Source organism: Neopelma chrysocephalum, unplaced genomic scaffold (assembly GCF_003984885.1).
Source record: "Neopelma chrysocephalum unplaced genomic scaffold, ASM398488v2 Primary Assembly neopelma1_73b, whole genome shotgun sequence".
In the NCBI taxonomy this organism is placed as follows: domain Eukaryota; kingdom Metazoa; phylum Chordata; class Aves; order Passeriformes; family Pipridae; genus Neopelma; species Neopelma chrysocephalum.
The window spans coordinates 3,851,994-3,972,950 of record NW_020897734.1 but is presented as its reverse complement, the minus strand read 5'-3'; the positions used below and the strand labels follow the sequence as shown (position 1 = coordinate 3,972,950).

Genomic DNA, 120,957 nt, shown 5'->3' with positions numbered 1-120,957 from the left:
TAGAGTGAGATTGTGTCTCAACAGTCCCAAGCTGAATTACAGACCCAACATTAATGCTGCTGTGCCATTGCTGAAGGGAAGAGGTGGATATCAGTCCCGTGGGGGGTGAAGGGGCTGCAGTCCCAGGAACCAGCAAGAGACTGTCCTCTGGATGTAGGACCATGGAAGGATGTGGGCTGTAGCCCTGGGAACTCAGCTGACAGCCCACAGAAGTCCCAGCAGATAAATTCATGGTGGGTTGGACTTGCTTTCAACACGAAGGTCATGCTGAAGTTTTACTGCCAGTAAAACTACCGTGCTTGGTCCTCCCCCAGCTTTCACCCTGAGGAAGCTCAAGGCATTAACTCTTCAAAGTGAGTGAGTCCCTGAACAGTCCCTTAGAAAGCTGGCTTTCATGATATGGGGCTTCTCTAGCATCTAACGTGACTTTAGAGGGCACCGGTTCATGTCTCTGTCCTCTCCATTAGGTGCCCACAAAGCTCCCTAGAAAATCCCAGCTCCATGGCTCCAACCAACCTATTTCCACCCAACTGATGGCAGGGTGGAGCCAGCTCTGGCTCGGGGTTCACTCCCATGGGGACACCCGGGCAGCAGCAGCTCCACAGCCCCAAACTCCCTCTGGGTTATGCAATTGGTGTCGGCGCACGCTCAGGGCCGGGGGCCAGGGCGGCCCAGCTGCTAATCCTGCCTCACCCCTGACGCACTGCACGGCCGTGGGAAAGTCAGTCAACCTCCCTGACAGCCACTGGGAAAAGCCAATGTTTATCATTCCTTCCAGGGAGCCCATCGTGGTGGTGTCTGGCCTCTGAACAGCAACCCTGCTACAGCCAGGAGCATCTCTGCTTCCCACTTGCAGAGGTCCCAAGAGCTCCTCAGCCACATGTCACCTGGGCCTTCACACCCATCTTAGGGCTCCCATGTAGCACATGCACAAGGTCAGCACCTCACCAGCATCCCAACACCTCCAAGTTTCCAACATGGCCTGGAAAAGGCCACACTTGACAGCCTGCCATCCCAAAAGAGCTCAGCATGGATCCACTCATGTAGCAGATTGAGGCTGGGAAACACAGTAAGATACTAATGCACTGAAACACTTTGGCAGAGAAAAACCCAATGTTATTCTGCCCCAGCTCATCTATAAACTCCAGCAAATTGTTTGCATAATTCAGATGGTAACAGGAACCCTAACAACTGGTATTTTCCTGTGCTAATCTTGCTGCGTGCAGTGTAATATTTACAGACATGAGTTCATTTTTGGCAATGCACGTAGAGTTTACTCCATTAACTATTCTCATTCCTTTCTAGTTCCCTACACAAAGCTCTGGCACCCTCTCACCAGGCAGTCATTTCCTACTTCCCCCAGAATACCCTGGCATTTCAATTAGAAACCTTAGTTCTCCATCCTAAAAGATGGAACAGCGTTGCTGTGTGATGCCAGCAGCTGCCACACCCACCCAGAGGCAGCTGCAATCAGCAGTGGTTTGGCAGCACTGCAGAGGGGTGTGGAGGGCAGGGGTGGACACTTGGCCATCACAGTGTTTCGTGTGCACAAACACACGTGAGTTTGCAGCACCACAACAGGTTTGGGCTGGAGGAGGTGGGATGGAGAAAGCTTGGCCGGAAAACAGGAGGAAGACACAGCCCTGCTGATGCCCATGAAGCTCCACCAGGAAACTGCCTGGCACAGCTCACTCTGCCAAGCCTCTGGTGATTCTCTAGAGCAGTCTATGACAAAAAGGCCACTTTGTTTGAATTTGTGGCCTCCTGGTCCAACACAGCAGGAATAGATTGGGGATCAATTCCTACAGCTGCTCTTGGTTTCTTGGCTGGTCTAAGCCATATGACCCTGGACAATTCCCAGCTCCTCCCAGGCCCCTCTTCCTCCACACAAGTCCAGGTGAATAAACACACCAGTGGTGCAGTGTATAGTAGAGGTGCCAAGGAGGGACATTGTTGCCCTCTGAAACATGACAGAGAGCAGATATCTCCAGGAAGGAGAAGGTGCCTCAGAACAAGGTGTGCCAGCCCTGTCTGAGCCCTTCTCTGTGAGCCAGGCACACGCACCCACCCTGAGAGAAGAGTGGTACAAATACATCAGTGAGTACACAGCAGGGCATGTAGGCTTGGGATGTCATGTTTTTAACGTTAAACCTGTCCTGTGGGCTTTCCAGGGAGCTGCCCTGGACACCCTGATCCCACCACATGGGTCCGACTGCAAAGCAGCATGGCTGGGGCATAGTGTCATCCACTCAGATAAACAAATGATTCACATTGTGATTTCCAGAGTATTTTCTTGCCCTAAGAATCCTGCCAGAAAAGGTCTGGGCCTCTCAGCTTGCTCACACACATCCTGCTGTCACTCAACAGGCAGAAAGTCCTAAATAGAGCCGTTATAACCCAGGCATTGATGAACTATTTAGTCACCATCATCAAAGAAAGCAGCAGTAAATACCAGCAGCAGAGCACCTGTCCACCCCTTAAGATAAGGTTGTACCTTCTCCTTCCACACACGCTGCTGGCAGTGCACAGCACACCTGCACAGAAAAGCACACTGGCCCTTCACCAGGCTCCCCATAAAATGAGTCCCACACTGCTCCCTACCCTTCCTGTCCCTACCCTTACCCTGAACTCGCTCCATGCTCTCACTCCAGCTGGAGGCTGTGCAGGAATAGCACAGGACCAGCACAGTCCCATTGGCCAGGGTTGTACCAGGCAGATGAGGGTTGGCACCCCACACCCAGGTTTGTACAAACACTTCCTTCTTTTCAAGTAACAGCACAGCAGATTTTTTTTTTCCATTTTAAATCTCTCAGATTGCATGTATGTGTTCTGTCACAGAAGAGGCAGCAGCCCCCAGCGCCACAGAAATTCTGGGCAGGTTTGGGACCAGGACTGCCACCTGGGACTGATCCAGCTCTCCAAGCACTCAGTATCCAACGTGCTTTCTTCTCCCAGCACTGGCAGAAGGCACTGCAGAGCAGTCAGGGGATGGCCCCTGGCCCGCCCCAACCAAGATTATACCCGAAACAAAATGAGGAGTTTCCACTTAGTCCTTTCAAACAGCCAGTCCAGTTCAAAACTGGACAGTTTTTCTTTGAAGTATCCCAAAAATGCAGAACTCTCAAACACAGCTCAGTTCCCCTGTTTCATGTACAAGGATGTGCCTCCACACCCCTGAAGCTTCCCACAGGCACTCACAGGAACACAAGGCAGAGACACCCGGGTCCACACGGGATGTACCCACATCCAGAGCTAAACCAGCAAGGAAATCACTGCAGTGACAGAAGGGATGAACACCCCAGACACCAGGTGAGCCCTGTGCCCTCAGGGAACCGGTTCCAGAGGGGACAGTAGAGAAGGAAACAGGCAACACGTGGCAAAGGAACACAGGGTATTTTTCATTCTTCCATGCTAAACTCCAGCTCACAGCTGGGTCAGACCAGTGTGCTGAGCCTTTCAGTGCCAAGGGAAGCTTTTAGGATCAGCTGTGGAGGCAGGCATAGAGGATCTGGGAATAGATTTATAAGGAAGTGGATGCAGGCTGGGCAACCTTTAATGAACTCGGATATAGTGTGGGTAGAAACAAAAGGGGGAAAAGAAGGCAAGATAAGAAGAGATAAAAAAATAGGAATGAAGGTGAAGCAACAGACAGGAAATAATGCTTAAGAGATAATGGAACTGGAAATAAAGGCATCTGAAAAAAAAGCAAAACCAGGAAGAGATATAAACCAAGTTTTTTTCCATCTGCCTCCATCCACAGGCTGGACTGTTTCCAGGACTATTCCCGTGGCAGCTCCAAATTTATTTCTCTGCTGCCATCTGCTCTGTGGCTCCCCTACACACACGCTCCTGACTGGCACTTCTTCCCATCACCTGTTGCTGACATGGCAGACCTCTCTGCTGCTGAAAGCCAAGTGACTGAGGCCTGGGGGGAGTGTCTGCACATAAATCAGGAGCTGCTTTGTAGTCCCAAAGCTTTGTTCAGCTCCTGTTCCCTGTCCCGGCTATTGCAGGATTGGAGAACAGAAGCCACAGTGCAGTGGGACTCAGGTACCAAACAACCCCAGGGCAGCAGCACCAGGACACACAGGCTCCAGAGACGACTGGGCTGAGGAGAGGCTGCAGAAGCTTTAGGTGCTGTGCAGGGCTGGCTTTGAATCAACTGCACAAGAAAGTCCATTTCCCCTATCCCTACTCCCTCCTCCCTGTGCCTCTTTCATGCGCTACAGATAAGATGCCAAGACTGTATCTTCCAGCAGCAAGGAGTGCCTGATGTAGTCCCAACAGTTAGGATTTAGACATTCAGTACAAGCTCAAAAAGGGATAGTCCCAAAAGGCTGAAGATTTTTAAAAATCTCTTAGAAAGCTAAATGTATTAATCTTAAATGCACTCAGTTAAACCTGAGCCATGTTTCTCTTCCCAGCTCTGTCTCCCATGTCTTTCTGCCTCAACTCGTGCTGCAGAGGGGAGCTGTGAGTGTGCAGACAGCAGACTGGGAGGCTCAGCAGGCTGCCCACAGCCCCCTTGACAAACTGCAAGGTGAAAACAGCAGGTCTGAATGTGCCCATGAATATCAGCCAACCCTAAGGGGACACGATTTCCTTCGTTCCTCTCGGGAGAAAGATCCACATATACCACCAAGACTGGTCTGATTCATCTGCCTTTAAAAGTATCAAACCCAAAACTGAGCTAAAAAGCTTCAAATACTGCATTTGCATCTTTCCCCCAGCAGCTCTGGAGCTGGGTCATGCACAGACCCACCCAGCAGTGCTGTGGCCGGGCTGTGATGCTTCTCTATCACCAACAGCACTTCCACCAGGTGATGTGGTCCTGGGAAGAGCCCCAAGGCCAAACAGGCTGCACCACAACTTGGTTATTCCCCAACTTATTGCCCCAAAACTTCACACTTAGGACAGAGAAGCTCCTTAGGGCAATCTTAGCCAACTTTGGGTCTGTCTTTTTTCACATTTAGACACACTCACATGCAGGAGGAATGACCAGTGGAGTCAAAAGTGAGGCAAACATTTGCCAGTCTCAGCTTTCCCCTCATGGCTTAGCCCTGGCTTCAGAGCAGAGAAAAGTAACTTAAGTCCCTGTCAAATAAATACCACACTGATCTCAGCCAGGCAGCATGGCAGTCTCTCCAGGACAGATGAGGTGTGATGAACAGGCACAGCAATATAATCCTACCATACCCACACAATAAGTGCTCATGGCAGGACTTCACCGAGCAGTTACTGGGCCATCACTGAAATAATATTTCACAGCCTCCATTCTGCTCCCTGCACTTCTAATTGCTCTCAATTACTTCTCATGGGCAGCCTGGCTGAGCGATGCTCTGCTCCAGTGAAGTTAAACAGCTCACTGTGGAGCGCAGGGAAGGAACTTCAGCTGTTAGTTTGCATCACTCCTTGAAAGCTGGGTCATTCCCTGGAAACCTACCCACAGGAGTCAGAAATTAGCAGCTACCCAGACATCAGTTACAACACACATGCTCTCCAGCATCCCCCCATGGGTTTGCAGTAGCTCTGACACCCTCCTCTGACACCTTGGTCAACAGGACCTGGCAGCAAGGAAAACTTGCAAGGAGAGTTCTGCAGGCGATGCCCAAACTCTGCCTCCGAAGGCTGGGAATGCTTTCAGTGTGATGTCTCCTAGCACAACATCATGTTCCTGGGAAGCTGCTGGGCAGATAATTCTGCAGACCTCCGTCCTCTGCCCCCACAGGACAGTGGCCAAGCCAAAACCCCACACCAGCAGGGCTCTGCAGGACTGAGGAGCCTTGGTGTTACCTGTTTCAGAGCTTGATTTTCAGGGCTGTTTGTGGATGGATTGTGATGCTGGCAAAACATCCTCCAGAAATTCAGCACATGAGAGACACTGAGGATAGAAAACTTCAGCTCAGGTGTTCAGAGAAGGCTAAAGCAAAGCCCTCAGAAAAGGGCTGGGCAGAAGCACATTTCCTGGCTAAAGGTGAGGAAAGGCCACTGCTTCAGTGAGGACGTGCCTTTCCAAGCATTGGCATGCCAGTTGGGAAGACACCCTGGCATCCAGCACACCATCAAAGCACTGCCCGAACTTGGCACAGGCCCTAGGCCATGCCCTCAGCACTGATTTAGAGCTGACAGAGCCAGCCCTGCCCATGGGTTTAGCAGGAGAACCAGCCCATTACCCTGGGCAGTCACCTCGAGTAAGATTAGCATTTGGCTGCCTGCACCTTCAGTTATTAGCCAGAACTGGTGGCTGAAAGGACCAAATCCCCCTTGATATGTGGCCATTTTAAAAATAACCTTTCCCAAATCCCCACAGTGCATAACCCTGTGTCTGTCTCAGCTCCAAGAGTTGAAGGAGATCAGCTTGCAGGGCTGACGGGTATTTTTGGGCAGTCTGACTAATTGTCAGGACATATGCTGAACATTCTTTACAAGGAAAAACAAAGCTGCAAGGTCTCCTCCAGTGAGGCCTAAGGGGCCAGATTAGTCACAAGAGCTATTTTCATAAACCTCTGCTTTGAGAATGTTTAACTTCCAGCTTCAGATAAATGAGTTTTAAAATGAGAGAAGGGGTCAACATCCTTGCACCCCAACACTCACAATGAGGGCTCAGCCAGGCTGGCAGGCTGGGTCATGTCCAGCCCTGCACCAACAAGGGCAGGAGAAGTGGAAACCCTTCACCTTGGAGTGGCTTCAGATTCCCAACTGCTTCTTTGGCACCACATCACACGGGGACTCGCTGGCCATGCCAGGGCACATGCTCCAGGACAATCCGGGGACATGCTCAGGACAGTCTGGGGACGTGCTCCAGGTCACCCAGCAGGGCAGGTGAGAAGGCACCTGCTCACTTGTAAGATGGAGCCTGGCACAACTTCTATGACACCTCACTCTGGTCCTGCATTTTCACACTTTTCCTCTTCCAAAACAGATGCCGTTTAACTTTCCCCTTTGCCCAGACTTAGCTGGTTGATTTTAACAACCATTCACATTAACATCTTGCAAATCAGCTCATCAAGCCTCCTGTTACAGCCCTGTTCATTCAGTGGCCACGCATCACACTGCTCAGCCAGGCTCTTTGCCTCTCTCCTTCCACAGGGAAGCTGGAGCCCATGCCAGACTGGGAGACCACTTGCACTGATCCTACTGAACTTGCCATGGCTGGTCTTTCCCAAACTGACCTCCGAGAGACTCAGGCAAAACCAGAGAAGTCAGCCAGACATCCAGAAAAGCCTGAAGCCCTGATAAAGGAGTATTTTACCAGCTGTGTTCCTCTTCCTCCCTCCACGCTCAATAGCAAGAACTCCCAGCTCAGCAGCTCCAGAGCCTCAATGCCCTGCAGCCCAATGTGAAGTGCTCCTCAGAGACCACATGCCATGGTCAGCTGGTTCTTGTAAGTTCATTGACACCAAAAAAGAAGAATTTATTCTAAAAGCAACCTGTTTTGAGTGTGTTTCTTTGTTGCAGTACCTTGCTGCTTCTCCTCTGAAGGGCACCTTTCACCAACCTGAGCACCTCAGCAGCACTCCACTCACATGCCAGTTTAGGCCAGCACTCACCCCATCCATTTTCTCTACAGTACTAAAACAGCAAATAAAGAATCATAGAATATCCTGAGTTGGAAGGGACTCACAAGATCATCAAGTCCAAGTCTGTCTCTGCACAGGATAGCCCCAAGAACCACACCCTGTGCCTGAGAGTGTCATCCAAAAGCTCCTTGAGCTCTGTCAGGCTTGGTGTTGTGACCTCTGCCCTGGGGAGCCTGTTCCAGTGCCAAATCACCCTCTGGGTGAAAAATATTTTCCTAATATCTAAACCACTCTGACACAGCTTCAGGCCACTCCCTTGGGTCCTGTCACTGGTCACTAGAGTGATCAGTACCTGTCCCTCCTCTTCCTCTCGTGAGGAAGTTGTAGACTGCAATGCAGTGTCCCCTCTGTCTCATCTTTGATGTGCAGCACCTCCACAGCTCTCCCTTTCAGTCTAGAAGCTGTTTAGGATGCTTTGAGTCCCATTGTTATCTCATCTCATGCCACTGACCCACACACTTGTTCTTTTCCCTTCCTCTGGTGTATACCAACCCCTGCTTTTCTCATTCAGCAGACACACTGCACCAGAAGCACACACATCTCAGGATGACAAGAGCTCTCCAAAGTCTCCACCAATGCCTTCTGTACATTTTTCCCCCTGAGCTGCACAGCAATTTCCACTGAGGATAAGTGTTGTCAATTCAATTTCTAATAACGGCATTAAAATGTATGAGCCAGTTCTCTGGAGTCAGGGATAATATTTTCAAAGTGCCTGTAAGGCAATGTAAATTTCATAAAGTGATAAGGATCCCGAGTCTCCCTGGAAATCATGTCAGATCAGAGCTGGGTAAGGACTACCCTGGAAAGCATTCTCTGTGGAGCCACTTAGAAAACACAGCTTCAAATGTAAAAAAAGGAACAAATATCTTAAAGTCTTTCATCAGGGTTAGGGTTCAACTTCAGCCAAAACCAGAGAGTCCCAGCCCAGAATGGCTTTCAGAGCCCTGCCCTGGTTTGTGGCATCCTTGTTGTCATTATCTGCAGGATGGAGGCTGCTTTAGAGAGGGAGGCAGGAGAATTCTCCTTCCCCAGCACACTCCCATTCTAGTTTTTGGGTAATCTGGCAAAATTTGAGTTCCTTTAATGCCTTGGAAATGTTAAGTTCAGTAGACTAATACTTGGTAAGAGACAGGGCCAAAGCAGGGTGGGGAGGAGAGGTTACTTAAACTGCTAAATTTAATTTGCCTCTCATTTGCTGAAACGGCAAAATCCTTCATCCCCCACCTCCCCAGGGCCAGGCCAAGGCATTCAGAGGCAAGAGAAGGTTCCCTCTCCTCTCCTGTGCTCCTCCAAGGCTCTCATAGCAGCACTGCACATTACAGCATTTCTATCAGTGTTGACTCTTGGAGCAATGGGCAAAGTCTGTGGGCTGGTACATTCATTAAACACAAACTTTGGAATAAGAAAAGTGGGATACTTAGAAGAGTGCTTGCTTTTAAACATAGAAATAAACCAACTGGAGTTGGTGGAAGCACTTATGTGTTTGATTAAGCCTTCCCCTTCTCTGTGGCTGGATCCAGGCCTAAAAAATTATTTTGCTTTCTTTTTCAAGTAGCAATGAGACAATAAATTCAGAGACAACAAGTAACACAGTCTGCAAAGAGAAACAGCCCTTCTCAGTACAACCACTGCAAGCTGTCCAACTGCTGTCCAAATCCAGCTATTAGAGGATGGGCTCTGTGTGACAGAAAAGCAGTGCTAATTGCACACAAATGCCAAACAAAACTGTCAAAAAGCTAAAGCAGATGTGAAACAGTGGTTTGCTTTCCTTTAAAACCAGCTTGTGCAACTACACTGCATGAGAGCCCACAAGCACCCACGTCCCTCTGGGAATACGGCAGAACAATGGGGGAAGGGTGAGGTTTCCAAATCATCAAGGGCTTTTCCTGCAATAGCAACGACTCTGCTGTCCCTTTGATAAAGTTACACCTCTTGAGCCAAATTCTCTTCTCAACTGTGCTAGAGCAAGCCTGGTAGCAAGCCTTGCCTGCTTTGTGCCAGTGTTGAGCAAGGTTAGGCTCGGTCCTGGCCAAGTCCAGGATCTGCAAAGCACAGCAATATGTTTACTTGTCCACAGACAGCCAAAAAGCAAACACTCCCCGATACCAAGGAGGTGAAGCACTGGGAGAGGACATGGGGAAGACCTGCAGGGATGCCTGTCCTGCTCCCAAATGTTAATGTTCACTGCTGCACCCCCAGGAAAGAGGTGACACAAAGGAGCATCAAACACTCCATGCAAACAATTCACATTTAGACAAATGATGTCTTGTCTTCAAAGAGCTGCTGAAAGCAGAAGATAAAATGCTGCAGTGGCATTTGTAGTTTTGTTAGTTGTTTAGCATCATGTCCAGCTCAGTGATGGGTTGTTCAGAGGGCACAGTGACCAGGGTACAAGTCTGTGCTACACAGCAGAGTCACACAGACTCAAACCCAGGCACACCACTGAGAGCACTGCCCACTCTGCCAGCTATAAAAGGCCTCTATACTTTCATGAAACCTTTCCCTAAAGCTGATGGCTGAATGCAGTGGTGGCTCTGACAGAGCTGCCCATGATGCTGAGGGACTTGGACATGCCACCAAAGCATTTCCCCCATGGCTCCAGAAAAGAGTTGGAAAAAATCCACCCACAGTCCTGACAGGGACTTGCAAAAAGACATAATTTTACAGATCACTCCATGCTTGTAAAATTATAATAAAAGACTTCCAAAATACCCCTGCTGAAACCGATCTCTTTTATAGATGCAACCTTCATCCCTTGGTCCAGAAAGCCATGAGATTAATCCAAAAAAGGATTATGTTTTTGCATCATGTGAGGAGGTTCACGGATTACATTTCAGGGGCTCAGCTCTTGCATTTGTGCTGTTGATAATTGATACCTGTTTCAGTCACTGGTAACTACATCTTAAAAGATTTGGTGAAATCCATCAGTGGGCCCCTGGTAAGGGGCTCATGCATTGCTTCATCAAGACAGCTGCCAGGTGATGTTCTGATGTATTTCTACATAATTTCATGTATTGATAATTCAGCAATGGGGAGCAACACCCAAGAAAAGGGAGCAGCAGAGACCACTGCCACCCCTTTGTCAGCCTCCCCACTGCAGCACTCTAGTACAGAGAGACAGGCAGTACTTCCTCCTACAGACAGACCTTTTTAGTTAAAAATTGTATTAGTTCAGAAAACTGCATGCAAGTACATCTGGAAACACCTCTGCCTTAGCAGAGAAAGGTGCAGGATGCTATGGGAGCCCTGCCTGAGCTGCCAAAGAGATCAAGTGCAGCACAGCCTCCTTGTCCTGCCTTTCCCATTGGCACAGCGAGAGCCCCCTCCAATCCCAGCCTCAATCATCCCGGTCTCAGCTCTGCAGGAGAGAGCAGGAAGAACATCTCTGCTTGCAGCAGCTGCTCCCACAGTGCCTGCTGTGCTCGGGCAGGAGGTGACTCCTAAAGTCCAGTCCCGATCTACTTAAATTCAGGACACTTAAAGGTGAAATAATGGCAGAGACGAATTCTCAAGCTCCTGCCCGAGGTATGTTGCGGAAGAGGGTGAGGTTTTTCCAAGTCCTTGTTCCAGCACCTGGAGCAGCAGCAGAGCAGAGGCTCTGCCCGTCACTACACCTGCATAACCAGCTGTTCAGAACCAGCCCTTATCTACAAGTCAAGCATTTCAGTTTTCCCTACAATCCTTTCACAGGGAGAGGTTTCCAGGATGAGGGAGATGGCAGAGGCCACCTTTGCAGCATTTTAACCCATCACCAGGGCTCTCCAGCCCACAGTCCCACAAGGAATGTCATTGCCATACTTCCAGGAATTGTAAAAGCCCTGGCTCAGCAGCCAGCCTCACGCACCATCCCCTGCACGACCTCATTTACAAGGCAAAAGCTCTTTGGCAAAACAGCTCACACAGCATCCAAATGTCGGTGGAGCAGACAGCATTCCTGGCGCTGGCTCCCTTTCCATCCGGCTGCTCCGGCTCAGGCACCGACGCTGCTCCAAGGATGAGCTCATCGCTATTTCAGGTTGAATTTGCACTTGGCAATCTCCCTGGTAACCAAAACAAGTTACTCATTGGTTTATAAGAGATTTATTGTTTGCTTGTTTCAGTGTCTAGTGGAGTACACAAGGGAGTTTCAGCACATTACAGCACCGACCCCGGCGGGCGGGAAGAGCAGGGAGGGCAGGACGGAATTTACAGGCGGTGCTGCGGGGATGGGCTGTGTTAGCACCGCAGGGCAGAGAGAAACCTGCCTTTGAGCTGACCCCAGAGACATGAAACTGAGAAAAGGAGGTGTGAGGCACGGCTTTCACTCATACACACCACAGGTGACCCTGTATGGCAACCCCCTTCCACCCCAAGCACCAGACAAGTGTTATAGGCTCCTCCAGCACGTCGGAGTAACCACAGGGATGCTGTTTGCAATCCTCTCCAGCCAAAAATCAAAATATCTTTCCCCAAAACAGATATCAGGAGGGTCTGACACTAACACCAGCTATCATCAGCTTCATTTCACACCTCAGGACTCTGAGGGCACAGGACAGTTATAGGACTTGATGCCTGTTTATGCTCTTGGGCAGGAATTTCCTCCAGTTCATCACCACAGGCACCAGCAGAAAGGGCACTGAGAAGCCAGCGAAGCTGGACTAACCCCAAGGTATTTTCCTGCTCTGATATGCAACCTGTAGAATGCTTGAAAGAGATCAGCAGGCTCCATATTCCTGTCACACCCCCACCTGTGCCAAGATACAGCCCAGAAATTGCCCAAATCCTGTCTTACATTTAATGAAGGGCTTGGTTGGATACTTTATTTTTTATTTCTTTTTAATGAGTGTGTTTTTGCAAGAAAGAAGAATTCTGCCCCAACCAGCTCAATCCAGTAAACTGAAATGTTGGTCAAGACAGACAATCTGTGACTAAGCTCCCAGTCCAGCCTTCTGAAAGGAAAGCAGGCAGGTTGCTCCCCACCCACTGCAAAAACCCACCACAGAGACAGATCCAGAGTCAGTGTTTCCACCTTCAGCTCTAAATCATTACGGAGATAATGGCATAAGAGAGAAGGGAATGATATGGCAAAGGCTGGACAACATGCCCAAGCATCCAACAAAGCAAATCCAGACAGAATTTAACAGATGTGCATCCTCACTGAGTGCCTTTGTGCTGCTGTGAGGTGAACACGGGCTGCTTTCCCGTCCTGCTCCCATTCTGCCATCCTGGCTGTTTCCAGAGGCAGGACTGAAATATGTTATACATCAAGTGGAATTTACCTGGCAGGTTGTCCCACGGGGAAGAGTGACTGCCTTTCAATGGGCAAAGCAAGGGTAGACAGGAAACTGTATTTGCATGTGTTGAATGAAATGTACAGCTCCGTACTTTTTAAAGTGAGATGAGATCAGGGACAGAAAGGAATTCTTGCGCCCTGGACTGCTCATTGCTGCCTCTCCTATGGTACTGTCAGAAGCAAGATTTATGTCAGGACAATGCTTAGAGATCACCAGGGAATCTCTAAGTGGAAGAAAAGCAGTAGGAATAACTCAGTCTCTGAATGAGGACCACACACCCGTGTTCTGGAGGTGCTGTCTGTGTTTGCATTCCCTCAAACCACTGACTGCCCTGTGGTTAAAGCTGTGCTGAAGAGTAGGACGTGGTGCCAGGCCCTCAGGATGCTCCCAGGATCCTAACAATGCCCCCATGGGCTCTTCATCTGAACAGGCATCAGTCAGAAACTCATCAAACCCATCACTGAATTAGGACAGTCATGCTAGAAAAATCTCTGTAGCACACAGCAGCGGCAGCAGTGTGAGTGCACACAGCTGTCCCAGGGCAGCGGTTTCCTGGGATGCTGGCAGCCCTGGGGATGACACACCTACTGGGAATTTGAAAGAGCTGTTTTCTGTGTCGGTGCAATGAGAAGACAGGAAAACCAAGAGGCACAGAACGAAGTGGAAAAGGCTCAAGAGTCCAAAAACGAGACGATAAGACAGAAGCTGGAAAGGGAGGCAGGCAGTGCCTCAGAAGTGACTAATTCCAAACCTTTGCTCCAGTGTTTATTATAGAAAAGAACAGATAAAGAAGGCGGCTGATGGTAACAACTGCCAGGGGCAGCCAGGCCCAAGGTAAACAAAAAGCAAATGCCTTGGGAGCAGCCTGCCAAGTCCAGATAGTTCCCACAACTTGGGGCACTTCTTTAAAAGAAAGGACATTGTTTTCTCCCACCCCAGCATCCTCTGAGCAGTGGGAGAGCTAGGGAGCTATATTTAGGGAATTTTCATAGTTAAGGGGATCTTTGGTCAGAGACCACTGGAAGCACATGAAAACTCAATATTCCCAAATGAAGGCTCTGAGGAAGAGCTGGGAGCCAATTCCCTACAGGAAAGTCAATAGCAACCACTGTGGGCTGGACCAGCCATGGCTTTAGTGAGATGAACCATTTCTATTTTTCCTAGCACAGGAAGAAAGGCATGTCCAGCACCCTGGTTCATAAGACAGAGTTTTGGAGGATTGAGTGGATTTTTTTTTTTTTGCTCTTGTCCAAGCAAAACAGTGGACAGCAATTCTTGCTCTGACAGAAGCTCTGAACTTCTCTGCAGCCATGACACTGGTGTAACACAAGAACCCTCACACACTGAGGCAGCTGCTTCCGTGCTAAAGGTAGTTTGAAGCAAAATAGGTCAATTATAGATCCCTGTTCCAACTGTGCCTCCCCACAGGAGTCCCTTGGCATATCAAGCACATGCAATTGCCTGTGAATAGGGGTCTCTTAAACCCATCATTTCAGTAGACAGACACCTCACAGCCATTATGTGATTTGAAGCTCCCTCGTATGTCAAAGCATCATGAAGCATGAAGGTCTCTGATGTCTGGAAGACAACTGGGAGGATTTTCCAGGAGGGAAAACTTTTCTACTTTGTCTTTTTCAGCTGATTTTCTGTTCTTCCTCCCCATCTACATCACAGTAGAGACATGAGAACAGGCTCATTCCACTGTAACTCTGCAGTTCAACAAGTAAACTGGCTCTAAAACATTTAGATCCAAATTATTAAATCTCAAGCTATATCTGTTAGGCAGCCTATTGTGAAGCAGATTTTAGTCTCCTCTTTTCCACCCTGCTTACTAGGGTCACCTCAAGGAACCAAAAAAATTAGGCACATTTGTGGAACAAGTAGGTCTCCTGAATACACCAGTCCGAAGTTAAGTGGTTTTGAATTTCCTGTTTACAAAAATAATGCAATTCTCTAACAGCATCCAAACCAAAATTGTAACTCTGCTCTGCCTTAAAGTTTCCAGTCAGGCACACAGCAAAATAGCAGCCCTCCCACCCTGGGATGCAGCTCCATCACTGCCAGGAATCCTGCCCTAGCTCTCCAAATTCTTCCAGGATACTCTTTAGCTCAGCCCTTTTTGAAAAAGTGCTTCCTCAGGACCCTGTCTAACCCATTCCAGCATGGCTATAATGCAATGCTTGCCCTACTTTTGATTATCTCCAAAGCCCTAAATGTAATTTTAGCCCTGTCTTGCCATAGGAAACAAACCCTATTTTCGATCCCTTCAGAGGGAGATGAAAAAGCTGGAGAAGCATAAGAGCAGCCAGCCAGTGCCAGCCATTTTCTTCTCAGACTACACCACGATCTCTTGCTCTGACAGTGGGAATTTGCTGTCAGCAATCTTGGCACCACACGTGCCTGAATCACTCTGGAAGTATCAAGGGCCAAATCCTGCTCCAGTGGTTGCTGCAGGGATGCACAGGGAGGGTGAACACTGCCCTGTCAAGGGCTTTTCTGTGGCTTTCCACACAGCAGCTTGGAGCAGAGCAAAGCCTTTGCAGGAAACAGTTTGAGCAGCAAAATGAGCCAATTTCTGACAGAAGATTTTTGGCTACAGGCTTGGGGAGGGTGAACATGAATGTACAGCACCTGCATCCCCTGAGAATGAGGGTAAGAGACTGGGACAGGCCTGTGTTTTCCTGCCATCCTTCCCCTCTTTGCACCCCGCCAGTTTTGCAGGGCTCAGCAGCACCCACCCATGGGCTCCCCACCAGCATCCAGATCTTGTTTTAGCCTGACTTTGTGACTGCCTCCAGACACCCCTTCCCTGCACTGAGCAACTCCTAATCCTGCATTAAAAGGGACTTTATGTCACCAATTTACACATTGTATTTTTGCTGAGCCTGCAGGACTTCAGACGCAGGCAGAGGCTTTGCAGAGAGAAACGTTCATCACACACCAGCCTCGGCCCCTCAGCTCTGATTCATTCCCACAGAAGCCAATTGCAGGGATATCCCCAGAGCTGGCTCTGGGCTGCTCATCTACAAAAAAACCCAGTCAAAGCACATCAGGGAGTGGAACATTCTGGGCTATATCCTGTCTCTGAAACCCAGGGAAGCCGTAGTGCCTTTGGTCCTACACCCAGCCAAGTGGCTGCAAACAGGGTTTTTACTGGACTCAAATATAAAAGAACTGAAGCCAGAATATGTGGCACAGTCCTTCTAAAACCACACTGCAGGAGTGGAAGCATGCATTTATCTAAATAACATTTAATTCTTTAGAGTTCCAGTGCCTCAAGAGCTATCTGCTTAAAACTCCTCTCCAAACAGGGCACCTAAATGAAATATGGAGGTCTCTTTCTTCCTCCCACACTCCCTCTGCCAGAATCAGGCATGACACGACTGATCTCAGACATTTCTGCTTTGTAACTTTCCCTGTCTGCATATTCTGCAATAGAGAAATGAAATAAAAAGAGATCCCAGTGAATCAAGCTGAAGTATTTTGACTTACAATGTATTTTTTATTATAAAACCACAGGTCCGTTCCGGGAAGGTTTATTGTATAGACGTGATTTCCATTATCTTTTCAAGCAAAAGTGAGTCCACGCAGCTAAAGTTACAGAATGGAATCTGAAATCCCAGCTTTGCCACCTTTGCACTCCTACGTGCAGAGCACAGGGGGACAGTGGCTGGGGACCACGAGGGTGACAGGCAGGCACCGGCTGCTTGGCTCAGCCCTCCTCACATCTGCATTCAGGGTGACCCTGGAGGAAGCCTGCCACCAGCCCGACAGGACTTGCCCACTGCTCTCCAGGGACCTGCTCTGATTTAGGTGCAATCAAATCAAAACCAACCAAAAGCCTGAGCAAAGTCTGCACGTTGCTGGTGGGGAGGCTTTTTTTGCCTCATTTAGTGCCACTGGGATTTCAGGGCTAAGCAGCACCACAACAAGGGAAACACTAAACACAGGTTGGACTGGATTGTCTCATCAGCAAAGATCAGAGGAATTTTCCACCTCAATCCCCCAGTGCATGCACCGGATGAAGAATAAACTTAAAAGAACATAATTCACACAGGCTACTGCTGAGGGCACAGTGTTATTCCTGGCTCACATCATTAGTTGTCTCCACTGAAGCACTAGACATTTCAGCCATGTCCCAGAGGAGGCCATGAAGATGCTCCAAGGGCTGGAGCACCTCTGCTATGGAGACAGGATGAGAGAGTCAGGATTGTTCACTTGGAAAAGAGAAAGTACCAAGGAGAGCTTTTTGCAGCCTTGCAATACTTAAAGTGGGTTTATAAGAAAGAGGGGGACAAGCTTTTTAGCATGGACTGTTGTGATAGGACAAGGTGGAAAGGTTTTGAACCGAAGGAGGGTAGATTTAGACTAGATATAAGGGAGGAGTTTTTTAATACTGTCAAAACTGGTAAAACACTGGCACTGCTTGCCCAGACAGGTGGTAGATGCCCCATCCCTGGGACTGTTCAAGGCCTGATCTAGTTGAAGATATCCCTGCTCATGGCAGGTTGGGCAGACTAGATGGTCTTTAAAGGTCCCTTCCAACCCAAACTATTCTATGATACAAACGGAAGTTGTATCTTGGGGGCAAGGAGGGCAGTTCCTTAAAGCTTTTTTTTATATCTTCGTGCAAAGGGTGTGGACTGCAAGTCATATTCATGTCATATGGATTTAGATTACAGATAAAGTGCACCCTACAGCATCATTCCCCTATTCATGAATGTGACAGGACTCCCACCAGCTGCTTTGTACCATATGCCTGGATTTTCCATTCATGGTACAGTTCGATGGAAAGGCTGCTTCCGAAATAAAGGCCAGCCAAGATGGGCTGGAGAGTGTTTATTTCCAAGTGTTTGAGTACCCTAAACGTTGCCTCCTTTTGAACAGCTGCCATTATTTACATCCAGGAAGAGAATTATACCAGCATACACAGAGACAAACCATCGTTCACAGCAGGGAATAACTTGTGTTAGAAACAGTTCAAGAGCCCAATCCTAAAAACCTCCCCCAGCCAAAATTCCCTAAGAGCAGTGCAAGTCAGAAGCCAGCTGTGGAACACCAGCCCTGGACTCGTTCCTCAGAGCCACAGTCAAACATCTGAGCAATAATTTTCTGTTGCACTGAGGTCTCGAGGGGTTTGGGCTGGGGTTTTTTTTGCTCTTGTGGTGTTAGCTCTGAAACAGCTACCCACATTTTTCTAGCAGGTATTAGTCAAGAAGGAATTTTTATAGACTGAGCTCCTCAAGGAGAAATTAGGAACTGGTTTGTATTCAAGAATGCTGTACTTGGGGGGAAAAAAAAAAGGGTGTTGTCACTGAAGTGAACTATGTGGGTGCTTTTATCATTACAAAAGAAAGTTGAAGTTTTAAAGCCATATTTGGTTGCTTGATCAACTATTTGCTTCGTACATCATGGCTTAAGAATTTAATCAGCTTCCTTTAGGAAGTTTTTTTGTTGTTATTTTTAAAAAACACTCTTCCTCTCAAAACAGGGTAAAAGACTAATCCGTAGGTGGATTGTTTTAATAACTTTCTCGATTCCAAAATGTGCTAGATTTCAGTGGTTTAAAAAGCAGCCATATCCCTTTCTAAACCACAAACTGGTTCCTGCTTACACAACATGAACTGGGCTGAAGTCACACATATTAACTTATCTTTTCACCAGTTACTGAAGAAAAGATTAATAATAGAAACACCCATCTTGCAAATGCATGAATATGTGAACGGGTGAATATAGTTTCAGTCATGCAAGTGACTCCCCAAATCTAGATGGATACAAGGGTGAAGCGTTTGTATAAAGATAAAGGTGTTTGCATTCCCATGGGGACTGCTGCAGAAACTCAGCAACTGCCTGATATTCCATAATACAGAATGAAAGAGGAAAATATGATAATTATTAGGTAAAAGCTTTCATTTCCATATTCCCCAACTGTTACTGCCAGCCTGCTCCCAGGACTGTTACTTACATCACCTGAGAGCCCACAAAACAGCCGCTGCTTTAGCTGTTTCCTCCCCAGCTGTCATTAAAAGCTTCAAACAGGCACATCTGATCACCGGCCCGGGAAAGCACACAGCTGACAGCTCATACACAGCTCGGTACCACTGCAAACTCTCCCTGAACATCAGCTAAGCTTAGAAGCAAAGCAAAAAGTTGAATTTATACCCCCAGTGTCTGCCTGAACTTTCAAAACCACCACCTTCCAGGAGGGAATACGCATGTCAGAAAAAGAGGGTGCACGAGAAATCAGAAGCAAGAATTTAGATAAACCCCATTTCCAAAACACCCCATAAACCAGGCAGTTTCTAAGGTTAACTCAGTGATCCAAGAAGAAACCGCTTGCCAGAGAGTGTTTCAGAAGTAGGTTACACACCCACAGACTCCCCATTCCCCATCCCTGCTCTCACAAACCCTTCTCCAGCAGAACAGTCACAAGGCAGAGAAAAGACCAGCACAAGCCCTGAAATTCAAAGATCTGCGAGGCGTGGGATGCTGAAACGCTCCCTGCCTTGCTCAGCGAGACGATGCTCGAGAGGGAGAGGGGGAGGCACGTTCTTACTGGCTGCCGGAGAGACTGGGAGCTGCTGCGGGGCGGCTGCTGCCGGGAGGAGGGAAGGGATGGACCGAGCTCTGCGAGCGTCTGTGGGACGGACACGGGAGCGCTTTGGTCCAGGGCTGTGCCTCCAGCCTCGCTGGGCTGTGGTGTCCAGCGGGATAGCCGCTGCTTTCCCACTTATAGCTGGGAGGTGCGTGGCAAAAAAAAAAAAGTTAGTCCAGCCCATAGCACCGATCCTGCTTGGGAAGAAGATGGAGGGGGGAAATAGCCTGCTCTTCCCAGGGTTACTGCACCATCCACGGGGGCGAAACCCCAACCAAGCCATGGCACTTGGCCAGCGTAGCTGTTCCCTGCTTCCCCTCAGCAGTGCAGAGCTGTTCTCGGACCCGTGGGACTCTCCTGGCTGGGCAAAGCCCCATACCCTTAAGGTGCCAGCAGCCACACTCCGGGCTGTTTCACATGTGGAAATCGTGGCACAAAAACTTTGTTTGCAGGAGGATGTGTCCCCAGCCTCCCACCCTGTCCCAGCGACCCTCTCTCAAAGGTAAAGCTTTTCCTGGAAGCTTAGTTAAAATATGGGTCACCTTTAGGTTCACAGACAGAGTTTCCAGGACAGAAAACAAACAGGAGGGATGCAGTTGAAGTGAGCAGTCTGCAGGGAGACTGCAAGGGACTCAACTGAAGAGAGCACATGAAAAAATGATACCAAAAGAGGAGCGTTTTCTTCAAAACAGAGATGAGAAAAATTACTGTCAGGTAGCAAGTCATTCCTATTCTTAATAAATCTGTCTGTTTGTGCTGCAACACACCAGACAAATCTGACAATCACATCAGTTTTCTCCCTTTCTCCATCTCTTACCCATTTTTTTGTTCTGCTCTGTGTCTTCCAAGTTTGTCCCACTTTCTTTCATTCTTCTGCTACTGGATACAGAGTCAAGCAAGTAATTAAGTTTGTTTTTTAAAAGGAGGTGCTTGTGTTGGAGCTCTTGCTCTACAAACAGGCTTTTGTGGTGCCTTGGAGAGCCACAGAGCTCCTGACTAATGGCAGCAGAGGCTGGTAGGTATGCTGGACACACCACCAGTATCCCTGGAAAGCAGACCATTCATTATACTTGGGCCAAGGAGTTTGTTTAGTAAAACAAAACCAACATTGAGTGAGAGCAAAAACATTCTCTTTACAAAAGCATTTGTATTTTTCTGTGTCTATTCTTTCAACAGGTAGTCCCACAGATTCTTCCAACACTGCATCATCCGTATTACAACATCCCTAGCTAGCAGGGAGAGGAACACTGGGTTGCCCTGAGTTTCAAGGCTCAGGCTGCCACCACTTGCCAAGAACAACTTCAGGCATGCATAAAACACAGATGTGGAACACCAACATCATCTATCATTATGGACTGAAGTTTACATTTGATTTTCAAAGGAATCCAAATACCCATTTCTAACTCATTTTTCCAACAGCTCTCCCAACAAGCATAAAACCTACTCACCATCAGAGAGAGCTTTTCTCTGATGGTTGTAACCCACCAGAACATTGGCAAGACCCCCCTGCCCCTGAGGTGTGATGTTGCTTACGCAGTTGCAGCTGCAGAGCTCAGGGACTTCTGAGAGATCACAGAGACTGAGACCCCTCAAGGATGAGATATTCATACAGAACATTCCCAAATAGATAAATAGAGACAGGAGCTCCAGGAGAAACCAGAGTTGTAGAATGTGAGGATATAAAGACAAACAAGGTGTTGCACAGCTGTAGTAAAATGTCAGCAGGGGCAAGTTACCCTGCAGCCAGCTCCTGTGGGGTTCCTTCCTTCAAAGAAAGGAGCCTTTCTGCTTCTGGCCACAAGCAGAAATAAGAGGACATAAGAGTAGGAAGGGAACCCCTTTACCTCCTATGGCCCCACCTCCACAGGAGTATTTGGGGACTTAACTGCACCCTTGCAGCTGCACCTTGGAAGATCCCAACCACATGATGCATCTTAGACAAGCACAAGTACTCTGGTAAGCAAAAGAGCCTGACAACAGGTACCTGCAACCCACCAGCAGCATTGCAAGCATCCCATATCTGCAGAGAATGCCATCAGGCTTCTATTGGGATCCTCTGCCTCTTATTTAAGATAGATGCCTTCCACTTACTGGAGACTTCACAGCCAAATCCCAAACACCAGCTACCATTAGAAGCAACTCTTAGGCAACATCTCTGTCAGCCTAATAAACTAGCAGCTAAATAACAAATGGATCTATTTAACGTGCCTCTCACTGTTAACAGCAAAACAGGTTATTTGAGTAATTAATTGCTCTCATTGGATTACAGCTCAAGGCCTGACCCTGCAGTTGCTGCATCCTCCAGATCCCCTGTTGGTTTCCCCATCCAGTTCCATGTGTACAATTCCACACCCAGAAAAAAGGCAGCAGAATAAAAGCCTGCAAAGGCAGAAAGCAAGTGCTCTACCCCACCTTCAATATTGCTGCTCTTGACAGCGAGTGAGTGTGTGCAGGATCAGACATTAAATCTGCAAACTTAAAATGACCAGTATACCTGACAGAGAAGAATTTAAGAACTCTAAAGCTTGCACTTATCACAACAGCAGCTTTATTCTGTTTGGAAAAGAAGATGATTTAGAGAGCAAGGACAGCAGGCAACCAGAGTCAAGGAACAGGCACTGGGGCACTGCCATATTACAGATACGATAGTGCATTATAAAAACCTCTGCCAAAGCATGGGATTAAACAGGAATAAATTGCAAGAATGACACAACTCATTGCAAAGGATTGAGACAACTCTGAGTCAACCTCCTGTTACCATCATTGCTTGCTAAGGAAGATAATCAGTTACCCTGTAAATTGATTTTTGGCAAACACAGTAAATAAATTTTAAAAATAAGGACACCAATGATCCAATATATCCTTGACTAGTTATCCAAACAAAATGAACTATGAGCAGAAGCACTTAAAACCAAGTTGGTTGAATTACTCACTCAGACTGCTCTGAAACTTTATTTGGATATAGTGCAGCTCACAGGGGATGTGGGGAGGTTGTTCTACAGCTGAGTGCTCTGCAAGAAACTCAAGAACAGGACATCCCCCCAAAGCCAAGGGCTCACCTCAGAGCTGGGGCTCATCCTCACCAGTGGAGAAAAAGATGTGCCTTGATTCATCCTTTGGGCCTCCAGGCTGTTTTCACTCTGCAGCCACAGGGGGGAAAAGTCTTCCAGACAGCGGGGCCTGTCTTTGTCAGCTGATGCTCTGTGGAAGAAAGTCATTGCATTTTGGGGTGAATCCTTACAGAATGCCATTCCCATGCCTGTGGGGTGGGTTTGGATGTCCTGGTTTCCACATGCCAAGCTGGGGCTGGGTGTGACATGACTTATCCATGGTGTCCCCTGGCCAGGGCTGACAGTGGTGACAGCCACCCTGTGTAAGGAGATGGGGCTGCCCCACTCACCTGCCCTCTGTGGGACACCACAGCCACACAGAGCCACAGCAGTTCTCCACAGGAATGATCCCAACACACGCCCTTCAAAGCCCTCCTCTCCCAGCAAACACCTCACCCCTTCTCCTCAGCTCCAGGTGAAAGTCATCACCACTCCCCCTCATTAGCCCTCTCCAAACAGACCTCCTTTCTCACGGGCACCGTGGCCCCTTTGTCAACATCAGCTCTTTCTCCCTTCCAAAGTTCCAGCCTGAGAGATGCAGCTATTTTGGGTGCAAGGTGCCATCATAAACCTTCTTGACTCCCTGTCCACACTGACTTCTCGGGGTCACTGCCTTGTTATTTGCCTGACTTCATCCCCCTTTCACCACACAGCCACCTGCTTTCACCAGCCTCCACGAGCAGGAAGCCTTCCCAGCAGAGGCAGCCGCACATGCTGGCTCCTCCTGGGACACCCATGTCCCTGACTGGGTGAAAGTCACTTACACCCTGTTTTGGATGGGCTGTTTTCCCACTGGAATATGAAGCATCTGTGTCCCACAAAGGGCATCCCAGCTGAAGGGAGAAGTGTCACATTGGAAAGATGATCCCTTGAGGACCCAGTGATGGCTCTCTCTCCAATCTGTCCTCTGCCTTTTCCAAAGGCTGTTTTCAGCCCCAGGTGCACAGATAACAGTGCCCTGCAGTGAGTCTTTTCAAGAGATCTGAGAGAAAGAAAAAAGACAAAAAAAACAGGGAAAGAGATCATCAGTCTCCACACCCTGACCCATCCCACCATTCTGCTGCCCTGGGGATAACTGGTAGCCAGATGGAGCCCTAGCCCTGCAGGCAGCTGGAACTCACCTGACATGGGCTAATTACCTCACAGCCATTAGTGAAAGGTCTCCAGGCAGGAAAAATAATGGAAAAACTGAAACATTTTAGAGTCATTCCTCTCTGGGAGTAAGTAAGGGAGGGGTTGTGGAAGGTTTTAAACAGTGTTGTTAAAACATCAGCGATGCAAATCCCTTTTCATGGAGTTTAAATACATAATGTGCTGCTTTCTGAGTTGATGCAAAGGAGAGCATTGCAACCTGTTGGCCACACACCATGGACTGTGATCCTCAGTGTGGAGAAGCCAGGCTGCCAAAAAACAGGCATCTGTCAGCTCTGCCTGTGGATCTGTCTGTAAGTCTGTAAGTCTTCCTGTCAGTGTAGTCTGGAATCACACACATGCATGGGAGTGAGGGGTTAAATTGCTGCTGAGGGGCATCAGTGGATTCCTCTTCATCAGTGGTTGTGCAAACCAGCAAAGGACAAAGTTGTCCTGGCCTCAAGTTGCACCAGAGAAGGTTTAGATTGGCCATCGGGAAAAATGTCTTCACTCAAAGGGTGGTCAAACATTGGAACAGGCTGCCCAGGGAAGTGGTGGAGTCACTGGTCCTGGGAGATTTCAAAACACATGTAGATGTGGTGCTAAGAGATGTGGTTTAGTGGTGGACTTGGCAGTGCTGCATTAATGGTTGGACTAGATGATCTTAGAGGTCTTTTCTAACCTTAATGATTCCATGATTCTATTAATTTAGTGGGCAAAGCAGGAAGACACAAAAAAGGATTGTGGTTGTATTAGGAGATATGCACGAAACTACTCAGCTTTCCACTGTTTAGTGTCAATGTCTGTAGTGTAACCCTCTGATACCATCAGCAAACCCAGATCAAGAGATCAAAAGAGATTTCCAAAAGCCTGACTATCACCTGCTGAGAGCCTGCTATTGAATAGGCCAGTTACAGTGGCTGTGTTATTCATGGCATCACCAGTACTCAGATTTTCCTGAGTGACACCAGAATCTGCACACTGAGAGGGGATCTAGCTAGAGATTTTTCCCACCTTTAAAAAGCAACTGCAGGAATGACTCAGCTATCAGATTAAGAGAAGCAGTCATGTCAGCCCACTTGGCATCCTTTGGCAGAAGTCAAAATGCTTCTCCCAGTACAAGTTGCTCCTTCTGTGCATGGAAAATTACAAAGGTAACTCCCATTTATAAAAGATGATGCACCAGGGCCCTACAGAAATGGACCCACCTGTTGACTCTGTGTCTGTAGCAAGGCTACATTTGGAAAAGGCAACAGAAACTAAGGTTTCCAACAGTCTTTCCACGAACAATTTAAGTTTTCAAGGAATGTTGGCAGCAGTTGCAGCCATTTATCTGCAGCCCGCAGGGGGCTGTTCAAACACGCCAGGTTTTCTGCCAAGGACAGGGCTTGAGGTTTTCTGCTCTACAGTCCTTTGAACCTCAGCATTTCCATCCACATTCATGCACTGGGTGCAGGGGATGTTTCCTGCTGGATCACAGACAGGGATGTGGGAGCAGCAGGCAGCTTGTGGCCACGAGCATCACACCTGGGCACACACCCCTGGGACGTGGCAGCCCTGTGAGGGGGCACAGCTCTGTCTCTGCAGCCCCACACACCAGCCTTGTCCAGCCCCATGGTCTGTGTAAACCCTGCCTAACCCTGAGCAGAGCCCACAAACTGAAACACGGGGAATAGTCTGGGCAAACAAATAACTTTGCTCCTGCAGAACTTCTGCCATGACTAGAATTTTTCATCTGCCATCTGCTGAAGTCAAGTAAATTTCCATTGACTTCAACAACTGCTGGGTCACAGTTTGCTTAAGTGTTTCCAGATTTTGGCCCTTACAGCAAACACCTTGGCCAGACATTCAGCAACAGGAATCCATCAAATATTTGAGTATTTGCATAAGCCAAACCGATAAAATTTGAGACAAGGTTTGGTTCTTGGTCTTCATCAGTTAACAGTTCCTCTGCACATCCAGAGAGATTTAACAAAGGCTTCTAATAGCAATAAGGTAAAGAAATAGCAATATAATATAAGGTTTTCCTTCAAACAGAGCAAAGGGATTTGTGATGGAATGTGTTATGAAAACTTAAAACATGTATATCTTTATCTTACTATACATAATTACCCTCACATTGGTCTTTTTCCTTGGTGTGAGGCTCACTGGGAGTTTCATGTTTCAGATTTGAAAAGATGGCTTCCAGGCATCAGACCAAAACTAAGCATCTCTAATAATTTTAGCTTTAGATTTTGGTCTAGGAAAAAAATTAATTCAAGGTACCCACAGGCTAACACAAGTAAAATACATGTTTTAATAGCAGAAGAGGTTTTCAGAGCATGACAAATTTCATTTTGCTTTAGTCTGCAGTTAAAATCAAATCAATTAGAAAGCTGAGGACCATGAAGAAACACATACAACGGGATTAGATCATTGCCATGAACATGAGAGGTGACAGGCACAGCCTGGGCTGGGGCTCACAGTGTTTGCCTACAGCTCAGGGGACCACAATTAAATTCCTCATCCTGGTACAAACTTCTTGTTTGACTTAGGCTGAGTCACAACATCAGTCCCTCAGGCACTACCTGCCTGGCTCCAGGGCTGCTGGAAACGCTGTGGACATGCCCCAGGCAGGAGCAGTGCCTGCAGTCCCTGTTTAGGTGTCTGAGGCTGCCTTTGCCCTGTCTGTATCGCTCCACGTGCGTCGGGTTCCTGCGCGTACAAAAAGACACGAGAGAGCTTTTTGCTCCCTACACGTGTCCCAGGGAGGCAAAGGTATGTGAGCAGCTTGGCTTCTGTTTTAAATGCAGACTTTGCAACGACAGACAGGTACAAAGAGGACAAGCTTTCAGATTCAAAGGCACCCCATGGAGAAGATTCAGGTTCAAAAGTAGAGCTGGAGAGGTAGCACCACTGCAAGAGACACACAAACCTCCTCTGCTGCCACAGCATCTTCCTGTTCTCTCTGCTCTGACATGGGATGGGACACAAGAGTCTCACCTCAGGCCAATCTGGCACCTGCTGCCTGTGTGTCCTTGTCTCTCCAGATGCAAAAACCAGAGCTGGGGAGTCTTAATAAACGCTCTGCTGGCTCTTTGCAGAGTGATTTTGTGTGACTCACAATTAATGCCAGTGAAAGCTGTATTTAGTGAGATAATTAATGGCAGCTGAAGCTATGAAGAGGCTTAAATTAGGTGTGCTCCAAGGTACCAACCTAAACTGCTCACATGGTGCCCAGGGCTGCACCAGGGCAAAGTTGAGAAAGCAGGCACTTGTCCAAGGCCATGGATGTGATCTCTCCCGTGGGCTGGAACTGAACTCCAGCCCAGCTCACCAGAACCAAGTGCCTCTGAATAAATTAGAGTTAAGTCTTTTTCTTTTATATAAATGCACTGGGAATCATACTTACTGCTCAGACCTACACTGATGGTAACGTGGAGAAACCAAGGTTACACCTTTCCACCTTTTCTGCTTGCTCCTTGTGTCCAACAGCGTTGCCTGTATGAGCATTTTTAATTTCTCTGTCAGATCAATTTTTCCCTTGCTAAAATAAAGATTGTGTTAAAATTTAAAGACTATTGATGGAAGGCTTAGTCACAAATAAGGCTAGGTTTTTTATTCCCTCTGCCAAACAAATCAAGTGAGCAGTATTCCCTTCAATGTACTATGTAGTCTATAAAATACATGCTTCATGTTAGCTTCATAGTTAGGCAAAAAGTAAATTTGTGTAAGGTTTCCAAAGGCTTTGTTTCACAAACAAAAAAAAGGAATAGTCATGGGAAAATTATAAACCATTTGGCATTAAGGAAATTATGAATGCAATTTCCTGAGCTCAGTGTGCTGAAGGAGCTGCAGTAAATAGCTGTCAGGCAGCTTTCTCGAACAAAAGACTTTAGACTTGATACCCGGCTGTGAAGAAGATTTGTCTGTGCTGGACTTTTGCTCTCCTTCCAGTCAGATGGGATTTTCAAATTACTTAGTTCAGCTGGCACGAAGGGAGCATGGGTGTGTTTAAACCAAATTTTCTGGGAATCATCTCTTATGCGAAAATGGCGGAGTTCACTTCTTTGCTGAATTCTGCTGAAGAAAAGTGATTTAAAGATGGTTTGAAGTCAAAGCTGAGAGACCCAAGAGAAAAATCTCAGACATATGCATGGATACAGAGAAGCTGTCTTCCTGCCACTTCCAAACCGAAATAAATCTCTTCAGCAAAGCAGATTGGGATTTTTTTCCCCTCAGCAGCTCAAGTGAGTGTTGGGAACAGAAGAAAAAAAACAGAAGAAAAATATTTGGCATTTAATATTTTGGATCTGAAAAAGAGCATGAGTTGTGCAGAGACTGCTTAGATTTTGATGAAGGAGCCCCTCAGGAGAACAACTCACCACAGCGAGGGGTGACAGAGCCGTCTCCCAAGAGACAAAGGACTCTGCGTGCTGTGCATTCCCTTTCCACCTCCTTCGTGCAAACCTAAGCTGGTCAGCACAAAAATGCTGCCAGACCGACTTCTGTGCCTCGTGTCCCCCTTCCCAGAGCTGCTGGCTGGGATGCAGGTGCAGGTGGGTGCTGCTGTGATGGTTCACAGTGCCCTGGGTACTGCCGGATGGCCCCGCTGCCTCGGGGAAGTGCTGCAGCAATGCCCCTGGCTCCCTGCAGAGAGGATTCTGCCCCTGCCAGTGTCCTTGGCAACTCAGAGCCACAAACATCAAGTGGTAGGAGCCAGGAGGGACAGAGGGATTGGCCAAACATGAAACCTGGTAACTGGGCTATAAATATTTACACGCTGTGCCTCAGCTTTACTCATTCTGCTGCATCAGAAGCACGGCCTGACACAGAAGTCCAGGTATTAACTGTCCTGCTTGTTGCACTCCAGGGCGTTCAGACGGACCATAATCCTCACTGACTCCATGTCCTGAGTCGGATCCACTCCTGAGGAGGCCAATGGATGCTCCTTTTCCCAGCCTGAGGAGCCAATGCACGCTGCTCTGATGTTGGTGTATCAGCATTACATCTGCCCACCACACCCCGCATCAGTGAAGCCTCACAGCCCAACCAGCTCCGTGCTGCTGTGAACACAACTGCTCCAGCATCATCCTGGCATGACTGCCTGACCCCCAGCTGGGCTCTCCTCCCTAGAGCAATAGAATTTAGTCTTGCAAGCATTGCTGAGGCCCAATGCTAGCTATGGAATCTCAGATGAAATATCTGTAAAGCCAGGATGATCCATTTTTTCCAGGGGACTTTTTACTCAACTCCTGCACCCTTGTCACGAGCACCATCAGTCTATTATCAGCTCTGTCATCGGAGCAGAGATTGCAGCTGAAGCAACAAGTCTCTGATGGAGCTGAGTTTAGTCATGTCACTGTGCCAAATGGCAGTGGCTTCACTCTGGCAGCACAATAGCTTTGAGCCCTTTAAGGCATCTGACCCAAGCTGAGGTATTTTATCGACAGCAAATATCTCAGCAACAAAGCTCCAGCTGGTGAACCAGCCCATGCAGGGCAGAAACTAAGTCACAAGGGAAATTTGTTTGCCTTTTGTAAGAATTTGAACATTCTTGTGTGAGCAGCAGACACAGCTCTGGAGTCCCAGGGTGGAAAACTTAATCCAGACATACCTTGTACCATTGCAGAACTGTCACTTGACCTGCCTTGTGAGGGAAGTCCTTGATTTTGCACTTTGAGAAACGGACACCAACGCAAATAGTGACCTCAGACCCCTCAGACATCATTTAGCTAAATAGCTTTAGGATGTTCGTGGCTATTCTAAAGCCAAAACATAATGGCAGTGGTACCTGGAGAAGGCAATAAATTTGTATTAAACCTGGCCCATCTGTCATGGAGATACAGAGGCATTTCCAATTCTCTCTTATTACAGACCTCAAAAACTTCAGAGGTTGGGAGAATTCACACAACACATCCAAAAGCACCAGTGATTAATATTAACTACCTGGGAAAGGGGAAAAGCAAGCAATGCTGCATCTCTTGTTCTCCCTCCTCTTATACCTCTGGGAATTCTAAGAGTGAGTTGTACCACAGAAGAGCAGATTTAGCCATCCGTCATCAAAGCATGCAGAGGAGATACTTCAAGGCACTGCAGAGAATGAGGATGCTGCAGGGATGTGGAGATAAACTGTCCTTGGGTATCTTTAAGGCTATGGCCTTGGAGCCACTAACTAGAAAAGGTGCATTTTGGTCCAGATCAATGCCTAAGGAGGGGCAAGGGAAATGCTGTAGGTGGCACGCAGATGCAGAACATACCCACTGTAACCCCTCCTCGGATTTTCTGATTAGCCTGTTCCTAAATCAGCCAAAGGGGCTTCAGCTAACATGGGGGAGAGCAGGAAGTGGGCAATGGGTTGCAGGACATGGGCTGTTACTAACCCTGAAGGGGACAATAGCTCCATTGCTGTGTTTGGAGGATAAACATAGCATAAGTTAGCCATGGGCTGTGGGCACTGGGCCACAGAGGGAGGAGGAGGGGGAAGATGTCCTGGACAGAAGAATCAAGCAGAATTCAGGCTACACAAGTCCCTCACGGACAGAAAGGGCTCAGGGGTAGCTACAGCTCTTGGCCACAGCCTAGAGCAGAAGGAGGAGGAGAATCTCTGCTGCTGTCTCAGCCTAGGCACGTTTCCATTGCCAAATGCTTCAGTGCTCAGCCTCAGTTGGTATTTTCCTATTCCCAAAGCATCCTTTGCACCGCCCAGCTCAGCGCCCATGCAGGCAGGCTGGAATAACTCACCTTGCTGCTGCAGGTGGAAGGGCTGACACGCTGCACAGAGCTGACAGATTTCATTTGAGCACTTTTTTTATCTTTGTCCGCATTCCTGGGAGCTTATACATACAGGAAAGGGAGCAATGTTCACACATATCCTTAAAAGTAGCCATGACTATACTATTGTGGAACATGCAGCCTTAGGAGATTGCAACCATATATGGGCTCCTTGGGGCTGGAGCATGGCTGGCACCCCTGGGAGGAGGACAGCTGATGGAATTTCCTATGAAAGGCCAATTAATAAAGACCAAATCCTTTTGTATATATGCATGTCTAAATATTGGACAACAAATTCAAAGCTTTGCTACCCCAGAGTCCTGAACCTTACAGAGTCTCCTGTACTCATTAATGGATCTTGTAGCCTCTGACCCGAGCTCTTAAGTGCATGGACTGCAAGGGCTGGAGTAAGGAAAAGCAGCAAGATGGGCTGTGTGAGGGCTGCAAGTCCCACAGTAACATGCTCCAGAGCCTCTGATTCCCAAATGCTGTTCTGAGAGCAGACCTCCTGCAACACTGAGTGGTGACAGGCTGGAATTCTTCTTTCCCTGGCTCTGGGCTCTCCAGTCACAGCCTCACCCTGACACCTCACCTCTGCAGCAGCCAACACATCAAGACTTTGCTTTCCTTCTGATCAGGCTTGTCTGAGGGCCAGGAGCCTTCAGAGGCATCAGACCCACTGTGCTGCTGTGCCACCCTCCTCTGAGCCATGGCAGGGATCAGGGAGCAACTGGGAGCCAAACTGTCCCCAGAGCTGCCCCTGCCAGCAAGGTGCAAGGCAGCTTCTGATGGCAATGTGGTCAAAGGCCCCAGGTGAGTTGTAAATACCTTTATGGTAAGAGACACCTCCTCGGCTCCCAGCTGAGCAGGATGCAGGGGAGGTGGGCAGCAGAGGGCACATGCAGTGTTTGTGCTGGGCAGTGTTGCTACGCTCACACTGGACAAAGAGAGTACACAAATACTCCCAGTCTCTGGGTTCCCTCACCGGCTTGGCAGATTTTGTTATGGTTGTCAGCAAGGACACCATTTCTCTGTTTCCATTTTACTTGCCTCATCTTCCAATTATTCTCCAATCACAGACACATGTGACTGAAAGATTTTTTTGCAATTTAGTATTATAAGAATATATTTGGGCCTATCAGCATCCCATGGGCACGTCCAACCCCCTGTCCTATTTTAATCTCACCAAGACATTTCCTCCAGAGAACTCCCCACATCTGGTGACATACAGTATTTTGGCACTGTGACAAGTGAGAGCCAAGCAGAGAGAAAGTCCTCTTGGAAGAGTGCAAGCAGCCATGATGACCTCAAATGGGCTGCAGATGCCAGTAACACCTAGTACTGGGAATGGTTAGGTGTCCAGGTGATGCCCTACCTGTGAGACATGGGGAGCACGTGGAGGAAGGTGCCCTTGCAGGCTCATTGCTGTGAGGGGGGTTTGAACCAGCTTTGACACTTGTCAGCAGCTCCAGCAAGGGCTGCAGCTCATCTCTGACCAAAACTGATCCTGCAGCCAGCTTGTGACCACTGGCCTTAAACTCCTCATTCTGAAAGCCTAATAGGGAAAAAAACTGCCAACAAGCAGCTGGGCTTAAAGGGGAAAACAAGGTGTAGAGGAGATGTACAGTCTGTGAGCACAAGATTGCCTCGACACATCCAGACTCCTGGGTGTTTGAGGTGATGGCTTCTGCAGAGGGGCTCAGAGCAGTCGTGTCACAACACGGTCTCCTCTCCTTTCTGCTAATAAAGACTCAGCTGGATGGTGCATGGGGCATGGTGGGAGATGGAGAGGGTCTCTGGAGCCGGGGTGGGCTGCTGGGCTCTGCACTGCCCGGAACTGCGGGGACAGGGCAGTGATGGACAGTTACTGTCCTTTCCAATATTGCCATCTAGAGGACCCAGCAAGGACCAGAGCGCTCCTTGCAGGCCACAATGAGATAAGGAAGAAGATTCAAACCCTTGCTTTTTTGGTTTTTTAATATTACTTCACATAAATGCTTCTTCAGCATCACATGCAGATAGAGAGCCAAGTGCACAGGACTCTCCATGCCTTGGGCATGGGAATACGGGATTGCTCTAAAAACAGCCCTGTGATTTTTCTGAGGCTGTAGATACCCAGCACTGGCCCATTTCCCAGCGTTTTACTGATCCCCACATGAAGGTGGACAGATGGTATGATAGCCTGACTGAAAGCTGCCCCTCATCAGCTCAAACTGAACAGAACTAATAAAACATGGACTAATCAGCAAATGGCAGCTCTACACACCTGCCTGCAGTGCAAGTCCCCCTCCCCAGACCAAACAGGGATCTGCTTTGTCCCGGCTTCCAATGCCTCTGAACAGCAACTATCCAAAATATTTTTGCATGGCTGATATGCCATGGCAGCTCATGGCACAGCGAGCCCATCCCAAAGGGTTCCTGTCTGCAGCTGCCTGCACTGGGGATGGGGGATGCACACCAGATGGTCTCGGCTAGGTTTTGGGCACTGGAGATACTGCTCACCAATGCTGAGGTCCAGGGCCTGAATCTTACCTCATTTCAAGGAAACAATCCATTTGAAGGGAGGTGCTGCACTTCTTTTGAGGGTTTGCAAAGGTGAAGAGCTGCTAAAAGGCACTTTTTCAATTGCTCAATTATGTCCTTGTTTGTTTTCATTGCATGCACAAGTCTGACCCAAGCCTGGGCTGGACAGCACGTATGCAGTGGAATTAGTGGAGTTTGTTCCAACTGTCAGGATTTTTAAGCGTGATAGTGTACAGTGGAATTAGCATCATTTCCTAGGAAGAAAATAAACACCATTGTCTCCTGTCCCACTCCTGTGCCTTCCAGCACAGGCCACCCACGACCAGAGCAATGCTGGACAAGCCCCTCCTGCTCGCGGAACTCCCAGTGCTTTTGTGAGCTGCAGGCATGGCTTTGGCAAAGCCCAGCAGGAGAGTTCAGGATGTGCCACCCCCCACAAGGACCTCAGTCCCTTTGGAAAGCAGCACAGACATCCCCTCACCTGTTCACTGCTACGGATGGGAGACAAGTGTTTCAGTAGGGTTCAGGGCTATCTTCCCACAGCGACGCAGAGCTATGAGCAATGTGGGTTTGCACCATTCAAGACATGAAGGTTGTCCTTTGTGAATCAAAGCCCTCAAAAAGAGATTCCTGAAGTTTCTGAGGTGCCCTCTGTACTGAAGGATTGTAAAGCATTTGAACAACTTGCCTCTTCAGCTGCTCCAACAGCAGAGTGCCAAAAAATGGTATGGGCGGGAGACAGAGGGCAGAATCACCAGCCATGAGCCCAACTGCAAATTCCACAGACCCATGGGATATAAAAGCCTGTGAAAGCTCAGGAGTCTCGATTTTGCAAACACTCCATAGTGATGCCTCTCACACAGGTCCACCCATTGCCTCAGGGCAGGTGAGAGTGAGCAGTGCTTCCCCAGCTGGGTTTGCTGCTCCTGGAGGAACCCGGGAGCTGCAGCAGCTTTTAGCAAACAGTATCTGTCCACCTCTCTGTTCCTGAGAAGGAGGATGGCCCCAGGGCTGGGCTGTGCCCCAGGAGCTGGGAAGGTAGGAGTGTGCGGCCCAGCCCACCTTGGGGTCCAGCATCCTCATCCATGGCTGCTGCCCTCCTTACCCACTGGCCAAGGGCCATGAACAAACCGGTCTGAGAAGGTCGAGTGGCACGTCGTCACTTTGCTACAGATTTATTTCCATGTGAATTAATGAAACGGTACACACAATTCCAAAAAAAACCAAAAAAAAAAATCTTTTATAGGCCCATAATCCTTCTTTCACAGTACAACGCAACAGTAAAGGATTTAGTCAGTGTAAACAGAAGGTCCAATAGTGATCATCAGCTATCACAGATCAGCTGCACAAACACCACAGCTACGGGGTTAATGCCATTACCACACAAATCGACAGTACCAGTACAAATTATAACTTTACCTACAATGCTTTTTCATGTGCAAAAACCATGAAAATTCAATTTACAGAAGAAGGGCACCATCTCTAAATCTCCGTGGGTGCTGTAAACTGCCTCCTCGGGGCTGTCTTATCTATTTGGCAATAGGTTTCAGGCCCCAGTTCTCCAAGGTACCTTTAACTCCATCTGCAGCACACAAACATCAGGGCTCTACATCTGCAAGCCACGCATTTGTGGATGCTCTGCTGCAGCAGAGCAAAGAAAACAATCAGCTGAGGACGAATCCAAGTCATTTATTAAATGTCTCCTGAACTGGAGCTTAGATTCATTCATTCACCAAGGCTTTTCAAAACAGTCCTGGTTGTACTATGTATGGATCATAAGAGTTCACAGGTAACCCATAAAATTATAATTTGTAACTTTCTTTTTTCTTTAATGTACTAACTGAGCTGCTACTGCAGTCAAAAGTTGAGGCTTATGGTAATGTGTTGGCAAGCTTACAGTGAGTGGGTAAATTATTGAAGTTGAAAGGTCAGAGAAAGAGAGGAATGCTACCACAGCCATGGTAAAACATCACCCCGGGGCACCTCGGGTGGGAATTTGCACCTCAGCTGGGGGTGCCCGGGAGGGAGCCCAGTGCTGCCATTGCTGGGGCCCTGCTGATGGGACCACGGGCTGTCAGGGGGAGCAGAACTGCTCTGCACCTCCAGCTGCACCAATTTGTAAATTGAATTCATAGTCAGGCGATACAGGAAAAAACAAGAGGTAGTTATTTATCATACCTCTTCGAAAAGGCAGAACAAACAAAAAACAGGATGTAGAAGTGATGCAGTAAACCTAAAATCAACAGGTTCCTACTTTTTTTTTTTCTTCTTTTTTTTTGGATTTTTTTTAAACACATGAAGTTAAGTCACAGACATCATATAAAATGCACACTCACTTTATGGAATTCCTGCATAGTAGGAAACAAAGGCCAGCGCTAATCCAACAGCAATGTTAACAGCAGGATGCCATTTACAGGTGCAAGGAAGATGCCCTATCCAAATATAAACAGAGCATTACCCCCCTTCCAGGGGATTCCTATGGCAACACTTATACATTTTGTTCTGAAGGAAAAAGAAAGCATTTTCTTGGGGATAAACTGCCAAAATAATTGGTTTCACATCCATAATTTTAAGGCAATGTTACTTAGACCTGAGAAAATGAAAAACCAAAAAAAACAAGTAAATTTATTTTCTCAACTATACATATATAATTGAAATTTCAGGATTTCTGTCTCCTCCAACTCTCAGGTGGTGCTGGGGAAAACAGGCATGGGGACACTGCTCTGAGGTCTCAGGGTCAGATCCTGAGCGATGCAGAGTTTGTTCCAAGGACAGCTAATGTGAGCTGTGAGTGTCTGAACTCACCTGGCTCTTTTTCATATATTTTTATTTTAAACACCTCTGTTTAAGCCCTCTGGAGAGGGTTAACTCCAGAACAGGCCTGTAGTGCACTAGTAACCCTGAAAGGTTTGTATAGCAAAACCGTAGATAAAACAGACAATAAAATGACATACAGTAAATTTCTGTGATTTCCTCCTTTTCAGGAGAAAAAGGATGTCAGGGTTAACAGTTTCACTGCACCTTTAGCCATTCCTATAACTACAGAATAAATCCTTTAACACTAGCGTGAAATCGCAAATTGTTCTGTGCTCTTTCCTGGAAAACAGAAGTTTAAATTAAAATTTAAAAAAAAAAATCAACTCGCAAACATTTCTCATTAAATGGTAAAAGAGACATGAGAAAGGTGGGGTGGGTTCTGCAGACACACAGCATGCTGAGGAGTTACCAAACAAAGTGCAATGGTTTTCGACTCTGTGGGAGGACGGACGGACGGACGGACGGCTCCCCTTCAGTACCACCCGGATGCCCAGTGCCTCTGGAGAGCCCCGGAGGTACCGTGTCCATCTGCAGCCATAAAGCTCATGTTTGAGGCTGCCTGGGCTCCGTGGCCCCAGGTGCAGCTGCAGTAGCTCTGCACACCTGGGCTACATCTGTGGCTGCAGGAGAAGGGATTCGCTCGCACAAGGACACGGTCGCTTCCCAAACGCGACATTTAATTGCCAATTGAGGATTTGATGGCTGGTTCTAGAAAGCTGCTTGAGCCACAACTGAAGGATGGACTTGGCCCTAAGATCTGTGCATGCCTGGTTCTGTGGGATCACCTCCTTCTCCTAAACAGATTACAGACAGCAACCATCCCTCTCTCCTGCTCCCGTCTGAGCAGCCAGACACCCACAGGCCTTGCTGTCAGCTTTGGCCGGGGTCTGCCATGAGCTCACTAAAGCAGGGCTTGGGCAGACGGTCACTAAAAAGCAGAAAAAGTCTCCAGGTTCCCACAAAGTGAACAAGTTTATCACCATCCACTGCCTGGCAAGCGGGTCTGTGGGCAGATTTTTTACTGATATTTCAAACGTGACTATCCAAAAATCAGAGACCCAAAAAAAAACCCCAACAATCCTCATCTGACTAGAAAGCGATTTCCACTGCTCGCCAGCACCTCCCTACCCTCCTCTCCCAAGTTCAAAGGATGAACAGGGAGTCAGCTCCTTTACCTACCCGCTGGGAACTAAACCCTTCATCAAATCACACACTAACGAAGCTCACTGTGTGCAAAAGACTCTTACGCTAAAACAGTTCCACCCTACGTAGTGCAGTCAACACAGTTTTTAACTTAAATTTGCAGCTTGTTCTTTACAAGTGCTTGGCAGAGAATATTTATATTCTTCTGACACCATATAAATAATATTTATACAGCTTAGACATTTTGAGACATGCATTAGACTTTAGGTAGTACATACTTCTTGATCATATATGCAAATATTACTGTCAATTAAACCGAGCAACCTTATGCTGGACCATGTCTTGCGTTATCCAGGACGTTTGATGGGGGCTCTGAATCGTCCATGGGCAGGACCAGGCGCGTTCCCCGGATTACGAGTTCATGGTCCCCAAAAGCGAGCTCCCGATCCAGCGCGTCCTCCGAGCTGTTCCCCACGAACCGCCGCGACGTCCCGCTGGACACGACCGAGTCGGTGTTGACAGTGGAGTCCCCGTAGGTCAGACTGATGTCCCCGTCGTTCAAAATGAGGTCTGAGTCATCGTCCTTCAGCTGCTCCTGATTCTGGGGAGCAAACGGGAGGGAAGGGCTGTTGAACTCTTCTGGAACAGCTGTTTGCAGTCGCACGGTGATGGTGAAGGAGCAGACTGAGGCACCGAACCACAGACTCTGCTGCACCGTGACCACAACAATACACGCCACACACACATCTCTGAGCCCAGGTGACTCGCACCACACACTGATTTCTCTGCACACTGACTAAAAGGGCTCTCCCAGCTCTCCTCTTTCTGGTGCCATACCCAGATACATGGGGAACGCAGTTTTGAGCGGCTTTGACAGGACCAAAATACCTTTGAGCACAGAAACCCCATCACTGACCCCCCACAGACACCTTTGGTTTGTCAGGGAACCTGATGCTGATACTTTGCAGACAGGGCAAGAAAACTCCTGCCATGGAGAGCTGCTGCTGCAAGGGGCTCCTGAGCATGGCAATGCTGGCAATCTTTCTGGTTGTGAGCAATGCAGCTGGAGGGGCTGCAGAAATAGCTCAGCTGCAACGCCAGAAGAAAGCAGGAGATGATAAATTGTGTGTCCCCCCAGCTGGGCCTGGGAAAGGACAGCCATGGCAGCTTCATTGAGCCAGTCACTGAGAAACCACCACGAATACACCACAAATCCCTTCATGACCAAACAGTGGGCTGGAAAAGCAAAACGCTCACGGGAATTAGCTCACCCATCAGCCCCAATATCTGATCTCCCCTCTGGCTCCCAGGTCAATGCTGCAGAGCAGCGTCCAAAAGTAACAACAGAAAGATAAACACATCAACCCCACCAACCCTGTGACAGAGAGGACACCGATGGACTCACCTCGTACGCCTGCGGACTCGTCAGGCACCGGGCAACGGGCCCACAGCACCCCGGGAGTGTGGTGGTCAGCGGGGGACCACTGTGTGTCAGGAGAGGCTTTAGATAGCTATGGAGAGGGTTAAGGAAGAAACAGGAACAGGGCGATGGCGCTAAGTCAAGGGGTGGGATGGCAGCAGTGAGGGAATCAGTGTCTCGAGGAAATCACAGGAAAGAAAGAAACACAAGTGCCTGGAAGCTCAAAAATTATAGGGATGAGAAACATGAATGCAAACAAACAGAGCAGAACATGAGCCAATCAGGACACAGCCCTGGTAAGATGCTCAGCAGCATCACTTGTCCCATCAGCCTGTGCCTCTCAGACGGACACCACTCCTCCCCTAAATCATAGCACAGCATCTGAAAGGGAGGAGGGGCACAGATTTAGCAAGAGGGCTGCAAATGAGAAGCCACTGGGATCAAGGACCCCCTGGGATTGCAGCCTTGGAGAGCCCAGCTTTGAATGGAGCTGGCTCTGCGTTCCCACTGATGGCAGGTGGAAATGGTCATTTCTCACAGACATGAGTAGGTGCAAACCAAAATCCAGCAGTGTAAGGGGAAAGCTCCTCTGCTAAGCAGGGAGAAAGTCATGCTCCAAGTCAACAAGGGCTGCTTGGGGCAGTGGGATTTGACAAGGCACACACCGACCACCATCCAAGGATACTTGTGATCAAAGTTGTACCACATGCGGAAGAGCCAAGCGCTCTCGGCCTTCGTACTCCTCCTCTCGCTCTCTGGGACACCCTGTGGAAGAGCAAAACATTAAACAGGGGCAGGGCTACGTGCAATGACCTGGATCAGGGCTAGGAGACCCCACAGGACACTGGATTATCCCCAGGGGACATAAGAAGACACACCTTCCCACTGTCCCTTCAGAAGAAAGCTTTGGGTTTCAGTGGGTACAAGGACATTCACACCACAACAGCCTGAAGGTGCTTCCAGCTCACACTCTGCATTTAGCAGCATTTAGCAGCCTTAGGGAGGTGATATCAAAGCACAGAGTGACCATTTTTCTGCTAGAGCCTTCCAGTATCCGGCCCCAAGGTTCAAAGTGCCTCAGAGCCAGCAGCTCCATCCAGACATCATATTTAATAGTGACTGACAGGTTCAACCTCCATCAGATCTCGCCTGAGATTTCTGTATGCAAATAATTGTGTGTTATGGGGACTCCAGGCTTCCTTTTAGTCAGAGAAAAAAAAATAAAACCACTTGGAGAGGACTACGAATACAATTATGTATTTCACAGAAATCTGGCTTACAGATTTATGGCTCTGGGCTGCCTGAAGCATTTGATGCTTTCTTTCCAGGAGGTGAACAGCCCAATAAATGGCTCTGAATAAAATGAACCTCCAAGGCACAGAACCCACACTGAAATCAAGGAGAGCCACAGTCACAGCACGACCAGGCTGCAGATGCATGAGTGAGACAGCTCAGAGCTAACAAGCAGGAAAACTCCCAAGGCTCCAGCATTTAGCTCAGTGTGGTCGGTGGTTCTGGGCCTGCCACATAACCCCCCACAGGAAACAGGGAGCAAAGGAGGGGTTGAGGGTATCCATGGGTAAAAGTGGGACAGAAGATGCTACATAAAACCAGTCAGTAAATGGTGTTTCTGTACTGCCCTGGATGCTTGGATGAGGTAGAGAGCCTTCATGTCATGCTCATTTTGGGATTTATTTCAAATCCAGCAAGGGAGAGATCAGTCTATTGCAGCAGCAACGTGGACTGACTAAACAGTCCAGCATTACTTGTGTTCTTCTTTCCAGATGAGTCAAAGCAAGGCTCATTCTAACCCCAGACAGCACAGAAAAGCTGTGACTCCCACTGACTGCAAACTCTTTCACTGGCAGAGCTAAAAACTCTCCTACAGCTGGAAGGAAGCGGAGCACAGATGGGCATTCACAGGGTCTCGACGTAACCCCTGCCCCAACGGGTGCAGTGCAGATCCCTCTGCAGAGTGAAATTCACTCACCACGTTCTCCTGATCCGCATCCACACCGACCCTGTGGAGGGGAAAACAAGCACAGGGTTACACACACAGTGCCAGGAGGGTCCGTGCCGGGCTCCAGGGGGGGAAGGATGCGATCTTCCTCTTGTCTCTTAAAACCAAGCACCTTAACCAAAGAGCAGGAGGAGGGAGAGGACGTGCTGTGGCAGGAGAGCCCCGCGCACTCACCGGATGTTGAGGCAGGACAGCATGGCCGTGGTGCCCCCGCCGAACACCCACACCGTGAAGAAGACGATGAGGAGCGTCGTGCTGAACATCATCTGCCGGGCGTACGTGGCCGTGTCGCGGATGGCCAGGGCGAAGGCCATGGCTCCTCGCAGCCCTGCCAGGGAAGGGACACTGCAGCAGCCGGGGCAGAACAGCCCACCCCCACTGCCAGTGGGGTTTGCATCTTGCTGCCCCACATCTGGTCCTGCCCCTCGATGGCACATCCACAACCGGAGAAGAACAGTGATGATTTTACCATCGCTCCTGCCCCATGCCATGCACTCAAAGCGGGGCAGGAGGAGCTCGTTCCTACATCCCCAGCCTAAGGGAGCCCTTTCCTGCCCAGCCTCCTCTCCAGATGTTGCCCATAAGAGATTTAAAGTTGAATAAGGAATATTCCCAGGTTCTCAGGGGCAAGGAGGTGCCAATGGGCCACACAGGTTGGAGGCAAGGATGCAGTAACATACCAGCAAACATCATCATGTGCTGCAAGTTTGTTCCGATCTTATTTCTTCTCCCCAAATTCAGTAAAAATGACAGTGGGTAAATATTGGCAGCTCTTCCTAGGAAGATAGCAAGCTGTATTTGCACATGTTAAGGAAATTGCTCTTCCTGTGTCTCCCACCACATCCCACCTGCATGGAGAGCCAATTTCTGCTGCCTGACAGAAACGCTGGGGAGCCACATAAATGCCGGTTGTCGGGCTGCAAGGACAATAACCCAGCTCCAAGTGCCACAGCAGTGTGAGGAGAGCAGGCTACTGCCTCGCTGAAGCAAAGCACACACTGCAATTCAGGAGTATCATACAGAGACAAGCACAAATAAACAAGGGAAATGATAAAAGGATGTGTTAGACAAGTGAGAGGAGAGAAAAACCACCATTTCCACTGTATGCTTTCCCCTGCCAGGTCCATTTTCCACCCCAAGAATTATTTGTCTTCTGTGAAGCTCAAGTTATCACAGCTACGACAACCCCTCTGACATTCCCTGGCATGCCACACTTCACAGCTGGGTTTGAAGCTTTAAGCCAAGTCCCATTCCCAAAGATTATTCAGCAAAATGAAAGCAGCAGCAGTTCAGAAGGAAAAAAAAAAGTAATAATCTTTCTGTTTTCATAGCCTGTGAGATACAAGAATCACCAGCCCCTTCATATTGCTTTTTATCTTTGAAGCCGAGTCTTTTAATACCAGCACCCAGATGGCAAAAATAATCTTGGAGCCAGTATTCAGTGCAGCCTCGAATAATGTGGAAAATGCTTCCAGCTTTTATGTTCTTTCCTGAACACCATGAATTTGCATAAGAGACGTATTTCGTGATCTCTCTCATGAATGAGCTATTTCATCAGCGAGTTAGCCAGCTCCCACTGAAGAGCCACAGCACAAAATTCCAATATAACCACCCAAATGGCATTTCCCTGCTCTACATCTCCCTTACCCCACTGCAACCCCACAAAAGCTCATTGCAGAAATCCAGCTGAGCCTGCTGCAAACCCACGGGCCACACTGACAAGTAACAATGTTTTATTTATCAGTATGAACCTGTGTCAAGTGCATGCAAAGGGTGAAAATAATTCTGCACATTTAACTGGCTTCCCTGTGATATGAAAAAAAATTCCTTCAAAATCCTTGTTTTTTTGAGACACACCAGGGCCAATCTCTTGTCCCCGTTAGCATCAGCCTGCAGAAGTGGAAATCCTTTCTCATTACATCGTTAAGAGGCATCTACTGTAGCTTTAACTGTGCTGTTTGACCAAAAAAAGGCTTTTTTCAGGGTTAACAAAGTGGACTAAGAGAGAAAAGAGGAAATAAACGGCAAAACCAGCCCCTCGTGGTGCCACGCTGCCACGTGACAGCCTGGCATCAGCATCATGGTCACACTGAATGATGAGTCCCTGCAGCAGCTGATTCAAATGCCCACGAAAGGAGAGAAGACGGGGGGAAGAAAAAAAAAACAGAAAAACTGGGAAAAGAATCTCCTTATCTTCTTAAAATAACCAGCAAAGGCATCACTACATGGCAGAAATCCCCTTCTAAAAATAAAGCTAAACTGCATTGGAAAAAACCAAACCCACTCATTTGAATGAAAAACACATGAGAGGGAATGAGGCACCTCTGCCTTTCTTTTTTTGTCTTACAAAATGGGCTCCAAAGGATACGAAAGCCCCCACCACAAAGGTAGGGTTAAAGACATGGTTCTGGAAGGTGAACAGTGCAAGTCCCATGTAGGAGAAGATGAAGTTTTCTGCCAAGAAATTCAGAAGCTCAAACAACTGAAAGAGAAAAACAAATTAAAAGCGAGTTAGACATAATATAGATATAACAAGAAAAGCACGTCTGCCCATCCATCACCCAATAAATACTTCTGCAGAAGCAACCCTAGTAAAATCCAGCTGTAAGGAAGACAGATGCACCTAATTCTGGCTAGAGGGAAGGAAAGAATATTCAACTTGAAATTCAGAGAGGCTGAAGGGGGCTGAGGAGTTCTCACCTGCTTAGTTCTGTGCTGGGACTCTGTAGATAAGTTGTTATAGGTATAATGGGCCTGTGTGATCCCGCAGAAGAGCACAGCCACCACACCTGAGGAGCAGAGCATCATGTTAGACTCCTGGTCATGAAGAGGGAGCTGAGCAACACCCCAGTAGTGTAGGGGACTTAACGCAGTAACCCCAGAACCCAGAGAAATTAAACTTCTTCAAGCAGAGGGAGAACCCCGGCTGCAATGGATACTGGAAGAAGCAAAACTCAGTGGCCCCATCATTCCTGCAGATCTCCATCCCAAAGGCAGGGCTGTGCTGGAGCTTGCCTGTAAAGCCGCAGGCTTCAGCCAGCAGGAATGTGCTCCAGGACATCAAAAAGAACAAGCCAGTCTCCAGCAATGGGAACTCCCGAAGCTTTGTGAACTTGGTGACGTTGAAGATGGTTAAGGACAATTTGGAGGGACACTGCAGGCTAAGAGCATATCAAATCTAATTGTGCATCCCATCAACACTATGCAGCCTGCCCTTAAAAAGGCCATGGCACCGCCCTTTGTTAATTTAGGGAAAAAAACCCATGAAACATCTGAGTGAGATGCAGCACAGCAAAAGAAGCAGCTCTCATGCAAACACTTGGGAAAAAAAACCAACAACAAAAAGGATATTAAAGCTGTCACAACTCCAGTAGCTGCTCCCATTGCAAAAGATCCACTGAATATCCCCAGGAAGATCCCGATGGACTTGAACATCGCCGTGACATCAAACGTGTGGCTGTTGTCGCCTGCTGGCTGATACGCAACTATTGAACTGGAAGAGGGAGGGAAAGCACACACAAAACACTCCTTAGTCTGGAGGCAGAGGCACCTCACGGTGCTACACGAGCTTTGCAAAGTGCCACGACTGCTGAAGCCACTGAGCCTGAGGAATCAGGGAAACACTGCAATCCCCTGGGATTGCAGCATGCCCACCCTGTCCCGGGGAGTTTGGGATGCCCTTCCCTACCACCGGCTGTCTGCATTTCAGCCACCCCTCCCAGGCATGGCTCTGCATTTACTCCTAGAGAGCATCAGACCAAAGCCTGTCCCTCACGTGATCTGTCATTTATGATGGTATTTCGGGGGTTTGGCACCAGCTCTCTGTAAAAGCCAAGCGCTGTGGGACCACAAACCATTCAAGTGGGAAGCCTAAATTTCTCCATTGACTCCACCGAGGCGGCTCATGTGAATATCCCCTGGAGAACTGTAAGTTCTGCTGTTTTGCCACATTTAACATGCACTACATTTAGTTTGCACTGCTCTGAGCTCTGAAGTGCAATATCACAGGGTAGCAAGGCAGATGGCACTGTGCCATTCACAACAGAACACTATTCTCTTCACCCACCAAACCTCAGCAGACCTTTGTGATGAGATGGCAAACAGGTCTGCCACGCTGATCCCATTACTGAATCTGCTCCCTGCCAAGTCCTGATGAGCTGAACCTCGCATGAGCAATTCCACTGTTTTACCTGGAAAGGCTGAGATACCGGGGGGCCCTTATCCAGCTCCTAAATCCCATTCATAAACTCCTTACATTGCTTTCTTTGATATAAACTTACCAAAAACATTAACTTCCTAGTTAACAATTCCTTGGCTGGCTCTCTTAAAACCCCTGTATGTGAACTTTAAACACTGTTTAACCTGCTGAGTTATGCTGCCTTGCACACACATCCTGCATCTTTCTCTCCTAACTACACACCAACATTTTTCTGCAACAAGAATGCCATTGCCCCCCTTTCCAACATATCATGGGTCACTTCCTTTGCTAAACTTCCCTGCTTTTAATATATCTCATTTTTCTGCATTGCCTTTTACATTGCAAGCTGCAGATTTCTTCCTGTGATTTAATTCCTTTCATCAACCCCATTTTTTATTTCCCATTCACCAATGTGCTCTTGTTCTGGGGTTTGGGGTTTTGTGGCTTTTTTTTTAAATCCAGACTGGTTTCATTTCCCCTCCACAACCAACTCTTTGGGTGTTGGTTTTGTGTTTTAATCTCTTACAGTTCTCCTTCTGGCTTTGTTTTTTTGCATCGCTAATAAGACATTATTGCCAGCTGCCCTTTATTCCCCATATGCCCACGGGGATCCCCGTGGTGTTTAGTCTCTGTGTAACCTCCCTTTGGAAGAAGCAGGTAGAGACCCTGTGGCTGCATTTACCCCACTGCTCCCAAACCGCAGCCCCAGCACCTCACTGCCCACCGGCTTTCAGTTCTGGGTTCAATTCCTCTTCATCCTGCAACAAGTTCCCTGCTGCTGCAAGCCAAGCCAGGCCAAGGCAGCACAAGGCAAGAACAGAAAGGCACAGATCCTGCTCTCTAAGCACGGGAACAGACATTTGTCTGGGGCTGAAAGCAGGGAGAAGAGGGGCCTTGGAGCACCCAGCTCCTGGCAGAAACCACGTGCAAGGAGCTGACAGCACTCCCTGAGGCAATCACCAATCCCATGCACTCATCCAGCTGTGGCTGGAGCCCCCCTTCACCCTGGAACAGGGTGGGACCCACCACCATCTGTCACCCAGGTGGCAGCTCCTCCAACAGCACAGCCCACCTGCCCAGAAACCACCTACTTCCTCACCTTCCCAACAGCTCCTGACTGGGGAGCAGGTCCTGCTGTGCTTGTGGGAGCAGAACCATCCCCGTGTGGTTCACCCACTTATGCCACTGCTGTGAAACAGGCAAATGCCAAACTAAATTTAAAAAAGGGGAACCATAAGTAGGGGCTATGGACTGCTCCTGGAGGAGCTCTCCTCCCTGGCACAAGAGACCCTCACCTCCTCCTTGCATCCAAGCATGGTTATGTCCAGGTGACTTGAACTACCTGCACTGAATGTGAGATACCTGTGGTGCAGCCTGGGGCTGCCTTACACTGCTTATGGTTGACAGTGAAGACAGAGACCAGGGCAAGCTTTAAATCAGAGAGAGGACAACTGCTGAGATGCCCTTGAGAAGCGTCTCATGCTGCCAGGCCCCTCAGCCCAAAAACTCTGCAGCAAAATTAAATAACTGCTGACTGAGCTCAGAGCTGCTGCCTCGGTGCAAATCATCCTGTTTTGTAGAGGGGGTGGACTGAGCTCAGCTTGTGGAGAGAGGAAGGCAGGAAATCAGAGCAACAGCTACAAAGCTGGTACTAAAACAGTGCAAGAGGTAAATCACTGCACATGGTGCCACCACCTACATGTGATCCACCACAAATTCCATTACTCTGACGCTGAATCCACCCACTCCCACCCAGAACCTCCCAGCACAGGCTGGGAGACCCTGTCTCTTCCTCACTCAGGATCACTTCTGAAACACGATGTGGCTGTGCAGCGTTTCCCCTCGCACCAGCGGTGACACTTCCAGCACGAGAGCCAGAGTGAGCAATACAAACAGTTCCAGAAACCCCAACAGAAACACTCAGTTCAGTAAACACAGCTTACGCAGGTGGCAATTCACAGCTCACAGTAAGTTACTGGCTGCCTCCAGTAAAACCCACACAACCAGCACGCTGGAGTGACAAGTATTCCAGAAATATTTTCTGCATTAGTCTGAGCTACATGTTAAGCTGTCACCATTGCAGATATTATATATTTCCAAACAAATTCCCGCAATGACAACACAGTGAAGAAGCAGATAAAATACGTCCAGCATGCAGAGGACATAAAATATTAAAGAATATAAAACATCCTTTAGAAAGGCAGCAAGGTTCCCCTGTGTTTAGTCCAGGGCATTAACTCCAGCTGTAAGAAGCACCCCCTTCTCAATGCACAGAAAGTGGGGAGAGAAAGGAAACAGCTGCTTTACCAGCTATTTCCACCTAAACAAAAGCAGATATTTGTGGATGGGAATGAAGGCAGGCAAAAGAAAAGCCATCAGCAAGGGGTTTCAGTGGGGTCCTGTGGCTGAAATGCAGACATGGTGCTTTTCCTGTTTCAGAGGGACATAAAAACTTTCTTATGGATGGGTCAACTGGCCATAAGAGCAAAACAGAACTATCCATCATGCAGGGGGAAGTTGTAAGGACAACCTGTAATCCCAAGTCTGCAATGAGGACATGCATCAGAAGGTCACTACAGCTTTTTGGGACACTTAATATGCTCCTGCAAACACCCTTGCTCCTATTTTACAGGAGCAAGGCCAGGTGGCTCCCCCCTCAACACCTGACACGTAACATACATAACAATTAAAAATAAGAACAGAAGACACTTACGAAGACAGCACTATGGCAACGGCATCATTGAGGACGCTTTCGCCAAAGAGAAGGGCATACAGCTCAACATCAACCTGGAGCTCATGGAATATGGCAAGGACAGTCACTGACAAATAGAAAAATAGAGAGACGTTCAAAAGGTGCTGTTATTTTGGTGTAATCAAAGACAAAACGTCCCTTATTAGAAAGCTGCCTCGCTGCACATCTGTGCCACTCTGCTGTGATGGTGCCAGCTGCCCCCCGTGCTCCCTTTGACAGTCTTCCTTCTGCTGTTTCACATTTGGATTTGCTTCATCATTTCCCTCCTCTTCCTTTTACTAAAACACATCCTGGTCTGTTGAATCTTTTGCAGGCAGACATAAAGCTCTGCTCTGACCTTCCTGGGGGTCTGAGCTCATGGTGCCAGTACCCCGGTACCATGATGGCAAGAGCCATCCAGCTGTTGGGATGCCGTCAGCTCAGAGCATCAGGGAGAGTCTTCCTCCACCTGCAGAAGACCGGGAGGATGAGGCTTGTCCAGAACAATGACTGCCTTTTCCTTCCATTCCTAATACTCCGAGATAAATCCACAGATTCAACACAGGGTGACACACTGGAAGTGCCAGCACAGATGTGTAACATTTCAGACATGACTGGAAAAAAATCAGGCATTGGCTCAGACCCCATGTGGGAGTTTCTGTGATTTATGGCCACATGGCAGATATTGGAGTACCCTCAAGCCCTTCCGTGATCCAGAGGCTCCATGAAGATAATGAAAAGCAGAAGGCTTTGTGTATGAGCCTTGCAAAAACATCTAAAGCAAGAAAGAGATGGTGCATCAATCAGGCACAGGCCAGGCTGCTGCTGAGGGCTGAGATAATTCCAATAAACTTCTGTGAAAGTCCTTTCAAACAGCACTCAGGGACTCATTGGGGCACACTGGGAGGGTTTAACCCCTTTATGCCCTGGGAGACGCTCCATTTTAACCTGTGAAATCTTCTTGTTCCTGTTTCAAAGCCTGAAGGAGGGATATGACGCTGACAGCTCGCCTGCAGAATTTCTGAGCATTACTTCTACCTACAGTCCTGGCCTCTGCCCACCTGCCATCAGACCTTCTACACCACCACCACTTCTGTGGGGTGATCCCCACTTTAGAAATGTGCCCCCATTTCGATGTTGACTCCCCAGCTAAGTTCCAGGGAGGAAAATCCATCTTGCAGCCACATGGGAACAGCTTCCTGCTCAGGGAACTGAAGGCCTGATCCAACCTGAACAACTGAACACCCAACCCGGGCACGTTTGAGGAAGCTGGGAAATCACTTTTTAAAAAATAAAAATAGCAGCACTAATAGTCACACCAATACCTGGCAAATCTTAGGGAAACATAAAAAATAAATCATTACAAGCTCATGGGGAATGCACATTTCGCACCTCCTCCTGGCAGACAGACATGGCCACTGCCACGTTGTGCTGCAGGTTGTGCTCTGCAGTGTTATTCCTGCATATATGCTTATACACATGGTGCTCCTCATTTTGCTTTTGAAAATAAAAATGACTGATTGTCAAAATGAACAGGTAAAAGTCCCAATTCATCTGGAAATGACACTTGTTTCAAAAGGGCAGAAGACTTGGCTTATCCAGGTGTGTTATCTCTCTGTTCCAAGCAAAACTGACCAATACCTGCATTTAAAAATATCCAACAAAACTACTGTAGCATTGGGAAGGGGGTGATGCTGCCACCCCATGCTGCTCTCAAAAGTAGTAGCCAGTCTACAAAGGAAGGAATTCAAGCCCTGCTCAGCAAAGGGCAGAAGCAAAGAGAGGCCTTTTTGCAGTCTTGTGTTTTTACATGAAGTCAGAGCATACAAATAAACAGCTACCACACAAAAGCAATCAGGAACTAAGTACAATTCAGTTAGACAAGGCATGTTTTTCATAGCTTTGATTTATAAAGTGCATCAGTAGACCAAGATGTTACTACTGTCCTCAGTACTGCTCATTAAGGTGTTTCATTAATCTAATTTCAATTAGTTTAGCCCCTGCCAAAATCCCGTCACAATGTAAGCAGGAGAAAATAGCTCAACTAACTAAAACTATAAACTGAACCTTCCCCACATTAGACATCTTGTTCTGCATCAGCTGCTGGGACACGATGGCAGCAACAGGGTGGACCTGTCCCAAAACCCAGCAAAGTCAAGAGAGATTTCACTGCAAACAAGGATTCAGGAAATCAGAGGTTGAGAAGCTATGTTACACAAAACTGGAAGGAAATAAAAAAACACAGAGACAAACTGGATCTCTAAGAATCCCACAAATAAATTAAACTCCAAAATTCAGGAGGGAACTTGCAGAGGTTTCAGACTTTCTTCCTCTCTTCACCACAACTCAAAACAGACCAAAATATAGGTAATATGAGGGGAAACATAACAATTTAACACACCTGGGTCAGTAGCTGACACGATGGCACCGAACAGGAGGCAGTCAGTGAAGTAGAAGTCTCCCCCGAGCTGCCCAGTGACTTTCATCAGCGCCACACAGCCATACACAACGGAACTGGTGATTAGAAGAGGCAATTACTCATCTCTGCAGCGCATTAAAACAACATTCAAATGGGCTCAATTCCCCTGAATTTGCCAGATAACCTCAAAAGTTATCCAAATGCCAGAACATCAAGGAACAGGATCAGCTGAGCCTGGTGAAACCCCAGGGCCATGATCTTAGAGGTGAGTGCAGGACCATACACAGCAAAGCACCTGCTGCACTCAACCACAAACACAGTGCCAGGGAGGAACTGGGACCAGAACTCCTCAATGAGCATAACATGGCTAAAGAAAAGCAGGAGCTGGGCTTGTGGGATCCCACTATCACTTTGCAGTGCTCACATGAACACCATTCAGTGGGATGACCTCGGCCTGACTTTGAAATGGCCAAAACTTTCAGCGAGGAACAGATACTGCAGATGCTGAGCTTGCTTGAATCCGCTGGACTCCAACAGAAAACACGCTATGTTTTCCCAGCCTGTGTGCTCAGAGCAGGAATCATCAAGCTCCCTCTGCACAGAGGGATAAATAATTTGAAACACATCTGTGCTCACCAGGCACCTGTGTTTATGATCCTGCCTTTCTGCTCTTGTGTCTCAAGCTCGTTAGGGCTATGCTTTCAAGAATGTGAAGCTGCTGGTTTTTCAAGATAATCTTCAGAGAACTGTGAAACCTTCCTTGCCATGAATAACTATTACCATGGGATGCTGAGAGAGCACTCTGCAATTAGAGAGCAACCACTCTGTCCACACAGCAGCAGTTTGGACAGTAAACAGTATTATTTGCTGCTGCAGAGCAGTAGTAGCAGAGCCTGTGAGACCTTTCAGGGCTGGGATTAGCATCTGCAGCTCCAGGCTCAGGCATTGCCTCCAAGCACAGCTCAAACCCCTGTGGAAGAACCTGACCAGCTCCATTTACTCACCCGATCACCAGGCATGAAATGGCAGTGCCGAGAAAAGCGTATGCCAGGATGGATCCCAAGTTTCTGAAGAAGTGCCTCTAGAAGTAGAAAAAAACACCAAAACTGAATTATATTTTGCTAACAAGTTATTTCAAGCCTGCACAGGCACCTACAGTGTCAGCAGCAACTTGGACCCAGCTCGGGCATCATGAGCTGGACATGCAGGAGGTGCCCAGCACAGCACTCTGCAAGACCAGCAGTTAAAGCAGCATTAATAAGCATGAATATACCATTTTCTTGTACCTGGGTATTTAATAAGATGCTGTTTCAAGTCCTGGGAACTGATTTCCTAACCCAGCAGCATTCCTCCTTCCTTCTCCCGCAAGCTAAACAGCATCATTTTCCTCTCGTTCCAAGTCAGCATTTCAGAGAGCTGTTGCTTTCTAAAAGCTTCCCACACTCCTATGTGTTTGGAAAGCAGGGATGGCTGAAATGGCCTGGCTGACCTCAAAAATCCCTGTGCAAACCCATGCTGGAAAAAGCTGAAGTCACTGACCCTTTCCAGGGCAAAGGGACAGATGAGAATGACTGGGGCACTCAGTTCTGCTTCCCTCAATCCTGCATGTGCTGGGGAAAACCATACCCACCTCCACAATCCTGGCCTGCTGAGCAAGCATTAAAGCACTTGCAAGTATTAAAAATTCTCTGGAGGCAGAGGAACTAAAAACATCGGCACTGTAAAGGCACGTACCCTTTTCAAGCTGTAGCCTGCATAAAATATAATTGGAGGAAGCAAAATGTTGAAAAATACTTCAGGATCAAAAGTAACCTGTTAAGAAAGACAAAAAAAAAACAACAGTAAAATGATTTGTTAAAACTTTGCAAGACAAAACACAAATAAGAAAGTAATAAATGGAGGAAACCCTGAACCCCCCTCAGGTGAAATGCTGTTGGGTCAATGCCAAGGATGTGTCTTCTGGGATCTTCTAGAGACACATCCCAGAGTCTGTACAGCTTAAATTAAGATCAGCTGAACCTAGAGTTTCATTAGATTGTGTTCAACTTATAATTTATAGCTTTATCACAATCACAAGTTTAAAAAAAACAAAACTAAAATCACTTAATCCAGCAGAGCCAGGACCGACCCCATGGAGCGAGTGGGAAGCACCGCTCACCTCTCCAGTTGCCAACTCCCTTACCTTTCTCAGCATCTCATTATCCTGGACGTTGTTGAGCTCCTGGGCACTGATTTCCCCCTTCAGGGTGTACTCGTAGTACTTCCCACTGACGTTGACCAGCAGGGTGGCAGGGCTGGTCTGCACTTGGCAGCTCAGTGTCACGTTGTTGACGTCGCTGGGGACGTGGATGCCATAGCGCAGGACCACACCGACCAGGACACCTGGGCAGGGACACAGGTTGGTGAGACAAGCCACGGCAAACTCCTGGGATGATCTCTTTGGGCGTGGATGCAGCATCAGGTATGCTGGGATCCTGATGCTCTGCTCAGCTCCTGAGCACAACCACCACCCAAATAATTGCCCATGTGAAATTAAACCATCTTCATCCCCCGTCAGCCAGGCAAACATTCCATGCTCATGGGGACTTCCTAACACAGCCATGGATGGGTCCTGGAGGCTTTTAATTACCCAGCAATCAGTCAGACCCTCGCTCCAGTGCAGCAAACAGCTGACATCGAGGGCACACTGGGTCTCTTGGGGTGAGAACACGGCTGGGCACCTGGGCCAGGTGCTGCTCACATGTGCCCAAACTATGCACATTGCACCCCGAAACCTGACACTAATACATTAAACTCTTCATTTTGGTAGGGGATTAAAAACAATACCCAGCAACCAACAACAACACTTTGAGGCTGGCAAGAATCCTTTCTAAGGTGCTGCAGCACCATACAGCCCCCTCCCACACCAGCTCTCCCCTTTTTTATAAAACCATGAGAGTTTTCCAGTCCAGGCTGACCACCCAGACTGACTCCTCGCCCCTGCAAGCTTCAGTGCTGCACCACGAGCAGCAGCCCCAGGGCAGCCCCAAGAGCCAACTCTGCCTCCAGCTCAGCTGCTACAAAGGAGCATCATAGGGTTAATCTGCAAGTCAGCAATTTATATGGCATTTTTCTTTTGTGCTCTGAGGTCTCACATCCAGATTCTCACCCACAGCGTGTTGAGTGCTCCTCTGGCAGAGATTTTTGACATCTGCAGGATGGGGAGGAGAAGTGTCCCACAAGGCACCTTTCTGTATAGCCTTCAGCACAAAGGGGTTTGGAAACTCCTTGATTAAGGCAGCCCCAAGCCGCCACAGAAATCCTGGATCTTAACCCCATCTCTGAACCACACATTTATGAAAAGCTTTCAGCCATGTGAGAAGTAAACAGAGACCGCAACACTCTGAAGGCTTCTCCATTTGCCTCCAAGGACGTTCTCACTTCAGTGCTGTTGCCTTAATTAAGACCTTGCTCTGTGCTTTCCTACAGGCAGGGCACAACCCCGACTGAAAGGAACACCCAACTCTTTCTGTGCCACCATCTCATGGGAGCAGAGCCTGGGAAGGAGTTGTGGCCAGGCAGGACACCATGGGGTCCCAGGGCATTCAGCATCTCCTGCAGCCAGTTCCCGATCTGACACCCACTTTTTGCTTTCTCTTCCCTTGACGGAAGTTTTCCAGGACAAGATTTGCTCCTTTTCCTTTGCCAGAAGAAAAGCCCCTGCCTCCCATCCCAAGGGATGCCACACACTGCAGGGCCACCTGAGCACACATCCAGGCCATAAGCAGGGGCAGAGGAGCTGTCTGCAGACAGACCCACCACTGCTGACCTACCACCCACCCCAGTGACACAGTCAGCTCTGCCCAGGGACTGCGCTGAAACTGGGGAACTTCACCCAAAACCCTGCTCTAACACAGCACTTCTGCAGCACAGGTGAGCTAAAAGGCTAAGCCATGCACCATGAACCAGGAGCTCAACACGTGCTTTATCCTGCACTGAATCACCCCAACAGCAGCAGAACAGGTCCCTCTCAGCACACCAGGCATGGTCAGCTCCAGCAAGGAGAGCTGCTTCAGGGCACATCACACTGTGAGAACTGCTTTTGCATCAGCATCACTTACAGGGGACACCAAAGGGGAATTCTATTGCTTACTTTTCTGCTATCCTCTTTGTTCCTGTGATCTTCCCGTGATCCAGAAATAAACATATAGAATGCAGGCAAGGATGTCAAGCACATCAAGACACCACAGCATGTATTTACAGCATGTGGCAGGGAGGTGCACGGCACCACAGCAGCAACACAAAACACCCTGTCTTCCTTTCACCCAGATGATGATCCCCGAGGTACCGTGGGAAACAACCAAAACTCTTCAACGGGATAAAGAGAGCTTCAAATGGTTAGTTACATCTGCTTATGGCTGTTAGAGTACACCATGTTTTGTAGTCCTCCAGAGCTACCTGAAATGGCCTTTAAAAAGTCTTTCCTTGAAAAAAATAGTTAATTTTAGAGCTTCATGCAGGAGTCAGAACCCTGCAGCAGCAGCAGTTGCCTGCACTTGCTGAGATGCAAACCCATCCAGCAACCTCTTTAATGCCTGGGCTCAGCACTGTGACAGGAGAGGCCACATAGGAGGAAGGAGGGACAGACAGAAGGACGTTGCTGCTGGAAATTCAGAAGGGATCCTGACTCACCCGCCTCTCCACTCTTAATCCCTGTCCCAAAGCAGCCCTACATCTGATAGCATCCCTGCTCCTCCTCACTGTCTCACTTATCCAGGCAGCTGTTCCGGCCCTGCATGCCAGCCGTGCTCCAGACACAGCCAAATTCGCACTCTGGCCAGGAATGGGGCAAGGGAAAAGGGACAGATAAACCTACAGTACCTGGCAAGACCACTGTGCTTGAGGCTCCCAAAATCAGGATTTTATCTTGCCCAGTAACAGGTTGCCTGGGAGGCTCCCAGGGCTCTCCAGACCGGGCAGGAAAGGACAGCATGTGCAAACACACATGTGCACAAATATCTCCCAGGCACCGAGTGTGACCCAGCATTGCCCAGCAGCTCCCGACTCAGAGATACCACCGGAGTTCCCTGTAGGGAAAGCATCCTGCTGCTCCACTGAAAACCAAGCATTCTACCAACATTAAAAACCCACCAGCAGCCCCTCCTGCCCAAGTGGATCTCAAAACAACCCTCCCCAACAAACGATGCTCGCTGGTGGCACTTGGGACAAACCTGTCAAGGTTTTTCTGACACTGAACCCAGTCCTAAGCTCAGAGTACCTGGACCAAGCCCAGGGGACTGTGTAGGTGATCCTGGCTCTGACAGCCTCTTAGGAAAAGGCTCAGACTCTCCTGGCACTCACAGGGCTGCCCAAGCAGTAGCCCGTGAGCCAGTCCACCAGTATCAACATGCTTTTACAGCCAAAAGCTTTACAAAACTGAGCCCTGGGAGGGAGCTGAGCAGAGGGAACTTGACACCAAGGAAGCTGCCAGCCAAAACCTGCAAGGAGTAGAGAAGCTGAAGGCAAAACCGGTAAATTAATTGAGTTCTTTTATGCGAAGTGCAAGAGATTATTTTCATTGCATTTCTCCCAACTTCATTAAAAAGAACAAAAGCCCATGGGCTTTTTTTTTAAGGTGCTGTTGAACATTTCCGAAGTAAGGTTTTAAATGAAGACTAATATATTACCAACCCAGCACTTAACAACAATGGAAGCAGACAGGATCCCCAGGCGAGCATTAGTCTGGACACCGAAAGGAAAGAAAAATGCAGCGAGCAACTGAAGGCATCCTGACAACAAGCAGTTTAGACACACACAGTCCAGGGGCCAAGTGGAAACAAGTACAAGGAAATTAAACTTCTAGAGAAGATCCTGCCACGTCCACCATCAGACCCTGAGAAGAACTGAAACAAAATTATTCAATTAATCATCCTAAACGCTGAGCACCTCAGATGTAGGAACCTCATTTTAAACACTGGAATGAAGCTTAAGGGTACTAAACACCTGTTTTCTATCACTGTGAAATGACTCCAGCCTGTGTCCAGCTCTTGAACAACAACTTTGAACTGACAGTGTGATTTGTGAAACAGAATTTCACCCAGAGCAAGAGATTATAACTTTGAGTAAAAACACAGACACCAAGGAAACTGATGTGTTTCACCAGAAGAGTTGTATGCAAGAGTTTAATTTGACTTAGTTGTTGTCAGTTTTCTTAAACAGAAAAAGACAAGCTTTTGCAAATTGCTTCTCTTGCCCAGATTTCAGAGTCTGTTTTGCAGCCCTTCCACATTTTCAGTGAACTTCTCTGGGGCTGAAAGCAATACAGGGAGCCAGAACAGCAATACCTGCCTTCTTCCCTGAAGATTTTAAGTCGTCATTGTAAAAAAACTCCTTGGGAAACTACACATCCCTTTTTCCATGGGGAAGCCAAAAGCCTTGATATCAGGGAAAAACTTGGGATTTTCTGCATGATCAGACAGGTGACATTACTGATTTTGCCAGCAATTCTCTGAGCACAGTCTGCAGAACAGCAGACAGAAAAGATGCATTTCATGGATCAGCAGGAGACTGAAACAACCCGGACTGTGCTCTGAAACAGGGAGAGCACTCAGGTAGGTCAGGGAGAATGGAGGATCAAGAGGAAGAAAACTCCAGGAGAAGAAGAACAAGGTTAAGGGCAAGTTTGAAAGCATGAAAGGAATAAAAAGTTGCGTGTCAGGAGCTCTGGGGCAGCAGAAGGAAGACCTTCCGTGCTGGAAGCACGTGCTCCCACAGCACAGCTCCTGTCCTGGGAGGTGACCCCCCCTGCCCTGGGCAGGAGACCATCAACACCTGCGCCCACCGCCCACCTCAGCCATGGCTCGCAGGAATCTGAAAAGGCTGACCAGGATTTTGTGCCTCTGGGCTGACGCAAGTGTCTCCACCCCTTCATCTGGAAGGACACTTCAAATGAACTGAAATTTAGGATCGTAAAAGCCAAAAGCCAACAGCCAGAATAGGTCAAGTTACAGCCTTCAGAACAAAGCTTTCTGCTAGGTGGGATTCTGCTCTGACCAAGTGTGGTCACACATCATCCACAACCAGCAAGGGCAAGGGCAGCACAGAGGAGAGACACTAAGCACAGCATGCAGTAGAACACGCCTTCTCAATCCTGGACTCAATAAATCTTTTCTAGATAAGGATCCCTGACCATGTTAATCACTTCCCCACAACAACTCCCAGTCCTACTTTGGTTGAACTCCAGATAACCCAGGCAGAGCCACCTATGGCACCTCCATACAGTGATTCAGGCCACTTCACGAGGCCATGTCACCTCACTAAATCACGGGCCACTGTTAAAACCCAAATGGCAACAGACTCACTCCCCTGACCCACAGCCTTGCTCCACCTCTTGTGAGAACACACATAGGCTTCCTCACCAAGAGTTCCTATCACAGCAGCAGGAGGAAACCCAAAAGTAAAAGCTCGTGTACACAGGTCCCTGAGAGGCAGAATGCAAGGCTGCTGGCTCTGCATGGCAAAGAGCAGAAACATCCCCCAAATGGCCTCTCCACTCTTCTTGGACAGCTTCTGGAAATCTGGATGCTCTAAACACAGGGTGGAAACAAAGCCTCTGGTCCCAGCAAGCAGAATCACAGAGTGGTTTTCAGTTGGAAGGGGACCTTGAAGATCATCTACTTCCAAGCCCCCTGCTATGGGCAGGGACACCTTCAACTAGACCAGGTTGCTCAGAGCCCCATCCAACTTGGAATGCAAGACCCTTGACCAGTGCAAAGCCTCTGACCAGTGCAAGAACTGGTCTGTGCTGCCCCAAGTCTTGGAGCAGGTAAGTGGGACTTGCCAGTGCTCAGTGATGAGGTTTTGAGGCTCCCTGTGGAAACCCGACCAGCTCCTCACTGTCAAGAGTCTTGGGAGTAACTCTGCCCTCGAGAGCCCTCTGGTATCTCGGGTTTGGAAAACAACCAACCCTCCCTCCAGCAACACTCAGATAAGGCTGAGCACGGGGCACGCCAGGACAGAGCGACGGCCCGGCTGGTCCCGGTGACAAGGCAGCACCCAGCTGCACCCGGGATGTGTCCCCCGGGACCCCCCTGGACCCCCGCACCCCTTCGCCCACCAAACCAGCCCTGTCGCAGCCCCTCGGCCGAAGGGAACCGAAGGGAACGGCGAGCTGCCGGTCCGCACAGGCGGTGCCATGGGAGGGGGCGGCCGGGCGCCCACCCAGCCCCTCCCGCTGGCCCAGCGAAGCCGGGACCGGTCCGGACGGGGCTCGCAGTGCTCGGGGCAGCTCCCGGGGTTTCCCGGGGATGGGGTCCGCGGGGTACTGCTCACCGTAGATCATGGCCAGCCCGGTCTCGTGCAGGAAGCGGGCGCGGCGGTGCTTGAAGAGCCATATGGTGAGGATGGTGAGGGTGAGCAGCAGGATGAAGACGAGCAGGTTGGCGCTGTCCTGCCGGTGGCTCTCCTCCGCCGCCTTCTCCGACACGATCTCCTCCTCCAGCGCCCCGGGGCGCGCCGGCACCTCGGCGGCCGCCGCTCGCAGCGCCCACAGCCCCGCGGCCGCCGCCAGCCCCGGCCCCGGCCCCGCCATCGCCCCGGCACCGGCCCGGCCCCGCCGACACCAGGAAGCGGCGCTGGGCGCAGGCGCCGGGGGCGGGAACAGCGCGGGGAGCCCGGATAGGGACGGGCCGGGAGCGAGCGGGGCTGAGGGGACAGGGGGAGCGGGGAAAGCGGGGATCGGGGGCGAAGACAAGGAGAGGTTCGGGAAGGGAAGGGGCGCCTGGGGGTGACTGGGGCTGCGAGGGGAGGCTGGGACGAGGGTGCGGGAAGGGGAGAGGTGCTGGGGGCTCAGGGAGGTTTTCAAGAGGAGAAAAAAAAGATCCCCGAAGAAGTTTTGCGCAGCCACGCGCGGGAGCGGGTGTTGTGTGGGATGCTCGAGGGGTGTCCTGCCGGATACCCCCGGGCTGGGCTGACGGGACCCGGGGGGATGCTGGAGGGTGATGGTCCATTCATACAGTGCTGAGGCATGTGGATGGTGCCAGGAACCGCCGTCAGCCTCGAGGTGGGATCAGGGTAAACTTCCCACTTTGTTTACCAAGAAATAGAGGGGATTCGTGCAGCCGGTGGGGCAAGGGCTGCGATAAATGCCACAGTGGTCAGCTTAAAGGTGATTTCCAGGAATCGCCCTCAAAGAATTGCTTCTGTGCCTCTTATCTTTGTGCCTTGGGGGCATGGAGGACCCAGGATACTTGGCTGCGTGGGACCCTCGGGCTTCCTTGCTTTGCCCCAAGCCTGGCTCTGCCAGGGGCGTCTCCCTGCTCGTGCTGTGCATCCCTTGACACCTTTTTTTTCTTGCACCGGTTCCTCAAGCTTTGAGGTCAAACACGCGGAAAACGGGAATTACCCCAGACCCCCATGGCACCGGAAGGGATCCGGTGAAGGGAGCGGGCCTGGTCCCGGGCCCTACAGTTCCCTTCTCCCTCCACCGCCCCCTGGGACCGTCCCGGGGTCCATCGCGACCCCTCGGATTTTCGCAATGGCCGCGCGTGGGAAAGCGGCAGAGTGGCCACGCCCCTTTCTGGAGCAAACCACGCCTCTTTTTACACGGCCCCGCCCCCGGGCGCGGCCCCGCCCCGCCCTTGGTGACGCCATCAGCGCGCGCCGGGGGCGCGCTGTCGGCGGCGATGGCGGCGGGGTCGGTGTGGAAGGGGCTGGTGGGGCTCGGCCTGTTCGCGCTCGCACACGCGGCCTTCTCGGCGGCGCAGCGTGAGTCACCGCCGGGGCCGCGGGGCGGGGGCAACCGGGGCACCCGCGCCGCCACACGGCCGCCGGGGAGCTCCCGGGGCGGTGGCCGGGCCCGGCAGCACCATCATCCTCATCCTCACCATGATCATCCTCATTCTCATCATGATCGTCCTCAGCCCCGGCGGCAGGGGCGGCCCTGCCCGTGCGGGACGGGCTGCTGGAAGAGCGGGGCTGGGGACTCACCGGGGACAGCGCAGGGATCGTCCCCTGCGGGCGTCGCGGCAGCCGAGGAGGGAAGGGAGGGAAGGAGGGAATGGGAGAGGGAAAGAGGGAGGGAAGGGGTGGCTGCCTCCCGGCCCCCCTCTGCCTCCCGACTCCACAGCCCGCCTCCCTGCTGCCTGCCCGGGGCCGGGGCCAGTCGTGCTCCGGAGCAGCAGGGTCACGGCGGGGCCGGGGGCAGCCCAGATCGGGGCTGACACGTGTCTCGGAGCCACGGCCGGTTCTCGTGGGGGGTTTTGTGGTACTGGGCTGTGCGTTTGCGCGTACAGAGTGATTGGTGCGTGTGTGTGTTTCTGTTTTGTAGATCGTTCGTACATGAGGTTGACAGAGAAGGAAGATGAAACGTTGCCCATAGATGTAAGTTTTTGTAGTGTTTCAAAGGTGTAGCTGTGGGGATGGTTTGATCTCTCTCTATTTTTAATTTTTTTTTATTATGGTAGGCAAGGTCAAAGTAGTTTTTAAATTGCACTTTCATTCAAGCTCCCTCTCTCAAAAAGAACCACGTTTTCCATCCCAACTTCCTGGGTGTGTTATACCTGTCAGAGAGAACAAGCCCAAGGTCCAAACCTCCCTCTCTTTCTTCAGAATTACCCTAGGGCACCTTGTCCAGGATCCCCTGAACGTAGCTCGGGGAGCTTTTGCATCCATCTCCTCCTTTGCAGCACAAACACTCTCCTCCCTCTGGCTCGTGTTTATCCAGTGTGACCATGTGGCCGTTTGATCCCAGCACAGCCTGCTTCAGGAACGGGGGTTCTTAGTTACTTTATTTGCTCAGTTTTTGAATTCCACTTCAGTTATCTGTTCCCTTTTTGCTTAATCAGAAGGGCAGGGAGATCAGGTGCCTGGGGCAGCCTGGCACAGCCTGTGCTGGCAGCTGGCACGTTCCTCGGGGGAGTTGGGATCCTGGAGTGCACAGAAACACAGTGTTTGGGCTCGGGACGGTACCGAGGAGCCGTGTGGGCCAATTCAGCTGGTGCAGCTCAGACCCAACCTCGGGCAGCTGGAGCTCTGCCAGGGCTTTGCTGTGCTCACAAGGGGGGGTGTTTAATCCTCCTGTGCCTCAGTTTCCCCACTGCTGGGTTGCCCACCCCTGCATGTGCTGTCAGGGGGTGAAAAGCACGAGAGACACTGTACGGGAGCTGAGATGTTTGAGTGAACATGAAGAACCCCCAGTGATGTTGTGCTGCTCTGTGCTCCCTCTGTTGCAGATAGTCCTGCAGACCCTGCTGGCCTTCGCAGTCACCTGCTATGGGATAGCACATATTGCAGGAGAGTTCAAAGACATGGATGCCACTTCAGAACTAAAAAATAAGTATGTTTTATATCTTCGTTTTGTAAACACTGGTGTCTGCTACTCACTGTACAAACTGCACACTGAAATAGCTTGGTTTTAGCTCAGTTTTTGAATGCATGTTGTAGTCAGGAGCACTGAGAGGAACAGCTGGGAAAGCCAACAGTGAGAGAGTTAGCTAACAGGAACAAATTAAAGAAACTTTGTGCTTTTCCTCATCCAAAATCCTGCTGTGCAGAGTTGGTGGAGGAACAAAACGTGTACGTGAGAAGTAGAGCTGAGGAATCACAAACTGCTGTCGTGACATGGTCTCACAGACTGCAGGGCCCAGCCCACCCTCTGTTTGTGTCTGTTCCTTCACAAGAGCCTGAGGTATTTGAATCTTACACTGAACTATTCAAGGCAAAACATCTGAAAGGCTTTGAGAGAATAAGATATTTTGAAAAGGATATGAAATTGGATGGGCAGATGTGGCCTCTCTGGCTGTTTCCAAAGACGCAGGGGTGTGTGGAAAGTAAACAAGTTGACATGGGTGTATTTCAGAGCTTCACCTTGAGGGGAATGACTTCAGCTTGAGGCACCCAAAGGGATGGAAAGCTGAGAAGGTGTTAAGCCAAGTGACAGCTGAACAAAGGCTGGTACGTGCTGTGCACATGCAGCACTCCACAGGCTGCCCCTGAGCTCGAGGAAAGGAAGGGAAAGTTTGTGATGTGGACATTTTGTGGTATTTTTCACAATCGGCTTTGTATTTCCTCTGTGTTTTAGTTTAGGAAACTTAGAAAATGAGCAGGAGATTTGGGTTGAAAGCTTGTATTTCTGTGTCTCAAGTCGATAAACCCCAGACTGACTCTTATAAACTCCCTGCTCCAAAAGAGTATTAACCTTGGCTTTTTACATTTATTTTGAAGGACATTTGACACATTAAGGAACCATCCGTCTTTTTATGTATTTAATCATCGTGGTAGAGTATTGTTCCAGTCCCCAGACACAGTGAATTCTTCTTCAAACCAAGATGCTTTGTCATCCAGCTCGGCACTGAAATTTCGAAAACTTGAACCTCTGCGCCGCTAAGACTTTTACAGATCCTACCAATAACCCAGGACACTGAGATGTAATATTCAAGTCGGGGATGTAAACACTTTTTTAATTTCTGGAGCAGTATTTATATTGATCTTCCAGACTTTATAAAGTATATATATATAAATATATATATATAAACTAATGACCTTCTTTGTACACTGTTAATGAGAATGACCGAATTATGGATTGGCAATGCAGTGTAAATTCTACAGTTATGCTGTGAAACACATCTCCAAAAGTTTCAGATATTAAAATGAGTTGCAGCTGACTTAACTTCAGTTAAAACAAAAAGCAAGCTAGTTTTTCCTGCAGTTGGTGTCCTTTGACAGGAGGGAATGTTTGAGTGTATTTATTTTCTTGGTTTGCCTGCGCTACAGTCTGTGGAGCCCCTCGGAAATGCTGTGTGCACTGCTTCACTGAACAGCAGGAAAAGGGGCAGCATCCCCTGTCCCTAGAATGCCTGTGGGAGACCTGCACCGTGTGGCAGGGGAAGTCAGAAAGATTGCTTTTGGTTTTATATTTTTTACAATGCTAAAAAACAGTTGTGTGAAGGTTGTTTTTTTCCCCTGGTTTTTCATTATCACGTAATTTCCTTGTTGCCCTCCTTTGTTTTATGTAAGTGTCTGATGTTGTCCCCAGGTGCCTGGGCTGTGGCTGGGCTTTGGTGCCTGTGCTGGGGAGGCAGCTCACATAGATAATCCACCACACTCCATCTTCACCCACTGTATCCGTGTTCCCCAGTTGTGAACACGGCAATGTTGAACATTGTGAACATGCTGAACTGTGTGTTGGCAACAGGAACAAGCTCCAAGTCATCTTCTCTGAGAAGTGTTGAAGTATCAATAAGAACTATCCTTTCTGTCAGTGGTCCAGCACTTTGCTCTGTTTGCTGGCACTAGTCCAGGTCATGGGACAACTCCCCCTTTCTCTGCCAACAGAGCCTTTCACTTTGATTTCTCCAGCTGAGCCCTTGATTTAAGATTACTGTCTTGATTTCATGTATTAGAACAGATTATACAGTCCTTAACTCTTACTCACATCTAAATTCTCATCTCCCCTCAGGGGCTGAATCAGTGCTAAAATCTATCTTGGTCTGGCATTTCTCCTCCCTGATGTAGCAAAGGGAGGGTGGGTTGAGATACTGGTGAGGCCAACGAGAATTTTGCCTGGTCTGAGGATGTGTCACTGCCACAGTGAAACTCAGCCTTTTATCTTGGCATCTATTAGGTTATTTGTGGTTTTTTTTGTTTGGGTTTTGTTGTTTTTTTTTTTTTAACTGCTAAGAACTGTCAAAGGCAAAAAGCTTGGCAAAAGTACTGTGTAAACCGAAGCCTCTTTTTCTAGCTCTGCCCGTCCTATGGAGTGGGTGCCCCAGTGCTCGAGCAATACCCATAGCTGCTGCTCTACAATCACTCCTAAGCATCTGGGTGTGGTTGGAAAGGGTTACTCTGCTGGCTGAAAGTGTCTGAGCTGCAGGATTACTTCCTAAAGTGTCCTGATTCCCCCCTGGCTGGTGTCACAAATCAGCTCCTGCCAGCTGCCGTCACCAAAGGCCTCAGAAATAAGGTGTCAGGTCATCTCTCCACTGTGGACAGAGCTCTTTCCTTGGGGAACAGGGCTGCTGTGCAGCAGCTGCTGCACAGAGGGAAGAGCTGAACATTGGCCAGGTGACCTTGTGAGGCAGAGGAGAGACAGAATTAGCAGAGGGAGGGAGAAGCACAGCAGGAGGTCAGTAACCACTGTGCCAGACGGGTCCTGCAGCCGTGGTTGGCAGTGAGGGTTCGCAGAGGGTCTTAGAGCAGAGCTGTTCACCCAGAACATCCAAGAAGCCCCATTTCTGCTGCTGTAAGGCTACGAGGACCTGCCTGAGGCAGGAGGTGCTGCTGTGGGACAAGGGGGTGGAGAACATCACCTGCTGCTCGGAGCAGGTCCTGCTGGGAACACCCTGTGCGCTGCATCAGGGCCCTGCTCATGATGAGTAGCCTCACTCTGCAGCAGCAATGGTTCTATCACAAAGCTGTACAAATTATTTTTTCTTATTGATCTCACAATGTCAAATAAAAATTGATATCCTTAAAGTGTTTATTTGTTTATTTCTGACCATTCTGGAGCCTGCTGTCACAAATCCCTGGTGACTGACTATTTAAAAGTGGCTGCCTGGCACTGACATGAAGTGATTGCCTTAATTACAGCAGCTCTGTGTGAAAGTGCTGCCTGGCCTGGTGTTCATTACTGGGAGATAGGATCAGTAGGGGGGATCAAAATAGCTGCAAGTAGCTGAGTAAAACATTTAGGAGGGAAATGCTACCAGCCTGGGGATCTGCCTGCCTTGGAGGCTCCCCATCATCCTAACTGGCAGAGCTGACATATTTTCTGTCTTCAATTTAACCACAGTAAAGGCTTTTCCACCATGTGCTAATCCCCTGCCAGCCCACAGGACAGGCTCCTGCAAGGTCTGGTATTGCAGCAGTCACTGAGGGAAACATTCAGGCTGCTCCCAGGGTTGGTGATAGTTAAAATCCTGGACTTGAGCAAGATCACTTTTCACTCCTTGCTCTGCTTTTCCATTGGGGGGGGGGGAAGGAGGAGGGAGGGGGTTGAAAAGTTACCAAAGAACTAGATGAGTTTGCTTAACCACAGCATCCACCAGGATTGCACCAGAGAGAGCAGCAGACTCACCCTTCATCTCCTTTCTACACTGCTGCAGCTCCACATTCAGCACAGAATATGAGGGTGTAAAACACCAACAATCAGTATTTCAAGAAGGGGCACCTTAACCAGCTCCCAAAGGCATCTCGTGCTTACCTTGCAGTGTGTGGTTCTTCACAGAAGAGCTTCTCTTCTTCAAAAGCAAAGCAAAAGTTCAGCCAAGAGCTTCTTGGATTAGACAGAAGAGTTTCAGCCTCGCCCAGAGCACATTTAGAGCCACCACGTGATGGCTTTGGCTACAGGCCATGATATTTCTACTACATTAAATACTAAAAAAAAAAATATGTGCTGGTAATTTCCATTCGTAGCTGAAGTAGCAGGTTTAATCTGCATTAATTTTGCTGGATTTTTCTACTATTCCAGTGAGATCTCAGTGGGGCATTTTTGTTTGTTTAAAGCTGGGGAGGGAGGGAGTTGTTTAGGCCCTTGCAGACGAGGGGACAAGGCCCATGGTTTGTGTCGGAGAGGCCAGGCTGGAAGTGCAGCTGGCAGAGAGCTGTTTTCCTAGAGAGTAGTGAGGGCTGAACTGCAGCACTGTGTGTGGAAATCACTCCTGGTCACACATCTGACAGCTGTGGAGGAGCTTCGTGCGGGCCCTCCACACGTCAGCAGAGATGGGGCACTGAAGCCATCGCTGCTCCCTGAGACCCAGCCCTGCCCCTGTGCCCTCTCCCCTCTGCTGCCCAGAGCTGGGTCAAAGCTTTCCTCTGGAAAGCTAGTGGATAACACCCCATTCCCACTGCTCTGGAGCACCCACCCACCCTAGAGAAAGCAGGGAATGGCGATGACTTTCTAACTGGTTTTGGCTTCCTTATCACTCGTTTCCCATGCTCCAGGTTCCCTCGCCTGTCACCACACTGCAGCAGAGCTGCCCTTCTGTGTCTCTGACACCTTCAGTGAGGACATTGGCTGTATGGACATCCTCCATCTGGATACAGCCCCTCCCTTTCCCACCAAGGGTGGCACCATTTCTGCTCCCTTTTGGGGTCACCTGCACCAAAAGGCAGCCCTTTTCCACCAAACCATTCAGGAAGGCTGAGCTCCATCCCGCAGCATCCGGGGCCACAGCGCTGCCCCTGAGCTCCCTGTGGGAAGTCCCCCAGCCAGGCGGGGAAGCTGCAGCTCACTCTGCAGTTCCCTGCTGTCCCAGGCACTGCTGTGCAGAGCTGGCAGCCTGCCTGTGGAGGGGAAGGGCAAAGCAAGGCTATTTTGAATGTTAAACAAGCAGAAAAAACTTTGGTACCAGCTTTCCACGGCTGGCACTAACAGCAAAGGCAAAACACTCCTTGGATTTGGCCTTGAGGTTCACCTTGAAGCCATAATCACCGGGGCCAGAACCCCAGCGGAAATAAATCTGGTATTCCGGCAGGTAAAAGCCTTTTAATCAGCCCCAGGTTGGTCTCACTGACACAATGTCATTTCAAAACACTTCAGACTGCAATGAAAGCTACATCCTTAAAATGGCAGCTAATTAATTTTCCTGTCCTTCTAACTTAATCCTTTTTCCAGCCAAGAAAGGGGAGTTGATGGAGCAGCGAGGCAGCCGGAGCCTGGCAGCACAAGCAGGAACACAAGCCCCAGGGCTCCTTGGCAGGAGCCCAGGCTGTGCAGTGTCACGGCTTCCCAGGCCATTTTAATAGGAAGGGAGAGGGAGGAAAAAATAAATTAAAAGGTGACATTTTGATTATCAAACCAGTGGCTCGTCCTATGCCAATAGTCCTGGGGAACCCACAGGCCCCCACACAGACAGATGTTGCTCTTTATTCCCAGTTCATATCCCAGTGGAACCCTCATTGCCAGGCAGAGCACCCGGTGCTGACAGTGCCCTCCCTGCCCAGACTGGTGCTGGCTGAACCAGTTTCCCTGGGATCTGCCAGAGGCACGTGGTGCTGCAGGGGCACTTCACTTTGGATTTAAGAAAAAAAATAGGCAAAAAAAGGCCAAAAAAAAGAAAAAGCAGGGAAAAAAAAACTCCCCCTCCTCCCCCAAGGTATTTGTACTGTGTATTTTAGAGCCGTTCAGGGCCAGACATGGAAGGCCAGTGCTGACGTCCTCGGATCCCCAGGCTGCTCCATCATCCCCTGTCTCTGCCCCAGGAGGTCTCTGCTGCAGTGCAGGGTGCAGGAGGAATGTCCTGTGCACACAGTGATTTATTCCCCCATTCTGGACACAGAAGTGCACAGAAGACACTTGCATCCCAGAGCAGTCTCGGAGCAGCTACTCTGGGAGGTGCCCCAAAGGGAGGCTTCTCTTCCCCACATCCACACCAAGCTGTCATTCCCTGGACTACTTCCAGAGCCCCTGAGGCATCCACAGGCTTGGGTTGAGCCCCCAACCCCACAGTAAGACACCACCTCCCCAGCACAACACCTCCCCAGCACAACACAAAGCACACGGAGGGGAGAGAGGGGGCCAAATAACACCCCCTCCTTCCCCAAGGCCACCCCCCTGCTCTGATTTGCAGGCTCCAGTCACACACAGATCTCTGCTGAGGGACCCTGGAGAAAGCGGTGCCATTTCAATGTCAAAGTCGCCACCATCACTCTGAAGCAGGAGCCGTCTGCTCCTTCCACACCTGTATGAATATGGCAGCTTCAGATCACAAAGGAAAAGCCACAGCAGAGTGAGGTCCACATTTAACTCCCGTGGAAGGGACACACATATCCTACAGGGTGCAACAGGGCTGGTTAACAAACCCAGGTCTGCTGCAAGTACGGCCACGCTGATGCCTTGGGTTGGCCAGGGAGGACAACCTCGGAATTAGACAGGCTGAGATGTCTCCCAGCACAGCACGATATGGGCAGTGGGCAGGGGAGGCCTGCAAGGTGCTCCCCTCTCTGCCTTTGCTTCTTGTGCTCAGGTAGCAACTGCAGAGCTTGAAAGGGGCAGAAGTGAGAGTTCAACCCCAGCACATTCTGGGGAGCCAAGCAACGGGACACTCTGCAGAGATCAGCCAGCGTGCAAGTTAAAACAGGAGCACTGAGGTAAGGGGTGAGTCACATCAGATCAGCTTCAGACAGAGCAGAGTCCACCAGCATCGTGACACCCCTCACAAGGCACTGCCACCAGCCTCGTGCTGAGCACACAACCAGCCTCGTGCTGAGCACACAACCAGCCTCCCAGAGACACAGCCTTGGTGCAAGCCTCCACCCTTCAGAGGAGCTCCCCACCCACGTGTCCATGCCCAAGGATGAGCAGGGCAAGGCTTTCACTGGTGTTTTCAACCTGCTTTCCCATCATGACAAGAGCTGTCCCTTCTCCTCTCCTTGCTTTCACAGCCCCCACTTGCCTCAGCAGAGTGGGCACACCGAGTCCAGGGGTGAAAGGCAGACCCTGGGAAGGAGAGCCTGCCGTGCTCACATCTACAGGAATGCAGGGTTTGGCCACCCAGAACCCAGACAAAAACCAGCTTTCGGCTGCCCCATGAGGTCAGAACCTGCTTGGGGTCCTGTTGTGTGAGAAAAGCCATCGCTCATCCTATTATCCATTTCCCATCATAGCCTGGGCTGTGATTCACCAGCAACTGCCTTTCCTGCAGGGAATTCACAGCCCGTTCCCAGGAGTGGGTCTGACCCGGTTTCACCTGCTGGAGCTGCAGGGGCTCAGAGCAGCAGCTCGGTGAGATTCTTCCCTAATCCCTCACCAGCACCGAGCCCCAGCACGTCCTGCCCACATCCAGCTCCCAGCAAGCCAAACGCTGCCACTGCACACTGGTGTTCCTGTTCTCTGACAACACTCCCGCAGGAGGATTTGCTGGATGTGATTCACCTAGAACAGCTTCTTCCAGAGCTCCCGAGTCTCCTACCTGTCTCCCTTTTCCACTAACAATCATTTTGGAGAGTGTCTTCTAAGCTCTGTCTGTTCTCTGACCGCAGAGGGAGGAGCCCTGAATCCAGGGATGCCAGTGCAATTTCAAAATACACTGGGAAAGGAAAGGCACTGGAGCAGCCTGAATCAGAAGCCAGAACTCTTTTTAAAGAGGCAGCACCACCACCAGTGCCCACAGGCTTGGGCAGCTTCTCTACATCACTCCTATCTCCCTCTTTCCAAGCTCCTGCTTTTTTCCAGCTTCACAAGCACACTTCCAGCAAAAGGCACCTCCTTCAGCCACCTCTGTGTGGAAGCCATAGGGAGCCTGTCCTGTCCCTATCCCACGCTGCTCCCACGCCAGACCCAGGCTGGCAGGTGGAAGAGCTCAGGGAGGAAGGAGCCCACTGACACACACAAGAGCCCAGCAGCTACTGTGCTGGTTTGTGATGGGATTGTCCACACCAGGAAAATGATTCAAGTTTACAAAACCAAATTAGGGCACAGGTTTTATAATAATCTTTGCTAGTGACACACTATATGACCTTGGGTAAGTCCCTCCATCCATCTTTAAAGACTCTCTCAGAGGAGAGCCACAGGACTTTAATTAGCAGCCCTAAAACTGCTCGAGATAGTTTGTCTCTCTTCCAAAATAACCAACTGCATATGAATTGGAACAACCTTATTTTCAAATTCTGCAAGCAACTGGGATCCAGGCTGCTCTCAGATCAGTCACTTCAACAACATAATCAAAGTTAAATGTGCCAGCTGTGCATGAAGGGTTTTAATATGCTGCACAGACTGGAAAACAGCTCAAAGAACCAATGCTATTTTTCCATGGCTGGGATGTCACTGTTGAGCAGCTGCATTATAATCATCCGCAATCAGCAAAATGCCTTTTTTTTTTAATCACTTTGCAATCTTGGGGAAGAGGGCTCATTTTTTATTTCTGTCCTACTTAGGAAAGCACCCTCGAGCCCTGAGGCACCCACTGCCAAAAGATCAGGCAGCTACTACAGCAGCGTGTGCTGATCAGAGACCTCTGGCTGCTCATGATGGAACCCCAAACACTGACAGGCTCCTGCCCACACAGTAACTGCTCACACTGACATCACCACCTCAAGAAACAGTAAATGTATTTCCACAAATCCAGCAAAAATCCAGCTCCAGCTGCCTGTTGTCACACATTCAAGACCTGGGATGGTTCCAGAGCAGAGTCCCTCCCTGTGGAAAACCCAAGCACAGCCCAGCATCCTTCTCTACCTCTGCACAAGCACATGGCTCACAGCTGCAAGATGAAGCAAGAGGGGAAGTCTCCCAAACCCATCCTTTACAAAAGGCTGAACCTCTCTGATACATTCTACATATTAAACATTTACAAATAAAGTTTGGAGAACATGACAGGAAACAGGCTGACCACACAAAAAATGCTTTGCCCTTTTACCTACTGAAGTGCTTTATAACCCTCTGCTCCTGTTCACCATCCTGCAGGGCTGTATTTTTCAAACAGGCATACACTATGAGGATGATTTCCAAATAGCTCTGTCCCTCCTGCCAGGCTGCTCAGCAGTGGTGAGTGGAGCACTGGGATACAGCAAATTGCTAGAGTTGTCCAATGTTTTAAGAGACATTATGCAAGACTGTTTGCATTAGAGGAGTGACAGTGACTGACATGACAGCAAGCATATATAAATGCCAAGGATCCAGCTACTTTCACTGCAGTTGGAGCTGATCCAGGACTAGGAATTAGCTGTGAAATTCCCATTGCAGATGTGAAGATAAAACTTCCCCAAGCTCTCCAAAAAACCAGATCTCCAGCAAAACTCTGATCAGGTTTCCATTTCACTGCCTTTCCCAAGCCAAACTATTCTTTTGGAATTCACCATGAATTGTTTGAGAGTTTCAGCCCAAGCTCAAAATCTTAAATATGCAGTTGGTTTGAGAGCTTCCCAACTCCTGCTTTGGGGTGATACTGTTTTCCTTACATGGTACCAGAAGTCTCCATTCCTGGCAAAGCCATGTGGCTTCCACTGCCTATGGAAATACCCTCCAGTGCATTTACCACGAGGCTGTACAACAGTTTAACTCCTTCCTTGGCACATTCTTCTTCTGAACACTCAGGAATCAGCTGTTCAAGGAACCAGACTGGTGCTACCAGACCCGAGAAGCATCTCATTGAACCACCTTCACAGCCCAGAAGCAACGGCTGCTTTTCCCACTGACTCTTCCCACAACTCCTGCCTGAACTCCCAGCTCAGGGTTCCCTGGCCACGCTGGTTTAGCCACTACCAAGAGACAACAACAGCAACAAACACAACACAGAATGAGAGAATAAAACCACCAAGGGATAAAGCCAAGCCAGCAGTCTACTTTCACGGATGAAACAACGCGCTGGGTTGCAGCTGAAACGGAATGGAGAAGTTCAGGAAAGTCCAGCATTTTTTGTTTAGTCTGCCCTCCCTGAAATGATCACAAGACTCAGATTTAGAATACGGCTTAACAACTCCTGCACGCCACAGGATTGTTGCTAAATCCCAAGGCATTATTCTTCTCCAGTTTCTTCTCTTTCCACTTAAGACAGACTTCAACTTGTTTTTGCAGATCTGAAAGCAGCAGCTCCTTTTAAATCCTCTGACTTAACATCCTTTCTTCAGATCTCTGCCAAACCTCCTTTCTGCCAGACTTGAAGTGTCTTTGGCCCTGTTTTCAGCTTAAATAGGTTGTACATTCTTCAAGACAAGCACTCTTGAGTCCATTTGCTTAAGGTGTGATGCTGCTGTGTTCCTAGTATGAAGCACTGTAGTTGAGCTATGTAGTTATTTTTAACAGTTTGTTTCTGTTAGGCAACGCATTTCCTCTTGTATTTTTCCATCAGAAGCTCCTTAGTAGATTTTAAAGAACAGAACAAACTGAAACAAACTCAATACCCTACACTGCTGCCATTTCAGCCAGCCAGTTCTCCAGAGAACCTGGAGAAATCTATTAGAAGAAAAAAAAGAACAAAAGTAGGGTTTGGGGGGTATTTTTAGTTTCCTACAAAGGGAGACATACAATTGCTTGACCATAGCACAGTAACAGCCTCCACAGTTGTTATTTTAGAAGATGACAATCACTTCCTGATGCTGGTTAAACCCGGGCAAGAATACACTTGATAAACGCTCTTAGCTTAGGAGGAAAACTCCTTGATGTTTATATGGGAAAAAATAAAGATAACATGGAATGAGGCCTAGTTAAGAGAGGGTCAGAAAATGGAAGCAGCAGAATATATCCGGGTATCCAGACTCCAAAGCACCACACAACCTCTCTACCCACAACAGGAAGGCAAGCACTAAATTTGTTAATCTTGATTGTTAAACAATGCTCCTTATAGGAGACACAGAGCTGTAATTTTTCCCCTACTTCCCAACATTCCAGTTTAAATGTGGCACATTACTTCAACCTTAGGCAAGAGCTCAAAAATGTAAGTTTGAGAAGAGCACAAACAGCTTCCAATCCCTGTATGTATCATGGACCTGTCCTGTCTCCTGAGGAACACTCCTGCTGTGCAGGGGCTGTTGTACAGACCAGACAGGCCCTGTAAGGCAGCTGTGGCTGCTGGGTCATGGTCTGTACCAGGAAAGGCAAGGCCTGACACCAGCATGACCCCTCCTGGCTGTCCCTGCAGTGCCAGCACAGCTTGAGGCATGTCCAAGGCATGTTCCACCCACATCCAGCACTTTGGTCTGTCTTACAGTGAATTCGCTCTGTTAAGATCTTCCTTAACCCGGCTCTGGAGCACTTTCTGCTTCCTAAGTGAACCATGTTCACATTGAGCTCCATGTGGAATTCAGGACTGTGCTCCTGGATCAGTAACTGTTGCTCCTTTTTCTTCATCTCTGCACTGACACAACCTGTGAGGATGGTACATCTTCCTTCCTTCCTTATGAAAGACTCACATCCAGTTCACTATATATACATACATATGGTTTCTTCTCTTCTAATATTCTGACCCAAATTCAATTTATTCAGACAAAACGACAGCGACGTAAAGAAATATTCTCACTGTTTGTACTTCAATGGGATATTTTGTAGCTTCTGAGGCATAAGATTCCAAACATGTGAATGAAATGCACCAGCTTCCTGTAGCTGATTTGGCAGCCAACTGCATCACACCCGAAGAGCAGGTTTACATACTAACGAGGTCACTAGTTAAAAATTCAGCCCCTGCTCAGACACGCTATGATCAAGTGAGTGCCTCTGGAATCAGGAATGAAAATTAAACAGCCATTAACTATATGGAAGAAAGCTGTCTCCTCTTACCACCTACTATTTCAAAAATAGCATATTACATGCAACTTGATGCATGTAACCAGGGCATTTTATGATGAGGTATGCACGGTATATCCGACCCTCTGCAAATAAAATCCCTTTAGAGTCCAACATTAGGAATGGGAGGTCCATCATGCAGACAAACAGCTTCCATGTAAAATTCTGAAGGAGTAAATCCCCCTTTGTGTCATTCCAAGGTATTTCTGCGTGGTTTTTTTAAAAAAACATTCAACTTGTACAGATGAATAAAAGTTACTTCTAAGAGAAGAATGAGGGCACATTCATAGCAATGCCTTCCCCTGTGTCACTTCATTCATACACACTGTGACAGATTTGCTGTCGCTGGATTTTATTTCCTTCTTGAATTTCACTTCCTTCTTGAATTTCACTGGTGTAATCTCAGTGGTCAAACTGCATCTTCCAAGGAGTCAATGCCACTGCTTCAGAGTGGATGGAAAAGATGCCTCACAGGCTGGCTAGTACTAAAAATACCAGCAGGAACAGAGAAGTACAAGCTCACCATGAAAATCTGTTTCCCTGCCTGGCAAGTCAACTGGAATCCATGGAATATTTGCCATACGAGGTCAAGAGCACAAGTTAACACAAGCACAACTTCAACCTGTCTCCTAAAGAAAGCTGTTAGAGGATCAGAGGATGTTACGCGCGAACAACCGAAAACACGCACTTATCCAAAGAGCCACTTCCTACTGGCATGTTATTGGTACTGCTTTAAAGAAAATAATAATAATTACATGCAAGTGCTTCAGTCTTCTTTGTATGTTTTGCGATACATAAATCACCTTTGGAAAAAAACCAGTAAGAGGAACGGAGGAGGGGACGCCAGCTCAGGTAACTGAGGGTTTGGTAAACTGGAACTTAGTGCCCTTAAAACCAAATAAAAATGTGCACCCCACAGAGGCCGAGCTGAGTGACACGTGGGCAGGTACTCCAGGTACAACCACATTCAGCAACTATCACTACAAGCTTTGTGTGAGGGTGTGCAAGACCAGGTTCAGCTGGTTTTACAAAAATATCATCAGTCTGTTGGTAACAGACAACTGCAGGAACTCAGTGCTGCCCACTACAGACTCCTCAGATTAGCACTTCTTAAAAATTAATAAAATGGTTTATTTTATATATACATATGTTCCAAAAAATTTATACAGTTAAAATATCAAATTAGTGATCTGGTAACAATACTGTTCAAAATAATCTCTTTTGTATGAACATTAAAATACACGTTTTTAAAAGCGTTTCCTTTTAGTGCTTCCAAAGCACAGCGTGTGCCAAGGCCACCTGAAGAATCTCCGTCCTCCTCACAGGATGAAAGAGAACTGAAGTCGGGGACCTGGGAAGCCTCAGGTGCACTTTCATAATGTCTGCAGACAAAACAGAAGAGAGTCTGAGGTAGATTGTTTAGTGACCATCGGGTGGTAACAGTCACAGGGCTGTCTTTAGCTTTCAATAACACAATAGCAGTTTCTTTACTCTCAATCTACACTGAATCTCAAGTTTAAAGGCATGGCTAGCAGTTCTTGGGAACAAGACCCTTGTCTCTGTGGTGGCAACATGCAATTTTTACCAGTGCAGGTGTTTCTGGGAGGGTTTTTTTGGGAACACACGGGCTCTCTCCACGATGCAGACAGTGTGTGCATTTGACAGTGCCCCATTTTAGTGCAACCTGCTGCCTATAGCACGTAAATGTCTAATGACAGCGTTCAAATGAGTAAATTCTCATCACCTGCAGGAGGGGCAGCAATGGTTATTTTCTTCCGCCTGTTGAGCAAACAGCACCCTCCACAGGAGAAAGCCACACCTTTCATAGCAAATCCTTAAGGTAATAGCCCAGCTTCTGCCGAATCAGGTTCTTAAAGTTAAAGCTCCACTGCTTCTTCTCAGACTGTGACAGTAAAATCACTTGACTGCCAAGATGGTGAGGGCAGCAGCTACATCCTCTTCCACTCTTCTGTGGCACAGCAAACTCATTCCTGGTCCGCATTCGTCTGGCTGGTACATTATTATCTACTGTTGACATGATTAACTCTGTTGGGTGGGCTGGTGAAATCTAGTTCCTCTAGTATTCTCTCTAAGTGTTGTATTAAGACTCGTTTTTTAAACCTACAGAAGAGAGGGAGAGTAATTTAATTTTTTTCTGCCAAAAATACAGTTGAATAAATTAAAGACTATTCAGCCATGACAAATTGTAATACCAGAGGTTCCCTGTTTCCAGTATGGAGGGGTTTTCTTTAATTTCTGGCATTAGAATGGCTAGAAAATTTAATTTAATACAGTCACCCTTCCCCAACCCACCCAAATTTTCGCCTGGTCTTCAGTATCAACCCATCTCTGTAATTCACATTTAAATTTTAAGTAAAGACTATTTACACTCCACATGCATAACAGTATTTTGACCACTAAAACAACTATAATAATTGAAATATGTCAAAACAGAAAATAGAAAATAATAGTACTGGAAAAGTTTATGATTTACTACCATGACCTGAATTAATATTTAATTTATGACTCTGAGTCACTTATATCTATACAAACCTTGCTGCTTCCTTGATAGCAAATTCAATGAAATACTTCTGAATTTCCATAGGTCCTTGCACCTCCTCGAGAAGAGAGAATATTTTTTCATAATCTAAAAAGAGATAAAAATGCAAACCATGTATTAAAAATCAACCTTGCAAATGCAATTTTACTAAAGCTTAACAGCCAAAAGGAAACCCAAAGCCCAGTTTCACATGTCTGTGTATGATAAAATACATAAGAAAGAAAAACTCCCACATAAGCATTATGCACAGAACACAAGTGACAGAGTGATTTGAAGTGATACTGATGATCAGGTAATTCAAATGTGGTACCAAAGAATAAGGTTTTCTTTGAGAGTAGCAGCTAGGAACATTTATCCTCAGAAAATGGAGGCTAGGTAGAGAAGCCTCCCACCTCCATGACCACAGTGCCAGCATCAGCAGTTAACATGCACAGGGCCACCAAGCCCTGATTTGGCCCAGAGCCATTGCTTCTGCAAGCAAAGGTCAGGATTAGTTCTCTAGAAGGACAAATAATCAATCCTTAGTGTGAGTACAACATCACTATCTCACTGGTACAAGACAAATATGTCCACTGCAAAAGAATAAACTGGACACATTAAATTAAAAACAATTTAAATAACAGCATCGTTTCAACATTTCCACATCTGAATCCAGTATAAAGGCATTTATGGTGCTGTGACCAAGAGCCTGCTCAGAGCAATGCAGCAGGCACAGAGAGGATAAATGGTCAGAACTGTGGACAGATGTACATAGTTAACCCACACCCACTACTATTTAGCTTCTTTCTTCAATGACTGCCTGAACTCTGCAACAAGACAAGTGACTCACACTGAACATAGCCCTGTTTCACTCAACAACACCATTTATCAGACATGAATTTGGCATAAAATTAGATGAGCCCCCTTTGCAAAACAGAAAGCAAAGACATACCCAAGTAGGAAGTCTTAAAACTGCTTAAAAATAAATTACAGATGCAGCATAAAAAAGGCTTCTCCTCTCAACAGCCTCAGTGTGCCACAAGCAACACAGGATGAAAAAAGCAGGAGAGTTAAGAATGCTCCATTATACTAATTACTGGCACTTGAGAATGTATTAGAAAAATATCCAGTCGTTTAGTTTGTAGAAATTAGTCACTCAGACACAGACCACATTAGGGACAGCTGCCATTTAATAAAAATTGGAAAAATAAGTTACTATGGCAAATCCTACAGCACAGACATTAACTTTCAGGTTAGTGTTTTGGTTTTGATCCTGTATAAAAGTACAGCCAAAACATGTAACAAAGGCTGAGGTGGCAAGATACTTTTCCCCACAATATTTTAGATTTTGGGGGGTTACCCAACCTTACAGGAAAACAGAAAAAAGTAATTTTTAGTCTTTTTAGTCTTTGCAATAGTGTTCCATCACTAATTACAGTCTCACAAAATAAAAAAAACTTCTCTTTGCTATTAGTTGTTAATATTCCTTTTCAAACACATTCCAAGATGCATCCTTACAAGAGATATGCCTTTGCCCTGCAAAGGAAGTTTTGATGGACACAGAGCAACAAGTATACTACAGATACAGAAGGAGCAGCAAAGTGTAAGGCAGTCTTTAGATCACTGATCACAAACACAAAACATCTAAAGGTGCTTTCACAGGGCACCTCTTACACCAGTAATGGTGTCTTTGAGGGCAACCAGGGTGGCTTGGCACTCAACCTCTCAAGCACAAATCTGAACTTCAACTCACCTGCCCAGCATTTCTTCCTTTTCTTTGCCCCTCCACTGCTTACATGAGAGCAATCAGAAGCTACTCAAAATCTAGAGCTAAGTGTATTCTGAAAATAGTTCCTTACTTCAAGGAATAACTCTTCTCTCTAACACCACATATAATATACCGATAAAATAAAATAAACCCAAACAACTTACTTCTTCCAGGTTTGCGAACCTCTTTCATCACTTTGATTTTGATGTCAGCATTGTTTCCCTCCAGCATGGTAGGTGTTATTTTAAAGGAATTTGGCACAGATTCAGACGTGGATTCCACGGCCCGTTTTTGGTCATCTCCACTCACGCTATAATTTAGAGGCCCTCGAACAAGTGCATTGGTACCAGGTTTATGATCCAACCCATCTTCACTCAAACAATTGAATTCAACAGGTAGAGAGTCTAAGTCATTGGGTAGCATTTCATCCTCTCCCACAGCAGCTGGAACAGCAGGAGCCATCTGCATGGATAAGCCATCAATTTGTTTTTCCAGTGACTGACAATTTTCTGCTTTCTTCTCTCCATTGCCATCTTGGACAACACTGTTATTGGTATCTACAAATGAAGAACACATATCTTACTAACGGTATAAGTGAAGTATCAAAAAACCCAAAAAGAAATAGTTTTGTATCCTTTTTGTCTGAAGTGATGTGCAGTGATCTGGCAGTGCTGGACAGTGTTCCAGCAATGTTATTCAACTTTGGATGTGATCAAGGGAATACATCCCTTTGGGCTGTTACCATCTCGTATCACTATCACCAAGTCACCATTTTCTGTATTCCTATTTCAATGTTATGACTCCTAAGTAAACCAATATTCTTCTTCTCTCCCCCAAATCCAGCTAACCAAGTTTTCTTCTGACTCCATTTGCTGCAGCAGGTGGGTATGAAAATTAGTATTTTTGGGAAATGAACACAACCATATTTTAACTTTCCTTCTCCACAGAATACACAAACAAGAACTAAAAGCTGAGCTGAGATACTTTCTACCTCCAGACCGGTTTTTTTAATTTCAGATTTCATTAGCTCTAGCAGCAGCCTGTTTATCTGGGCCAACAAAAGAAACTCATTCCTACTTAACACCGAAGCACAGGCACATGCTGAGAGATCCTTTTCCCTTCCTCTCCAGATATTCCCACCAAACAAGCTGCTGCACTACAGCTAATATACCTTTATTTCCTGGCACACCTTTGAGGTTTAGGTAGGAGGGGGATCCAGGAGCAGCTGGTGGCCCCTTCCCACCCACATGGTTGGTGACCACGGGCGGTGACTGTGGCCGCCTCAGCAGTGGGGACATGCTCCTCCTCCTCTTCAGTGATGCCGGAGTGTTGGGCTCTCCAGGACGCTTGATCTTGTTCTGAGGCCCAGCAACAAATTCATCGGCTTCGTCAATCATCATACCCTGAAAAAAAAATAATAATTTAAATAACAGTACAGGATAGGATCTGTTTCATTAATTCATTGATGAACTGAGTCCCTCTGTGCTCAAATTCAAATGGCTTTCAAAACACCTGACAGCTCTCAGAACTGAGATACCCAATGTAACCAGAGACAACCCAGGACCACTCTGTAAACCAGCACGATTCAGTCCATGTTTCTCTAGGACCATGTGGAAGACATCCCTCCTTCCCACACATGACAAAAGGCTGGACAGGTCAGCAATATATTGTCATTGTGGGGGAGAAATTCTACCCACAAATTATTTCAAGCCATGTCAAATATAAAGGCACAGCAGACAGCAGGGCCCCTCCTACCTTCTTATCCTGTTTGAATGGATTGCCAAAGGTGTGAAGTCTTTTTGGTTGATCCGGGTCAATCTCTCGAAGAGGTGAAGGCATCATTTTCAGGTATTCCTGGTAATTCCCCATCTGAGCAACAGGAACACTGTGAAGGCAGTCTGCAACAGAACAAGAGCTCTTCATTTAGTCTACCTTAAAAATAAGGCCATACAAACTTCACACCCTTCAATTGCAAGTGTTAGCATTTAAGGACTAGAAATGACTATTTCTTTTCACTACAGAGGAAGAGCTAAAGACTACAACTGTGGAAATAAGGCTGGCAAGAGCTGAGCTTAATTGGCAGAAGAAGAAAGGAAAAATAAGTAGGTTTGATCTCTATGCTGACAACTGCATCTTTAGACCACCAGCAAAGTGAGACCCTCTCTGCTTTAAGCCCCCATCACTACATAGAACATGTTTACTGAACCTTGGTGAATGGGAAAGCTCTCCCATCAAACTTATTTTTAAAATTCAGAGCAAGCATGACATCTTGTATGACAGAAGGCAAAAATGTCCTTCCTTCCCCTTCAGAGCCAGGCGAAGGAGACTGTCTGACTCAGCAAGAGATGCAATGGCCACCTCTGCTCCCACACCAAAGACAAAAAACATTATTCAAGGAAATAGGAAAAAAAAAAAAAAGCTGTACTCTCTCCAACCTATTAATGAAGAACTGTAACTCCTTACCTTCATCCTGCCCCAAGATAAGCCTGTGTGTTTTCAGGAGATTGGTTCTCATTCTGGTTAGCTGGTCTAGAAGACTGCGACGAGGAATATCATACGCATTTCTGAAGGCCTGTGGCTTCAAATCCTAGTTTTATAACAAAACAAGTAACTTTCAGTTAATCCATTAGTTCTCATGCATGGAGAAATTCCATTATGAACTGTTATAATGTTAACTATTAAAAAATATCCTTAAGTAACTTCAGAGCTTCATAACTGGATACAGCAAGCTCAGTGGCTGTCTTTTCAACAAGACCTTATTCAGCATTAGTTTGAAATTTCAGCTCCATTAAGACTAAGCACGTTAATTCCTGGATGAACAACACTAGCTGTCTTTTGCAAATATTGGCACTTAGAACACAGTAATCTTTGTTTACTATCATGGGATTTTCAAAGTGTCGCAAAATCAAGTGCAAAAATTCCATTTACTCCCTATTTATGTCTACGCTGCATTTTTCACAGTTCAATAAAGTACTTCCTTCTACACCAAGTCCATAGAAGTTACCCATTTAAAACAGATAAGATTAACTGCTTAGTCATGCAAGATTACTGTGCTGTTTACCTTGTTTAGAAGTCCTATGTGGAAGCCAGCAAATTCTTTAACATTCATTTCCGCCAGTCTCAGTGGAGATTCCCCAGTGATCCCTTGCAGCAGTTGCTTAAAGTCCCTACTGTGTACCAAGGAGAGGCCACTGGAGTGATTTTTCACTTTTATTCCAATTTCTTGTGGAACTTTCTTACCCACTGAACCTATTATCCGTTCCGATTCTACTTTTGTCTAAAATGGAATCACACCATGAGTTAAAGAATCAGCAGGCATTGCACATTTCCAGTACAAAACACACAGTACATTAGCAGAATAAAACTACAAATTTAGTTCCCAACTACCTACCCAGGGATATACTGGATTACATAGATTAGATCTCAAGCATAAAGAAATCCTAACGTGCTAGCATTTAGAAAATATTTAGCCAGTGTATCTAAATTTATATGCCAGTAGGAGGTCTGTGAAAACCCCTGCTTTTGCTGCAAGACTGTGACTCTTTTGTGTCTCTGAAGAATCATCTTTAAAGGGAAAGAAAAAACATAATGGAATGTAGGATGCCTTAAGTTACAGTAAAGTTGCATCTAAAACAACAGTATTGTTCAGGTACAGTAACAAAATTTCAGTTTATTTTTTAAACAACCTGTGTACTAAGGGTTGCCCTGTATGTTTGCAACAACACAAGGGAGAAAAGTTGTAAAAGAATTTTGCTTTATGAGTAAGCTTCTAAAAACATATCACTTCTCCAATGGGCACAGATTTCTTATTATAGCTACAGAGAATTTTACTGTATTAAGCTCTAACTGTATTCAAAGTAAGAGTATTTTTTTCACCCACTTGCAATACCTCCAGAAAAAAACCCCAACCAACCAAAACCCCCAAACCCACGGTGATCGCAACCCACTTCCCCCAGATCTCCTCCTCTGCACCGTTTGCTTCATTATCTGTGGGAAACTCTGAATTTAAGGACAGCAGGAGCACAGCAGAAGTCTGGAATTGCCTGTCCCTACACAGGAGCTTATAAAGCATTCAACACATTCAAACTGTTCCATGTGCTGAGAATGCCTGTGAAAGCCACAGCAGCCATCTCGAGTCATTCCAACTCCACAGTACAGATAAATAATATGAATTTGCACATCATTAAGTTACCAAAATACCACAGGAAGTTTTATTAAGTCTAGTAGATGCTCAGTCATTCAGAGGCTTTGGGATACATTTTGTGCATTCTTTAAGGCGGAGGATTTTTTTCTTTGTAATTTTAAAGGCTGCACTTGTTCCCCACTGACTTCTAGACATTAAAATACTGTTTTAAGAGCCCCTCATGTTAAGGAAGAAGGGCTTCCAGGCAGTTACACCTGGAATGGCAGTCTTGACAAAGATAAAGACTATTTCCCACCAGGCCACACTTTAAACATAGAATGGATTTGATCTGATGGAAACAGGAAGGTCAGATAGAAAGCCTGAACTATGATTTTATTCTCCATGGACAAGAACACACAATTTTTTTGGAAAATGCATACTGCCAAGGAACACATGGAAATAAACACGAGGCTGAGAGCAAGCCTCTGACTTCAGCTGTGAAGAACAACGGCAAGAGCAGCCACAAATCCAATTAGTGATTTTCTGTGAAGTTTAAAGTCTAGCAGATACTTGAAATATAGCTGAGGAGGCCCTCATTGCACTCCCCTCCACTGCTTACAGAAGGCACAATCACTGGCTACAGAACCACACTGGATTCATCCATATTTTCAGTGGAAATGCTCACCAGTCTTCAATTATAATATATGCTGCACACCCATATGAACTCCCACAGGGATTAGCTGCTTTATAATCAGATTACCACAAACTAAATCATCAACGCACTTCTAATTGCAAAGGTTTTATCAATACTACCTGTTGGCTGAGTTTTTTAAGGTAAGAGATAACACTGTAACTAAGTCCACAATCTAAATTATCTGATATCAGATTTGGAGCTCCCATCATCCTTAGGGCTTTCTTTAATGGCTATAAGGAAAACAAAATACACAATAGTAAGAGAATAAGTATTTAAAAAAGAAATTTATAAGCTCAATTATAGGAAGCTAAGGCACACAGATTAGTGCTCTAGCTTTTCCACTTTTGGCCACTAAAATTCAAGTCTATTCAGATAACATGTGACATGAGTTTGGTGTCTAACTAGCTCACAATGGACGTTATGCCACATCACCAAGACACCACACACCGTGGTGCCGCTGGCAATTTCCACTCAAAGGCTCAGGTCCAGAATAGCCGGGATGATGCAAGTCCATATTGAGGTGCATTGTCCAAGCTACACGTAAAAGGTGACACAGTGCCTCCCCCCACCCCTTATTTGGCCCAGCTTCCCAAGTTCCAGCACTTCACCCACATTAATAAACAAACTAATCTGCATTTTCCTCATCAAGTCACAAAAATAATGCCAAATTTGGGTTCTCTCAACAATCTAAAGTACTTTTGTTCAGAGTTCATTTAATGTTTAATGAACAGGAAACACATTTAATATCTTAACATAATTACTATTACTCAATATTTCTACAAATTTATTTATTTATTTCTTAAAAATGTTTGACCTAATCTACATACCTCTGCAAAGCAAAATTTTTACTACCTAAAAATGTCATCATAATGACGTAAAAAAATTTACTAGGAAGAGGTATGATGCACAGGACTCTGGTGACACCAGCCATTATACCCGGGAGGATGAAATGAGAAGAGGAACATACCAGTAAGTAGTAAGGAGGCATTGTTTTTAAGTAGTTGTCAAAAGCCTGTCGCCACTTCAGATTTGGCTTAAGTTTGTGAACCTTAAACAAGTCATCTGCAACAAGGAAAACAACAAAAGAAGGTGTTATTTATACAGTCCCAGACCATAAGCTTTCTCCAAAACTGCACCGTGCCACATCTCCCCCCCTTTTTTCTCCCTCCACCCACCTCCCAATGGGGCTTTCCCACAAAAACTGCTCTTAACCATAGGTGTGAAGGATTGGGAATCCCCATCCTAGCTGCAGTAGGCAGTCCAAAGCAATTCCCCATTATAAGCAAAACTTACAAGGTACATCAGACTTAAACACTGCACACAACCACCAGCATGGAAGGTGCAAGAGATCCACCTGTTAAGATTTTCACCTTCCCTGCCTCTCTCTTGCATCAAAGGAGTCCCTGTATCTGATTAAACCCAACAACATTAATTTGGTTCAATTTCCATTGTCAGACCAGCTTTCTTCTGTTCAACCTGTATGATGAACTTTGGTCTCCAGTAAAGATATTGTTTGGCATCAAAGGGAAAGGGGAAAAAAATCAAATCAGGGAATCCCTCTGGCCAGCTTTGCTGGACTCTGCTGCCAACAGCAGCAGCTGTGCCCTGGCAGAGAAGGGGTCTCCTCCAGCCACACCACCTGCCTCATGCCAGGGCAGCAAAGTCTCCCCCAGTATAGACAAGAAGCAATTACCTACAGGAACTGCTGCCCTTTACAAGAGGGACAACCAGACACTTATTTCCTCTGGATACTTTTTTAGGAACACTGTGCTCACACCAGAGGTGAGCATATTGCCATTGAGGAATCACTGACCACCTATTTGCTGGGCACACTATGTACTGCAACAGTGATCTCTAAAAATCAAACCCAAACACAGTATCTTGCAATTTATCATTTGAAATTATTAATTATCAATTGAAATAAAGGGCTTTTTTAGTAGGGTAGTATGCTGGCAAAGTGAGGCTAATGGAAGGATATGCAGGACTGGAGAAAAGGATGTCCAAAAATTAACTGGGGAGAGCTGCAGGAGACAGAGGTGCACAGAAGAGTGTGCAAAAGATAGATGCAGCAAGGGAATTGTTTTCTCCAGAGTGAGCTTTCAGGAAGATACATTTGTAGAAGAAAATTTGACTGGCATAGTATTCTGCACAAATCGAACAGATAGTACAGTACTATTTCCCAAGTTCTCACAGTCAAACCACACTGCATTACAGGTATTTTCCAATCTAAATGAATTCTGGGTCACATACAAAAACCACACTACAGATCCCACTTGTACTTCCCTGACCTGAAGGAAGTGGAGTGGAGTTTGAGAGGACAACTCAGAATTCCATTTAAGATCTCAACATACCACAAGCTTAGCACTATTACCCAAAAGAACCTGTGATAGTATCATGACATATGGCAAATATAAAATAACATCCATTCTTATCTTACAGGCCTATTACCTTTTTGCAGCAAAATGCAAATTAAACTACATCCCCTCCAAAAATTCAAAATGAAAGAAAAATTAAAATGTAAAATGATCAGTATTACAGTAGGTTCTAACATTTTATAGTCTATGAGTTGATTGTGAGTACAGCTTGAACCTTAACCCCTTTATCAGCACTTTATTACTGTCTCACTTCCTGCTCTGTGAGGTTGTACCAGTAACTGCACAGGCACCACCCTCGTGCTCAGCTGTACTCCCAGACATCAAACATCAAACCTCCCTGATCTCTGCTACCCAAGAAGGAAGTTCTCCAATCTATGTAGAGCTTCAGTAAAGATTTGTCTATTTAAAATTAGTCTCCCCACAGCAGGAACTCCTACCCTGGGAAGGGTGACAGTCATGGTGGTAAACACAGCCACAAGTTTCATTTATATAAATAAGCAAACTAACAGTAGCCAAGTTAACTATGTCTTTTGCAGAAAAAAAGTATAAAGTATTGAAAAAATCTTTACATAACTTCATTTTATTCCCACCTAATAATTTTCAGATACTAATTTCTGTATAGTCCACTTAATGCAGAATTTTTTACTTCTGAATTCAGAGGGAGCTAAAAGCAATGGATAATCAGGAACAAGGTATTAAAAACCACTAGGGAAGGGCCGCAAGCTGCAACAACTCAAGAGATCAGGTAAAATCACAGACCAGTAAACTGAAAACTATGTTGCAAAGTCTTTATCCACTTGAGATGAATGTACAAACCAACAGAATTGTGACAAACAGGACAGCAATACAGACCTTTAACACCCAGCGCTACAGAAGGGGACTGGATGCACCTTTAAGATCAGTGAACAGTTAAAAACATAGCATGAGAGGGAGAAGAGTCAGCAGGTAATTTCAGTAGTTCAGCTGGAGCCTAAATTACAAGAACAATTCATGCACCACATAACTCAAAGTAAAACTTGACACTTTTTTTTTTTTAAATCACCACTCATATTGAATTCCACCTGAACAAATACACCACCATACCCTGTTGACTCCTGTAATTCTCCTAATTATGCACTAATAGATACACTCCACTGCTCTAAGCAGTAGAGAGTCAGGATTTTACATTCAGAGAGAGCAAGATCCTTCTCTGCAAACCACCTAGCCAAAAATAAGGCACTGCAATGGAAAACACCATTCAACATCAAGAAAGGTATTTATTGTGGCACTCTTTCTCCACTGATACAAAATGTTCAGCTCTCTCTCCCAGCACCACAGTGTGCTGTGTTCATGCTGGTGAGAAACACAGCCCTTTGCTTCTAAAATATAAAATCATTACTCACAGGTTCTCTCACAGAGCCTGTAAAAACATCAAAGGAAACTGTCCATGTTGCAGCCCTTCACAGGCAGACATTTTTTAAAAGCTCATCCTCCTGCATATTTAGACCCACAGAGAAAGGGTATTAACCATCTTCTGATGCTATTTCATAATGGCTGTTCACGGCTGCTTCTGCTGGCACTCCCAAAGAACAGTCACTTCCATGCCCAGCAGTGCCTGCCCTCCCACCAATGCAGCTAAAAGCAGCCAAGGAAACATCTTAGGCAAGGCAGAAGCATTTAGAAATACACCTCATCTTTGCTTAGCTCTCCCTCAAACCCCTCCTTCAACTTTCTACTTTATGAACTTGGCTGTAAAATAAGGCAGAACAAAACCTGAAGTACAACAGCTTTGCTCATATCAATTACAGGCAACAATTCTCCAAGAAGAATTTCTGTAATCTGTGGGCCAAGCACTCAGCATCAAAGCACATCAGCATCTCTCTGTGAAAAGTTCTGCCTTCAGCAGCTGCCTTACACTGCACAAAAAACTGCACCCCACCTCCTCAGGCCTGGAAGCAACCTACCACCAAGCTACTCCTGACTCCTCTTGCAGAAACCAAGACATAAAATCACCTTGCTTCAGTTTGCTGAAGTATCATCTGCAAGCTTCCTCATTCCCTCCTACCTTACCTGTCTTTTAGGGCCTTCTCTTACGTTATTTTTCCTAAAACAGAACTATAACTTTCCCTGCTCAAGAATGCAGGAGGAAAAATGCAAGGAAAAAAACTCTTAAGCATCTTACCATCTATCTCTGTTTATAAGATTGAACACACATAAGTCACTTGACAGTACAGATATACAGTTGTAAAGTGGTTCTGCCTTTGATAGAGTCAGAAAAGGAACAGAGAGAGATTATCCACAGCACTACCCCAAACTAAGTCCCAGTTCTCCAACACAACATTCTACCAGCAGGGCAGGAGCCACTAGGAACACACTGATGTGTCAGTATGGGTGGTAGTGGCTAAATGGAACAGACTTCTGGTCTTGGGAGTTCTCACATCCTTTTTAATCTGGGTGAGAGCAATGAAAAATTGGTTTTACACACTCAAATCAGTCCTCTGCTGAACCATCAGTATCCAGTATTGGTATGTATTGAGACATACCTGAAACAACAGAAACAATCCCTACTTTATCTAAAGAGACAAACCCAAGTCAGTATTATTAAAAACATCTACATTTACCAGTTATGCTCTTATCATCTCAGTCATTTTCTGTCCTGCTAAGCAGAACAGGCCCAGATCTGCTTTCGAGTTGTAAGTATATTCCACAGACCTTAATTCCACCATGCCTTAGAGACCAAGGATAAACAAAGTCCTAGAAGGAGATCTGAAGGTAACATTGTGTATGTGTTTGTGTTAACAACATGGAATGCACAGGATTTGTGCTCTGAAGAAAACATCTGCTTTACAACTCCAGCAATGCAGAAGTTCTGCATTTTCCTTTTAAACAGCCTTCAGAAATTTAAGATGTTGGATTACCAGGTGAGTAAACTGCAGAATAGCTCTACACACACTGAAAAGTGTTTTTCTCCAAAGAGTGGGAAGAGCTTTACACCCCTGCAAAAAAGGCAGGGGGAAGACAAGAGCTGGCAGGGAAGACACAGCAGAACTGCAAATGTCAACATCAAAATGAGCAGAGAAATTAATTTAGGATCAGCGATGGCTTTTCAGCTAGAGGATCTGCTGCAGTATTTCAGGAGTCACAAACTTGCAGAAACTCCAATTTAGTCTAGAAGTATCCTTGCACGCTGCGACAATTATCAGGCTACACAGATAACTATAAAAGACACATTATCAGCAAGCACAAATTTCTTCTTTTTTGGTTATGACCAGGATTATGAAAAAACATTCCTGAATTGCGTTCTGGGGTGTTTTTTTCCTAGAAATGAATGGAAAAATCTTGAGTAAGACAGTAAGACTCAATGTTAATTCTCTTGATCACTGTTATTCTGCATCACTAAATACATGCACAAAAATTAGAACAAAAAAGCCTTAGAGCATCTGCAACTAAAAGGGCTGGTGGCACCTGGAAACTCCTCTCTGCCACTACTTTTATGCCACATCCCTAACAGCCACAATTACTGTGGCAGTTACTCACACAGCACATTTTCATACCGTCTTTCCTCAGAAAGTGATTTCATTGTGGGAGTGAAAAAAAAAAACACCTGGTCCTTAGGGCAGGGAAGAAATGCAGACTGTTTCACTGCTCAATTCCTTCTTAGTGCTCTGAACTGCATTAGGGAATTCCCTCTTCCCAACACCCGTGGCAAACACTGCATCTGATCTTCCAGTAAAAAATAAGCTGCTACAAGAGCAACTGTAAAACCTGGATACACCACACCCTAAATGAGGGAAAAGAATGGAGGTTGAAGCTTACTCCAGGTTAAGGAAGAGGCTACGTGTCTAGGAGGTGAACAGCATCAAACATGCACTGGAAGCAGGTAGCTCTCCTCCTCTGCTGGAGAGAAAAAAAGGGAGAGGGGGTATGAAAATCCTCTCCTCCCAAAGTACGTTAAAAGAGTTTGCAACATTCTCTACTCTCTGATCTCCATTATTTTATAACGTCTCAAACTAAGGCAGAACACCAACCATTACTGTTTTGCTTTTACTCTGAAGCAGCTGCATTGGCAGTCCAAGGCAAATTTGTTACCTACCCAACAATGGAAGTAACACAGGGTAGTTGTAAGGCATCACAAAGAGGTTTACACAGGTTAAAGTAGTGCTTGCTTTTAAATACCCAAACGGGTGGCCAAGTTCGCTGTATTTTCCACTGCTACTCACAAATACCTGACAAGGAATAAGAGAGATCACAGTATTAGAAGAACATGAAGAATATTAAACATGGGGCATTTAAAAATTCAAATCAATCCAAATCCAAGTGTATTAAGACAGTAAATTACCAAGAACAGCCAAGTCTGAGGTTGCACACATCAGGGTGAGGGTGCACTTACATCCCCCAGTCACAAAACTGAGGCATGCAAGGTTTAGTGTGGAAATGCTCTTCATAGAGTCATCTTTACTGCTTTAGTGAAACTACTGTGAAATGATACCCTGAAGAGTTTTTGATATTATTTATAATAGGTTAGGGGACATTTGTTGAAGGTATGTTAAAAGAACATTTGGAATTAAGTCTTCTGACTCACAAAATAGCATAACTAAAATTAACAACACTGATAAAAGAAATTTAAGCATAGAAATTAAGCAAAACAAGCAAACATTCGAGAAATGTCTTGATTATGCCCAGTGCCAACAATCTCAAGATTGACTTTATTTTTTTAAGTGCACATATACGAGGGTATTAACCCTGAAAAGCAATACATATAAACAACTCTTTCAACGGGATAAAGATGGTACATATTCTTAACTGAGACAGGCAAAATAACCCACATCTAATGCAAAAATAGTTTTCCTAGAATAAAATAAACCTTGCAGTAAATAGCAAGTATTTTTCCTGTTTTTTCAGGGCGTAAGGAACTGGGTTTGTTATACGGTTTCTATGACAATGAGCCTATTTCTCTAATCTGTAGGGGTCTGATGTGTAGCTTAGAGAAGAAAAGCAGTTTTGGAAAACCAGGAGAGTAATTTTAGAAACTCAGGCAAATAAGGTATCTAGGAATGTTTAAAGGACATTTTTAAAATTAGTTTATTAAAAGTAACTTGAATTTTTCTTCTGAACATGCATGTTATATTTTCAGTTAAACTGTAGTATTTATCAGGGAAACAAAAACAGAGACATCTCCAAACCCATCTTTCCAGCTAAAATATCACACTAAAACTTCTGATGTACACACTAAGCTATTATTTACAAAAACACCACTGAGAAGGGAGTTACAAGCCTTATTTTATAAAGGATGCAGAAACTTACAAAAAACTACAAAAGGAGCACGTAACAAAGGATTTTAGCAACAGAACTTTGATCTCTCCAAGGCCAAACCAGTCAACAGGATCAACAGCTTCCATTCAATTCCCATTACCAGCTTCAACCATCTAGTGAAAATTATTTGCAGCTGTTGATGAGGCAACATGATGGAAACCAGTGCTTGGTTTTCCCTGTAAGCAAATGAAAGCCTACAGAGAATTTCAATTTAGCCAAAAATGGAACCTGAGGGACACATTTCTTAGCAAAATGAGATGGACCTAGAAAGTGAATTAAATGAGATTACAAAGCCTGTGGAGAGAACACTCATTCTGACTCCTGATAATTCTCTTAGAAAGGAGGTAAGTGAAACCTTGACATGTTTCTTCTCATCAGCTGCAGAGTCTGCAACCAGACCCCAATTCTCCAGGCTTACAACGACCCAAGTACCTCAGATCACCCATCACATTTCTAGAATCAAATAAAGGGCAAGTTACCTGCCAGCAGGTATGGGGAGACTTTCGTTCCAAGATGTACTGTGTGAGGGGAGAAGGCTCAAGCTCGTACTTGTCAAAAGGAAGTTTGTCTATTACCATGGGCTCACAATCCACACAGGAGAACCTCACCACGGGGTGAGCTGTGCGTGGAGGCTGAAAAGAAGGGAGAGAAGTGTATCAACTATCACTTTGCCATCCTACATGGGTAAAACTCTCAACTTTCCACAATTTTCTTTAAAAGAGAATTGAATACAAGCTCACAAAATAGAATAACTAAATATATCTCTAATTGGAAAAAAAAAAGCTCACACACTGATACAAACATTCTTCCCACTAAAAGAAAAACATGGTTAATATTCCATTATTTATCTCAATATTTAAAAGCCTTCATGTCAATCAAGCTATAATAACACAGACAGGTTTAAAGAAAACTGCAACTCTGCTTCCGAGTTTGATGTTCATAGAATTACAGATGTGAAACTGCACTCAATTCACAAGGGATATCTCAAGATATTCTCTATAAATCTGATTTTTTTTTTCCTCTTGATTCAGGAGGCAAGAGGAGAGGGAACGGACAGAGAGTACTCTGATCACTTCCAAAGTGCAGGAACAGAACATGCCTAACAAAAGAGAGATGCTTAGAAAGACTAGCAAGGCATGCCAATTGTATGATCCTTCCATTAAGAAAAGGAGAAATGAATACTGTTTTCTCCTCATTTTCTGAAGGGAGTAGCTCTCTGTTTCAGTTTTAATTCTTCCTGCTAGTGAAAGAAGAGTCCACACATGAAGTAATACTAAGCAGAGAAAACATGGTTGATCTTATTTCAAAAGCAAATACTCCTTTTTCCACATAAGTGAATGTTATAAACCTTTGATTAAAATTTAATAGGCTCACTATGATTTGTGGTACATGAATTAACTTACAGATAAATTTTATAACCTTTAAAAACCATTCACCAAATTAACTAATCACATACATTCCAGATGCAAGAAGCATCACAGGTTACAGTATCCTCATTAGATTACACCATTTTGTGCTAAAACCAGTTTTAACCTTTTAAAGCAAAGTCACATCATATGAGTAAACAGAGAAAGTAAAAACTACTGCAGTATCCATTTTCAGCCTGTTCAATTACTAGTGCAGAATCCTTTTTTCAGTTCTTGTTTTACTTACCAGTGTTGGTGAATTCTGATCAGGCCAAAAAGATTCTGGGATTGGCCAATGCCCCACAGGAACCCCCGTTTTAGGGTTAGGCCGTACATAAATGAGTTTATGACAACTATGCCACGGCTGAGAAGCAAATGAATTGATGGGTCTGGATGAATCAACAAGTCCATCTAAAATTTAGAGAAAGCAAAATAACAAACAAAAGGAAAATGAAAAGCTACATGCATGCATTTGTCTCCTAGCACAATTTCCGTATTAGCAGCCAATAAGGCATTTCATTACTCTTTCAAAGACATACAGATCTTTACATCAGAGGCTAAAATAACCTACACATCCAGGGGTATGACAGAATCATCTGAGAAACAATGGTAACATTTGCCCAGATTTACCCTTCTGCTCCCAAGGCCCAGCCATTAGACAATGAGTGCAGCAAGACACACTCACACATTATGGAAAATGCATTTGCTTAAGCCCAGTGTCTGACACAGATCTGACAGGCAGCAGCAAGTTACTGCTTTTAGTTCTGCTGCAACCAAAAAGGCTGAGAATTTGCATTTAGTCTTTCTACACAGGCTGCAAAGCTCACTGACTGATGCTGCCATTAGTGGAAGCTGAAAGAGGAGGAAAGTTTCATGGAGAAGCTGGATGCCATCTTGCAGGAGCAGCTTTTGTCATATTTTTAATTAATAACAATTCACAGATCACTTAAACTCCAAAGCCTACTGGAAAGACCAGTGTTCCCTGCCAGTCCACTGAAGTGCACTTCATGCTGAGGACAAGGAATTTTCCAGCAGTACAGAATGTGATTATTAGTTTTCAAAGACTGCTCATCAAAGCAAACAGCACAGCAGAGATCACCCACTTAAACAATTTTCTTCATTTTAAAAAGATTTTACAGTACTAGTAGTTTTCCTTGCTTTAGAGAGCTGGCAAATAATACTATGGAAACCATATTTCAGGGACAGGGACACATCAGTTTGGTTTCTCTGCATTACAAACGCAATGATTTTTATAGCTTTGGTAAATTCTATCGTATTTCTCTGTAGTTTAGGACTTTCCCAATTCTCATAGAGATGAAAAGTCTTGATGTTTTTATACATTCCTATCCCAGAGTGCATCACCACTCAAAAGGGACAAAAATAAAGCAAACAAAGAAATCCCACATTTCATCAGTTTTTCTGCCACATGAAGAGAGCATTTGGGCCAACAGAGACACAGGAATTTGCCATCATGTTGTCCTGCACAGCGTTACAGGAAAGCCTCCCAGTAAAATGACATTTAAATAAGCAAAAGAAGAAAACAAATACAGAGAAAGGTGATTCCAAAATGAAAGCAGGAATAAAGCTGGCTGCGCTAGAATGTCCAGGGGATGCTAAAAGCATTTTTGATATTCCAGGACCATCCTCATTTTCTAAATATGAACTGGTCAGCTCTCTCCCCTTCCTTTCAGCCATGAATTTCTGCAAATCTGAGGAACTGCTCCACTTTAAGAGTGCACCTTCCTCCTCCCTGTTACCAGTAGCAAAATAATTCCTTGTTCTTTGCACACAGTTTTTCACTTACAGATAAGAACATTCAAGTTACTGTGCTGTGATCAATTAGCAGAAAGAAAATTAAGATTGCTTTAGAGATGTTTAAGTGTTTAAATACACTAGTGCTAGATTTAATTATTTTAAATACAGCTTTGACAACACTGTAATTCAAACTTAACCACTTCCTGCAAACACTCACTTTCCTTAGACCCCCAAAAAAGGTAAGGAGAGAGTGACAGGAGAGCCAGCCAGTGGACAGATGATCCATAAAAACATGTGCAGACATATGGCACCATTTAACTTGCCAAAGATCAAACTAACACTTGTAAAAATTTAACTAAAACGAAATTAAACATAAATAAACATAAAACTACCCAAAAGCTGTAATCAGGACATCCATTATGATCTGGGCTATTTAAAGAGATACCAGAGCACTCTCACTGAAGCATAAAACCTTTATACCTTAACCTCTTTTTTTAGAGAGTATCAGGCATCTGATGCATCCTGCTCACTACAGGGAAAAGGTGGCAGGAAGGACACCAAAGACACTAAAGGGCATTTACACACAAACAAAGCATTTCTTCTGAAACAATAAAGGAAAAAAACACAGTCAGTGTACCTTCTCCAATAGGAGCCGGATCTGGTCCTGACTTTTCAAAGTTAATAACAACTCCACTTTGGACTTTTTGAACTAAAGATTCTAAACATTGATTCAACATTCTTTGTGTCCGAACACAGTACGAACGACCTGCAAGAGAGAAATTAAGGGGAAATATAAAAGCAGGTTTTAAGTAATCTTAATTTAGGAAGATGTTCTGTTACCTAAGTCACACTGCCAAGGCTTGCAATTTATTCCAAAATAACAGCAACAAACTGCACGAGCTTATGTAAAAGGCAAAATACTTTTAAAATGCAATACAACTAAGAAAAAAAAACCAAAAACCCACAACCTGCTGAGATTTAACTCGTTACTCAAAGAGGTCCCTAGGGCTATATCAGGCTGGACCAAGGCCAACTTTACAAAAGCCCTTAAGACAGCCTGATTTCACCAAGTCTATGCAATCAATCTGCTTTACTCTACCCTAACCTTACCAGCTTCTATGCATACCCAAACCTCCCCCTCCCACACATCATCTTTTTCAAGCACCAATTAAAAAAAATAAATTCTGATCAACATATCAAGCAACAGACTCCAGATATAATTCTTTTAGGATTAAATTTAGCTTACTAGCCCTGCAGCAGAATTAACATCTCATTAATACCATCCCGCTCAATTTGACACTTAAATAAGAAAAAAATCAAAATCTCATGATGCAACAAAGACATCTGCATTGGAAGGACAATCTAAGAGATTTTCCTATCCCTGCTACTGCATTAAGAAAATGCTTTCACATCTACATCTGAAATAGGAGTATTGCTTTAAAGTTCTCTTGTGCTACTGGAAACCAAGAAAGCACCACAGAGATTCATATGGGCACTGAGTAAATCAGATGGAAAAACAGGAAGAGGTGAAGTTGAATTAAAGGAAAAGAAATATTTCAAGGCAAATGCCAAATGGGAACCAAAGCAAAAGAGCATGCAGTTACCTCCTGTAACTTCACACATCTGTGTGATAGCAGATTCATCAGTAGGCACACTCCCAAGCTGCTCTGGTTCAGCAGATGCAGCTCCTGGCAAACGCAGCACCAGAGCAAACAGCCTTTGATCCCAACGGAATGGTTCTTTGGTTAATTCACTTCCAGGCAAAGGAGAATTCAAAGGAAGATGAAGCTGGTAGAAAAAAAAAGATTGAAGAATATTTTCCAGTATTTGACAAACCATCTAAAAACATCACACCCAAATTCATTCATTTCTCTGTAAAACACCCCATTTCTCTCCGATATCCCTAATTTATCTGACATTCTAGTCTCAAAACCCTTATGGGACTATGAATTTAGGGGCTGGGCAGCAACAGGACAGTTTCTGTTCTCTATAAAACAGGTCAATGATGCAGAAGTACTGTTAGCAGGAAAAAAAACAATATTCATCTCAGTTTAGCACCAACTTGCAAGATCATAACTTGAAAGAACTTAATGCAAGTTTACCTCCTCTTGAACTCCAGCTGTATTTGTCAGTTTGTTTCCGTCTGTGATGGTAATCAAAATAGATGGCTCCAAAAAGAATGGATTCCTTCCCTAAAGACAAAAGCACAGGAATGCAAAGAGTAACATTAACACTCAGTTACAGGCTTGTATTTTTGTCACCATAAAATAAACAGTGAGATAAGCAATCTTTCAAAATAACCCTGTAATTTCTTTTAATAGGTGTTGAGCCACACGGAACTGCGCAAGATGGGCTACTCTTGTGTATCTACAGTTGGGGCATTTATACTCTGGTTCTTTGTTCTTCAAAAAGGAAGTATTTTCCAGGGTGTTTTCAGTAGCCATAAAAAAAGAAAAGAAGTTCCCAGCTGAAGTTTTAACACACAGCTATCCAACATTTAAAAAAAAGTAAAATGCGAAACCAAACTTGAACCACCAAAATCCCTCCCCCACCATCATTTCAAAAAACACAGAAAAACAGAAGACAGAAGACTATAAACAGATTTGTTACCTGTCCATAATTGTCTATTCCAGACACTAATCTATTGAGATTTAACAAGTCAAACGAGGACCTGAGTGCCTGACCAAGGGTTGTTAGTCCTGAAGCCTGAAGGTTTTTCAATTCATTCATAAACGTTGCGTGGTTTTCCTTCCATCCAGCCTATTACAGAAAACAAAGAAACTTATTAGTTATTCTAGCAACAAACTGCAATCAACTGCACGTTGCCGTTTACCTCTCTTCCCACCAAAAATTAGATTAGATTCCTGATTAACAGATGCACTGCATCATTTACAGGCTACACACACCTAATCCATGTATGCACAACCTGATGGGAAACAGTTACAACTACAATGGGAGACTCACAGAACACACACATTGCCAAGCACTGGAAGAAATTTTCTTATACCCATCTCTTACCATAAAAACTGCTGTACAGGTGATGCAGGCAAAGAAGTATTTGGATTTAGCATGTGAATATTTTACTAGAAGAAACTGTCAAATTTGGAAATCAGAAATGCAGCTGCCAAAGTAACAATGGTTAAACAAAGGTACAAGAGGAATAATATCACTGCTTCTTCTGGCATATACCCAACCCCCTTTCATCCTTTCTTCCATAAATTGAGAAAAGGAGTGGCTGCAAAAACCCCACGTTAAGACAGAACTGAATCACTGTTCTGGTTGTCTCAGTGTAACAGCTTGAAATTTTGGAGGTCCTAAAGTCATTGCTGACTAAGCTACAGATCAAAGGAACAGCAAGTGGATGGATCAGTCCAAGCAAGCACTCTGGACCCTCTGGTAAGCAGGGCCAACACACATCAGCATCAGGTGTGATTCACATACCCTCCCCTTAAAAGCTGTTTGCTGCAGAGTTGGGAAGCTATTTTAGAAAAGACCAGCTCACAGGGAATTGGTGCAGGATTTAAGGTGCCTCAGCTAAAACAAGCAAAGCTTATAAGTTCCAGATATTCACACAACTATCAGCCTTGCTATTACACTGTACTCTCCAAACCATTCCTGCAGTAAGCAAGCAGTTATTTACCCAGGCTCACTATCATCTGGCACCAGAGACATTCCCGTGCTCCATCAGGAATCCCAGCTACGCAGGCATGGAGAGGATCATTTCAGACAGCCTGACTTTTGCTGGGACAATCTCTGAGCAACACATCCTGCAGGTGAAGCGTGTTCTCCTCCCCTGTGCACTGGGCTCAGCAGCCACCTGCTGACTGCGCCAAGTTGTGCAAGAACCTGAGAGGACAGGATTTTCCTTTACTGTTTTAAGCAGCTATATCCCATTGCCAACCTTTACTAAACACTGTGGGCTCTGTAGGTGGTCACAGAATACTTATGTTGGAGCCCTAAAAGAGTAGAAGAAGGGAGTAGAAAAGAAAGGCATGAGACAATCAGTATCTCTGCTAAGATGACCAGCCTAAGCTGGGTGGGTTTCTTTTCAGAATGAGGAGTTATCCTAAGGAGATACAACAACAAATTTTATTGGTCAAGTTTAGCTCTTTAACCAGTTCTTCAAGCTTTAGAAGTAAGGGAGACAGAGAGAAACCTCCCCTGTGGGGTAAAGGAAAGAACTAACTTTCAGCAGGACTGGTCCAGCTTTATGGTGAAACGGCCCTGAAAGCTCAAAGGAACAGCGTTGTTTTATCAGATGGATATTTGTCAATAAAACACCACCAACACTCACACACAACCACAACTTAACAAAATACATCATCTCATCAGCAACTTCCCACATCTGCTCTCAGCCCAAGGCAAGAATAAAGTGCAAACACGGGGTCACTGTTTTGGAATAAAAGTGACTTAGTTAACGACCCTTTTTCAGGGTAAAATTGCACCAAACCTCAACAAGATGATTTGTGTTATCCTAAAAACACTTGCCTTAAAACAATTTAAGTGAACAGTTACCAAAATGTTTTTGTATGAATTCTATGGACTCGTAGATGTAGGTGAGACTGCTCCCTTTTGCTTGGTAAAAACACCCATCAGCGAGTCCAGCTTTTGGGAACAGCCAGGCTGGAGTTCAAGAAGTGTTTTCCAGCAAAGATCATTTGAGTTACGTTGTTGCAAAAGCACATGGGGGGAACAAAACATTTACAAAGGAAACACTATTCCCAGACTGCAAGTCTTGATTTGAACTCTAACGAATTTAAGAGTATTCTTTGTAAAATAAACAGTAAGAGTCTTCGCTGATATTTGGAGATTCTGCTGTTTTCCCGTTGTGAAAATGTTTGCTCAGCTTCCAGCTCCTACTGTGTTTGATCTCACTGCAGTGTGGTCAACTGCCTGCAAAATAAAATATGTACCATTTCCCCAGGCATAACCAGGGAAGCTGAAGGTACAAGGAGCAGCTGATCATCACTGGTTTGCTGTCCAAGAAAACTATTTTTCATCTTGCAGCTCTCACAGGATCTTTAAAGATAAAGCCAATGAGAGCTGCACCCTTGAAATAAGCAGAGTAAAATTGAAGAACTTCTCATTAAGAGAACAAGGGCAGCAAATGCAAGATTTCCTGATTCCATACCCAGCTTTAAATAAAGGTCTGACTAGTTAATGTACTACATTTTCTACCTTATCGTCAAAACAAGATTCTTGAATCAAAAACACCAACATTCATGGCAAGAAATTCTACTTCTGTAAAACGGTTTTTTTCCAGAAAGACTCAAGACCACATATATAAAGAATCATGTATTTCATGGACAGAAACTCAAGCCCCAAAGAACTCTGTGCATTCTCCTCTCCATCTACACAGAAGGATCATTCTGCAAAACAGAGTCAAGTACCTAACCCAGAGCATATGCATAATGAGTTCAACAAAGCACTTTAAAGTGATTAAATAATAATCCTTCTTAAATTCAAAATATTGCCACTAATGCTGTCAGAAAAAAAAGCACTGCTCTTATGTAGCATTGCTTCCATTTCCCAGCAGAAACACTAATGACCAAAAAAACCACCAAAAACCAAAAAAACCCACCAACCAAAACCTCATGACCTTAAAGGACCAAACACAAACATATTCTGCAGAACTATGTATCCTCTACAGGTGAATAATCAAGAAGTCAGAACTAAGCATTAGTTATTTTAGTTGTTTATGAACCAATTCTAACAGAGAGAGTGGTTTCTCTTAATCTTCAATATTACATTCCTACTTAAGTCACTTTTATGCCCAGAATTTATTAGCAGCAATCTGAGCAGTCTCTGCCTCACCAGTATGTTTCTAACTTCTCCTCTGATGATTTATATGAACAAATAATTTTATCTTCTAAACACATACTAAAAGAGTTTCAAAGACAGCTGAGGAAAAAAAGATGTACTAAAAGCAGAAATCTTGCCCTCTCTGCTTATGCCAAGAACAGGCAAAAATGCAATGTCATCTGGCCTTCTGGGTTGACAACTGCAAGCACTGGACACCATCCTACAAACCACCCAAAGATCTGGAAGCAGCACACAACCTTCCAGCTTCTGGCTTTGGCCTTTGCAAGAAAATCATACTGAAAAAAAATAACATACTTTAAAAGTAACATTTTTTTCTGATGACTTAGTTTTCACACAAATCCGTGTCCTGCTCTATTTCATCATAAGGCTACAGAAGTATTTCAGCTGCCTCAAGAATCAGGCAAGGTCAAAACAGCTTATTTCGGTAGTAGATAGGCCCAGATTAACAAGAATTCAAACACCAAGGTGAAAAATCTAGTGAAGAAAAGGAGGTCTTATTTAGACCAACCAGAGCAAGGACTAACTGAACATCAAAAGGAACAGAGTTGAGCAGCAAAAGAAAATCTCATTCAGAATCAGTATCATAAAAAGACATTCAAGACTTAGAAGAAATAGAAGATTTTAGTTGCAAGAGGCAGGAAGGAGAATCTTAGAAAATGCTGTAGTGGGGAAACAAAAACCCAAACCACCACCGCACCTTTATCACATAAAAAGGAGCAGTATCAGAGTAAAAATAAAACATTCTCAAGTTTTGAATATGTGTAACACATAGGTCTTGTAATCTCAGCTACACTGGCTTAACTGTCATGTTTACTGATTTTCCTATAGTTTTTTTTGGTTGATTCATTGTTGGTTTGTTCTGGTTTTGATTGGTGTTGTTTTTTTATTTTTTCTTTTATTCCTTCCAACTATTTCTTGGCACAGTCTGGTCAGCCTACAGGGGCAGAGCCAAAGGCTGGGCATAAGAGCACAAGAATTCCAGGTCCAAAGCAGTCCCTCCTAACCAGCTCCATGAAGTCCAGGGAGCTGGTGCTTTTGAGGCTGCAAGTCTTCATCTTTAGGGCTTCTACAGCCAATGCCAAAAGACAGATCTGTATAGTTTATTGTTCACTGGATTGCTTTCAGATCTGATTCAAAAACTGCAATGTTACTAAAAATAATCTTCCAAGTAAGAAGACAATTTACAATCTTGCAGGGCAATCACAACAGCCTGTGTTACAGTAAGTACACAATATTTATTTAAACTTACAGATTTTTAGAGTTCTGCTAATGTTTCCCTAGAAAGAAGAACTGGATCTCAGATATTACCACTTGTTAAAAGTATTTAAGTTTCTCAATAATTCAAGCTATTATTAAATGCACCCATCTTAGGAAAGCAGACTAGTTCAGGATAACCTGCCTCTGGCATCCTGGCTTGTCAGTGACCTCCATTTGAAAAAAATAAGGTAAGAAAAAAAATCCAGCTGTTGAAATCTGAAACCACTCCTGCTACAGAACTTTGAAGTGCTGTGGGAAGACAGTGAAACCAGCAGAGCACTTTGTCTTCCAAATCATCACAATGCTTCATTTTTAAGTTGCCTTTCTGTTCACTGTTGATTGTGAACATAACAAACCTGCTCATGTCGGTGCCACAGCCAAGCAGGCATTTCTTTTGTAGGGTACTGAATTATTCTTTTGGATTCCCTACAATGCAAGGGGCTGTTTCTCAAATGCCAAAGTGTCTTCAGATCTTCGTAATCAATCTCCTGAACACAGCCCCAGCATTGCTCAGTGGGATCTGCAATAGGGAATAACCTCCTATGCAGCCTAGAGCTTCCCTGCCTCAGCTTCAGCAACTCTGGAATAGGAATTCTAGCAAACATAGACTATGTTGGTCACCCCAGTTTTGCTACAACAAATCTTAGCAAAGAGGGAGAAGAGCAGAGGTCCTGGTACCATGTGTCCCCTTGCCCCACAAAGGGCAGGGTAAGGCTGCTTGTCAGTACAGAGCAGCCAATGCTCACACTACCTCCTCGTTTTATTTGATGTTCAGAGATTAGGAATAGCACACAGGAGAAGAAAGGCATTGACTACACTATAAAACACCACAGACATCTTTATATAACATTTAAAAATTCCTAAAATAATTCAGCATCACACAACCCCTATCACCTACTAATTTCATCCTCACAAATATTTCTCTGTGCAAATGGTGCACAGCTTTAAGAGACACTTACAGACATTGACTCCCCTCCAAATCCTTATGAATGCCATTTTTGAGGCAAAGCAGCTCTCAGGTTCTGTCTGTACCTTTGGCTGCAGGAGAACTCTACTCTCATTTCAGCACCTATGCTCTCTAGTTACTTTTATGCAACATACCAGTCCTGTCACAGCACAACATCAAACAGCCCTTAGCAAAGAACCTCACAAGATCAATTCTTTTCTGTTCTTGGCACAGCAGAGCATCACAGCACCCACCTCTCAGCTATGAGATCAGCATAACTCCAGCACAGAATGATACTGGCACAGAGGCCTGCAATCAGCTCATCACTGGGGCAGTGCTGAACACAGTGAGCCAGCCTGGATCTGAGCTGTACCGTTCTGGGCTTGGAGGACCAGTGCTGGTGCAGGTACAGCAGCAGATCTTACTGGTCTGATGCAAAGCTTGTAGGAACAGAAGGACTGATGGGACAGAGACATCTGTGTGCAACTGCTATCACTGTGTTCAGCCCTCCAGCACACAGTCAATCATTTATATTGGTTTTATTCCCTACCCTTCCAGTCTCCCCTTGCCTTAGATAAGGTTTTGAAACACCGACAACTTCTACCCCTAGTATTCACTGTAAGAAAGCAAAATTCTAGGGCGTGGTGACCAAGCCAGGGAACACCATCTTCAGCTTTTCACATGGAAGTCTGGTTTTGCAAAGCAGATCAGGAACACAGTTTCAGGGTAAAACTTGGACATGACCCCACTGCAGGCACAATAGAAACAAGCCCTGGTTGCTCAAGCAGGTATACACTGCTCTTTAATGAGACCTGCCTAACAAAACCTCACCTTCCCAGTTCTCATCTCATGAGTATTTTAACAGACAGACAATTCACAGGTTTGAACTACCTCCTCAAGAAGCCCACAGAGCAGTCGAGTACAGTGAAGAGTCTACAAAAGCATCACTTGGTCCTCCTTACATTAGAGCTGGCGAGCATCAGGTCAGTGTTTTGAGAATAAAGCACTGTGAATAGTAAGCTAAGTGTTTCTTCCTGTCAAGTTATTTCTGCTGGCTTTGTAGGACACTCAAGCTGAAACCTATTGGTCAAGTGCTTCTTTAAATCCCAAGGGCACTTTTTGAAAAATTATTTTTTAAAAACATGTAATTAAGTTCCAGTCAAATAGAAGTTTAATATACCCAAAATGCTTCCAAGAGAATAGAGAAGTATAAACTCCTTTAATACATCTTTAGAAAAAACACGGCTTAAAAAAAAAGAAGACACTGGAGTAGATGATTCCTTTAACCCCACACAGCTAATATACTGACACCAGATTTTTATCAGAAAGTTGTCAGTTCGTGTGCCCTCCATCTCCATCCAGTTCCAGGCACCACAATTCTTCCCTTTTCTCTGGGACAGACTATGTGCTGTTATAACAAACACAGAATCCCTCCCTCCCTCACCCACGCTATTTTTCCATACACAACTGGAACAGCTTTAGTGCACGGAAGGAGGGATCAGGAACCTTCAGGCCTGCAGGCAGTGCACACCAACAGGGCAGATGTCCCTCAGGAGGTCACAGCCAACTACAGCACAGTCCTGTACACTCATCCCTCAGTGCCTGGGGAGCATCTTCCAGCTTCATTTCACCTGAAAGCAACCCAGTTCCTGCACTCCAAGGCAGGGCTGCAGTGTGTGAACTGAAGTGCCCAGGGGATCCCCTTCAACTGCACATTTCTAACCTGAACTCTCCTGTATCTGCTCCAATCAGACCAAGTCACTTATAAAGACAGACCAAACTTGCTTGTTTTCTAAAGTACATATTGGTGAATGTGAACAAGATCAAAACTGCATTCTAACATTATATGTAAGTGCCAGTTGCTGTTACAGGCAATCAGCTACATACAAAAAGGTTTCATCTTGTATAGAAAAAAAGTATTTCTCCAGGAGACCTTAAAAGAAACCCCACACACCTTAAGAAATAAGCTGAGTCAAACCATACCACGTGGTTCATTGCCCTTTCAAGAGGACTTCAACATCAAACAAGATATAGAAATGCTTTTCCTTCAAGTAAGAACAACTCAAATTAATCTTTAAGTATAGTACCATGCAAAACACTAGCACAGAGGATCTTAAGCTCCAGTTACAAAATGAGTAATGGAGCCCTCTGTTAAGAGAAGTAGTACTTTCTCCTGTAGGAATGTCAAATGCAGATGCTGTATGAACAACTCAAAGCTGGAAACTGTGCTTGGAACCAAGTGATGATAATCAATGCCAAGCAAAAAGAAGAAAAGCCTACATTATCTTTTTATTTATTACCGGCTGCTCCTGCTTTAATCCATCCCTGGATTTAGCTTTTTGGTCAACAGTATTTCATGTGTTTTGACAGCTACTCTCACTGCACTTTTTCCTGCACAATGATGAAAGGAAACACATGAAGAAAGGAATGTATAAATACCAAAGAGATCACAGTATCACCCTGTTCCAAGAAGCATTCTTATTTAAATAAAAGACCACTATCCAGTTTAAAAAGCACCTATTTCTGAGAAACACTCAACAAGCCAGGACGTTTCAATTCAGAGCTGAACCAGACCAAGCTACATTTCACACAACAGCTTAATGGAGAGGGAACATAGAAGTAATCATAGTTTGCAGCCCTAGCACAGTAAGCAAAACAAGAGGCTCCGTGGTCCTGCTCAGCAGCATAGCAGTCATTGCAGAAATACCATTATAGGTGCATCTTCTCCAAACACTGTCGTCAGGGTGACTGCTGAAATGGGGAGGTTTCAATCAAAAATTTCCACCTACTCACAGCGCCTCTTGCTCTTCCAGCCTGTCAAACACGCATTCAATGCCAGTCAGCCCCAGCTCTGTCCTTCTCCCGGTCCCTTCCTACAGCCAGCAGGGCTGGAAAAGTCGCAAGGAATAAAGGCAACAGCTGAGAGGTCACAGTGTGTGTGCTACCAACACAAGGGATGCTTCATGGCACATTTTTGGCAATCAGGTGGAAGAGCATTACTGATGCTACTTCTACCTTTACAGCCCAGAGCTGAAACAACACAATCAGGATTCATGTCCGTTTCGAAAACTATCACATTCCATTTAACCCTGACCTTCTTCCTTCCAAAAGCCCACCACAGAACTAGTGTAGCACACCAAAGCTTACTCTGAACCTCAAGAAGTTAAATTTAGGAGGGGTAATCTAATCAATAGATGTCCTCCATTCATGTCTGAAATGCTGTCCAACACACCATTGAGGAAAAAAAAAAGGCTTTAGATCACGACTAAATTCATATGCTCACTGAGGGATCACAAATTGAGAAACCTCAACTAGCCAGTCTAACAAATAATGTCAACTTTACCTTCATTCTGATACAGCAAAAAATACATTGGTGGCATTGGGAGCATTATTATGGTCAGATTTTTATCTTAGAGGATGGCAAGGATGGGGTTTTTTAATGCTAGAGTCACCTGGTTCAGAAATAACTACCTGAGCTTCCGTTCTTTGGATCAGAGGAGGTTCCCCCAAGCCAGGCCTGGTTGGCCCCAGGCTGCCGACCGAGCTCCAGGGCACATGGATCCCAGTCCATCCCACGGGTCCCACTGTGTTCCAGCCAGGAGTACCATCAGGAGGCCTGGCAGCAGCTAAAGGCACCAAGTGTTCTGCCTCAACAGATGCACATTCTCCCACAAAGCAGAGTTTAACTTTTTTTTTTTAATCAGAACTCACTGGCTGTGCTGCTAACACGCTATGAAGACCAGTGCTAATGCATTATTCTCACTTAGAAGCAGAGCATGGCAACACCAGCTTAACCACACTGTAGATCTTTGTTTTCTGTCCAATTAATTGTTCAACAACATCCATCTTATCAAGATTTTTACATTTTTTAAATACTATTTTACACATCTAAGATTTTTAAAGCATCTCTGAAAACAGCCTAATCAACAATCACCTTCATCTTTTAAAAGCAAAATTAAAGAGTTCTGAACTGTTGATTTTGTAGCCTAGAATACCATTTAATAAATCTAGTGCTGCTTATCCTGAAATTTGCGTAGAAACACAAGGAAAGAATCATAATAACTGGGTACACTGTGAGATTGTGAGCTAGAAATTTATAGTAACAACAACAATCATAATAATAAGAGTAGCTATTTCAAAATAAAACAAGGCTCTTGTTTACTTGTTTGGCAATAAGTAGTTCAAGTTTCACAGATCCTTGTCAATACCAGATCTTACATCAAGCCAAATTTTGTCTTTCCAATACTTTGCAGAGTGAATACACACATCAGTGCAAGTCTACGGGCAACCACAGATTCTGATCTGCACAATAACAGCCTCATCACAAAAATGTACTTTTTTCTCTGCATCTTCCTAAACCTCAGCTTACAGCTGAAATTGATTGCTACATGGGTGTTTTCTAATTATTCTAAAATTGGCCAGAAAAATGCAAAGGAAAAAAATTCCTTTAAATTACTATCTGCTCTACTTTTTGGGAGGGGCAAAAGCACAAGAGTTACATTATTAAGTGGTATACTGTAAGAATAAAGTTTAAGAAAGAAGAAAACATTCCAAGACTCAACCTACAGGAGTGCATTACTTAAGCAACAATCTACATTTAAAATTCAGAACAGCAGTAACTGCTCTTTCCATTAATTTTTTTTTTTAGCCTTTGTTATTAAATAAAATCAAGGATACAGAGACAGTGAAAAAGAGAATCACTGAAGACTGGAGCCATCCAGAACCTTCTCACAGGGCCCTTGGAGTCCCACTGTTCCCCCTCCAAAATCCCTGATCTCCAGAACACAAGTCACACAGTACAGAACGTGCCTTTTCCCATTTGATTCCAACAGCCTGAAGTACGAGAACACTGCAGGAGACAGCACTAAATTTTGCCTTTTCTAGATCACAATAAGCTCAGAACATCACTCCTGCACCACTGCTGTAAGTCACAGTTCTTTCTGACAAGCTGTTTTGAAGAATATGGCAGGGTGAACAGTGTAGAAGTGTCTGCAACCTTAATTACTTTTTTCCACTGTTACAGTGTGAGACACTCAGCATATAACACTATAATAGTTCTCATGAAGCTTAAAAAGAATAAATGCCCACTCTGAAGATATCACAGAAGTACTTTGTGCATATTTTTAGCCACACCACAAAGTCAGGTTACAAGGCCTATGCCTTCTTCCATAAATACCAACAAAAATCAAAAAACCCCGCCTGTGAAATTTGAATAATAACTGCACGAAAGGGGAAGAGGCAGACTCTTAAGATTCCACATGGCAGGAACCACCAACTTCACAAAGCACCTTCCTCCTTACAGAACATCTCACTACAAAAATACAACCAGGGAGATCCAACTCAACTGTTTGATTCCACATTTTAAGCTTCTATTTTTAAAATAAAAGTGACCTTTGCACTGAGGATGAGTTAAGCCTCTTAATGCAAACATATCTACTTTTGTCTAGTTTATCCTGTAGTCTTAAGGGCTTACATCTTCGAATGTGTCCAAGCCCAAATAAAGAACCAAATAAAAAGTTGAAAATATACATTGCTATAATGGCTATGAACAACAGATGTTGGTTTCCTTCAAGGCCTCTGGCATCTCATCAGCTGTACAGCACAAAACAGCAACTTATTTCAGATAAAAAAGCAAGCTCTGAGTTTGCAGATTCTTGTAGAAACAGGACCAGGTAAAATATTTTCTTTAAGATTTAACCTTGTAACATGGACTCTCCTTTCAATGAAGACAGGCAGCAGGTGAAAGCACAAGTTCAAGTACTTAACTAACTTCAAACTTATAATGATAAAAATGACAGCTAAGCAGAGTTCAGTCCATCGTATCTATGAAGTAGTTGTTAATTTCTGAAATGTCCTTCCATTTAAATCAATTCCTTTCAAAAATTTAATCACCACCTTCAAGTTCTTGCATGAACTCCATTTTTTACAAGAGACCTCAATTTCTGAACGCACAAAACTGTTTCTTTTAGAAGAATGAGTCACTCTGAGTATTACTGCTTTGGTTTTTTTAAAGGCAAAAGGTGCATTACTATGCACGAAATTCCTCAGTATAATGCTCTGTCCTGTCACAGCAGTTCCTGCAAAAGGCTGCTCACTACAACTCACAAACAGGACAGGAAGAACTAAGACTAGCATGCTTATGTGTGTTTAAAAGCAATTTAATATGCTTTACGCTACCCAATGTGTTCTCAAGAAAGGGAATGTGCTTTTTAAAGGATACTTAATTGGTTCCAATAGAGTGTATCTTTATAAGCTAAAAGGAGCTACACTGCTTGCTGAAGGGATGCCAGTTGAGAATTCTTAAGATTTTAGTAAAATACATTTTTGGATGCTTTTAGATTCTGAGAGACGTGCACTGAAGTTTTGTTTGGCTTTTTTTCAGAGAGCACACATCCTTCAGTCAAAGACTTCAGTGATAAAGCAGTTAAATTAAACGGAACATCTAAAAATTGTTGTGTGGTTATTCTCAAATAGTATTAAGTGGATTTTGTTTTGTCTTCAAAAAGAACTAGACAACCAGGATTTGCATGAGTGCTCCTTAAACAACTGACTTCTGTTTCTTTTCTTAAATTCACTGTGTTTAGCAGAGGAGAGCAATTGTTGGCTTTAACCTACCAGTCATTTCTGCTCAAAGACAGCCTTCAGAAAATACATAAATTCCATGACAAAACCCTAACCAAGCACTGTGGAAGACTGGAGTCGAGGTGTGCACAGTACTGCACAGGCAATGGGAGATGCTGGTGCTCAGAAATAAAAATACTGCTGACCCAAAATGTGTTTGGTGGTAAAATAGGAATGGTTCTCTCTGCTAAATAAACATAGAATATAGTCTCCTGAATTAGTTATCAATAACAGACACTGGGTATGCTGCCTCAGGACTATATTCTGCACTTCTTTACCTCCTTCCAATGCCTGGCTAGTAGATTCACTAAGTTTGTACATTATTTACAGCATATCTGGAGAGAAAGATAGGCCTCTCCCACTGACCTCAGCTTTCTTTCCCCTTTGCATTTTTCTGATACCAGCTTCTATCCTGCCCCTGCAGCTGCTATCTGCCTTGCACCAACAATTTTGCCTTCATAACTCACCACCAGCTTGTAAAGTTCCAACAGTATTTCCAGCTGCTCACATCACCAAGCAGGTCAGACCACCAAGACTTGTGTTTGCCAGAAGTCAGAACTTTCACATCTTAAACTGATGTTTTCAGTGTCTCAAGGTTCTTGTAAAAGCTTAATCAACTTAAGCTTATTCTGTGGATTTGTTACGGTCTAGCTTACTTGGTATTCCTCTGGTTTTCTTCCCTCACAAAAATTAAAAAACACACAAACGCATTTCCTACCCCGTCGGGCAGCGTTCCTGCAGATCTGTGCCTCAAACCCAACAGGTTTCACACTTGGGTTTCTCTCTCTCTCCCTGCAGCTCAGGGTCAGGAGCTCTGATCTAATTTCTTCCAGAAACAGACAAACAGATCTCCCATCTCTCTTCTGCAGCATAGCCTCTGCAGAGTCAGTGGTAATGGGCTCCATTCCGCACCAACAGAATGCGAAAGCAAAATTAAAAAATGCTGGTAAAAGCCTCTGTGCCACTGAAATAAGACAGGAAAAGTCAGTCTCCTCAAGTGTGACCTTATGAACTCCCAGTTTTGAAGCACTATTTTAATATCATACATGAACAGGTTATTTACATACAGTAAGTACTCTTTGACTTAAAAAAGCCTTCTACAAATTCCTATTCCAGCCTCTTAAGACGCCCCAATCCAACACCAGAATTTCAGGGAAAAAGAAGAGGTTGCTCAGAGTCCATCACGAAGAGCTGCTTCCACAAGGGAGCTCTTTAGCACTGAAACATATGTTCAGGCTAGCGGGGAACAGCAGCGGAACTGGAAGGCATCCTATCCATCAGTCCCAGTTTGCACATCTCAGTGCAGTGTTTCTCACACGCTGTATAAAGCAATTGGAGCTACTTTCTAGACAGCTACGTACATATTTCTCCACTCAAATTCAGGGAGCCTATTTTTGTACTGCAGTCATAGCTGGCTCTTGAATTCAACATAACACGTAACAGAAGGAGGAAAATACGTATTTCAGAGCATAAGTTCTCTAAGTCCTCCGATTTGTGACCAGATCATTTATGAAGGTCATACTACAGTCTCACAAGAACATAAAACAAAAGCCATATTTCTGTGACCTGATCATGAATAATATTCCTCAAGCCCTGAAGAAAGACTGTATCACTGCCAGCAGCCAGATATCAGCCACAAGGGAACAGGGCAGTCCAGTTAATCAATAACTTCACATAAGGCCACCATTGTGTTTTTGGTCTGGGCCTGAACTAGCCATTTGCAGCCCAAACCCACAAGCAAACCACAAACTGCAGGATGTGAGGTTTCACAAAAATTTAGAATGGAAAAAAATAAATCAAGAGCTAAAACCTTGCTTTCCTTTTCAAAAACTCTTTTTAGGATGAGATTTTGACATGAGCTCTGTCTTCAGAGAAATTTAGGTAGATCTTACTGAAACCTCATCACTGGAAAACAGGAAAAGCTTGGGGGGAAAGGGCAGGTGAGAACATTCTTCCCTTCTCCCCATACTTTTACTCTAGTACCATTACTTCAGGAAAAAAAATAAAATCACTTAAGATTCTGTCCATTTATACCATGGCACGTGCTTTAAGTGTAGAGAAGCGTGTATATATTTGATAGAGGGGAAAAAAACACAGCTGAGGATGACGAAATTTATGAGATTTCAGAAAAAGTAACTGGGCAAATATGTGGAAAAAGCCCAATAAGACCTTTACAGCAATACCAATGCACACCACAGACGGTGGGAGCCTGGGAAGGGCTCTGCAGAGCTGTCAGTAACATGTCTGGCCTGTTCTCACCCTCCTCCCCAGGCATTCCAGATCAGCCACGTTGTGCAGGAAGGGATGAGAAGGGTGGGGCTGGCACACAAGGCTTGGAGGTACTGCAACACCAGGTCACACCACGGCTGGGATGGAGCAAGCTCCGAGTTCCAGCAATCCATGAATATATTAATCCACTAATTAAGTCTTAGGACACATCAGGTACTATATTCCTTGAATCAGATAATGCATTTCTCTTATCCCAGAGGCCAAGAACATCAAATACCATGCCAGCAAAGGCTGTTCTTGAACCCATTTTTCTCGCCCAACTGGATACACACGGGAGACCAAACTCCTTCACTACCTAAATTTAAGCACTGGTGTTTTAATAGTAATAGACATCTGTTACAAAGGTCCTTTACCATAGATATCATTAGGTTCCCAATGATGCCAAAAACCCAAAATCAGATACCCAAATACCAGAATGGACCGGCTCACTGCCATGCTGTTAACATGCCAACAACCTGACAAGACTCACTTGACAGTATCCTATTACAATTTGAATCTAGAAAACACATTGGAAACATTAGGCTGAACATTCTTACTTCCTGAAATGACATACAATTTTTCCCTTCTGGTCCATAAAATTACAGTTTGACCGAACACTCAACAGAACTTACAGGTATTTTTCCACTGACCTATACAGGATCACATCGCTTGACAATTACAAGGTTAGTACATTTCATAACATGCTTTTAAAATATTAAATATTTGTCCCTTACTGTAGAGTATTTTGGAACCAAAGTAAGAGTTGTAAATGGCTGCACCATAATTGCTGTCACAAATCACCATCTTATACATTATGTAACAAACAGAAGCAAAACAGCTGATGAGATTCCAAAGGCATCTGCTGTCAGAGTGGGACTAAGATTCCTGCCATCCCCATCTCCCTGTCCCCACCTTCCCAGGACAGCACCCTGCCTCCTCTTCAGACATATGCCACTGTAATTCTTTGCAGAGCCACACTGCAAAATTGGGAGACTAAATAATCCCATTTTTAAAAACTGGCACAAACACAGAGCTATGAGCAGTCAATTAAACAGGAGCAACAGGTCTTGGAAATTATCTCAAATCCTTTGTACTAAAAGACAGTTCCAAGAACATCATCTTACTTCCAGAGATTTTATCAAATAATTCGTGCAATCCTTCCATTTAGCACAATACCATCATATGCAGAACATTTGCTTGAGTTATTCTTGTCCATCAAAAGTGAACCAGTGCTGTTGGTTTAAAATCCTTTAAGGCTACAGGTAAACAAATTGTGAAACAAATAAACCCAATGAGCTAATCTCAGCCACCCCTGCTCCAAACTGAAGTTCTCATAATACCTCTGCCTCCCAGGTGGTCTCAACTCCACCTCCAGATTATTTCCTTCAATTGCTCCACTGGTAAACTATCTGTGAGACTATATAATTTAATTAGTGTAATCATAAAGAAAACAAGAGGATAAAGCAGCCACTAACCAAAACCAGCCGCTGCTGCACATGCTTGGAAAACAAACTTGCAAAACACATTCACTTGCCAAGTTTGTTTTCACCTTCTCTAAATCAAGGGAGATAAAGTACCTAACTGCAGCAGCATGAGCAAAGAAACTTAATTTTATGTCTTTTACGAGCATGTTTTGTAAGACATACAGAATTTGGCCCAGACTACGAAGTTTTCCTGGCATAACTATGGTTTTTAGAAAACACAACAGAGGGAATATCATAAATACCACCACAGGTCTTGAGAACACGTCTCCGAAGAGGGAAAGAGTCATGTTGCTGCTGTGTAGCCTGCTTTGCTTCAGGAACAGACACTGTGACAGCCCAGCAACACTCATTTATGCCATGAAGTCTTCATGCAATACTTGAACTGGAGTTGTGATCATAATTACTATAATGAGATATTTATTGGATCTGCAGTCTGTTCCTACAAAAGCTATTGATTTTTGAAAAATATTTTAAAATTATTTCAGGTGTAATTCAAAAACCAGCTAAAGGCAGAAAAACAAATTTCTAAGAAGTGACATTAGCAAGTTACAAGAACCACAATACTTTTTTTCTCTTGGCTATTTACTGTATCTCAAACATGACTGAATGCTATGATGGGTATCACACAGTCCCATTTATTTCAATTACTATTTACTTAAACTGGGAACACAGTCAGATGCTCATTAGCACATTAGAATGTACACAGATGCTCATTAAACACAAGGATTTTCCTCAGCAAATCTGAGTATAGATGTGGTAATAACCTGTAGCATTACCACACAGACCTCCAGCAGAAAAGTCATTTTCTTTTATTAAATCACCAGTATGCTTGCTATCACTGTAGGGAGAAGGTTCATTCATCAAACCTAAGATATACTTGTAAAATACCTGACACAAAACTAGGAGACAAAAAATCCAAACACGAGAAATCTAGAGTTTGCACTGGCATAGCAAAGATCTGGGGTTTGAATCCAGCCACAGACATGGATGGGGAGAAGGGTGTGTGCATTATGTCTAAAAAACACCTCTTCTAGGCAGACGGTGTTTGGACAGTAGATTTCTGTAACTCAAGGATGGTTTCAATTCACAGAAATTACTTCCACACTTTCTTCTGAGGAAACGAAAGGTGCAGTACCAAACAATAAATACTGACTCACTCTATCACTTCTGTCACTTCAGAGAGCTGTATAAATTTATTACTCAGGAAAGGATGCAAAATTCATAGCTCATGATAATTACATTTCCTCATTATCAAAGATATGAATAAGACAGCATCACTGAGCACTTATTTTTACAACTTCTCAAACACTACTAGCTAGGGGATCTAGAGAGTGTCTTCCTTTCTTCCCTCGGATGACTTGCAATGTATTTTTACATGAACCTCCTTGGCCTTCATAGAATGGCTCTACTGGTCAACAGTTAGGATAACTACTGTATTAGTCAGGGCAAACACAGTCCTAATCCAGGACTATTCAGGAGGATTCTAAAACTCCCATAGCAATGCCTTCTGTGACATGCTTTATCTAGATATTTTAAGACAGACATTTTTATCAGCAAGTTGCAGCCTACAGTGTAAGGCCCACAGTGTGATTTTTTTTTCCCCCCGCTCTTGCCACAACCTCGTGCTGCAGCCAACAGGATGAACTGCATGGCACTACCTGCCTCAACCTGGAGGAAGGAGAAAACAGGGATGAGAGGAGCTTGGTCTCAAGAAAGCTCAGAGGGACCTCATCGCTTTCTACAACTACTCGAGAAGAGTTTGTAGTGAGGTGGGTTCAACGGTGCCTGCAGCAAGAGGATTAGCCAAAACGACCGAGGCAGGGGAGATTCAGATTAGATACTAGAAAAAAATTTTGTCACTGTTTGGGCACTGTAATAGGCTGCCCAGGGAGGTGGTGGAGTCACCATCCCTGGAGGTGTTTAAGAGGCGTCTGGATCTGGTGCTGGGTGATGTGGTTGGGTGGTTTAGGGGTTACAGTGGCAGTGTCGGGCTGACGGATGGACTGGATGGTCTTAAAGGTTTCTTCCAACCTTGACGATTCTACGATTTTGTCTCCACGTCCAGCTCACCACAGCCCAGCACGGAGCGGCGATTACGAGCACCTTACACAGCACCGGTGCGGGTCACCGTGCTCAGCAGGAGGAATGAGGGTGACACGGGACCCCAACACTGTGGCTTCTTCTTGCCTCGCAGAGGCGGAAAAGAGGCGCGGGCGCTCCGTCCCACACCCACAGCCCCTGTCCCACTGCCCGGCGGGGTCCCGCAGCCCTGAGGGGGCCGCTGCCCTTCGGGATCGGGCAATACCCACCGCACCCACCGCCCCCCGCCCGCGTGTGCCGGGGGTGTCGGGGCCGAGCGGGGCCGGATCCCGGCGCGGCCCCGCCGGAGCCACCGCCCCGCGGGGGGCGGAGCGCGGCCGCCCCTCGCTGCGCCGGGGCGGTGAATCACGGCCCGCCCGTCTCCTCCCCCCCCCCCTCCTCCATCTCAGCAGCGCCCTCAGCCTCTCTCCTCCATACAAAAGCAAAATGTCCGCCATCTTCACAGGCTGCTGCTGCCGCCGCCGGGCCGGACGGGGCCGCGCCGCGCCAAGGGCGGCCCCCGCGGCGGGACCGGGGCGGCCGGGGGGGGTCATTACCTTGATGCAGTAGGGCGGCTCGTCGAAGGTAACCAGCATGTACCTGTCGCCGCGGCTGGCCGGGTCGCGGGCCCGCAGCTGCGGAGAGAGCGGAGAGAAGCGGCCGTGAGCGCGGCGAAGGTGCGGGGAAGGGGGGGGGAAGCGAGCGGGGCGGCGGCTCCCCCCGGGGCGGCGCCGCGCACTCACCTTCATGAAGATCTCCACGGCGCCCTTGGCGATGTCCAGGTAGCTGGTGCCCAGGTACGCCCGCTGGTTCATGGAGGCGGACGTGTCTATGAGGAAGAGGAGGATCGGCATGGTCCAGGCAGAGCCCCGGCCGGCGGGCTCCCTGCGGAGGAGGCGCGGCGCTCGCCCGCCGCTCGCTCGGCTCTGGCGGCGCTGCCCGAGCTCGCCCGGACTCAACTTCTCTTCCCTGAGCCTCCACCAGCACCATGTGACCAGCGCGCACGCCATTGGCTGGCAATTATACCCGCATTTGCATATTCATGGCGGCGCGCGCGCGCGCGCGGGGGACGGAGAGGGGAGCGGGGGGTGAGGGCGGGCGCGCGCGCGCCGCACCTGTCACACACACGCGCACACACCGCCCCTCTGCGGGGTCCCCCGCCCCGCGCCCCAGGGGCCGCGCGGCCCCTCACGGGCGGGCCCCACGTGCCCCCCGTTCCCCCGCCGGTAACCGCGGCTGAGTCACCTCCCCGCCGCCGCCTCGCACCGCCCCGCGCGGCCCTCGGGGGCTGGGGGAGCCCCGCGGGGCTGAGGGGAGCAGGCGGGAGACGCGCGCTGGCCCCCGGGGAGCCGAGCGAAGCGGCTCAGCTGCACGCCCGGTGACATAATTGCCTCCCCCGTCCCTGGTCTACACAGGTTTCACTTAAGCACTAAATCCTCAGCCCTCCACGTGCGGTGCCTTCGTAGTCAGGTAACTGCTGTCTCTTGTCACAGCCCGGAACTGGGTGTCACACAGGGACAGGGCACCTCAGTGTACCAGGATCGAGACAGGATGGCAACAAATTAATTGTGGCAAAACAGGATACATAAACCCTGCATTATTTCCAAACAATCAGGTGAAAATTAATTTTAAAAAAATCTGTCTGAAATAAGGGATGACAGAATCAGTTAGATTGGAAAAGACCTCTGAGATCGTCAGTCCAACCTGTGACCCAACACCACGGTGTGAACTAGATCATGGCATCGAGCACCATGTCCAGTCTTTCCTTAAGCACCTCCAGGGACCGTGTCTCCACCACCTCCCCGGGCAGCCCATCCCAATGTCAAATCATCCTTTCTGTGAATAAATTCTTTCTAATGTCCAACCTAAACCTCCCCTGGCACAGGTTAACACTATGTCCCCTTGTCCTATCACTGGTGGCTTGGGAGAAAAGCCTGACTCCCACCTGGCTACAACCCCCTGTCAGGGAGTTGTAGGGAGTGATAAAGTCCCCCCTGAGCCTCCTCCTCAAGGTCTCCTGCTCTGAGGAAGCAAATGGCAGCCCCAGCCCTCGAGCGGGTGGCACTGGATGGCCCCGACAGCACCAGCAACGGTAACTGGATAAGGGGAAGGATCTCAGCAAATATTTAGCACTATGTCTGCTCGTGAGTGCTTGTTTGCTTCCAGGAGCGAATCCAAAACACACAAAAGCAGCACTGTCAACATGAATCTTACTTTAAAATAATAAAGAAACTGATAATACCTTCCAACGTATCTTTTTCCGCATATTTTTTTGCCGTTCATTTGAGCAGTGGGCAGGGTCAGTTCTCACTCTGGTTTGTGAAGCACTGGACGGTACTGTTGTTTCACAACACCACAGGTGAATTCTAACATCCCCATTACAAAGCATTATGAAATATGAATGTTTGTAAACATACCATTATGCATCTTGATCAAAATAATCAGAGACCTAAACTCATGTAATCATCCCTTTTGTCACCAAAAAAAGCCCAACACCTGAATACAGGACAGTAGAGTCTCTATATTAGCTTTAGAAAGAAGTTTGTCTTTTCAAAAAGATTCTGCAAATATTTTTCATAAAAACATAATCACATTATTTAATTCAATGCAACCAAAAGTGGATAAAGTAATAGCTGAAAAGCAGCTCATTTTGAAAATAAATCCTGCCAAACTTGGAGACTCCATTCTGTTATCCAGCCCCTCTCCATAAGCTGCATATGTGCAAATGCAGTGGTGATCAAGGTTTCTGAATTTTAACAATCATAGCAGAAATGCCAGGAGGGATAAACAGATAAATATTTTTAAGCAAGTGATTAGTGCACATGAATGGAGCCAGACTGAAACAAATGCGATTTGAATCTCTATAGATAAGATAAAAATGCAGATACTGTATTTTTGTACCGCTGCATGTTACTCTGGGAAGATAACTCCTGGATAGGAATGGATTTGCAAAGGCCTGAATGGCAACTGAACTATTGGTAGAAGATGCCAGCTACCAGCGCCAGGTCCCGCACTGGGAACTCAATGAGGCCACCTATGCATTGCTCTCACGTCAACCTGATGAGATCAGAGACTCCCTTCTGCCTCCAGCTGACCTCAGCCAATTCCAGCTGGCAACCCAGAGGCCCCGTGTCCTGCAGCCTCCTCGAGTCAGGCTGTATGAAATGCTAAACAATTACAAGTTCATACCATCACCATTTTCTCTTTTTTTTCATTCCAGACTGCCAGATATCTAAAAGCCACTTCTTTCCCATCCAAACACAGTATTTAAAGGTCAAGATGAAACTCTTGTTTCCTGTTTCAGAAGTTGACCTTTCCAAGGGCAGCAGCAGGCAAGGTTCACATACTCTCCCTCTTTCTCTGTTGAGGATTTTGGCTTTTGGATCCTGCTCCTGCTGGACACCACAAGAGCTGAAATCTAGCAATCTTCTGGGCACAATGCAAGACATATATTTAGTTCAATGAGACACTTTTTGTTCCTGAAAATAATAGACACCATGGTTGCTAACGTGCATGAATGCAGTTAGAGTGGCTCTTTATTGCTCCTTCATAGAGTTTGTGTTTGCAGTGCTGACTACCTGGCAGATGTGGTGGTAGGTATTTGTCACCTCTATAAAGTTTAAAGTTTTCTTGGGTTTTAATTGAAATTACACTCATCTACATTTCTTCAACTGCAATAGTTACAGAAATTGTCTCTATGGGGAAATTAATCGTAACAGCTACGGCAGATTAAGCTCTCCTATAATTAAATATTTTGAAATAGTTGCTGTGTGGATATTCTATCCCACAGTAAAAAGGAACATAATTCTGGGGTAATAATTCCAGTCAATTTTTGGCTGGATCCATGGTACTTTTCCCTGTTGTGCTGATAAAATATTGTTTTTCTGTTCCTTGTCGTAACACAGTTTAACATCTAAGCTGTTGCCTCTAACAGGATTTTAGCTCTAACAGTCTTCATTTCTTAACACTTCTATATTGCTTCATTCGTTCCTTTTTCTCACCTAGCTGCTTTCTGCCCTGAACAAGTAATACACCCGTGAGATATTGGCCATGCTGCTTTAGGCACTGAAGATGCTCAGCTTTGGCACTGATCAGCCACCTGAATTTGGGGCACACTTGATATGTTAGTCAGAAATTATCTACTTAAAATCTGGATCAGCAGCTAAACCCTTCAAACCTCCCTCTGCTGCTGTGGCTCCCTATCTTGGTCGTGTAATACAGCTGCCCTGATGACTTACCTGCTTAATTTAAAAGGCTGCAAGCCAGAGCAGAAATGATCACTGCTAAATCACTACAAAAATAAAGATTAATCCATGCTGTGAGCTGGAGAAGTATGATCCCTGTAACACAAAAAAGGGGCTGCTGCCAGAGCTAAGGGACTTGTTTGGCACTACACAAGGTGCAATTTTCAGTGCCACAGTGGGAATTCAGAAGGCTTTAGTTCTCAGCCAGCCACAGATCTATGCTGTCCCTTTCAGGAAAGTGAAATTCCCCGTTTTCTTAAAGAATTTATGTGCAGCTGGACTCTAGTATGAAAGGTAAGAAATTGTACTAAATAACAACTCCTTCACAGTTATATTCAAGATGGCAGAAGCTGAGCAAATTCAAGTCCTTTGATATGGTGTGCTGTGTCAGAGCTAAATATTCTCACCCATCAGCAGTTAGCTGCTCTTAAGCCAGACACTAGAAAAGGCCAGGCTGCTTCTGCCACTGTGTCACACAGCCCCTTCTGGAAAAACAAAACAGAAAAAAACCCCAACCCAACAAACAAACAAAACCCCCAAGCCAGTATTTTCCAGGATATTGCTCAGCAGCACCTTCTTTTTTTTTTTTTTTTCCCTTTTATATGACAACATTACAAACTTCCACAAAGTTATGACTCACCCTTGAAGATTTCTGCCCCTTTCACTCACTCCATCTCCTTTCTGAAACTATTCCGCTCAAGAGATTGGGAACCTGATCCAAAACTTGCCTCTCCACCACCTTTCAGGAGTCTGAGTTTGCTGTTTGAAGGACAGTAATGGACGCTGGGGAGCAAACCCTGCATTACTGTAGGCCATCAGACTTTAAGTCTCCTGTGGAGATATGCACCTGAATTTCTTTGCACAGGCTTCAGCAAATTCAGGAATACCATTTTCAGCTAAAGTATAAGGAACAGACTACAGATACATCCCCTGACTGCAGCACGTTTTCTGCTGATTTATTGACTGTGCATAAATACTGCACTATAACTGTCATATTTAACCACAAAGAGAGAAAGCTGTATGCTCAGGAAAATAATCCGAGGCAACTCTGAGGTTTCTCATCTGTCTTCCACCCACTTCAGAGAAAGCAGCCACTTAGCAAAGGGGCATAGTCCAGCCATCCTGGTTTGCCTCCCTCTCCCCCAGATGTGTGTTAACCCCTTGCTGTGCACAGTTCAGAGCACCTTTCCTCTTCCTGCAAGGTTTTTATGCAATCCCAGCTAACACTGCCCACGGTCCAAAGGTGAAAGCCAGATCACCACAGCCTACGTAACAGCAGGCACATTTTCATTTCCATTTTACTTTAAAGACCTGTGAGAAGGGATTGAGGAAGTGATTGGTTGCCTAAGATGGGGGACTGTTTTGCAATAATGGTAGATAAGCAAAATTCTGACAAAACATCTCTGAGGAGACATCAAGTGAATCCACGAAGCAGCACTTTGAACAGCAAAGCAAGCTGGAACAGATTTCCAGGCAGGCAAGGCTTTCCATATGAGAATAGGTTTCAAAGTCCAAAAGTCTCTCCAAAGAAGAAACAACATTCAGAATAAAACTTTGAAAAACATTCTGGCTACTGAAAAAGAAACTGAAACCCTCTTGGTAAATTTAGCAGACTGAAGAATTGAGTTACTTTAAACCTGAAGACAAGAAAAAGAAATTAAAACTGTACACATACCTATGCAGGGAGATACAGAACTGAAAATATGTGCTTCAGATAAGTGCATCTTTGTGATGAAACAGCAAATAATATCAGATTAACAGGGTGGGTACCCCAGCCCCAAGCCCCCATATGCCCTTTGAAGTTCTTCCCACATAAAGATTTCTCATCTGTCTTCATAAATGCTGGGAGACAGCAGAGCTTGTTCTGGGGGGTAAGAGAAAGGAAAAGGAGAGAGATTTGTGGCCGAGAGAGGAGCCTTACACCAGGCAGTCACAGCCACTGGAAGCAGGGGCTCTCAGGCCAGGGATGCTCCAACCTGAAGGTGCATTTGAATTGATGCCAAGAATTGCGTGAAATTCCCTGTTACTTCCTTTTACTGGTCTTCTGGTAGTGTTGCTAAGCTGTACCTGGGAATCAGGCCAAATCAGCTTGGGATCTTTGGATGAAAAGCATTAAAAAAAAAAAAATCCAGAGTATTACCCACGTGTAAAGCAACAATATGAATTAAGTGGATGTGCAAAGTAGCAGGATTTGGATTTTATTATATTCTACAAGGTAAAATATAAAGACAGACTAAAAAATTGCCACTTCAGAGGAAAACTACATCCTGCTGCCTGGGTTTCTGTGAGGAAGAGTCATAAAAGCAGTGTATCGTTACCAGAACTGAAACCCAAGAATACACATTTTTAAATAGACTGGAGCCAATGGGGACTGGTTAGGAGAGTCATTTTCCTGGGCTAGGCTACACAGATTTGTGCCACCGAGTGTGAAGTTCACACTGCTTCATCTATTCCCTATCAACATTTATTTTATGACAAAGAATACTCATGTGGGCTGGAGACCTGCTCTGAACTGACAGGATTCATCATAAAGCAAAAGCCACATTTGGCTGTTTCATTTCTGGACACAGTTATGATTTTTTTGCTATATATGTGGCCTGCCTGCAACAGAAATTCTCCCTTACAGAGTTCAAAGTATCTCCCACAGAGAAAGTTTATCTAACCTGACTGTGCACTCCACATCCTGCTTGTGCCTGATCCAAAGCGGACCAGGCCCTGCTGGAATCCTGCAGGAGTCTCAGCCCTCCAATTTCTGCTCTGCAGGTCACTTCTCACCCCTCAGCATTATTTCACTGCACTGGGAACACCCACTGGCATAGCACCTTGTGTGTCCCACAAAAAAAAATTAGAGACAGTCTCCTAAATATTGAAGGACAACACTCCGTGGGATGTTAACTCTGTGCTGAGGGCACCTAAAATAACTTACTGGTCCCAAACCAGAAATGTGATGTATTATTTAAGGATGAATATTAACATTTCCAACATGTCCCTAACAGATCATCATCATCATCTTATTGAAACTGAACACTTCCATGGCATGAGTATATTTATCATTATTCAGTTCCTAAAAACAACCCTTAGCTACCACAGAAAACACTGTGCAATAAAAGCATTATATTTTACCATAAACCATTTTCACGAAATATTTTTTTCCTCCCAAAGGAATCCCATATTTAATCCTAAAGACTATTTGTCATCAAAGACTGTCAAAAGAACAGATAGAATTATTCTCTTGGAACACTAGCTTTGGTGCCATGTGAGCACTTGCTGGCTCTGTTATAAACCTTCACCAGCATCTTCCTGGCCTTCCTACCTTGGTTTCACCAGCTGCACAAGTGCTTATTTTGTTGGTTTCACTATTTTTTCAAACCCATTT

General features: G+C 45.9%; 3 protein-coding genes across 9 annotated transcripts; 1 reads left to right on the top strand and 2 right to left on the bottom strand.

Annotated features, from left to right (window-relative positions):
- Positions 1–34,116: 34,116 nt before the first annotated feature.
- SLC9A6 (solute carrier family 9 member A6) lies at positions 34,117–58,297 on the bottom strand. Its single transcript, XM_027687268.1, has 16 exons — positions 58,024–58,297; positions 51,896–52,095; positions 51,448–51,525; positions 50,718–50,794; positions 49,696–49,808; positions 47,277–47,382; positions 43,717–43,858; positions 43,381–43,486; positions 43,066–43,154; positions 42,734–42,847; positions 41,046–41,157; positions 40,540–40,693; positions 40,336–40,366; positions 39,031–39,110; positions 38,331–38,436; positions 34,117–37,526 (listed from the first exon to the last, which is right to left on the bottom strand). The coding sequence occupies exons 1-16, from the start codon at positions 58,280–58,282 to the stop codon at positions 37,251–37,253; spliced, it is 2,043 nt and encodes a 680-aa protein (XP_027543069.1). The 5' UTR covers positions 58,283–58,297; the 3' UTR covers positions 34,117–37,250.
- Positions 58,298–59,357: 1,060 nt separating this feature from the next.
- MMGT1 (membrane magnesium transporter 1) lies at positions 59,358–64,164 on the top strand. Its single transcript, XM_027687267.1, has 4 exons — positions 59,358–59,457; positions 60,020–60,072; positions 60,924–61,027; positions 61,915–64,164. The coding sequence occupies exons 1-4, from the start codon at positions 59,376–59,378 to the stop codon at positions 62,075–62,077; spliced, it is 402 nt and encodes a 133-aa protein (XP_027543068.1). The 5' UTR covers positions 59,358–59,375; the 3' UTR covers positions 62,078–64,164.
- A 9,850-nt stretch (positions 64,165–74,014) lies between these two features.
- LOC113969500 (integrator complex subunit 6-like) lies at positions 74,015–114,396 on the bottom strand. Of its 7 annotated transcripts, none has more exons than XR_003534876.1 (19): positions 114,081–114,387; positions 113,895–113,972; positions 95,470–95,619; positions 94,962–95,051; positions 94,464–94,647; positions 93,497–93,625; positions 91,352–91,515; positions 90,178–90,330; positions 88,479–88,611; positions 82,999–83,093; positions 82,151–82,261; positions 80,276–80,491; positions 79,678–79,801; positions 78,970–79,112; positions 78,386–78,617; positions 77,379–77,771; positions 75,461–75,554; positions 74,652–75,028; positions 74,018–74,289 (listed from the first exon to the last, which is right to left on the bottom strand). XR_003534876.1 is itself a non-coding variant. In XM_027687261.1 (18 exons), exons 1-18 carry the CDS (start codon positions 114,345–114,347, stop codon positions 74,929–74,931), a joined length of 2,856 nt encoding a protein of 951 aa, XP_027543062.1. In that variant the 5' UTR covers positions 114,348–114,387; the 3' UTR covers positions 74,015–74,928. The 7 variants fall into 7 exon arrangements, 5 of the variants coding, with proteins under 5 accessions (XP_027543062.1, XP_027543063.1, XP_027543064.1 ...); XR_003534877.1 differs by having other exon boundaries at positions 74,727–75,028; XM_027687261.1 differs by having other exon boundaries at positions 74,015–75,028.
- Between the last annotated feature and the right edge of the window lie 6,561 nt (positions 114,397–120,957).

Coding starts and splice junctions, on each gene's coding strand:
- MMGT1 (XM_027687267.1), top strand. CDS start 59,376: ATGGCGGCGGGGTCGGTGTGGAAGGGGCTGGTGGGGCTCGGCCTGTTC. Junction 59,458..60,019: donor GGCCTTCTCGGCGGCGCAGC/GTGAGTCACCGC, acceptor TCTGTTTTGTAG/ATCGTTCGTACATGAGGTTG. Junction 61,028..61,914: donor ACTTCAGAACTAAAAAATAA/GTATGTTTTATA, acceptor TTTATTTTGAAG/GACATTTGACACATTAAGGA.
- LOC113969500 (XM_027687265.1), bottom strand. CDS start 114,347: ATGGCGTGCGCGCTGGTCACATGGTGCTGGTGGAGGCTCAGGGAAGAG. Junction 93,626..94,463: donor GATGTGTGAAGTTACAGGAG/GTAACTGCATGC, acceptor TCTCTCTTGCAG/GTCGTTCGTACTGTGTTCGG. Junction 77,772..78,385: donor AGGTGTGCCAGGAAATAAAG/GTATATTAGCTG, acceptor CTTCATTTGTAG/ATACCAATAACAGTGTTGTC.
- SLC9A6 (XM_027687268.1), bottom strand. CDS start 58,282: ATGGCGGGGCCGGGGCCGGGGCTGGCGGCGGCCGCGGGGCTGTGGGCG. Junction 41,158..42,733: donor CCTTTGTGGTGGGGGCTTTC/GTATCCTTTGGA, acceptor GTGCAAATACAG/CTTGCTATCTTCCTAGGAAG. Junction 39,111..40,335: donor ATGCGGATCAGGAGAACGTG/GTGAGTGAATTT, acceptor GCTCTTCCACAG/GGTGTCCCAGAGAGCGAGAG.